At 42.1% G+C, this 121,896-nt stretch overlaps 2 long non-coding RNA genes across 4 annotated transcripts; one reads left to right on the top strand and one right to left on the bottom strand.

The window, feature by feature from the left end:
• The first annotated feature begins 220 nt into the window (after positions 1–220).
• Positions 221–70,285, top strand: LOC138752820 (uncharacterized). Of its 3 annotated transcripts, none has more exons than XR_011350974.1 (3): positions 221–302; positions 24,909–25,014; positions 69,637–70,285. It is a non-coding gene; the product is annotated as an uncharacterized lncRNA (long non-coding RNA). The 3 variants fall into 3 exon arrangements; XR_011350975.1 differs by lacking the exon at positions 69,637–70,285 and adding an exon at positions 52,176–52,233; XR_011350973.1 differs by lacking the exon at positions 69,637–70,285 and adding an exon at positions 47,194–47,296.
• On the bottom strand, positions 48,088–48,823 carry LOC138752819 (uncharacterized). Its single transcript, XR_011350972.1, has 2 exons — positions 48,641–48,823; positions 48,088–48,490 (listed from the first exon to the last, which is right to left on the bottom strand). It is a non-coding gene; the product is annotated as an uncharacterized lncRNA (long non-coding RNA).
• Positions 70,286–121,896: the final 51,611 nt, after the last annotated feature.

Here is a 121,896-nt window from a genome sequence, read left to right as displayed (position 1 = left end):
CTGTCCTCTGTTTCCCCCCCCCACCCTGTCCTCTGTTTCCCCCCCCCACCCTGTCCTCTGTTTCCCCCCCCACCCTGTCCTCTGTTTCCCCCCACCCTGTCCTCTGTTTCCCCCCACCCTGTCCTCTGTTTCCCCCCACCCTGTCCTCTGTTTCCCCCCACCCTGTCCTCTGTTTCCCCCCACCCTGTCCTCTGTTTCCCCCCACCCTGTCCTCTGTTTCCCCCCACCCTGTCCTCTGTTTCCCTCCTCCTCTTCAATATCATAGCTCATACCTTGATGAAGGGCTCAAGCCAGAAATATTGGTGATGTATCTTTATCTTTGCTCTGTAAGCTACAGTTTGACCTGCTGCGTTTCTCCAGCATTGTATATTTACTTCAACCCCAGTATCCGCAGACTTTCGTGTTTTACTCTTCAATACCTTATTCTTTGTAACCTCCGCTTCCCCTCAGACTTTTATTTCTCCTCACCTCTTTGCACCCCCTTCCTCCTCAACATTCTCATGGTGTCCACAAGCACGGGTTATCGTGGTCATCTGTACTCCTGGGTCTAGACTGGTAACTTCTCTGCAATGGTGCCGGAAGAGTTAAATTGAATACTGTTTTACTTCTGCAGAGTAACACATTGTTTGTAGCCAAATGTGCTGGAGGCAGATATCAGACTTTTAAACACCCTCTGATCTCCTTACATCTGCAGGCCCCCATCCTCCCCATTACCGTACTTCCAGCATAAGAACAACAGAAAGGAAATTTGAGGTGATGATTGCACAAAGTTTTACAGCGCTTCAGAAAATGAAGCATGCCCTCTTGTGAATTGAAAGCTATTATACAATGGCCGACTTTGCCATCAGTACTTGAGGTCGCCATTGAGCAGAGAGTGGACCAAATCTATACAAAAGCAGATGAGAGGCAGGTCTTCCTGTGGTGTGACAAATCTTATGGTTCTAACAATCTAGGAGAAAACCCTAGGGCACTCTCATCAGTTCCATTGTCTAATTTATTTTCCCATAACCTATTCTCTTTCCACACACCCCCCCCACCTGTATCCCCCTCTTACCTGTTAGCCTGTGCTCTTCCCCAACCTATTTATTCAGGCATCAGCCTGTTTTTCCACATAACTGATAAAGAGCTCAGACCTGAAACATCGACTGGTAAGATAGGTCACTCTGACTGAGTGACAGGCAATAAATGCTGGAATACTCATACTGGAAATAATAAAAGAAAATAACAAGGAACTACCAATCAATATGTTACAGGAAGCAGGTAAATTAGTATTCCTCTTGTTTGTTGGCAAAGTATCTATAATTCCCTCCAATCACCTCTCTTTTGGAATTAAAACCCTTCCTCATATTTGTACATCATGACTATCTCAATTTATAAATAATATTTTCTTTCCCTTTAACCTGATACTTTGTATTGGTAGTTACGATGCCAAACTGGAAATGTAATAAAAATTACCCTGTGGCGGCGCACATATTTATAGCGGCAAACCGACTCTGCCTGTTACGCGCAGTCAGTGGAGCAGCCGTGGCAAAGATAGCGTCATGTGCCCTTCTGGTACAGACCTGAAGTACGTGTACGTGCTTATGTCAGCATGACATGAGTTCCAGGTCATAAGTGATGGGTTCCAGAAAGCCTTAAAAGCTGCAGAGTAAAACTCGAAGTAAACTAGTTGTGCTTAACAAACTCACAGCCTGCTATCTCAGTTCTTCTCGCTGCGCTTGCACGCACACTATTACACTGGTGACCCCGACGAGTCTCCACATTCTGAAGACTCGGCACAATGGACCCTGCAGCTGTAGTTGCCATTGTGTAAAAGCTGCACACATTCTGGGTGAATAGGCTCTGCATTTGGTTTGACAAAGTGGAAGCCTAGTTCCGGATCACAGATTACCTTGGATTCGACAAAACACTTCCATGTCGTCAGCCAGGAGACTGCCTCACAAGTCGATGACCTTATCCAGTTGCCACCAAAGGAAGGTAAATACATGGCTCTAAAGACTCCTCATAAACACTTATGGGTTTTCAAGATGTGAAAGGGCCAGCAGGCTCCTTCACCTGGACAGCCTAGGGGACAAAACACCGTCCACCCTCATGGATGAGGTGCACACCCTGGCAGAGGGACACAAGCCCCGCCTCATGTTCGAGCAGGCGTTCCTCGAGCAAATGCCCGAAGACATTAAGCTGCTGCTGGCCGACGCAGATTTTGGTGACCCTCGTAAGGTCTCAGCATGGGCAGATGTCCTTTACTGCTCCAAACACGAGCCCACAGGGACAATCGACCGTGTTATAAAGCTAACGCCCAAGCCCAGCCCAACGTGGTCCAGAATCATCCTGCCACAAACAGAGAAGCCTGACTCGAAGTGGTACTTCTACCACCAACAGTGAGGTGCAGGATCTCACAGGTGCTGCCAATCGTGTTCATTTCAGGGAAACGAAAGGGCCAGACGCCGTTTAGTGGCCACGGTGGCAGACCAGCCGAACAGCCTACCCCACATCTAGGACATGATCTTGGGCCACAGATTCCTTGTGGACACAGGTGTGGAGATAAGCATCATTCCTGCAATGTCATTCAAGACAGGATCCTGCGGCCCCAACCTGCACACAGCCAACAGCACCACTATTAAAACTTTTGGAAAAAGGTGCATCCCTGTATATTTTGGCAAGACCACTTTCAATTGGTCATTCACACTGGCATCTGTGGACAAAGCACTACTGGGAGCAGATTTCTCGTGGGCACACTCTCTACTGGTCGTCCTCTAGGGCAGGCGATTGGTCCACACAGCGACTTTCCAGACAGTACCCCTTGGCAACTCCAATGAGCCAGCCACCCAGCTCACCTATGTGGAAAATTCACATGGCCAGTACAGCCACCTCCTTGCCAGCTATACCTCTATTCTGCATCTCCATTTCACTGCTGCCATGCTGAAATACAGTGTCCAGCACCACTTCACAACCACAGGCCTTCCGGTACATTCCCAAGGCTGGCACCTGGCTCCTCACAAGCTCAACCTCACCATGAAAGAGTTTAAGCTCATGGAGGAACTCAGTATTGTTCACTGGTCTGACAGTCCATAGGCCTCTCCCCTCCACTTAGTGCCCAAGTCCAATACCTGCTGGAAACTCTGCAGAGACTACAGGCGCCTCAACGACGCGACAATGCCCGACCGCTACCCAATCCCTCACATACAGGATTTTGCAGCAAACCTCCATGGCACATGCTTCTTCTCCAAGGTCAACCTGATCCGGGGACACCACCAGATCCCCATTCACCCAAAAGATGTCCAGAAGACCGCTATCATCATCCCCTTCAGTCTCTTTGAGTTTCTCTGCATGTCATTCATTCGGTTTAAAGAATACAGCCCAGACTTTCCAGTGCCTTGTGGATGCGGTTGGCAGAAACTTACCATTCCTCTTCATCTACCTGGACAATAAGCAAGCAAGACATGTGAGGAGCACATCTCCCACATCCTCCAGCTTTTCGACTGGCTAGCCGAATATGGCCTCACCATCAACCCGGGAAAGTATCAGTTCGGCTTTGATGAAATAGATTTATTGGGCCACAGGATCATCAGGGATGGCACCATTCCTTTACCTGACAAAATTAAGGCTATCCAACAGTTTGCCAGGCCAATGACCCTGAAAGGCCTGCAAGAATTCGTGGATTCGTGGATGTGATGAACCTTTACAACAGACTCATCCCCACAGCTGCCAGCATCATACGGCCAATCATCTCATTAATGTCAGACTCCAAGAAAGACCTCGACTGGACTGATGAGGCGCAGGCCACATTCCAGAAAATCAGAAGCCCTGGCTACCTCAACAATGCTTGTTCACCCACGCATGGTCATGCCCACAGCCCTCACTGGAACAGTTCATGGACAACACTTGGAGGCCCCTCATTTTTTTCAGTTGTCACCTATGAGTGCCTGAACTGAAGTACAGCGTGTTTGACAGATAGCTACTTATTATTTAAATGTAAATAATAAGAAATAATAAGAAGAAATAGATGAAATAAAATGATATAAACAAAATAAGACGAATTCAAAGAAAAGTATCTTGAGATCTCATCTCCTTCATGGTTCGTCAAAGAATGAGATGCAAGCACTTGGTCCGCTCAGATATTAGAACATATTACATCGTAGTCACTATGGTAACACTACAAACAATACTTTTTTTAAAGGGATAGGCAGAAAATTAGCTAAGAAGCAAAAACACAAGGTTTTAATCTTTACATTCTAGCCCCTGATTATTATAATAGTAATTATTATATATTAGCCATTAATATCTATGACAAACACAAAAATAAATATGGTAAGTACAAGATTAGAAATCAAAACTTTCTGCTTCGTGTAAAAGACAGATTTTAGCAATTGGTTGATTTAAGTAACCAGTCTTGGTTTTAATCCGCATTTGGCGAACAAAACCCTTCTTGTCTGGTCTGTAGCCAAGAATTTCTTGGTGCAAAATTGTCCATGATAATCACAGTGTCTCCCCATACAAAATTATGTTTAGCTTCAGACCATTTTTGTCTTTGTAATAACGAAAGATATTCTTTCATCCATCTTTTCCCAAATAAATCTGCAATAAACTGCACTTGTCTTCATCTGCATCTTGCATAAATATCTTCTTTCTGAAATTGACCTGGAGGCATTAAAGGTTTAGATTTAAGTAGTAAGAGATGATTCGGTGCAAGTCACTCAATGTCATTTGAATCGACAGAAATTTTTGTTATTGGACAACTATTTAAAATAGCTTCGATCTCATACATTCATTTAGTATTTGACTATTCAAAATGGAATTAAGAATTTTCTTAATTGATCTAATCATTCTTTCCCACACACCTCCATGATGTGTTACTGTGGATGGGTTAAATATCCAACTAATTTCTTTCTGAAGTAATGCATCATGAATTTGATGTTGATTCCAATTTTGAATTTTTTTTCATAACTCTAATGAGCTCCTGTAAAGTTAGATCCATTATCAGAACGTAATTCTTTTACTTGATAATGTCTGGCAATAAAACATCGAAGAACATTGATATCAAGTGAGGACGCTACTTCAATATTAATTACTCTCATAATAATTTGTAAAAATAGCTCCGTATCGTTTTTCAACACTTTATTTGTAAAGGACCAAAATTATCAACTCCCATATATGTAAATGGGGGTTCATCAGGTAAAACTCTGTCATGGCAAATCTACCATTTGTTGTTGTCCAGGTTTAGCATTTGCACAATGACAATTAATACATGTTGCTATAATTCTCTTAACACAGTGTCCATTTTGCTTGCCATAGTAGCGGCAGTCAATTCCATTCGGGGTATAGTGACTGGTTTTAATGGTGCACTCTGGCTTTTCCCATTACAAATCCACAATGTACTCGCTCTTGGTTATTTTGTGGTACTAAATAACTGTCAGGACCAAAACCACCTCCGCTTACGTCAGCAAAATGGTGTAACTGAGTAAATGTGGCAATTCCAAAATCTGTAGATTTAACACATCTGTTGACTTCAAAACTTTCTAACATTTCAAGAATCTCAATCCAATCCATCCAATCTCTGCAATGGAATCTGGTATAGTTTCATCCCATTCAAATTTTCACAATTCTTGCAGAATTTTCTTGGCTATTAATACTACTGGTGCCAATATTCCCAAAGGATCATACATATATTGAGCTTACAATTGAAAGAATACCTCTTCTTGTCAAAGGTCATTCTTTCAAAACAATTTTGTTTTTGACAACATCAGATTGAACACACCATTGCACTCCTAGAATTATTTCAACAGGTAGAATGTCACAATCCAAGCCAAGATGTTTTTTTAATCTCCTTTGCTCTTTCTGCCTCAGGAATAAGAGCCAACACATCTTGACTGTTGTTAATCCATTTCATAAGGAAGAAATCTCCTTTATTACAGATCTCTTTTAACTCATGATAAAGATCTATTGGTTCTTTTTCTGAAGCCACTGAAGTAAGACAATCATCAACATGGAAATTATTTCTGATGATGTTTATAGGTGGAGAACGAAATTGTTCTTTATTATCTTCAGCACATTTCCTGAGAGCAAAATTTGCACAACTCAGTGATGAAGTTGCTCCAAAAAAATTAATTGTCATTCTGTATTCAATCATATCTTTACTGCAATCTCCATTAGGCCACCATAACAATCATAGAACATCACAATCTTCTGATGGTACTTTCACTTGATGAAACATCTCTTCAATATCTGCAGCAATGACCTTAGGCTCTTTCCAAAATCTTATCAAAACACCTATTAATGAACTGGTTAAGTCTGGACCTTGTAAAAGTTGAGAATTCAATGAAACAATCAAATACTACATGTAGTTTCTCCTTTTGTGGATGTATAACTCCATGATGAGGTAAATATCATTTTCTACTATCTTTACATCTCAAGATAGCTTCAGATACCTTTTCCATTTAACCCTCGGTTATCATGTCCAAATGAAACAAAGAATTTCTTTTGATTTTCTCTTCAAATTCAGCATGCAGTGTTCTGCAATTATTCTATTGTCTGGCATACAAATTTCTTTTCTCTTCAAAGGTAATGCTATACAGTAATGACCATCAACATATTTAACAGAATTTGAAACTAAATCCAGAAACCTTTGTCCTCCTTTGAAGGTTTTTGAATATCTGTAAGACATAAAGGAAAATCAATTTTAAACTGTTGTACCATAGATAATTAAGTTTGACAACTGAAATTCGACGTCTCTTGATCATTATTTATTTTTTCTCCTAATGGTCCATTAATTGTCCATCCAAGAAACGTTCTTACAGTTTAAGGTCCGTCATTTTGACTCCTTTTTACTTCTAGAGGTTTGAGAGCTTTTGGTACTTCTAATTCAATTAACATCTCAATTTTAGCATCAATCTTGAGTAAGCAAATATCTTTTAGATAATCCCACTGTTTGATATCATCCTGATAGGGAATATTCTCCTCATTCACAGGCACAGTCTCTTGAGTATATCAACTTGGAAGATTGCAAAATTCATTGATATTCAATCTAGCAATCTGTAAACCTGAAACTATATTAGTTTCAATGTTGTTTTCATTGTTCATGGTCTTCAACAAGATCTGTGATCTTTTACCATGAAGATTAAGTTTATTCATTGATTCAACAGTACAAAATAATGCAGTACTCTTTGGATCAAGAAATGCGTAGGTCTTCAGTATGAAGTTCCCCTTCTTGGCTTTAACCTGCACAGGAACTATTGAGAGAGCTTTGTCACCAGTCCCAGTAAGACTGTTTGTCTGAACTGAAGCTGAGGCATTCTCTCTCACTGTGTCTTTAGTCTTGGATTCAGATTGTTTAACTTCTTTCTCAACTTTACTTCATTGATTATACAGTAACTTGGGATGTTTTAAATTGCATGTATCACAACTGAGTCGGTTATTACTTATGTGTCCTTCATACAAGTAACCAAAACATATTCCATTCTTCTTTTAAAAAGGTTAATTTCTTGTCATATGACTTTTTCTCCAATTGTGAAAATTTTTCTAAAGCATGCTGATCTTTGCAATACAAACGGCTTTCCTGAACAGTCTGATCTTCTTTTTCCTTTGTTTCCTTGTTCTTTCTTGTGCTTGGATCTGACACAGCAGTAACAAAGGCACTTCCCTTTGGTTTCTGTTGAGACAATGATTTCGACTTCTTTAGGAACTATTGAAGTATCCTTAATATTTCCAAAGGCTAGTATGGTGTAAATATGCATGTGCCATTCCAAGAATTGTACAACATCCTCAAAAGTGGATGTCCCTTCCAGGAATAATTTTAAGGTCTGCAGCTCTGGTTCTCCATAAGTCCCTCAGCTTATAAGGTAATTTATTGACAATCATCGGCAAATTAGCAAGCAAATTCAGCTCTTGCAAATGAACACTGCTTCCCATTGCATTTCCTTTCAGAAAGAGTCCATATGGTTGTAAAGCCTTTGCATCCTCTGATTTTATTGCTGACCAAGAAAGAATCTTGTCTATGAGGGCCCTTACAATTTGATGTTCATCTCCATAATGATGACACAATATTTATTTTGCCCTTTTAAAACCTTGGTCTGGATCCATATATTGGCAACTTTTGACTAACTCTTTCACCTGTCCTCCAGTATACTGTTCCAGGTAATACAGATGATCTTTGGCATTTTTAGTATTACTTTCAATGTGATGTTCAAAGGATTTCATGAACATCAGATATTGTAATGGATCTCCATTAAAAACTGGAATTTGCTTCCTAAGTAAACCATATGAACCTTGTTGCTGCATAAACATAGCAGAAAATTCATTTAGTTTTACTATGAGTGATAATTTATTGCTTTGTCCACCATGGTTGTCTTGTTATAAATGGAGCATACGGAACTTGAACTGGTGCCATTTGTGTAGGACCTCGAATTGTAAGTGATGGCATTGATGAGGATCCTTGGTATGGAAGTGATGGCATTGGTGGAGGTCCTTGACTTGTCACTGGTTCTTCAGCAACACAAAGAGACATCAATGGTTGAGTATAATCAACTTGCATGGTTGAACCTTTCTGAAATTTTCTTCTTTTGGGAAGATTCATATATTGCACTCTGAAGGGATTGAATGTTGCTAGCCCTTTCCACAGGGTTGTTCATTGTCATTTAGTACTAGTAGTGCCACCTGTGGCTCCTTGCTGGAGTATACTTGTTTCTTGTGTCTGTGGTACCCATTGATCTTCTGGAATGTTAGTGCTAGCCATTGGGTATTTCACTTTGAGTGATAGATCTTGGAGAAGCTTAAACTGATACTTCTACTTTGGTCATATTCATTGCATATTGTTCCTCAAGCTCGTCTTTATTTTTTTCTCTTCAATAATCATTTTTGTTCTTCACTAGCCATTTGTAACTTCAGTTGCTGATTCTTCATTTCAGCTTCTTGCTTCCATATCTTCTAAAGCATGTATTTTCTCCAACCACTCATGTTTCACACAGGTAGTAGCCAAGTCTGTTTGCACCTTAGCATGCAAAGCTGATATGCGTGAAGCACGTGAAGCTGTACTTGCTCTAGATGCCTTTGAAGACTTTGAAGATCTTCCTGTGCTCATAACCTTGGAAATACTATCATCAGGATTCACATCTGAACTTCCAGATACCGCTGATTGAATATCTTCAGCATTTTGCTTGGTACAGCACCAGTGGGGCTTTGCTATATACATTTATCTGTTTCAGTTCCACTAACCTTAAAGTCAGCTAATAAGGCCTGCAGTGCCTTGATTGTATCCTCTTCTTGCTTGGTGGTTGAAGCCACTTCTTCAATGGTGGCTGGCTCAACTCACAACCAAACAATTCTTTGAGAGGAGCTGTTTGCTCAAGGTTCTTAGCCTGACAAGACTTCTTCTCCATCTTGGATTCCTCACACTGCAGCCTGTCTTCTTCTGGCTTATACTGGTTCATGGGAACTGTAAACAAATTTGTATTTTGCTTGGTCCCTTTAAGTGGATCTCTCTGACTGAATTTTCTCTATGTCTGCATCAACTTTTCTTTTTAATCAGGTATTTATAATAAATATTTACAATAACATTTCTGGGCTTCCTGCCAGATTTTGAAAATCAGAGCAGTATCTCATCTTTTAAGGTTACAGGTGTCTTGCAGTCCTTGACTCAATTTTAAACTGTGCAATCAGATATGTTCTCATAGAGACTTCTGGAATATTCTCACAGAAAACTGGACTTCTTGTTAAAGCTTAAATGCTTCTTGCTTTTAACAAGTTGAGTTATTTCAGACAAATTTTATGAGGCTTTCTTCCAAACAAAGTTCATAATTATACTTTTATTTCAATCAAAATATAGATGACATCTTCCAAGTTCTAGTATTTCCCAATTTCAAAATGTGTCATCTTCATGGAAATGTTAAGTCGATATACCAAATTACTATCTTATTAATTCAATAAACCAAACTTTGTAGATAAAACAGATAAACATTTTGCATAACTTTGCATTAAGACTGTCATAACAATGAACAAACAAAGCATATTCTATAATGATGTAACAATATTTAACTTTAAACAGATATAAGAAATAGATGAAATAAAATGATATAAGATGAATAAGACGAATTCAAGGAAAAGTATCTTGAGCTCATGTCTCCTTCATGGTTCACTGAAGAATGAGGTACAAGCTCTTGGTCCGCTAGGATATTATGACATATTACGTCATAGTCACTATGGTAACACTACAAACAATACTTTATCTTAAAGGGATAGGCACAAAATTAACTAAGAAGCAAAAACACAGGTTTTAACCTTTACACCAAGTACTCTCCCCTTGTACAAAAATATATTTGCAGATGTGCAAGTCCTTGGGGATGAAAAGTTGGGCTGGCCATGCGACGGAGGCTGTGGAGGGGCTAGGGTACCCAGTCTTTCCCTAGTGTGGACCAGGGGGCCCATAGTGAGGATGTGGCACCTTACCCGGTGGCACCTTACCCGGTGGCACCTTACCCGGTGGCACCTTACCCGGTGGCACCTTACCCGGTGGCACCTTACCCGGTGGCACCTTACCCGGTGGCACCTTACCCGGTGGCACCTTACCCGGTGGCACCTTACCCGGTGGCACCTTACCCGGTGGCACCTTACCCGGTGGCACCTTACCCGGTGGCACCTTACCCGGTGGCACCTTACCCGGTGGCACCTTACCCGGTGGCACCTTACCCGGTGGCACCTTACCCGGTGGCACCTTACCCGGTGGCACCTTACCCGGTGGCACCTTACCCGGTGGCACCTTACCCGGTGGCACCTTACCCGGTGGCACCTTACCCGGTGGCACCTTACCCGGTGGCACCTTACCCGGTGGCACCTTACCCGGTGGCACCTTACCCGGTGGCACCTTACCCGGTGGCACCTTACCCGGTGGCACCTTACCCGGTGGCACCTTACCCGGTGGCACCTTACCCGGTGGCACCTTACCCGGTGGCACCTTACCCGGTGGCACCTTACCCGGTGGCACCTTACCCGGTGGCACCTTACCCGGTGGCACCTTACCCGGTGGCACCTTACCCGGTGGCACCTTACCCGGTGGCACCTTACCCGGTGGCACCTTACCCGGTGGCACCTTACCCGGTGGCACCTTACCCGGTGGCACCTTACCCGGTGGCACCTTACCCGGTGGCACCTTACCCGGTGGCACCTTACCCGGTGGCACCTTACCCGGTGGCACCTTACCCGGTGGCACCTTACCCGGTGGCACCTTACCCGGTGGCACCTTACCCGGTGGCACCTTACCCGGTGGCACCTTACCCGGTGGCACCTTACCCGGTGGCACCTTACCCGGTGGCACCTTACCCGGTGGCACCTTACCCGGTGGCACCTTACCCGGTGGCACCTTACCCGGTGGCACCTTACCCGGTGGCACCTTACCCGGTGGCACCTTACCCGGTGGCACCTTACCCGGTGGCACCTTACCCGGTGGCACCTTACCCGGTGGCACCTTACCCGGTGGCACCTTACCCGGTGGCACCTTACCCGGTGGCACCTTACCCGGTGGCACCTTACCCGGTGGCACCTTACCCGGTGGCACCTTACCCGGTGGCACCTTACCCGGTGGCACCTTACCCGGTGGCACCTTACCCGGTGGCACCTTACCCGGTGGCACCTTACCCGGTGGCACCTTACCCGGTGGCACCTTACCCGGTGGCACCTTACCCGGTGGCACCTTACCCGGTGGCACCTTACCCGGTGGCACCTTACCCGGTGGCACCTTACCCGGTGGCACCTTACCCGGTGGCACCTTACCCGGTGGCACCTTACCCGGTGGCACCTTACCCGGTGGCACCTTACCCGGTGGCACCTTACCCGGTGGCACCTTACCCGGTGGCACCTTACCCGGTGGCACCTTACCCGGTGGCACCTTACCCGGTGGCACCTTACCCGGTGGCACCTTACCCGGTGGCACCTTACCCGGTGGCACCTTACCCGGTGGCACCTTACCCGGTGGCACCTTACCCGGTGGCACCTTACCCGGTGGCACCTTACCCGGTGGCACCTTACCCGGTGGCACCTTACCCGGTGGCACCTTACCCGGTGGCACCTTACCCGGTGGCACCTTACCCGGTGGCACCTTACCCGGTGGCACCTTACCCGGTGGCACCTTACCCGGTGGCACCTTACCCGGTGGCACCTTACCCGGTGGCACCTTACCCGGTGGCACCTTACCCGGTGGCACCTTACCCGGTGGCACCTTACCCGGTGGCACCTTACCCGGTGGCACCTTACCCGGTGGCACCTTACCCGGTGGCACCTTACCCGGTGGCACCTTACCCGGTGGCACCTTACCCGGTGGCACCTTACCCGGTGGCACCTTACCCGGTGGCACCTTACCCGGTGGCACCTTACCCGGTGGCACCTTACCCGGTGGCACCTTACCCGGTGGCACCTTACCCGGTGGCACCTTACCCGGTGGCACCTTACCCGGTGGCACCTTACCCGGTGGCACCTTACCCGGTGGCACCTTACCCGGTGGCACCTTACCCGGTGGCACCTTACCCGGTGGCACCTTACCCGGTGGCACCTTACCCGGTGGCACCTTACCCGGTGGCACCTTACCCGGTGGCACCTTACCCGGTGGCACCTTACCCGGTGGCACCTTACCCGGTGGCACCTTACCCGGTGGCACCTTACCCGGTGGCACCTTACCCGGTGGCACCTTACCCGGTGGCACCTTACCCGGTGGCACCTTACCCGGTGGCACCTTACCCGGTGGCACCTTACCCGGTGGCACCTTACCCGGTGGCACCTTACCCGGTGGCACCTTACCCGGTGGCACCTTACCCGGTGGCACCTTACCCGGTGGCACCTTACCCGGTGGCACCTTACCCGGTGGCACCTTACCCGGTGGCACCTTACCCGGTGGCACCTTACCCGGTGGCACCTTACCCGGTGGCACCTTACCCGGTGGCACCTTACCCGGTGGCACCTTACCCGGTGGCACCTTACCCGGTGGCACCTTACCCGGTGGCACCTTACCCGGTGGCACCTTACCCGGTGGCACCTTACCCGGTGGCACCTTACCCGGTGGCACCTTACCCGGTGGCACCTTACCCGGTGGCACCTTACCCGGTGGCACCTTACCCGGTGGCACCTTACCCGGTGCTTTGGTTACATGGAGGTGACTTGTGGTGCCAGAATTGTGGGGATCTCCACCAAGATGCATGTGTAAGCGTCGTTGGACAGTGTGACAGAGTTGAGGTGGGGAATGATAGTTTGGCTTCGCCCAGGGGCATCATTTGAAAAGTTATGGCATGCACCAAATGCCACCCTTTCAAGTCTACCAGCAGGCAGTGGGCGCACAGGAAATCTGCTTCCAGGTGTGGTCGTGCCACTGCCGCAACAGTAAAAGTCCACAAATCAGTGGCCAGCAAATCGTCGGGGGGACGGTGCGGATGCTGTAAGTTCATATAGAGATGATGTTTGCTGCCCTCAATGCTGAGCCTGGCTTGGCATTCAGGATGTCGTAGGCCGCAGGGGGGGGGGGGGGGAGGACATTTGTTTTGGCACCGGTGTCTACAAGGAACCATCTTCCCAACAGAGAGTCACACAGTGGAGGAAGTGGTCATGTTGGCCAACTGCCGCAGCCATTAATGACGACTGGCCACAGCATTTCCCGGAAATGCATAGGGTGAGTGGCATCAACAGGGCCCCATACCCATTATTGATGGTAATAACAATATGGCTGGGTGGGGGAGGGGGTCCACTTGCCTCTCTGTCTGTTGTGGCCTTTTTGCTGGCTGGGGTCAGAGCTTGACGATCTGTTCCACGAGGTGCCATTTTCTTTCTTCACTCTTCAAGCATGTTCATTGGGCTGCGACTTTCTTCGGGTCGCTGAAGTCCTCATTGGCAAGCATGAGTTGGATATCCTCAGGCAGCTACTCCAGGAAAATCTGCTCAAAGAGCAGGCAAGGTATATTGGGAAGGGCTGTGGCTGTCACATGACAGCACTGTTCCCTACCTAATCAGAGGACATACCAGCTGCCAATCAAGGTTTGGACCCGCCCCATCCATTAGTGCACACCTTGCTGTTGGTCACATGTAAATTACCTGGACTCCACTCTCCAGCCTACCTGTACTTGGCCTTGGGCCATTGGCTGTTGTAATTAGATTAATCCTCCAGCTACTGAGCTATTGGTCCCCAGTAAATGATGTGGGCTTGTCCCTCCAGCACTATAAAGGTGCCATGTGCTCTTCATTCTCTCTCTTTGCCAGCTTGGGACCACCCTGCTTCACTCCAGGCCTAGAAATGTGGAAGGGTGCTGGAGAAACTGTTGGTAAGATGTGCACTGTTAAAAGGATTGGGAGCGTTTAATTAGTTTCCCTTGTAGCATAGAGCCGTGCCTGCACTGAGTCGAGGGGTGGTGGGGCAGAGTAGTGATTTTTCCCTGATCATTGTATGTACCAGTTCATTGTGTGTGTGTAAAGGTTTACTTGACAAATCAATCCCACTGTTTCCTCTTTTATCCCTGAAATAAAAGTGTATTTTGTACCTCCACCTCAGTCTGGTTCTTAGTGTGTGGGACCCACATGAACCTGAACAACACAAGGCTTGTGCCCCTCAATGAGGGCAAGCATCTCGCTCAAGAGAGCAGATGAGAGGCCTGTTCCCCAAACCGTCCAAGTGCAGCAGATAGGCAGCACTTGCGTTGTGACAGCCCGAAAGTGTGGGTTAGTAGCTGCTTGATGAAACCGTATTTGCCTTCCTCTAGAAGTTGCCATAGGAAATTGATGACCCTCTCTGCTGTGTCCTGGTCAAGTGAGCTCACTGCATAGTAATAGAGGGTGTAGGCAGTGGCAATCTGTCAAAGGTGGGACTGCACCTCGGCCAGTTGGAACCACACGTGTGGCTGCGATGCCCAGAACATTGGCAGGTTGAGCGAGACCCTGTAGAGAGCTGTTTGGTCCATCATCTTCAGGTCTAATTGCCAGTTGGACTTGTCGGGGTCACCAATGTAGCATATGCACTAGGCGAAGTGTGGAGTGAGAATGACACACACACAGTGAGGTCAAGATCAAGACTAACTCTGCCAGCTCTGTTTATATTTGCTCCATCTCGGATGACAGGACTGACATCATCGCAGTGCCGGCCTCTGACTGGTTGCCGTTCCCACTGTTGCTCGCTGTTTTCCACCGTGCAGGAGGTCACGTGGGGCGACAGCCATTTGTCCCTGCGGGGGCCTCACAATCGCCGTGCTCGCTGGCCATTTGGTGAGCTGGGTTGCGACTCGGTTCGCAGGCTGCTACACTGGAGTCTACCTTATCTATGATGCTCATAATCTTATAGAACTCCATTGTCACCTCTTATCCTTCTTTGCTCCAAAGAACCCTGCCTTATCAGGCATGTTCTCCAATTTAGGCAACATCCTGGTAAATCTCCTCTGCACGCTCTCTAAAACTTCCGCATCCTTCCTGTAATGAGGCAAGCAGAATATTCCAAGTGAGGTCTAACCAGAATTTTACAGAGCTGCCACATTACCTCTCCACTTTTGAACTCAATCCCCCTACTAGTTAATTAAATAAACTGGAATTCTTTTTTTTAAAAAAAAACAGCCTTGATACTGGTGACCACAATTCTCTGGTATTTAATGAATTACCATATACCATATCCCATCTGCCTCGGTGTGACTCTGAAATCATAAAAGTATGGTTGACTTGATTGTCTTCTGACTTTAGCTATTCAATTGTAATTATCACCTTGTACAGTGGTTCAAGAAGGTGACTCGTTACCAGATCTTTAATGGCAATTTGGGATTGCCGTTAAAAGCCAGTATAATATCGGACGTGTCAGTCACCAACGAGCCTGCAGCAGACGTGGACATACCCCTCCATAAATCTTCGTCCGCAAAGCCAAGCCAAAGAAAGAAAAGAATACAAGAGAATCACACCAATTTTATCTGGAGCTGCTAAAGCCTGTTTACATGCTAATTCTGAGTCAAATTAGTGCTTTAATATTGTTGCAGCAATGTTAGATGGATATGACATAATCATTAATGCTGCTGCTTAGTCCCAGTAGTCTCCCTGTGAATCTGGTCACATACACAATTTGTGGAGTGTATATAGGTTGGCTCAATATCATGCACTGATGGGCCATTATTGTGCTGTAATGTTCTAATTTTCTTTCAGTCACATTGAGTGAACAACTTTACATTCAATCTAATTGTATAGTACACCAAAATATGCAACTGAATTTTGAGACCTTTGGTTAAAACCCTCATCAATTCCCCTATACTTACATCTCATCCTGAATACAGTATTTTTTAATTCAGTATATTTCTTTGCTGAAGTTAATAATCCTTTATTATGCTATTAAAGTTGGAGGTTTCCAGCTCACATTTCCAAGAAATTTTATGGGAGAACAATTTGATTGAAAGGAGAAGGTTGCAAAACACACCCAGTAGAGCTCCAAGAACTCACTGGAGCCAATTTGTGGATTTTCATGTTTATGTATTTGCATATTTTAAGATTATATTCACCTTCACATTCTACAACAGCAAGTATTGTAAGTTTTGCTGTCATTAGAATATTAGGGCGAGGCATCTCATAACATGAGATCACTGGAGTCTCCCTCCCCCACCCCAATCGGCGCGATCTACTGGGATCATTGTCTGAAGAGGGCATGCAAAATAATCATTGAGGACCCTTTACACCCTGCATACAGCATCTTTCAGCTGCTCCTGTCAAGGATGGGATACAGGAGTATTAGAGCCAACTCCACCAGGCTGAGAAACAACATTTGAATTTAATGTCTTTTGCTTTCCTAGTTCTGTTGTAGACTTAAGAAAACAATAAATAAATTTCTTCCCACGAGCAGTGAGAATGCTGAACGACTGAAGGAAGTGCTCACACTAACCATCCGAGACTCTCATATTCATGAGACTTTATTTATGTCTTTGTATAGATAAAATACTTGACTTGCATATGTATTGTTTGTCTTTGTGTAATATCTGGTTGTGTGAATGCATGTTTTGTACTGAGGACTAGAGAACAGTGTTTTGTCGGATAGAACTTGTACAATCAGATGACAATAAACTTGAACATATATTTTAATGGGAAAGGAAATGGACTTCCCACCATTCCTGCAATTTTGTTTTGTGGTATTCCATTCAATGAAGGGTGAACTGATTTTTTCTGAATTATGACAGACATTTCAACCTGCTTCCTGACTTAGGACAACAATAAATGCCAGCCAAGCAGAATTTCTAAGTACAGCCAGTACAGAAAGAAAATAGCAGGAAAATTACTCTCTTGGAATAGAAAAATACAGTTATGGAACAAAGCCAGCAAATAATACCACAGCCCTTTTAAGCTGTCACAGGACTTTAATGGGCTTTAAAGCTTGTTACACAGCAATTTCCTTAAATAGTGTAATGTGCACAAACATTCACATACATGCTAATCAACCTTAGCTCGCCAAACAACAATTTTTCTTTCAATTCATTTGTTTATAGGATAAAGATATAGCTGAGAATTCCAACCAATACTTTTTAATGCGCGTTTTCCTGCAGCTAAGGAGGCAAGTACATTAGTGAGCCCAGGATCACTATATCAGGCAGAGATGGCAGATTGCCTTACAGGAAAGGCATTAGTGAACCAGATGAGATTTTATAATAAACCTGTAGTTTCATGCTTACAATTACTCATGTTTATCCTATTCCTTCTTTCATTAGTAACTTCAGCCACAATGGTCTAGAGAGTTAATTATGGACATGACAAGGGTCTCAGGCCTGAAGCGTTGGTTACATCCCTTTGCTCCTGATGAACACTGGAGTAAGAATAACAACAGAGTAAGACCTGTTGTGATTCCCAGCACTTTTGTGCATGGACATTATTTATGGTACTAAAATTTATTTATTGTTTTCTTAAGTCTACAACAGAACTAGGAAAGCAAAAGACATTAAATTCAAATGTTGTAGGAGGTACATACTGGGAATGGGAAACAGTACATTTGCAAAATTGAGCTTTACAATACGCTGAAGTTCTTAGCTATATCTAAACAAAAGTGCAGTGCAGTTCAAATATGTCTTAACTTGGACTAGTGTGCTCATTTTGAAGTGCCTACATCTTTTTAACATTTTAAAGATTTTAACAAATCAACATGAAACCTGTGCAGGCCAATTACATCCACCGAACCTAGCAACCCCATACATTTTGGAGGGTGGGAGGAAACCAGAGCATCCAGAGAAAATCCATGAAGCTCACAGTGAGATCATGCAAACTCCTTACAGATGGCGCTGGATTGGAACCCAGGTTGCTGACTGTAATAGGATTGTACTAACTGTGCCACCCTAACAGGAAGATGACTCCTGACTTCTGAATGAACATTACACTTGTGTTCCAGGTAGATCCCACCACCTCCCAAGACTCATCAAATTTCACCTACAGGAGGATTGCAATGTCTAAGATAAAAAATGACAGTTCTTATTTACTGATAAAACCTTCTCTATACTCTCTGAAACTATGAAATATTCAGAATAACTATCAAACTATATTATTTTCCTCACTGAGATCTGTGAACTCTTCCAGCCTTAGATGTAGCCTCACATATGCCCTTGAATGCTCAATTACCAAGGTTAGGGTTGCTTCCTCAACTCAAGATTATTCCAGGCTGCTTCTGCTACTCTTTATCTTTGTTCTTTCCTTTGGGATCAGGTGTTTCCAGGAAGGCTTGTATTTATTGATTGTCTCTAATTTCTTTTGAGAAGGTGGTAGTAAGTCACCACTTTGAACAGTAGAGGTTCTTCTGGAAGGGTTGTCCAGGATTTAGACCAGGTGATTAATTTCCACATCAGCATATATGCAACTAGGAGGGATGCTTTCAGGTGGTGGTGCTTTAATGCACTTGCTGGCCTTTCCTTCAAGCTGATAAAGATTGTGGGTTTACTTGATTCTGTTCGAGAAGGTTGAATGCAGATGATACATACTCTAGCCTTTGAATGTAATGGTGGAGAGAATAAATATTAAAGTGGATGATGGGTTGTCAGTTAATTGGGTTCCTTTGGACAACAAATATCACCAATCATTGAATATTGTATTGTTTTTGTATTTTATTGTTTGAGGTATATATGTAGAGTCAGGATGTTCACTCAATTTCGTTGTACTTGTGCAATGACAATAAAGATTTTATATATATAAAATAAACTTTTTCTTTACAAAAAAAACAGACAAACCAAACAACCCCTCCTCTCTTCCCCCCCCCCCACACATTATAAATCCACACATCGTCAGGGCTCACATTTATGTTAATCATCAAAAATTCTACTTGCATTTATACTATATATATATAGCAGCATTTATTATTATCCTTTTTATTGTTGTATTTATATGATCCAAATATGCCTACCATATTTTTTTTAAATTTTATTTACGATTTTATAACATGAATAAAATAGAAAGTTACAGTAAAAAGATTAAACATAAGATAATAAAAATTACAATACTACATCGGCAGACTAAATAAACTAAACCACCCCCCCCCAAATTAGTACACAACATTAATGACCTAGCTTAAAGTTAGTCTAACCCCACCCCCCCAAAATAAAGAATGAAAGAGTGAAGAGTTAATAAAATGAACAATAATTATATTAAAAAAAAACCCTTACACAAAAAAAGATAAAACATAACAAATAAAGATACTAAAATCAAAAAAAGAAAAAAAAATTTAAAAAATTATCTATACTAAAATATCAAACTTAAAAACATATTTAAATCAAACTTAAATGCATATATTTAGCAAACGGAGTCCACTTCAACCTATAAAAAGACACCCTATCCTGAATTGAAAAAGATATCCTTTCCATAGTCAAACAGAACTTCATCTCCAAATGCCACCTATCTAAAGTTAATATATTTCTATCTTTCCAAGTAAGAGCTATACATTCTTGGCCACAGCTAAAGCTAAATAGATAAAAGAAATCTGATAATCTTGTAGGCCCAAATCAATTAATGATTGCATATTCCCTAATAAAAATATACCAGGATCTAATACAAGACAAATATTATATAAACTATTAAATATAGATTGAATACCCTTCCAAAACTGTTGCAATCGATCACAAAACCAAACAGTATGCAAAAAAGTATTAGCCGTCTGGTCACAACGAAAACAACAATCCAACTTACTAAGACCAAACTTTTTTAGTTTCTCCGGTGTTAAATATAACTGATGTATAAAATTGTAATTAATCATTGCTAATCTAGCATTAACCAATTTCCTAATACTATTCTGACAAATTTCCATCCAAGCTTCTTCAGCTATTATAAAACCCAAATCTTTTCCCCATTTCAACTTATCCTTATCCCAATCTTTTTTACTATCAATTTCTTGTAAAATACAATACAAATCAGATATAAATTCCTTTTGTGGTATTGAAAGTACATATTCCTCAAAATTAGAATCAGGCAATAAAATCATATGTCGACCACATATCTGTTTTACAAAAGATCTTAATTGATAATACACAAATACAGAGTTTCCACTAATACGAATTTCCTTTGTAATTCATCAAAAGAACAAAAACATCCCTCAGAAAAACAATCGGATAAATTTTTTATTCCCTTCCTTTCCCACTGTTTCAAAGTAATATTGGAGACTGTAAAAGGAACAAGTTGATTGTTATATAATCGCAATCGTCCAGACCATTTATTTTTGAACCCCAATTTATTAAGTTTACTTGTCCATAAATTTAATAAATGCTTCAATATTGGGACATCATAAGTTCGTAATAAATTTTTATTCCATCGAAACAAAAACTCATGAGAAAATGTTTCTGAAATAACCGCCATTTCTATCTTTGCCCAACTGGGCGAATCATCCATATTCATTAATGCACTAAGAAATTTAAATTGAGCTGCTTCATAATAATGTTGAATATTCGGTAATCTTAAACCTCCAAATTGAAAATCCCACATCAGCTTTCTCATCGCTACCCTCGGAAATTTTCCCTTCCATAAAAAGTCTCTAATTGCTTTATATAGATCCTTAAAAAAACTTTTATTTATAATATAAGGAATTGATTGAAACAAATATTGTATTCGGGGAAAAATATTCATTTTTATAGTATTAATCCTCCCTAATAGACCCAAAGGCAAATCCTTCCACTTAATCAAATCTAATTTAATCCTTTTTATTAAAGGAAGATAATTAATTGAATATAAATCTTGAAATTCCGTATTAACGTTAATTCCTAAATATTTAATTTGTGTGGTCCACTTCAAATTTGTAATACTTTTATACATTGAATAATCATTTTTACAAATTGTTAAAATTTCACTTTTGGTCCAATTTACTTTATAACCAGATAATTGACCATAAATTTCTAAACATTCTTGAATTGCTGGTAAAGAAATACCCGGATCCACCAAATATAATAAAACATCATCAGCAAATAGATTAATCTTATATTCCTCATTCAAAACTCTCATGCCTTTAACATTTTCATTTTGACGTATTAATTGTACCAAAGGCTCAATAACTATAGCAAATAAAGCAGGTGACAATGGGCATCCTTGTCTAGTAGACCTATATGCCTACCATATCTTAATAAATATATCATATTTGTTCTTTAAGTTATATGTAATTTTTTCCATAGATATGTAACTATTCATCTCAGAAGACCATAGTGCTATCTGTTGAATGGAGTCGAATTTCCAAGTAATTGCAATACATTTCTTAGCCACTAACAAATTAAATTTGGAATGTAGTTAATTTATTACTTATTTCAATGAAGTTGCCCAAAAGATAAAGCTCCATGTTGTCCATGAAGGCCACCCCTGTTATCCTTGTTAATATTTCAGTAATATCCTGCCAGAAAGGTCTCACCTGTACCCAAGAGCACATAGCATGTAAAAATGTTCCTATTTCTATCCCACACCAAAAACACACTTCTGATATTTCAGATTTTGATTTATGCAACTTCTATGGTGTTAGGTATAATTGGTATAAAAAATTATATTGCACTAATCCATATCTTGCATTTACAATTGATGTCATGCTATCCAGACCAACATCTTTCCATTAGATCTGACTCCCATCTCTCTCTTGATCTCTGTAAATCTAGTTTTGCACTTTCATTCTAGAGAGCATAGTACATATTAATTATAAATTTTGGTGCATTCCCCAGCCAACTTGTTCATTCCATTTCACTAATTTCAGGTGGTTCCAAACTTGGCCCCATGTGATAGGAAATTCTTTATTTTCAATTTTTTTTAAATTGGCACATGTAACAAAATTGCATACAGAACCAAAAATGCTATACATTAAAGTCAATACATGCATTTTTATTATGATAGGAAGTTCTTAAGGTGATTTTCATAATCAACAGACCAACATCCATAAAATACACCCAAAAGGGTTTGGGAAGAAAAATCTTTGTTGCCCATTGTTATTCATTTAGTTTATTGCCACATGTTCAGAAATGTGTATGAAATGTTTATTTTTATGTGCATCTATACAGCCCCAAAAACAAAAAATAATAAACTGCTGGTGGAACTCAATGGGTTAAGCAGCATCGTGGAATGGTTGATATTTTGGGTTGAGACCCTGCATCAGGACTGCATTTTTAATAATAATTTAATATGAGGATAGAGTACAGTATCCATGAGCCTGTGGCTCCCAAATACACCCCTGTGACCAATTTACCTACTAATTCTTTATATCTTTTCATTATGCTCTTAGAGCATAAAGCAGTACAGCCCACGGGGTCTGTGCAAACATGATGCCCAAATATAACTAAATCTCTTGCACATAATGCATATCCCTCTATTCCATGCAAATTCATGTATCTATCTGGAAGCCTCTTAAATGCTACTATTGTATCTGCTTCCACTACCCAGGCAGCCCATTCCAGATTCCTACCACTTGGTGTAAAACACTTGACTTGCATATCTTTTTCAAAATCCCCACCCTAAATGCAAGTTCTCCTCTCTGGGAAGAAGGTTCTGTCTGTTTACCATATCTATCCCTTTAATCAGATCTCCCCTCAGCTTCCAATACTGTGAGAAAACAACCCAAGTTTATCCAGGTGGCATTCTTGTAAATCCTGATTAATTTCCAAAGCCTTCACATTCTTCCTATAATGGGCCATCAGATTTGCACACAATATTCCAAGTGTAGCCTAACCAAGGTTTTATATGGCAGCAACATGACTTCCTTTATTCTTATACACGTAGCCCCCGTCTTACGATGGGGTTCAGTTCTGGGACTCACATCGTAAGTAGAAATTATTGTAAGTTGGGATCTACCTGTACAGGTACAGTAGAACCCCATTATAATACAGTCCATAGCCCTCCATACGTTTCCCATCCCTGTCCAAATTCTTCTTAAATATAAAAAAATTGAGCCCACCTTTCACTCTTAGAATTTAACATGGAGCTCAGTCTCTTGGTGAGAAATGCACCACAGTTGTTTTAAGTTCAGCTAATGATTCTGCTGGTTATCTGCCACTTGTGTCTCAAAAACCAGAATGAATCACATGCACCTGTACATAAGCTTAATTTTACCAAGGTAACTTGATGCCTTGCTTGGTCAAATGTTGCTTCGATGTCAAAGGCTATCTTGCTTACCCAACCTTTCAAATTCAGTTCTTTGATCCTTGTTTGGTCCAAGGTTTTGAAGAGCCCTGAAGGTCAATGGTCCTGGTGTACATCATTGAGAAGATGAGGAGTCATTTGATATCACCTTCACCCAGACCTTCTCTCAGTTTGTGGCTAATAGTGCTAACTTCCTGCCAGCTGCAACTTTGGGAAGATTCAAGGATTAAAGGTCCTTTACTTTGAGCCCACAGACACAGCCAAAGTGGACATGGGGCTTTATTTACATCACAGACTTTGTCAATGTGTATGTAGAACATGGACTGTCCATTATTCCTCAGAGATAATTGTGTTTGAGGATCTTTGGGTTTGGAGTGCCTCATTGTGACTCTGTAGGACTCCATAGCCCAGTTATACAAAGAGTATCCTGCCTGGCTATCTTATACTTTCTGAACCACGGAGAGTACTATCTAGGGTGGGCATACTATCCCATCCTTCTTTAATTATTGCAATATTAAAAAGCGATCCTGCCTTGTAACTGGAAAAGTGCTCATTGTATTATGGTAATAAACTTAGGCATACAGCACAGTAAAAGACCCTTTTGGCCCATGAGTCCTGTGCTGCCAAATTACTTCAATTTAGCCTACAACCCCAGTATGTTTATTTTGAAGATTGGGAGAAAACTGGAGCACCTGGAGGAAACCCACACATGCACAGTGAGAACATATAAAGTCCTTACAGACAGCACCGGATTCAAACACTGGTTCTTGACACTGTAACAGCATTGCACTGACCATGTTGCTCTGTATGTTCCTTTAAAATGTTGGTTGTAGAAATTGCATCTGCAAAACTAAATGCCAACAGCTGCAAGATCTTGTACTAGATTGATGTAGCAAGCTGTGTTGAATCTGAAACTGCAGTTTTTTTTTGCAGAGAAGTCTGACAATACTGCACTGTGAATCTCACAAATGAAGCATTCAATTTTTATGGGACTTTATTCAAAGCGTTATGGTGACCATCAGTACTGTTTTAATATCATTAAGAGGTAGGAAATTAATTCCTGGCTGTAGCTGATAACAATTAAAGAGGGGAACTTTGTATATACATGGTTGTATTCAATTCCTGACTTAACAGACCCACTATCTGAGCTTCATGTGTTGGAATTATATAAAATCCACATGATCCTCAAGTTATCAATTTTTTTGTACCATTAGTACTACACCTATTTGAAATTATAATTGAAATAAACTTTAATGTTGATGATAGAGTGGCCCGATAAGTTTAGAGAATACATTTTAAAGTATTGTTGCAACCTTGTATACAGTCTTAGAGAACTGTGGATTGACCTCCAATTAATTTCTCTGCAGCAACCATACCACACTGTGACGTAACCAGCGAGGATGCCCTCAACAGAGCTCTTGTCGTAGGTTGACGTGATGATGGCCGATAGCCTTGCCCACTTCAATTTTTTCAGTAAGTACAGTCGCTGTTGCGCCTTCCTTACAAGTGAGGAGATAGTCCACAATAGGCCACTAGTTAATTGAACTCCATGGAACTTGGTGCTCTCTACTCTGTCTACTACAGAATTGTTGATATATAGTGGAGGGTGGTCATTCCTGGTCCTCCTGAAGCCCACAATCATCTCCTTCATCTTGTCAACGTTGAGACTCAGTTTGCTACTCATAGAGCCTAGAGCACACATGTCAAACTCAGGCCCGCGGGCCAAATTTGGCCCATGATATCATTATATTTGGCCCGCAAGATCATATCAAATATGTATTAGAGCTGGCCCACTGGCTGCCGTGCCAGTATAGCGCATGCACAGCTAATACTACAAATCCCAGAATGCTTTGCAAATGCATTGTTGCCGGCCTGTCAGCCCGCTAATCGCCCCCACCTCCTCTCTTTCCTTTCATTAACATCTGCGACCTGTCGCCCAGCTCACGTGTAATAAACCCCTTACGAAAAATGGCCAAACGAAAGACAGAAAACAGGACCTTTCAAGACAGATGGGAGGCAAACTCTGACCCCAGAGTTTGATGAACTTGCATCTAAGAAGAGATGCCAAGTATCTGGTTTAGACTCAGGTGCATCAGAGTAAATCACAGTGTAGCAAGCTAAGCTTGGATTAATATTTTCTTTGGTTAACTTTGGACTGTTCATAGTTGAAAGATTGGATTTTCATTGAAGCAAGTTGTTATTTTTTTGACTTGTTGGCTTGTGAAAAAAAATACATTTAAAAGGAGCTTAAAGGCTATAGAGAAATATTTATTGAATATTTTATTTCTCATTTGTTAACACTTCTTCTGGAAATAATTTAACCAAAACTATTATTAAACATTTATTTTAATAAGAAAAAGTTTAACATTACATATGTTAAAAGAAGAGAAAACATGCAGATGTTGTTGAAAATTTTCAATAAATATTTAGTTTGACCCACGACTTAGTCCAAGTTTTTAATTTTGGCCTTCTGTGAATTTGAGTTTGACACCTTTGGCCGAGAGCAAAGAACATAGTACAACACAGGAGCAGGCCCTTTGGCCCACATGTCTATACCATACATGATATCCAAATCAAATTAAAACTCTGGTGCTTGTGCATGATAGAAATCTCTTCACACCTTCATATTCATGTGTCTGCCTAGAAGCTTTTTAAATGCTAGTATTATTTGTCATCCTTTGGTTCGAAGAAGTCACGTTGTTGTGCACTTCATCTGAGGACATGAAGGTGACTTTGCAGTCCCAGTCTGGAAGCCCAAAGTCTTGCACAATGGAGGCAGTGGAAGTCCATTTTTGTAATAACTGTGGCTACTGTTTTGCGACGCCATTCAAAACTGGTGTAGGCTTCATAGCACAGGGCTCCCCAATGAGATCTGCCGGCAGCCGCAGCTTCTAGTTCTCTTGGCTGGATGCCACTGTAGTGTAGGGTTTCCTTCACAATGTCTTTATAGGACTTGCGTGGGCAACTTGAGATCATCTTCCGGTCTTTAGTTCACTATAGAGCAGCCAGCAAGGCATACAGTGGTTGTCCATTCTAATGACGTGTCCCACCCCCTGCATTGGAGCTCTGACTCAATGCTGGTGGACTTCGCTTGACTAAAGACCTCCAGGTTGGAGAGATGGTCTTGCCAAAGGATGCCAAGAATAGAATGGATGGCATGCTAGAAGCTTCCACCACTACTCATAAGAGGCACTCACCTCATTGAGGCATCCACCAGTATTTCTGTAAAAAACTTGATAGTTTCTTACCTGTTATCAACCTCCAGAACCACCTCACACTGGTAAAATTATGTTGACTTTGTTCTGGGCTATGGATTCCTCTCTGTAAATCAGCATTCTGTCATGTTTTAGTTGCTGTAAAATGTATGGGTTGACTAGCTGGATTGTATGCAAAACAAACTTTCTCACTGTACAGTGTCAGTAAATTTGAATGTGAACTTGAACCAATTTTATCTTTAGAAAGTTGCTGACTAAATAATGATAACTAGTTAGATAACTGGGCAGCACAGTTGGTGTAGCAATCAGAGCAACGCCTTTACAGCACCAACGATCAGGACTGGGGTTCGAATCCCATGCTGTCTGTAAGGAGTTTGTACGTTCTCCCTGTGTCTGCATGGGTTTTTCCCGATGGCTCTGGTTTCCTTGCACCGTTAAAAACGTACCAGGGTGTGAATTGGGCAGAATGGACTCGTAGGCCAAAATGACCTATTACCATCCTGTTGTCTAAATTTAAAATTTGAATAATGTAAAGTTTCTTTCCATTATTTATAACTGTAGAGCTCGTCGAAAGAATCAAAGACTTGTTGATCCAAACCAAGGCTTTTATTAGCAAAAGACAGGAGCTCTTCACAGGTGGCCGACGAGTCCGGAATGATCCGACCTGGCTAGGGACACAACCCTTTAAGGCCCAGACAGTAGGCGTGGCTTAGCTCTCAGCCAATCGCTGTAAGCACAGTCTAGATACTGTAATAATATACACTATATACATTGGTGATAGATCTGTACTATCACAATAACATGGAGTAATAAGAACATAAGAAATAGCGGCAGGAGTAGGCTATTCGGCCTGTCGAGTCTGGTCCACCATTCATTTAACATCATGGCTGAATCTGATGATAGGCTCATCTCTACCTATCTGCCTTTTTTCCCCATTTCTCTTAATTCTCTTATTATGTAAAAATCTATCCAACCTTGTCTAAATATATTTACTGAAGTAGCCACCACTGCTTCTATGGGAAGAAAATTCCACAGAGTCGCCACCTCTGGGAAAAGAAGTTCCTCCTTATCTCCATCTTAAATCTACTTCTCTGAACCTTGAGACTATGTCTCCTAGTTCTAGTCTCCCCTACCAATTGAAGCAGCTTGCCTACCTCTATCTTATGCCTTTCATAATTTTATACATGGTGCTGCTCTTGCTCTTGCTAACCTTTGCATAATGGTCATGTTGGAAGAGCAATGTATTTTTCAAATGAGGTGCACCCAAGGAGTGGTTGCAGGCATAGCAATGCACAGTCAGCTTATTTAAATGCTTTTGTCATCCTTCAAATGTTTGGTGCAGGGGCAGTAATGCCAGAGACTGCAAGTTGTAATGTGACATTTTGTCACTTCTTACAAAGCTTATCCAGACCTTATGGGGCCACATCTAGAATAATGCAGCAAAGATGGATTGTGTGATGGAATATTTGGGAATGTTTTTGGTAGGTAAATTGGTAAAATTAGAGAGGGTTATATACATAGACAAATTTTAAAACAGACCTTATTTGAAATACTGAAGAATTCATATTCAGTGACTTTACAGAATCTATGGAGAATACTATGCACATTTTACAAGTAGGTGCTAATTGAAATGATGTCATGAAATGAATGGACTGGAGTCAGGTTGTCTTTGTTGAACACTTTTAAAAAGGCTTCTGACCTCTCTTTAAAGTGCTCACTCAAAGGTCATTGAGAGGTTTGTTTACCTAAAACAACAGATGGGAGAAGAAGTCTAACTCCTATTGTTTGCTGGAGAAGGAGGGGATTTTGCAAGTGAGAGAGAGAAGGACATGTGGCTGGCAGTTGGAATCTCAGAGAGAGGGAAAGACTGAACAGTGTGTCAGCTAGGAGAAGCCTGTTGGAACTGAAACAGAAGCTCCAGAGTGGCGGATAGCTGGAAGTACTATCTGTCTGATGTTCTCTTGGAATAAGGGGAACAGAAAAGAATTCTGTGATAGCCTGAAAGGAAGAGGTTATCATCTGGAGAACCCTGATGGGGCAAGTTTCATCAGTAAGACATTGAGGTGACTAATGATGGTACCTCAGTTGTGGAAATCGTGGAATAACACATCTCTCTCTACAAACCTACAAGAACCTTCCTGAGCGGTAAAGATTTACCTTTCGAGCACCAAAGCCTGGTGAACTTTATACATGTTAAATTCTGTGCGCAGCATAAGAATTGCCTGCAACCAGTGCAACCATGGAGGAATGAGAAGTGAGATTGAACTGTGAACCAAAGAACCTTTTAAAAAATTACACATACGTTACATACACATGTGCTTAGAATTAGAAAGGGGTTAAGTTGGGTTAGTTAAGTTAATAGTGATAAGTTAAAGTTATTTTTTCATGTTTTAAGATAATTAAAAACAACTTTTGTTTAAGTTATTACTTGCCGTGGTGAATATCTATTGCTGGGTTTGGGGTCCTTTGGGCTCGTAACAATAGTCTGAAATGAAAGTTTATAATCTTATAAAGTGAAACATGAATAAAATGCTAAATGTTTATTTTTCTTATGGGCTCTGTGATAAAGAAAATAATGGGATTAATGAACAAAAGTATCTTGTATAAGAAAAAATACAAATGTCAGAATATCCAAGTCTGTTGAGATAGAAAATGTTTTTGGTTTGTGGTTTGGGGAAGAGAAGCCAAAGGCAGAAGTCTTGTTTGAACTGGAAAGCAGAAGAAAAATTCACATCGAAAGATCTTCATGGAATTGCTCATGTTCACAAAAGGGAAGTACACTGCCTCTGTGCTCCTTAAGCAATTTGAGAGACAAGATGTCATCCAAATGACAAACCACATACAACCAGGCCGATTGCTTCTCCAGAAATCATGCAGGCTGTCAGCTGATATGCAAAGGGGCTTCAATTCTTTTAAAATATCTTTACTAAAGAATGTTAGAGATAGTAGGATGAGGCCATCTAGTCCATTGAGCTTGCTCCATTATTCAATAAGATCCTGGCTGCTCTGACTGTAGCCTCAGCTCCACTTACCTGCCATTTTCCCATAACCGTTAATTGCCCTACTATACAAAAATCTATTTATCTGTATGTTAAATACATGGACTGTGTCTTATTAATAGGGACCTTCTACTGCTTCAGAGATTTTCACAGATTTACCTCTCTGTGGGAGAAGCAGTTCATTTTTATTTCCATTATAAATCCACTCCCCAAATTCTTGAGGCATGCCCCCTAGTTCTAGTCGTACCTGCCAGTGGAATCAACCTCTCTGTTTCTGTCTGTCATGATCTTGGGTGTTTCAATAAGCACTCTTATTCCTCTAAACTCCAGCAAGGCTAGTCGCAGGCAAATTTATCTCTCTTCATAAACTAGCCCCCTCATCTCGTGAAGGAAATCAGGAGGGATAAATGAAGGCATGAGGTTGCACAAAGTGAAGGAAAATCCCAAGGACTTTGACAGATGTATTAAGAGCAAAAGGATAACAAGGGACAAAATTGGTCTTCTTGATCCTCTGAGTAAGCATCTACATGTGGAGCTAAAAAGATGGGGGAATTTTTTTTAATTTTTTTCGCATCTTTGTACTTACTTTGGAGATGGACACTAAGTCTATAGAAGTGAGGCGAAACGGCACTGTGGTCATAGATCCATTACAGAGGAAGAGGTGCTTTCTGTCTTGAGTGAAGCACAATAGACTGCATATGCTGTGATTGGAATAAACACACCATCTTGAGGCACATGTGGATAAATCCCCATGCCTGACAAAATATCCCCTTGAAACTTAAGGGAGGTTCATTCAGACATTGGAGGGTTCTAGCAGAGGTATTTAAAACATCCTTAGCCACAGGTGAGGTGCAGGAGAATTGGAGCATAGCTAATTTTGTTCCGTTGTTTAAGAAAGGTTCTAAAAATAATATGGGAAATGATAAGCCTGTGCGCCTGACATCAGTCGTGGGTAAGTTATTGGAAAGGATCCTAAGAGACCTGGATATAAATGTATTTGGATAGTTAGGAACTGATTAGGGATTGTCATCATGGTATCCAGTGTTTAACAACCTTATAGTTTTTTGAGAAGGATATCAAGAAAGTAGATGTCATCTACATAGACTCTAGTAAGTTCAACTTAAAGTTCAAATTTATTATCAGAGTACAAAGCTTTGTATGGAGCCAAAAGAGAAGGGGGAGATCTTAAATGTTTTTTTTATTTCATCAGTATTCACTCAGGAAACTGGCACAGACACAAGGAAAACAAGCAGTAAGGTCATGGAACCTATACAGATTAAAGAGGAGGAAGTACTCGTTGTCTTAAAACAAATAAGGGTGAATAAATCCCCAGGGCCTGACAAGATATTCACTTGGACCTTGAAGGAGGCTCGAGCAGAAACATTTAAAATGTCCTTTGCCATGGTTGTGGTGCCAAAGGATTGGAGGGTAGCTCATGTTGTCCTGTTGTTTAAAAACAGCTCCAAAAGTAACCCTGGAAATTATAGACTGGTAAGTCTGACATCAGTAGTAGGTAAATTATTGGAAGGTGTTCTAAGAGATCGGATATACAATTATTTGCATAGCCAAAAATTGATTTGGGATAGTCAACATGACTTTCTGTGTAGTAGATCATGTTTTGGTCTCCTAACTACAGGAAAGATATCAATAAGATGGAAAGAGTTCAGAGAAGATTTACAAGGATGTTGTCCGGACTTCAGGAACTTAGTTTCAGGGAAAGGTTAAACAGGTTAGAACTTTATTCCCAGGATCTTGAGAAGAGTAAGGGGAGATTTGATAGAGGTATTTAAAAATATGAGGGGGATAAGACAGAGTAAATATAGATAGACTTTTTCCACTGAGGATGGGTGAGATACAGACCAGAGGAATTTGGACAACCACATGGATGGGAGAAGTATGGACAAGGTGCAGGTCAGTGGGTCTAGGCAAAAAAAAATGATTCAAACCAGACTAGAAGGCCCAAAGGGGCCTGTTTCTGAGCAGTAGTGTTCTATGGTTCTAAGAGAGAAGTACAACAAAGAAAAGAAATGTAAACAAAGTAACTGCAAACAGAAAAATAAATATTCAAAAATAAATAATGAGCAAATGAGTTTCTGATTGAGTCTGTTTTTTAGGAGTCCACTATTGGAGGGCTAGCAAGTGTTTCTGAACTTGGTGGTACGAGTATAATGGCATGTATAACTCTTTACTGATGGCAGATATGAGAGCAGTGCATGTCCTGGGTGGCATGGATACACTGCTGATGGATTGTAAATTTAAATTCTAAATTAATTAAAATTAAATGTAATTTTTTTTAATTGGTGTGCTTTCTAACAATGACATTAGTATGTTGGGTCCAGGAAAGGTCCTCTGAGATAGTGACTCCCAGGAATTTAAATTTGCTGACCCTCTCCTCCTCTGATCCCACAATGATCGCTGGATCGTACACATCTGATTTTCCAAAAGTAAGGTCTTTGATAAGGTCTTGCATGGGAGGTTGGTCAAGAAGGTTCAGTTGTTTGGCATCCAGTATGAGGTAGTAAATTAGATTGAATATTGGCTTTGTGGGAGAAGCCAGAGAGTGGTAGTAGGAGATTGCCTCTTTGACTGGAGGCCTGTGATGAGTGGTGTGCCTCAAGGAATGGTGATTGTCATCTATATCAACAATTTGGATGATAATGGGGTAAAATTTGCAAATAACATTAAGATTGGCTGTGTAGTGGACATTGAGGATGGCTCTCAAAGCTTGAAATGGGATCTGGACCATCTGGAATATGGGCTGTAAAAATGGCAGATGTAATTTAATGTGGACACAAATGCAGGTGTTGCACTTTGGTGGTATGAACCAAGGTTGGACTTCCACAGTAAAAGATGCTGCAGAGTGCTGTAGAAGAGAGGGATTTGAGAATACAAATACATAATTCTTGAAAGAGACATTACAGGTAGAGAGGGTCATAAAGAAAACTTCTGGCAGATTGATAAATCAAAGTATTGAATACAGGAGTTGAGGTGTTATGTTGAAGTTGTGTAAGCCATTGGTGAGGCTAAATATGTAGTATTGTGTGCAGTTTTGGTTATCTAACTACAGGAAAGATATCAATAAGATTGAAAGAATGCAGAGAAAATTTACAAGGATCTTGCCAGGATTTGAAGGGCTGAGTTGCAGGGAAAAGTTGAATAGGTTTGGACTTTATTCCCTGAAGCATCAGAGAATAGGGGTACACAATATTATGAGTGGCATAGATAGGCTTTTTCCACTGAGGTTAGATGAGACAAAGGCAAAGGAGGAAAAACCCAACACCCAACCCCAACCAACCAATTTTCCGCTGCAACCGTGTCTGCCTGTCCCGCATCGGACTTGTCAGCCACAAACGAGCCTGCAGCTGATGTGGACTTTTTACCCCCTCCATAAATCTTCGTCCGCGAAGCCAAGCCAAAGAAAAAGAAGAAGATGAGACAAGTATGACAGGACAAGGATTAAGGGTGAAAGATTAAATATTTAAGGAGAATATTAGTAAAATTGAGTTTTTGCTAATGTTTATATCCTGAATGTAGATGATGAGGGTTTTAATGCTTTTTCTTCTCTACTGGATTTGAGTTTATACTCTCTGGTGCTGGGTGGGGATTTTAATTGTTGGTTAAATCGTGCTGTGGACTGTTCATCCCCTAACCCTGTTACAATGAGTAAATATGCCTCATTAATTCAGTCTTTTTTTTAAATCAGATATGGTACCTCTGATATTTGGCATTTTCTTCATCCAAGAGGTAGAGCGTGTTCTTCCTTTTCAGGCGTTAATCACACTTTTTCTTGAATTGATTATCTTCTTATTGATAATTGATCCCACTGACTCATTTTTGTAATTATCAGAGTATAATAATATCAGATCACACCCCTGTGGTATTATCCATGACCCTTCATGGCCTCCCTCAAATAATAAGACATTGTTGTTTCTATTCAACTTTACTATCAGATAATGACTTTGTTAAATTTATGGAAGAACAAATAACTTTTTTCTTTAACACAAATACTTTTTAGAAACCGAGTTTGATTGTTTGGGATGCTATGAAAGCTTTTTTTAGGGGGATGGATTATTTCTTACACCGTGAATATAAGAAGGAAGGCCAATAGAGAAAGATTAGAATTAGTTAAACAAATTAAACAATATGTTCAAGTTAAAAACCCTGATTTATATAAAAAACAAGTTGAATTTCAAACTAAATTTGACTTCCTTTCAATGTATTTGATTGAATTCCAACTTTTGAAAAATAAGAGGCAGTTTTATATTCATGGTGACATCTGGTCACCTTTTAGCTAATTAGTTGAGAGATTTTGAAGCAAAGCGATAAATGACAAAGATTCAAATGGATGATGGTAACATGACTACAGATCATTCTGAGATAAATGATATGTTCAGGAAATTTTATTCCCAACTTTATACTTCTGAATTGTCAGATGATGGCAGTTCAATTAACAGTTTTTTGAATTGATTAAATATTCCTTCACTTTCTTTGATTAACCAAGTGAGATTAGATTAACCTATATCACAAGAGGAAATAGCTATTGACATTTCTTCGTTGTAATCTGGAAAATCTCCAGGACATGATCGGTTTCCTGTAGAGTTTTTACAATAATTTTCTTAATTGCTTTCAACTGTACTTATGTTCTTACAATTTTATTGTAAGAATTATTCTAATATCCATTATTTATGTTAAGTTGGTGTGTTTAAGACATGCTCCCTTAGTTAAAATTAAAAATGCCTGGGAACAGGATTAAGCCTTTCAGTATTAGACGAGGTTTGGGATTCAATTTTTAAGTTGGTTAATACCACATCTTTAAGTGTACGTCATTGTTTGTTACAATTTAAAGTTGTACATAGGACCCATATGTCTAATAGTTATCTCATATTTATTCACATGTAGACCCTTGCTGTGATAAATGTAAAAGGGGAGAATCTTCTTTAATCCACTTGATTTGGATGTGTCCTAGTCTTGAAGGATATTGGAGAGATATGTTTCAAATTTTATCCTTAATTTAAATCTGGAGCCTAATCCTTTAGTTGTTCTTTTCGGCACAACTAGAGAGGATGAGGTCTTTTAACTCTAATCAAATGTTGAGTTCTGATGTTTGTCTCTCTCTTAGCCAGGCATGTGATATTGTTTTGAAGGAAGGATGCTGCCTTGCCTACCGATGCTCAGTGATTAAAGAACATTATGTTCTGTTTAAACCTAGAAAAGATTCATGACTCAATTAATAACTCAAATATAAGGTTTAAAAAGTTGTGGGGACCATTCTTGTATCTCTTTCACAACCTTTAGACATAATAGAAATCCTAAACTTTAGTACTTTGTAATTTAACTCCAGGAATGAGTTACATTTTTTCTTTTTTTTTCTTTTTTAGCCATACAACGATGGTAAGGGGATGGGGTTTAGAGATATGACTATCCATGTTAAAATTATTAGATGTGTCTATGCTTTATATATTATGAATGGACTTTACATGCCTTTTATAATTTGCTGAGTTATATAATTGATCATTTATAATGTTCATTCCATAAATATACTATATATGCACATATATAAAATCAATAAATATATTATAAAAAGAAAGGAATATTGGGAGTTCTTCGTTCAGAAGGTGAGAGTGTGGTGGAGGTGGTGGATGTGAGTTTGATTTTTGACATTCAGAGGAAGATTAGATAGGTACATGGATCAGAAGGAATGGAGGGCTATAGTCTGGGGTATTCAATGGGGCAAGTGAAATAAATAGTCTGGCATGAACTAGATGGATCTGTAGTGTTCTATGGTTCTAATCAGCCTAGTGAACGTAAATATAACATATTGCTTCTGTATAAATACTAAGAACAATTAGTTGTAAAGATCAAAATTGAACTTGCGACCTAGACTAATCATGAGAAGAGTTATAAGAGATTGATTTATGGAAGACTAGTTGTCACATTTTTGTTGACTTTAGAAGAAAATATGAAAGGAGTATTTACATGAAAACCTTAGTGACTGGGCTTATGATGCGTGTTGGTAAATACTGCATCTTGCTCTCCTAGAATTTGAGTTATCTTCAACCTGTTAACAACCCATTGGTCCTTGGCAGCATTTACACAATACACAAGTTGCACCTCTGCGGTCCAATTTTACTTGACCTTTCAAAACCTGCCAGCAAGTTAGAGATTTAGAGACAAATAGCACGCTATTTCCTTAATTCTGCTCCTGTCGTCACCTCAAGCTTTGATACTCTCTTGTTTTCTTTAAATTCAGGCTTTCATAAAGTTAAATTAATTTCCAGCCATTTTGCTGGAAAAACGCTCCTCATTGAGGTAATTTGTTGTTCTATATTTATTTGCATGCATCATGTGTTAAATGGCAAGAGAGTTGAATGATTACATCTAGCTTCTAGTCAACTGTTATTTCTTTCTTTGGCTTGGCTTCGCGGACGAAGATTTATGGAGGGGTATGTCCAAGTCTGCTGCAGGCTCGTTGGTGACTGACAAGTCTGATGCGGGACAGGCAGGCACGGTTGCAGCGGTTGCAAGGCACGGTTGCAGCGGTTGCAAGGGAAAATTGGTTGGTTGGGGTTGGGTGTTGGGTTTTTCCTCCTTTGTTTTTGTCAGTGAGGTGGGCTCTGTGGTCTTCTTCAAAGGAGGTTGCTTCCTGCCGATCTGTGAGGTGCCAAGATGCACGGTTGAAGGCGATATCAGCCCACTGGCGGTGGTCAATGTGGCAGGCACCAAGAGATTTCTTTAAGCAGTCCTTGTACCTCTTCTTTGGTGCACCTCTGTCTCAGAGGCCAGTGGAGAGCTCGCCATATAACACGATCTTGGTTGGGTCTTCAGCAGCATGGATTCGATGCTTGCGGACTCTGCCAGCTCAAGTACTTCGATGTTGGTGATGAAGTTATTCCAATGAATGTTGAGGATGGAGCGGAGACAGCACTGATGGAAGTGTTCTAGGAGCTGTAGGTGATGCTGGTAGAGGACCCATGATTCGGAGCCAAACAGGAGCGTGGGTATGACAACGGCTCTGTACACGCTGATCTTTGTGTGTTTCTTCAGGTGGTTGTTTTTCCAGACTCTTTTGTGTAGTCTTCCAAAGGCGCAATTTGCCTTGGCGAGTGAGGTCCTCCATCAGCCAGCTCCCCACCATGACTACCAGCCCCCCCCCCCACATCTCCATCGGCACACAGAACTCAAAACGGTCAACTGTTATAATGTACTGAAAAATAACTCTAATCCCTTTCTGTTTGCCTGAATTTATTCTAATAATAACTCCATTAATATAGCATCTTCAATGTCTCAGTCACAACTATTTCAGATAGGCTTCTGATAAACAGATACTGAGCTTTGATTTATGGTACTGATGTTGTTACACTGCACTTACCTAGGTTTTACAAACAGCACCTTCCAAGCATATGACCTCTACCATCAAGAACAGGTGCATGAAGCATCACCATCCAAATGTTCTCTTTCTTTATATACTTTAATATAAAACCACTTAGGAAACATATCGCACTATTTCAAATTTAATCCAAATACATGTGGTATTTAATAAAAAAGAAAAAGGGTAAAGAAATACAAAAGAAAGAAAAACTTCCTATAAATCCCTGAACCCCCTCCCCCCAACCCCTACAACTCAAAAAAGAACGACAAGAAAGCCACAACGGGAGTACTTCACTTTCCGATACCTTTAAATATATAAATATTTTTAGAGACCTGTAAGAGAAAGGGTATGTTTGAGATTCATTTAAATTTTAATACCAACAGTTTGTAAATATAAGTTCCATATTTCACAAAATGTATTATGTTTATCTCTTAAACTATAAGTAATTTTCTCAAGTGGAATGCAACTCCAAACTTCTGCATGCCATCTATCCATTCCCAAATCAGTATCTGACTTCCAAGTTATAGCAATACATTTTCTAGCTGTTGCCAAGGCAACTTGAACAAATTTTACTTGATACATATTCAATTTTAATTTAGGTTTAATCCCTCTAATATCTCCCAGTAAAAATAACATTGGATCTTATGGGAATCTTACTCCAGTTTTTAGTTCTGATAAATTACCCATTTCAAGCCAAAAAGATTTAATTGTGGAACACTGCCAAATTGAAGCAAAGAAGTACCAACTTCTTGTCCACATCTAAAACATAATTCTGAAAAAGTTTAGTTCATATTATGTAATTTTTGTGGCATTAAATATAACCGATGAATAAAATTATATTGAACTAATATCTCACTTTATTGTACTTTTCATACTCTCTCTACTTACAGGAATCCATCTACGTTCATCTATTTCATCTACCTCCCATTTATGAACTCTTTCTTTTTGAGCCTTCTTTTGTAATAATTTATAAATCTCTGAAATGAATTTTTTTTACATCCATAGTAAACAATAATAATAATAATTTTACTTATGTCTCCACTGGTAATACTAAATACCAAAGATTTCACAGAAAAAATCTCTTAATTTAATAATAACAAAATTTTATATTTTCCATTGTCTTAAACTTTTCCTTCATTCTTCTAACAGTAATTAATTTCCCGGCTTCAAAACAATCTTTAATTTTCTTAAAACCACTATTTTGCCAGATGAAAAAAAAAATTTCCATTGAAAATGAAATGTTCATTCTGAAATAAAGGTGTTCTTCCAGACAATAAACCTCTTCTTCTTTGAAATTTTATTACAAAGTTCAATTAAATATTTCAACATGAGTGTTTCTCTATTTTCTATTAACAATCTTACATTCCATTTATATATAAAATGTTGTGAATCTGTTTCTCCTATTTTATCAAGTTCTATATTTACCCATGCTAGAACATTATTTAACTCGTGCATCAGATGTTCTTCTCCAATTTTCACAAGTTCCTGACATGGAATATCCTTCATCATTGCTGTGGCTAAATTCTGGAACTCCCTGACCCAATTGCACTGTGGCTCACTCTTACCACTCCAGGTATAATTAAGGATAAACCATAACCGTTGGCCTTTCCTCATGAAGGCGGCTCACTCTTACCACTCCAGGGATAATTAAGGATAAACCATAACCGTTGGCCTTGCTCATGAAGGTGGCTCACTCTTACCACTCCAGGGATAATTAAGAATAAACCATAACTGTTGGCCTTGCTCATGAAGGTGGCTCACCCTTACCACTCCAGGGATAATTAAGGATAAACCATAACCGTTGGCCTTGCTCATGAAGGTGGCTCACTCTTACCACTCCAGGGATAATTAAAGAAAAACCATAACCGTTGGCCTTGCTCATGAAGGTGGCTCACTCTTACCACTCCAGGGATAATTAAGAATAAACCATAACTGTTGGTCTTGCTCATGAAGGTGGCTCACTCTTACCACTCCAGGGATAATTAAGGATAAACCATAACCGTTGGCCTTGCTCATGAAGGTGGCTCACCCTTACCACTCCAGGTATAATTAAGGAAAAACCATAACCTTTGGCCTTGCTCATGAAGGTGGCTCACTCTTACCACTCCAGGGATAATTAAGGATAAACCATAACCATTGGCCTTGCTCATGAAGGTGGCTCACTCTTACCACTCCAGGGATAATTAAAGAAAAACCATAACCGTTGGCCTTGCTCATGAAGGTGGCTCACTCTTACCACTCCAGGGATAATTAAAGAAAAACCATAACCGTAGGCCTTGCTCATGAAGGTGGCTCACTCTTACCACTCCAGGGATAATTAAGGATAAACCATAACCGTTGGCCTTGCTCATGAAGGTGGCTCACTCTTACCACTCCAGGGATAATTAAGAATAAACCATAACTGTTGGCCTTGCTCATGAAGGTGGCTCACTCTTACCACTCCAGGGATAATTAAGGATAAACCATAACCGATGGCCTTGCTCATGAAGGTGGCTCACTCTTACCACTCCAGGGATAATTAAGGATAAACCATAACCGTTGGCCTTGCTCATGAAGGTGGCTCACTCTTACCACTCCAGGGATAATTAAGGATAAACCATAACCGTTGGCCTTGCTCATGAAGGTGGCTCACTCTTACCACTCCAGGGATCATTAAGGATAAACAATAACCATTGGCCTTGCTCATGAAGGTGGCTCACTCTTACCACTCCAGGGATAATTAAAGAAAAACCATAATCGTTGGCCTTGCTCATGAAGGTGGCTCACTCTTACCACTCCAGGGATAATTAAGGATAAACCATAACCGTTGGCCTTACTCATGAAGGTGGCTCACTCTTACCACTCCAGGGATAATTAAGAATAAACCATAACTGTTGGCCTTGCTCATGAAGGTGGCTCACTCTTACCACTCCAGGGATAATTAAGGATAAACCATAACCGTTGGCCTTGCTCATGAAGGTGGCTCACTCTTACCACTCCAGGGATAATTAAGAATAAACCATAACTGTTGGCCTTGCTCATGAAGGTGGCTCACCCTTACCACTCCAGGGATAATTAAGGATAAAGCATAAACGTTGGCCTTGCTCATGAAGGTGGCTCACTCTTACCACTCCAGGGATAATTAAGGATAAAGCATAACCGTTGGCCTTGCTCATGAAGGTGGCTCACTCTTACCACTCCAGGGATAATTAAAGAAAAACCATAACCGTTGGCCTTGCTCATGAAGGTGGCTCACTCTTACCACTCCAGGGATAATTAAGAATAAACCATAACTGTTGGTCTTGCTCATGAAGGTGGCTCACTCTTACCACTCCAGGGATAATTAAGGATAAACCATAACCGTTGGCCTTGCTCATGAAGGTGGCTCACCCTTACCACTCCAGGGATAATTAATGATATACCATAACCGTTGGCCTTGCTCATGAAGGTGGCTCACTCTTACCACTCCAGGGATAATTAAGGATAAACCATAACCATTGGCCTTGCTCATGAAGGTGGCTCACTCTTACCACTCCAGGGATAATTAAAGAAAAACCATAACCGTTGGCCTTGCTCATGAAGGTGGCTCACTCTTACCACTCCAGGGATAATTAAGGATAAACCATAACCGTTGGCCTTACTCATGAAGGTGGCTCACTCTTACCACTCCAGGGATAATTAAGAATAAACCATAACTGTTGGCCTTGCTCATGAAGGTGGCTCACCCTTACCACTCCAGGGATAATTAAGGATAAACCATAACCGTTGGCCTTGCTCATGAAGGTGGCTCACTCTTACCACTCCAGGGATAATTAAAGAAAAACCATAACCGTTGGCCTTGCTCATGAAGGTGGCTCACCCTTACCACTCCAGGTATAATTAAGGAAAAACCATAACCTTTGGCCTTGCTCATGAAGGTGGCTCACTCTTACCACTCCAGGGATAATTAAGGATAAACCATAACCATTGGCCTTGCTCATGAAGGTGGCTCACTCTTACCACTCCAGGGATAATTAAAGAAAAACCATAACCGTTGGCTTTGCTCATGAAGGTGGCTCACTCTTACCACTCCAGGGATAATTAAGGATAAACCATAACCGTTGGCCTTGCTCATGAAGGTGGCTCACTCTTACCACTCCAGGGATAATTAAGAATAAACCATAACTGTTGGCCTTGCTCATGAAGGTGGCTCACTCTTACCACTCCAGGGATAATTAAGGATAAACCATAACCGTTGGCCTTGCTCATGAAGGTGGCTCACTCTTACCACTCCAGGGATAATTAAGGATAAACCATAACCGTTGGCCTTGCTCATGAAGGTGGCTCACTCTTACCACTCCAGGGATAATTAAGGATAAACCATAACCGTTGGCCTTGCTCATGAAGGTGGCTCACTCTTACCACTCCAGGGATCATTGAGGATAAACAATAACCATTGGCCTTGCTCATGAAGGTGGCTCACTCTTACCACTCCAGGGATAATTAAAGAAAAACCATAACCGTTGGCCTTGCTCATGAAGGTGGCTCACTCTTACCACTCCAGGGATAATTAAGGATAAACCATAACCGTTGGCCTTACTCATGAAGGTGGCTCACTCTTACCACTCCAGGGATAATTAAGAATAAACCATAACTGTTGGCCTTGCTCATGAAGGTGGCTCACTCTTACCACTCCAGGGATAATTAAGGATAAACCATAACCGTTGGCCTTGCTCATGAAGGTGGCTCACTCTTACCACTCCAGGGATAATTAAGAATAAACCATAACTGTTGGCCTTGCTCATGAAGGTGGCTCACCCTTACCACTCCAGGGATAATTAAGGATAAACCATAACCGTTGGCCTTGCTCATGAAGGTGGCTCACTCTTACCACTCCAGGGATAATTAAGGATAAACCATAACCGTTGGCCTTGCTCATGAAGGTGGCTCACTCTTACCACTCCAGGGATAATTAAAGAAAAACCATAACCGTTGGCCTTGCTCATGAAGGTGGCTCACTCTTACCACTCCAGGGATAATTAAGAATAAACCATAACTGTTGGTCTTGCTCATGAAGGTGGCTCACTCTTACCACTCCAGGGATAATTAAGGATAAACCATAACCGTTGGCCTTGCTCATGAAGGTGGCTCACCCTTACCACTCCAGGGATAATTAATGATATACCATAACCGTTGGCCTTGCTCATGAAGGTGGCTCACTCTTACCACTCCAGGGGTAATTAAGGATAAACCATAACCATTGGCCTTGCTCATGAAGGTGGCTCACTCTTACCACTCCAGGGATAATTAAAGAAAAACCATAACCGTTGGCCTTGTTCATGAAGGTGGCTCACTCTTACCACTCCAGGGATAATTAAGGATAAACCATAACTGTTGGCCTTGCTCATGAAGGTGGCTCACCCTTACCACTCCAGGGATAATTAAGAATAAACCATAACTGTTGGCCTTGCTCATGAAGGTGGCTCACTCTTACCACTCCAGGGATAATTAAGGATAAACCATAACCGTTGGCCTTGCTCATGAAGGTGGCTCACTCTTACCACTCCAGGGATAATTAAGAATAAACCATAACTGTTGGCCTTGCTCATGAAGGTGGCTCACCCTTACCACTCCAGGGATAATTAAGGATAAACCATAACCGTTGGCCTTGCTCATGAAGGTGGCTCACTCTTACCACTCCAGGGATAATTAAGGATAAACCATAACCGTTGGCCTTGCTCATGAAGGTGGCTCACTCTTACCACTCCAGGGATAATTAAAGAAAAACCATAACCGTTGGCCTTGCTCATGAAGGTGGCTCACTCTTACCACTCTAGGGATAATTAAGAATAAACCATAACTGTTGGTCTTGCTCATGAAGGTGGCTCACTCTTACCACTCCAGGGATAATTAAGGATAAACCATAACCGTTGGCCTTGCTCATGAAGGTGGCTCACCCTTACCACTCCAGGGATAATTAAGGATAAACCATAACCGTTGGCCTTGCTCATGAAGCTGGCTCACTCTTACCACTCCAGGGATCATTAAGAATAAACCATAACTGTTGGCCTTGCTCATGAAGGTGGCTCACTCTTACCACTCCAGGGATAATTAAGGATAAACCATAACCGTTGGCCTTGCTCATGAAGGTGGCTCACTCTTACCACTCCAGGGATAATTAAGAATAAACCATAACTGTTGGCCTTGCTCATGAAGGTGGCTCACCCTTACCACTCCAGGGATAATTAAGGATAAACCATAACCGTTGGCCTTGCTCATGATGTTCATACACTGAAAAATAAACAAATATAAAAACAATTAGGTTAAAATGGATCAGCCCATTCTGACTGAAGCAGTTGTGAGCAAGATTTGTTCTGGCTTGTAGAGAATAATCAGGAATATACTTGGAGTGACATCAGGGATAGGAGAGAGACTTGGATGCAGCACTTCAAGATAGGAGTCAGGAAACAATGAAGCAAGTTGATAGTCACTGAGGTTTTGTGCAAAGTTAGGACTCAAAAATTGGGAATTTTTGAGTAATTGTCTGAAAGATTTTTCCCAAATGACAGAGGTTGAGAGAAGTCTGTTTATAAATTGGTAGCAATGGTAATGATTGTCTTGTCATTGCAGCTGAGCAGGAAATGATAGGTTGCAAAAGAAGGACATTAGCCAAAGATATAGGTTTAACGTAAAGGGAATATGATAAAGATGTAAAGGAAGACCAAGGAGAATTGGAATGAAATCTGGGATTATTGAAGTACTTCTCTGCAAATTAAAGCATACATATTTTCTAACTTTTCTAGGTTCTGATAAAATATCATTAACCATATTCTATTAATGTTAACTGTATTTCACACTCCAAAAATACTACTGGACGTGGAAGATTTTTGTTTATTTCAATTTTCTAGCCTATGCATATATTTGTGTTTTGAAAATGAGAACTTGATCAGTGCAGAGGCTTGAAAGAAAGTGAAGTGATGACATTGATAAGGAGGTGCAATAACAAAAGATAAAGAGTAAGGATTTTTAAAAAAAAAGATGCCAAAGCCTATCAAATGAAGAAAAAATGTCTTTGAACTGAAGGATGAAACTCTGCTTTTAAAAGTTGCTGTCACATATATTTATTGACAACAAAAAGCTAACAAGTAAATAACACCTCATGTCAATGACATTAAAACCAGTTGACACAATAGTGTTAACACGAACACCCTCTGAACCAATGACATGTACTTCTTTACTTCTTCCAGTTAACAAGTCCTGATAGTGGATTATTTCTGGATGTGGTTGCTTTTTGGAGAAGATCATGAGTACACTCTCACAAGTTATACAATGACGTCAGTAAATAATAGGCTCCATTAGGGTCAAATTCTGCCTCAGCAACCTTCAGAGATAAATAGAGTGGTAACCAGGTGCTTTGCTAGATGTTGGCTATGTGCATAACACTGTTTGATTTTTCAGATGAGGATATTTTAATCCTCTCAATAAAGTTGGTTTATGGCCACTTTTTTGATGGTAGAATGATTTTGTTGGAGATGTATAGATCTACCTTTGTTAGATTAATACAGTAAGATTCTCATTATCTGGAAATCAAGCAGCCAGCAAAAAAAAAATTGCAGAAAATAAAGAGGTAAAAAATACAAAAGTTTAAAATTGGCACCCCTAGCGGCCAGTTTGCCATTCACGCAATATGTAACCTCAAGCAACCAGAAAATTCACATATCCAGCATCTACCAATCCCCTTAGGTTGCTGCATATCAGGGGTTTTGCTGAACTATGTTCAATGTTTGCCACTTTCAGACACCAATTTTTTTTTAACAGTCACATTTACATTGTTGATGCTATTGTGGGTAATTTAAGTTTATATCTTTTCTTAAAATTGTATTTTATAATGAAAGGATATAACTGTAGAATTATTATTGCAGAACAATCTTGTAGTCCCATTTACCTGCACTTTTCCCTCAATCTTATATTCCAAAGTTTCTGTTCAATCCCCACTGAAAGCTGCTCTTGCCTTACCCCTTCCCCTCACCTGGGTACACTGGCTATCTCCCTTTCACACTCTCATTTCTGATGCAGGGTCTCAATCCAAAACATCAATGATCTCCTTTTCCCCATGATCTACTGAGTTCGTACAGCAGTTTGATTCATTTTTGCTCCACAAGCAACACCCTCTATTACCCACAAACAGTCTCCAATCACCCACAAACACACTTCATCACCCACAAGCTCAGTCTCCAATCACCCACGCACATCCTCCATCGCCCAAAAAACACACCTTCCAATCACCTGCACACATCTTTCATCACCTACAAACACACACCCATCACCCACACACCCTCCATCACCCACAAGCACACCCTCCATCGCCCACAAACACACCCCATCACCCACAAACACACCCCATCACCCACAAAACACACCCCATCACCCACAACCATATCCCCAGCATTCACATACACACCCTTCATCACCCATAGATGCAGTCTTAGCTTCTCTATAAATCCCAACCTCCCATGAACCTCCCTCATAACTTCACAACCACAATATGGTGTACTCTACTTCCCTCCAAAATGCCCCTTTCCCCAAAATAAATTCCTCAAAGACGATCTGAACTCAGTCATACATTGAGCAGGTTACGGTAGCTGATATTTTCATCTAGAACTGTGCAATGCTCTGAATGTAAGTATAGCCTTTTTCTTGGAACCACAGGCTAGTACCAACTAGCTGGAATGTTCATGGACATTTTTAACCTCTCATTCCTGCAGTCAGAGGTTCCCACCTGCTTCAAAAGGCCATCAATCAATCTGGTACCCAAGAAGAGTTGTGTGAGCTGCCCCAACAACTATTATCCAGTAGCAAGAACTTCTACTGTGATTAAATGCTTTGGGAGACTGGTCATGGCCAGAATTAACATGTTCCAAACCCCCTGTCTTTCATCACAATCGCTACATAGCAGGTGTTTCGAAAACAGCAATTCAATCATACGGCTGCTCTTCATCGACTACAGCTCACCCTTCAAAACCATTATTCCCTTAGGAATGGTCAAACTCTAGGCCTCTGTACCTCCTTCTGCCACTGGATCCTTAACTTTCTCATCAGAAGACCATAATCAGTACGAATTGGAAACAACGTCTCCTCCTCACTGATTACCAGTACAGGCGCATCCCATGGATATGTGCTTAGCCCACTGTTCTACTCATTATACACCCAAGACTAAGTGACCAGGCACAATTCCAATGCTATCTACAAGTTTGCCAATGACACCATAGTTGTCGGCAGAATCACAAACGGCAGTGAGGATGTGCGCAGGAGGGAGATGGATCAGCTCGTTGAATGGTGTAATGACAACAACCTTGTGCTCAACATGAGCGAAATCAAGGAGATGATTGTGGACTTCAGGAGGAATTCAGGGGAACATGACCCAGACCTCATCAAGGGCTCAGTTGTGGAGAGGATCTGTCCTAAAGCCTCCATGTTGATGGAATCACAAAGACTCACCAGTGGCTATACTTTGTATAGGAGGAGATTCGGTTTGTCACCGAAGACTTTCGTAAACTTCCACAGTTGTACTGTGAAGAGCATTCTGGCTGATTGCATCAATGCCTGGTACATGGGACCGCCAACTCTCGGGACAAAAACAAACCCCAGAGGATTGTTAACTCAGCCTGCGACATTACAGGCACCAGACTTCACTCCATTGAGGACATCTAGATGAGGCGGTGTCTTAAAAAAGCAGCCCCTATCCTCAAAGACCCCCACCACCCAGGCCATGCCTTCTTCATTCTGCTACCATTGGGAAAAATGTACAGGAGCCTAAAGACGAGCACTCAACAGCACAAGGACAGCGTCTTCCCCAGTGCCATCAGATTCCTGAATAATCAATGAACCAAAGATACTGCTTTACTTTTCGTGCACTATTATTTTAATTTTATTTTGTATAATAAAGTAGTAAAGATGGTTATAATATTAATGTTTGCACTCTGACGTTCCCGCATTTCATGACTTGTTTATGACAATAAGTTCTGATTCTCATTCTACAGGATGTTGATGGCATTGAAATAAGATTATCTGTGTTGGTGACTTGTGAACATTCATTCTTACTTTGCTTCAGGCAGTGTTTATGTTCCAGTCACAATCCACGCCATATATCTCAGGAATTTATCTGGAATTGATACAGAATGTACAAGGCCAATTTGAAGCCTATTTTTAGAGTTTGAAGAGTAAGTATTGACAAATTCATTGGGATAAGGTATGCTCACTGCTCAATTCATGGAACTTTCTAGACATTAGCTTTAAATGCAACAGGATCAGTGGTATTCCTTTAAAACATTTGAGTGGAGCCCAGCAGGTTGAATTGTCCTCCATCTTTTGTGGAATAAACCATTCACAAGAACATTACCAAACAAAATTGAGACAAGCCACAAAACTAGATTTTAGAAAGGGATAGTGGATGGGGAAAGTTAAAATAAAGGCAGGAATATTAGAAATATCCAGTAATAGGACATGGAGCTGCCATGGAGAAACCCATTTCATACTAGTGGAAATCAATTGTTTCTCCACAGATGTTTGCTATCTGTTGGGTATTTCCAACATTTCCATTAATAACGAGATGATAGCACAAGCAGAGATTGGTTTTAAAGGCTATCTTAAAGAAGAAGGGTAAACGAAAGCAAGGAAGAGGTTAGAGAAAGACTAAGTAATGCAAGAGGAGGTGATTGGCAAAGAATTACACATAACCTCTGCATTCTATAAAGTAAGTGTTATATTGCAGCCCTCCACACAATACAAATTAAAATCTGAGTTCAATTAGATCAGTCTGGAAATACAGACAGTCCCTGGGTTATGAATGAGATCTGCCTTTAAGTCGAATTAGTAGGTAAGTCGGAATAGGTATGATTCTTATTTAACGTCAGTTAGACAAATGTTTGTCTTAGTATATGGTATATATTTTGCCTTTCTCTGCAAATAAAATTACTGGAGTCAATTACTTGAGGTAGACATTAAGGGAGGTTTGTACAGAGCTTTTATTTTCTCATCATAAATGGCCTTGTAGCAGCTGGGCTCCTCGGTAACTGTACGGTAAACTTTGGTGAGCTCTCTGTATGAGGATCTTGCTCCTCTAACTTTGTCATCCTTGCTTCAATGAGATGAAAGGCTTCAGCTAACTCATCAAAAACCTTTTTGGTTCTGGAGTTTTTTAGATCACAGCCGGCATTTTCCTTCCTCGAGCTGATAAACCGTTAAAGCCGTGTGTAGTCCATTTGTAAGTACGAGTTGTTCGTCTGTCAGTCATTCTTAACCCAAGGGACTTACTGTACTCCAGTTCCTGTGGTTTTTCATTTTTTAAAGCACAAAGTGTGACAGATCACGTTTCTGACATTGCTTGGTAATTCTTTGTATGTTGTTTCCTAGTAAGAAGGTTTAAAAATATTTTCCATCATCAGATCATGCATAAAAAATAAAGACCTTTAACACATAAAAGAATGCTAGCAGTAAAACATCAAAACATTGTTAATAATCAAGTATTTTAGTAAAGTATTAACACTTATGCAGCATACCAAACTTAGCTTTCAACTTAATTCTTTCTTTGACACAATACTCCCAAAAATGTTCAGTAATGAACGTCAGAGATTCTGGCATGATGGTTGAGTAATAACAAACCATTTCAATCAAAAAACAAATGCTGTAAATACAATAAAACCCCTGTTATCAATTAAAGCAACTAGCAGCTTCAAGTAACCTGCAAAATAAAATTGCAGAAAATAAACAGGTACAAAGTACGGAAGTTTAAAATGGGTGTGTCTCACCATTAGTTCACCAATCATATACAACACAAATCTTATGCAACCAGAAAATTCAGTTATTGGCATCTACTAATCCCCATAGATGCCAGATACCTTGGGTTTTACTATACTGGAAATCTGAGATAAAAAGTGAAAATGCTGGGTATGTTCAGCAGGGCAGTTAGTTTCTATGAATGGAAACACAGTTACCTTTCACAGGGCATACTTCACCATGAGATCCATAATTAATTGCGCTGACTGTAGATAATACAGTGGGGAGGCTTATTATACTAGCAATTATGCATTTGATCTCAGGTTGTATGGATGCTGAATGGAATGACAGTTAAAATTGGAGGGGAGAATTGTGTGTGTTCTTTGGAACATTAACCAATTTTCAATCCATTGAACAAACTTTTTCAAGTTTGTGTTGTTGCAATTTGAGACTGCAGATAGAGGGCCACTTTTGCCCTTATATGATCAGAGAAAGTTAGTGTACAGAGAGAGGCATGGTGTTCAGTTTGGTCAAGAGCAAAAGAGCTATTTGGAGACTAAGTCCATTTCCACACACTTGGCCTGTCGTACAAGAAACTATCATGCATCAACTTGAAACATTAATTTTATTTCTCTCTTCTCAGCCTGCTGTCTGGCTTGTTGAGCATTTTCAGTATTTAATTTCAGATTTCCAGAGTTTGTAACTTGTTTTTGCTTCCAAAGCCTGATAAAACCTTTTAAATTAAAAAAAATTAGACATACAGCACTGTGACTACAAGTCAGTGCTGCCAAATTTACACCCCATTAACCTACACCCCCGGTACATTTTGAAGGATGGGAGGAAACTTTAGCCCCCGGAGAAAACCCACGCAGACGTACAAACTCTTTACAGACACCACAAGATTTGAACCTAGGTTCTGTCCCGATCGCTGGTGCTGAAAAGGTATTGCGCTAACCGCTACGCCAATTGTGTCACCCAGGACAGGTCTCCTGTGTTTTGTTACAGGACAGCTCTTTTTTTTCCCAGTGAAGTTTTCATCCTATCCTTGTAGCATGGTGACCAGAAATGCATGCTGTCCTTTTGCTGGAATGATTCCACTGAACAAGGTATGTCACAAATGCTTTGATAATACAGTTTTAAATGGGAAGAAAGTGGTGGTGGCGAAGAAGAAATGGGATTTATATTTGCCCCAATGGGCATCAAAGGGAAAACACTCCTGTGAATTGGCTTCATACTTCACATAAAGGAAAATGGTTGTAGCTGTGGGAGGACAATCTTCCCAGCCCTTGCTTGTTCAGTGACCTTCCTTCCAACATTAGGACAAACATAGGAATGTTCTTTGATGAAGTACAATGCCAACAATTCTCAGGAAACATAAAGTGGGAGCAGAAGGGTCTCGATTTAACACCTCATCCAGATGGCAGCAACCACAATACTGCTGAACTAAAACATCAGCACTTCTCTGCAGTATGATTTAAACCCACGATGTTCTGTTTCAGAGCTACCACAGCTTCCCACTGAGCATTAGCTGTTGACATTTTGTGTTTTGCTGTGATTGTGAAACACATAGAAATAATCATGTAGGACATGTGAGATTAATTTGATGACTGGCTAGAGGCAGTTTGCAAGCAGTCAAAGCACTCATTTTCATTCTCTTTTACTGTGCCTATGCCTTTTACCCTGCGGTGGCAGCTGTAATCATTTGGCACGGGAGGAGAGGTTTAAGGTCCACACAAGGCCTGAACCTTGTACTATTTGCTTTTGACAGTGGCAGCTAGAATAAAAAACATAATTCTTGGTAAAAAAAAAGATTGAGGTGATAGGGAAGAGACAGAACTCCTTCTCTTCTGAAATGTTCACTGTGCTCTGAGCACAGGATGAAGCTGTTTATTTATACACCCCTGGTATTTATTTGCCCAAGGGAAAGAATGTGGGGAGAACTGAAAGCCCTGAAATTGGGTGGGAGGTGAATGACGTGTAACTAGACTTTGCCAGTTGATCAGTGCAGGCAGTGTGCCAACTGTGCCTTTGGTGCGTCTGCTCCCTTTAGAACCAGAGGAGATGGGAATGGTCTTAAATATTTTATGAATGTGTTTCCATGGTCAGTGGAACTGGATAAGCAGAAGTGAGAGATGCAGAGGTAACTGCATCTAGGGCTTGTCTGCATCAGTTAGAGAAGAGGTGTTATTAGTCTTAGATCATATCAAGGTGGATTAATCTCTGGGTCTAGACAAGGTGCTCCTCAGAAAACTGTGGGAAGGCAGAAAAGAAACTGAGCCCTTGTCAGAAATTTTTAACACTTTGCTGAGGACAAGAGAATTTCTGGAGGGCTGCAGGATGAGAAATGTGATACAGTTATTTAAAAAAGGGCTGTTGGAATAATCCGGGCAACTACAAACCTGTTAGTCTGATGTCAGTGCTAGGGAAATGGCTGGAAAGGATTCTGAGAGATAAAATCAACATTTGGATGGCCAGGGGAAAATTAATGGGAGCCATTATGTGTGGGATGTTGTATCTTAAGAATTTGATAGCATTTTTTGAAGAGGCGACAAAGAGGGCAGACTAGGGCAAGGTAGTTAATGTTATTCACATGGATTTTAGTAAAGTGATTTGATAAGATCCCATTTGATAGATTATGGCAGTGGTTCTCAACCTTTTTTTTCTCCACTCACTTAAGGCCTTAAGCCATATGCCATAAGACATCCTATGCCATAGGTGCTCTGTGGTGGGTAAGGGATTACTTAAGGTGGTTTGTGATTGGAAAAAAAAATTGAGAACCATTGGGTACATGGCCTAGGAAGTCAACTCACCAACTGGATAAAAAATAGTGACAGGAGTCAAAGAGTGTTTTTAGAAGGCAGCTTTTCAAGACTGGATGACCTGGAATAGCTGGACAGCAAAGATGCATACATCCAGGATGCTTTTTATCAACTACATTTTGGCATCCCCTCAAAACTGATCAGTAAACATCAAGACCTAGGTCTCAACACCCCACTGTATAATTGGATCATGGACTTCCTCATCTCTAGACCACAATCAGTGAAGATTGGTAAGAACTTCTCCTCCACAATCTCCATCAGTACCAGAACACCTCAGGGCTGTGTTCTTAGCCCCCTGCTCTACTCACTTTGCACCTACGACTGTGTAGCTCAGTATTACGATAACACCATCTAACAACGATACCATGGTAGTGGGTTGTATAAAGGAAGGGGATGAGTCAGTGAACAGGATGGAGATTGAAAACTAGACTGAATAGTGTACCAACAGCAACCTTGCACTCAATGTCACCAAAACTAAAGACCTGATTGTTGACTTCAGGAAAGAAAAGCCAAAGGTATACAGTCCAGCGATCATTTGAGGATCAGAAGTGGAGAGGTGAGCAAATTTAAGTTCTTGGGAGTCACTATCTCGGAGAGACTTGGGTGGCACAGGTTCGTGGGCTGAAAGGGCCTGTTATTGTGCTGTATATCTAAATTCTCCAAATTATTCCAATTATTCTTAAATTAAAGCACTTGTTTTTTGCATATGCTCCCTAACCTAAAGCCAAATCTGACAACATGACATAAAATTGAGGTAAACCAGGAGATCGCAGATTCTGGAGATCTAAAGAAATGTACAAACGTGCCCGAGGAACTCAGCAGGTCACATAACATCCATGGAAAGAAAACAGTTTGCATCAAGTTACAATTTTCATTCATGCAAAACAAAATGTTTTTATCCTTCATATTAAGCTTAAACTGATAATGAGAGTTCAAGGTCTAGTAATGTATTCACACTAAATATCAAATAAATCTAATGGAAAAAGTAACACAATAGCTTTGTGGAGATGGAAATTGGTAAAGTTAATGGTTAGAAAGAGGCTCAATGCAACAGAATTATCTTGATGTATTTCTGAGTTGCAGACTTGACAGAGACAAATTATAAATGTCCTTTTCTGACTTACTTTTATTTATTAAGGGCTTTAAGCTCATTGTTCATTCTGGCCATCACAATCAACCAATTACACTAATTTTGCACTAATTCCATTTTTATTCTCCCAACATTCCTAGCAATTTTTCCAAATTCCATCGCTCACTCTGCCTGAGGTGCAATTAACAGTGGAAACATATTAGGGGTTGAAGGTCAATTGGGTGTAGTTGGGCGGTACAGGCTTGTGGGCCAAAAGGGTCTGTTTCTGTGCTGAATGTCTAAATGGGCAAATAACCTACCAACTTGAACATGTTTGGGATGTAGGAGATCACCACAGCACTCATGGGAAACCCATGCAATCACAGGAAGAACATACAAATTCCACACGGCCAGCACTGAAAGTCAGGATTGAACCCTGCTCTACAAAGTGTACCACTGTGCTGCTCAATAGAAATTAAACGAGTAAAGCACACATGTCAAACTCTGGCCCGCGGGCATAATTATATTTGGCCCGCAAGATCATTTCAAAAATGTATTAGAGGTGGCCCGCTGGCCGCCGCGCCAGTATAGCGCATGCACAGTAATACAACAAATCCCAGAATGCATCGCCCCCACCTCCTCTGTTTACGTTGCAGGGTCTCACCGTGGACTCTGGTTTTGGGACCTGGCCGGTGTCAGGGGAAGCCAAGGCCGCTTCCCAGCGCCCGGAACCGGAGGCCTTGGGCCTGACCTCGCCAGGACCGTTGCCCACTCCCCCTCCCTGCCGCAGGCCGACCCGTGACTCACGGTGACGGGGCTGCTGATCCGCCGAGATGCCGCCCTGCAGCGAGAGCCGATGCCCCCGCACTGTCGTTGTCCAACCCGATCGCCCGCAAACCCCGCCTGTCATGATAATGAATATGTATGAGATATACCGGAAGTCACGTGGTATGAGAGAGAGATAAGAACACAAGGAGGAGAACAAAGGAAACGGGAGAATAAAAAGCCACTCAGAAGTTTACCTGATAAACTTGTGTTTAATGTTTTATTAACTTCACATTTCGGGCCACAAATGTGACATTGGCGACGAGGATGAAAGAAGCTTGAAGAAAATTAAAGACTAAACATGATTACAGAGGTTTACAGACAACTTCAAGGTGATAAGAATTTTCTCTTTGTCTCAGTACTTTTAGGGCTGGAATATTTCCTCATGGCTGGTGCAGACAGTGACTTTCTAACACATAGTGGAATTGCTCATTTTGACCCAGCGGGTGATGCAAGTACTGTAAGTGTGAAGTGGAAGGCATGGCTGGAAGAATTTGAATCCTACGCCGACAGTCGTGGCCTATTTCTACATACCGGTACAGTTGAACAAAAAGCGCAGAGAAGGGCGTTACTTCTTTTCACTGCAGGACCCTCAGTTCGGGAAACGTTTAAGACACTTTTGAATACTGGAAGAAAGGATGAGTACCAGAAAGTGGCAGATGCATTAAATGCACACTATGTAGTGACACCGAATGCTACATTTCAACGCCATTTGTTTCGGAGAACGAGACAAGAAGATGGCCAGACAATTGCTCAGTACGTGACGAGACTACGCCAGCTAGCTGTTGGATGCAATTACATGCCAGCTGATTTGGACAACCAATTACTGGATCAAGTCATACAGCACTGCAGATCAGATAAACTCAGAAGACGTCTACTGGAAAGAGGGAGTGAGTTGGAACTCACCAATGCTTTAACCATTGCTGCTGCATTAGAGGCTGTTGAAAGGCAATTTCATACCATGACCCTGAAAGACAACTCAAGCCAGCAAATTAAGAGGCTCTCACATCGCCATAATCAGCCAAGATATACGTCGACACAGGACGTGGAGTGTTATCGATGTGGAAACCGAGGTCACTTTGGAAAAGACCCATATTGCCCGGCCAAAGGCAAAGTTTGCAGAAAGTGTGGAGGTAAGGACCACTTTGCAAAGAAGTGCAAAAGCAAGTCCAATGCAGACCAGAACAGGAAGAGTACAACTTCCAAAGGCAAAGCCTGGGGGAAAGGAAAGTATCCTGGAAAGAAAGAGACCATTCGCCAGATAGACGGTGACGATGATGATACCCAGGAGGAACAGAGTTGTTACCAATTTACGTTGAATGAAGTACGTCATGAGAAAGTCCCAGTGATCATTGGTGGAGTGACAGTTCAGGCCATTGTAGACTCAGGCAGTGACTGTAATGTGATTGATCGACATTTATGGGAGAAGTTGAAAAAGAAAAAGATCATCTGTACCTCAAAGAAGTGTTCCAAGAAACTGTATCCATACACAGCAACCAAGCCATTGCAGACCATTGGATGTTTTACTGCAACTGTTGAAGCTGGAGATAAGTACACCGAAGCAGAGTTTATGGTCATAGAAGAGAGGGGAGAACCATTGCTGAGTAGAAGCACAGCGCAAGACCTGGCAATACTTCATATTGGAGCTTGTGTCAATTCAATTCAGTCATACGAGGATATTAAGCAAGAATTCCCCGCAGTCTTCCAAGGAGTAGGAAAGCTGAAAGGTCGACAATTGAAGCTAGAGGTAGATGAAACGGTCAAACCCAAGGCACAACCAATGCGCCGAACTCCGTTTGAACTTTGTGGGAAAGTCGAAGCCAAAATTAAAGAATTGATGGAACAAGACATTATTGAACCGGTGGAACATTCGACACAATGGGTCAGTCCCGTAGTGATTATGCCCAAACCAAAGGGTGACATAAGACTATGTGTTGACATGAGAATGGCCAATGAAGCTATAATTAGAGAACGACACCCTATACCAACAGTGGAGGAAATACTTCAAGAACTAACTACCAGCAAGGTATTCTCAAAAATTGATCTGAAATGGGGCTATCATCAATTAGAGCTGGATCCAGGTTCCCGAGATGTGACAACATTTGTGACTTACTGTGGATTGTATCGTTACAAAAGACTATCATTTGGAATTAATGCAGCTTCGGAGATCTACCAGTATGAAATCCATCGAGTGATTCAAGGCATTCCTGGAGTTGCCAACATTTCTGACGACATCATAGTCCATGCACCAACGAAGGAAGAGCATGACAAACGGTTGAGGCGTGTACTATCTAGACTACAGGAGGCAGGCCTTACCGTGAATGGAAACAAGTGCCAGTTCGGTGTGTCAGAAATGGACTTCATGGGACACAGACTTACACGGGAAGGACTAAACCCTGCAGAGGCCAAGGTGAAAGCTATTGAAGAGGCACGTGCACCTTAGAATGCAACAGAGGTGAGGAGTTTCCTGGGATTGGTCAATTTTTGTGCAAAGTTCATTCCTAATTTCGCTACAGTGGCAGAACCACTAAGGAAACTAACCAGGAAAGGTGTACCATTTCATTTTGGATCTGAGCAGAAGAAAGCGTTCACAGCGCTGAAGCAAAGCCTGACAGATGCATAAACTCTTGGATATTACGATCCGGCGGCATTAACCAAAGTCATAGCGGATGCCAGCCCAGTTGGTATAGGAGCCGTGTTGGTCCAGATGCATGATGGAGGACCAAGAATCATTGCCTATGCCAGCAGATCGTTATCAGATGTGGAGAGAAGATACTCTCAGACAGAGAAAGAAGCACTCGGACTTGTATGGGCCTCTGAGAGGTTCCATGCATATTTATACGGCATTGAATTTGAACTCATCACAGATCATAAGCCATTAGAAGTGATCTATGCACCTAGATCCAAACCATGTGCCAGAATAGAGAGATGGGTACTCAGACTACAACCCTACAAATATAAAGTAATCCACATTGCAGGGAAAGCAAACATTGCTGATCCGCTGTCCAGATTGGTGAAGGATGGATGTCCACAATCCAAGTCAGAATTGGGAACAGAAACAGAGAGCTTTGTACGCTTCGTAGCTATTCAGGCGACACCGAAAGCTGTGACTACAAAGGAAGTCGAGAGAGAATCCGAACATGATCCAGAACTCATGGAAGTAAGAGAATGCATACAGAGTGGACAATGGGACAAGTGTACTCATAAGGCTTACATTCCCATTAGAGACGAACTTTGTTGCATCGGACAGTGTGTATTGAGAGGTTGCAGATTGGTGATACCACAAAGATTGAGACCGAAGATCGTATCCTTAGCGCATGAAGGACACCTAGGTATTGTTGGTACCAAGCAAAACCTCAGGACCAAGGTATGGTGGCCAGATTGTGATAAAGACGCAGAGAAATTTGTTAAAACTTGTCACGGATGTCAAATCACAAATAGGAGTAATCCGCCAGAACCGATCCGGAGTACGCAACTCCCGACAGGACCATGGATCGACGTAGCTGTTGATTTTCTTGGACCTTTACCGACGGGTGAATCAATTATGGTAATGATAGATTACTACAGCAGATACTATGAGTACGTGGTGTTGAAGTCCACAACCACTGAAAAAACAATACAAGCATTAGCAGAGATATTAGTAAGATATGGATTACCTGTTACATTATACTCTGACAATGTTCCACAATTCATTTCAGAGACATTTACGGATTACTTGAGGACCACAGGTATCCACCATCATAAAGTAACTCCGAAATAGCCACAAGCCAATGGAGAAGTAGAGAGACAAAATCAGTCCATTGAAAAACGATTGAGGATTGCACACGCCGAAGGACAAAATTGGCGAGAAGCATTGCTATCTTATGTGGCTGTCTATCGAGCAACGCCTCATGCAACCACTGGAAAAAGTCCTGCAGAAGCATTTTTTGGGAGAAAAATCCGCACAAAAATGCCAGAAATAAAGGAAATCCGAGACGACCAGGAGATGAGGGACCACGATGCTGAATAGAAAGGTGCAGCAAAGCTGTACACAGATTCGAAACGTGGAGCCAAGTACTCAGACATCATGCCAGGAGATAATGTTCTAGTGAGGCATGAAACTGGTGGTAAGCTAGACACACCTTAATACTGTCGTATCCAGAAGTGGCAGTATGGTGACAGTCAAGTCTCCGACTGGTGTCCTGTATAAGAGAAATGTATCAGGTGTAAAAAGGTACCAGTCCAGAGATACATCGAGCGAAGAGGTTGAAAGGCCAATACGAGATGCTGAAACTGAGAGACCTGATGATGTTCCAGAGGCAGTTACCAGCACTCCTGATGAAGTGACTAGAGCGCCAGAAACACCCGAAGCCGTGGCGAGCAGTATTTCCGACGCTGAGAGTGAACAACCGAGAAGCGTCGACAATATCGCAGGCAGGCCAAAACGAAACCGGAAAGTGCCCAAACGATACGAAGACTTTGTGCCATAGTTTTGATAAGAACTTTGGGACAGTATTTTAATCTTATATCATAAAGTGCATGTATGAGTGCTGTTGGAAGTAAATTTTATGTAGTTGAGTTATAGTATTACCATTAGTTACGATGTTTGTATGTTTCCGAGGGATATTGATAAGTGAAGGTAAAGTTTATTTCTGATTAAAGGAGGGATGTCATGATAATGAATATGTATGAGATATACCGGAAGTCACGTGGTATGAGAGAGATAAGAACACAAGCAGGAGAACAAAGGAAACGGGAGAATAAAGACACTCAGAAGTTTACCTGATAAAACTTGTGTTTAATGTTTTATTAACTTCACATTTCGGGCCACAAATGTGACACCGCCCTCCCGCATACAGACCTGAGTAAGTATTATGAACTTTAATCTCAAGATAAAATGATCTTCCAATAGTTTCATGTCACAGTGATAAATATATTCCTGGTTAAAAATGGTCCTGCATCTGGATACAAGCTCATTAGGCATAAAACTTGAAAAGTGTGTAAATCAAAGGATATCTGTACCAATGGAAAAAGGGCATGGCAAATAACCCTGCTAGAGTTCATGCCCACAATTAGTCACCCATTTGATTGTTTCAGGAATCATGTTATTCTCCCACATTCTCAATAACCCTCAGATTTTACTATTCGACAGCACACTAGCAACATTTGACAAATCCTCGATAGAGAAATATTATTTATTGAATATTTTATTTCTCATTTGTTAATGCTTCTGGAAAGAGTTTATCCAAAACTATTATTAAACATTTATTTTAATAAGAAAAAGTTTAACATTACATATGTTGAAAGAAGAGAAAACATGCAGATGTTGTTGAAAATTTTCAATAAATATTTAGTTCGGCCCTCGACTTAGTCCAAGTTTTTAATTTTGGCCGTCCGTGAATTTGAGTTTGACACCCCTGGAGTAAAGGATCTGGGCTAAGCTCTGTAAATGCATTTCTCTCCTACATTGTTCAGATTGATAGTCTAACACCTTTCCAGGGGAAATTTAAGTAGTAAATTTGCTTTGATAAACCATGAGGCAAAGTGTGATCAACCACCAATGTTCAATATATTAGAAGCAGATGCTGTGGTACAGGGCAATACACAAACATGCTGGAGAAACTTAGCAGGGCATGCAGCATCCATAGGAAATGAAGGGAAACTAACATTTCAGGACAAAAAGCCCAGGCCTGAAATGTTGGTTAGGCTTCGTGTCACTTCCTATGGATGCTGCATGCCCTGCTGAGTATCTCCAGCATGTTTGTGTATTGCACTTGATCCCAGAATCTGCAGACTTTCTTGTTTAACTGCTGTGGTATGGGAACTGGTGCAAGCAAACTGGCCCCAATTTAATAACTAATTTTCAGTTTCATGTCATTGTTGACTTTCTGGAAGTGTTGGGGGGCTTTCTCTGGTGATCAGCTTCATTAAAACTTTACTCCATTTCTTTTGGGGCCTCAGACCACATAAAATGGCCTGTGTGGTTATGAAAGGCTCAAGGATGCCCTGAAATGATGAACATCAAAATTTTATTTCCCTCTTTTGTTAATTACACTAGTTGGGCTACACCAACCCACCATTTAAAATTGTTTAAATAGCTTCTGAAACTGTTCCCAGAAAGCAATCCCAGGAGAGGGAACAGAATGGTGTCAGAGAAGAAAGAATATCCTTGTGAAGTTGGGAGGAGTGTTCCTGTCATATTCCCCCCCCCCCCCCCCCCCCCCACCCCATCTAGATGCAGAGTCTGCAGATACTGGAATCCGGAGCTTAGAAGAATCTGCTGCAAGAAATCAGTGGGTCCATAGAACACTACAGCACAGAAACAGGCCCATTGGTTCATCTACTCTGTGCCAAACTATTATTCTGCCTAGTCCCAATGATCTTCATACCCCTCCATATCTATCCCATCCATATACATATCCAAATATTTCTTTAATGTCAAAATTGAGGCAGCATTCACCATTTCAGCTGCAGCTTGATCCACACTCTCACCACACCTTGCATGAAGAAGTTCCCTTTAAAGTTCCCTTTAAACATTTCAACTTTAACCTATATCCTCTATTTATTGTCTCACCTTACCTCAGTGGAAAAAGCCTGCTTTCATTTACTCTACATAATTTTGCATACATCTGTCAAATCCCTTCTCATTCTTCTACCCTGCAGGAGATACAGTTTCCCTGTACCTCAGTTCTTCAAGTCCTGGAAACGACCATGCAAATCTTCTCTACATTCTTTCCATCTTAGTCATTAATTTTCTGTAGTCATGTGACCAAAACTGCATACAATACTCCAAATATGGCCTCACCAATGGCTTGCAGTTTGGGTCGAGCAACGTCAGTGAGAGAAAAAGAATGATCAGCATTTCACGTCAGAACCTTTTATCACCATTTATACTTGGCCTCTTCTTATCAATTTGTTTGGTCTGATGCCAGCTCTGGCCTCTGGTTAAAGTCACAGATCAGGCATGAATGCTATTATGGTAATTTCATATTTAAAGGGAATCTTATGGTCTTCGGATTCATCACTTGGTGTCTTGCAATTTAAAAACACACTGAAATGCTGGAGGAACTAAACCAGTCATTTTTAGTGTCTATAGGAAATAAATATATATTGCTAATGTTTCGGGCCTGAGCCTTTCTTCAAGGAATAAGCAGAATAAGCAAGAACCAGAACAAGAAAGTCTCAGAATTCTATCGATGGGAGAAGAATCCAGACCAATAAATGGTGTTAATTGGATATGATAAGGGATGAGGTAAGAATTTATCAAGTTTGTGCAAAAGGAGATGGAACGGAGCGACAGAGATAGGGAAAGGCGATGGGGAAAGAAGAGGAAGGGTTTAATGAAAGCCAGAAAAGTCGATATTAATGTCATCCAGTTGGAGAGTGTCCAGTTGGAAGATGAGATGTTGTTCCTTCAATTTATGGATGGTCTCAGTCTGGCAGTGCATGATGCCATGGACAGACATGTCAGCAAAGCAATGGGATAGAGAATTGAAATGGGTGGCCACTGGGAGATCCACGCTATTGTGGTGGACAGAGCCGAAGTGCTCAAAAAGTGATCTTCCAGTCTGCGTCGTCTCTCTGATGTAGAGGAGACCACAATGGGAGCAGATAAGCCCTGCAGATTCACAAGTGAAGTGTTGCTTCACTTGAAAGGACTGTTTGGGGCCTTGAATGGTGGAGAGTGAGAAGGTGTGGTTGCAACTGGAGCAAATGTTTGGGGCCTGGGCACCCTCCAACTGAATGACATTAATATCGACTTCTCTGTCTTTTCATACTTGCCCCCCAACTTCTTCCCCCATCGCCTTTCCTTATCTCTGTCTCTCCATTCCATCTCCTTTCGCACAAACATGATAAATTTTGACCTTGTCCCATATCATATCAAATTAACACTTTTGTTTGTATGGATTCCTTCCCCCCAATGTTTGAATTCTGAGACTTTCTGAGACTTCCTGCTTCTGGCTTATTCTGCTTCTTCCTTGAAGAAGAGCACAGGCCTAAAACGTCAGCAATATATTTTTGTCTCCTATAGACGATGAAAAGACTGGCTGACTTCCTACAGCATTTCAGTGTATTTTTACTATAATCACAGCATCTGTAGACTTTCGTGTTTCACTTGACTTGCAATTAAATATTGTGGTTAGTCATATCAGATATGACTTGGAAATTATTTTGGAAGCTGATATGAGTGTAGCATTTAAGAGGCATTTTGACAGACGTGAACATGGAGAGAATGGAAAGGCATGAGTCATAAGCAGGCAGATCGGATTTAGACTAATTTGGCATTGTGTTTGGTGCAGATATAATGGGCCAAAAGGCCTGTTTCTGTGCTATATTGTTTTAAGTCACTGGACAAAGACATTTTTCAAAGGGTTTGTTTCCTGAAAAAAAATGGAGGATCACAATAGATAACTTCAAAGTGAACACAAGGATAATTTCAGATTTGCTGCATCATGTAGCAAGTTGGAGAAACTTAAAATTAACTTTTATTGAATTTAGCATATTTATATCAAATGATATAAACATTTTTTGCCACTGATTTTCATTTATATTCAGCATCCGATGCCTCTCATGTCAGTGTCTAACAGTCGAAGGCCAGCGTTGATGGATTCCGGTTGTTATGATACCGTATTTCCATAGTCACAATGTCCTGGTGAAACCATTTTGTTATTATGGGTGTAAATAAGAACTACATTTCCCAGCATGCAATGCATGTGGTTGGGCAGAAACCAGAAGTGATGTATCTGAGGGGAGACATGAGCATTGTCAGTTATTGTTGGTTGAAGACAGTCAGGAATCATTGAAGGCGATGGAACCCACACGAGGAAAATGGCAGTTAAGTGATAAAGCCACGTAAACTCATTCTTCTTGAAAGAACAAGCATGACATGGTGTCAGAAGTGTCTGAATAAGGAAGAGAAGACAATAGCTCATAAACATGGATAAGTTAAGACCTCCCACACCAATGCTGTTTTTCCAGTAATCTAGCTGATAATTGGAAATGCTTCAAACAGAGATTCAGCATTTATTTAGAAGCTGGTGGAATGGGAGAGACCCATGGAAAACAGAAACCATTTATGTTCCTGCACGTGATGGGTGAAGATGCCTTGGACATCTATAAAAGTTTTCAAATTGATTAGACAGCTCTCACGTTGGAGCTTCTGATGACAAAATTTGAGGAGTATTTTGTTCCAAGTCAAAACGTCACATTTGAGACATTCAAGATTTTCTCCTGTGACCAGAAACAAGGTATGAACTTTGACCAATACTTAGCCAAGTTTCACACACTGAGTAAGTCCTGTGAATTTGTAGATTTGAAAAATTCACTAATTAAAGACAGAATAGTTTGCTGAATCCCAGATGATGGACTTAGAGAAAGACTGCTGCATATAAAAGATTGGACTCTGGAAAAGGCTGTGAATCTATTTGGGGGAACAGAGACCACTCGAGCACAAGCTAAGGAGCTGCACAGGATAGATAAAACAGTGCATGCGATGAAAACTGATAAGCAGAACATCAAGACTTTCCCAAAGCAACAACAAGGCAAAGTGGTAAGCTCAAACAGAAAATGCAGCAGATGCAGAGGTAGACATATTCCAAAGATATGTCCTGCCTATGGAAAGTCCTGTACAAATGTGGGAAGAAGAATCACTTTGAAAGGTGCTGCAAACAGGGGATATCAAGAGAAGGGTATATACAATGGACAAGGATATGGAGGAATTCTTTGTGGGTTCACTACAGACTGTTGCAGACTTTTCTCGTCACCAAAGTCGTTTTTGAAAAAGAACAAGCCTAATACCTTTCACCATGTTTATCACTGATTGCAGCAGGGAAGAAATCCAAATTTAATGCAGAAAATGAATTTTCAATGACCTGGTGCACTTCGTGGTTTTGTATGCTTGAAGTAGACTTCAAATATGACTGGAAATCATAAATAGGTTATATCTAAAAAAACGGTATGTGTTCAGAATATTTTAAGGTAATCTTAGTAATCAGCACCCCAAAAATGCATAAAATATACCTAAAAGTGTTCAGGAAGTGAAATCTTTGTTGTCCAGTGTGCTCTATCAGGTTTGATAACCTGCACAAAATAACTGTCTGGCATTAGGTTGAATATAGGCATATTAATTTAGAAAACCAACTTAGGTACAGCCTTTACATGTAGAAACAACTACTCTTTGCAGATGATGCCGCTTTAATTGCCCATTCAGAGCCAGCTCTTCAGCGCTTGACGTCCTGCTTTGCGGAAACTGCCAAAATGTTTGGCCTGGAAGTCAGTCTGAAGAAAACTGAGGACCTCCATCAGCCAGCTCCCCTCCATGACTACCAGCCCCCCCACAAAACTCAAAACGGTCAACCTGTTTACCTATCTCGGCTGCACCATTTCATCAGATGCAAGGATCGGCAACGAGATAGACAACAGACTCGCCAAGGCAAATAGCGCCTTTGGAAGACTACACAAAAGAGTCTGGAAAAACAACCAACTGAAAAACCTCACAAAGATAAGCGTATACAGAGCCATTGTCATACCCACACTCCTGTTCGGCTCCGAATCATGGGTCCTCTACCAGCATCACCTACGGCTCCTAGAACGCTTCCACCAGCGTTGTCTCCGCTCCATCCTCAACATTTATTGGAGTGACTTCATCCCTAACATCGAAGTACTCGAGATGGCAGAGGCCGACAGCATCGAATCCACGCTGTTGAAGATCCAACTGCGCTGGGTAGGTCACGTCTCCAGAATGGAGGACCATCGCCTTCCCAAGATCGTGTTATATGGCGAGCTCTCCACTGGCCATCGTGTCAGAGGTGCACCAAAGAAGAGGTACAAGGACTGCCTAAAGAAATCTCTTGGTGCCTGCCCCATTGACCACCGCCAGTGGGCTGATCTCGCCTCAAACCGTGCATCTTGGCGCTTCACAGTTCGGCGGGCAGCAACCTCCTTTGAAGAAGACCGCAGAGCCCACCTCACTGACAAAAGACAAAGGAGGACAAACCCAACACCCAACCCCAACCAACAAATTTTCCCCTGCAACCGCTGCAACCGTGTCTGTCTGTCCCGCATCAGACTTGTCAGCCATAAATGAGCCTGTAGCTGACGTGGACATTAACCCTCTCCATAAATCTTCATCCGCGAAGCCAAAGGCAAAGAAGAACATGCCATTTTTCTTGTACTGGTGGGCAAAAAAAAAAATTAAGAGAGGAGGTATGCTGGGCAAATTTATTTCTGGAAAATATTGAATTTCTATATTTAAAATCATACAGTACACAAAAATCCTGGAGGTAAGTGAGAAAATCTGCATTTGCTGGAGCGTAGTGCAGTACAGAAACACTGGAGAAACCCAACAGGTCACACAGCACCCAGAGAAAGTAAAAGGCAGTCGATGTTTTTGGCCTTGAGCCTTTCTTTAGGAATGTCAATAATAATTTTATTCAGATGGCTGAATAAAAAGGTTGTGTGTTATGGGTGGGGGGGGGGGGGTGGGGAGAAAAAAATCGTACAATTAATTTGGAACAAGTTACAACATGTATTTGAAAGATTTAATCCAGGGAAGCAAAACCTTTTAATTTTTAATTTAGACTTACAGCATGGTATGTACTGGGGCGTAGGTTAATTGGGCGGCAAGGACTCGTGGGCCAAAATGTCCTGTTACTGTGCTGTATGTCTAAATTAAAAATTAATTTAGACATCCCAGACAGACCCACTACAGCTAAACTTGCTTATGAGATAAGGAAAGCAGAAACATGGCTTTGAGAGGGTGTTACCTGGGAACCATTGAATACTAGAACACAAAAACTGGTCCTTTGGCCCATCTAGTCTGTGCCCAATCATCTGTTCTGCTTAGTCCCACTGACTTGCAACTGGATCATAGTACAGATGTGAGTAGCTAAAGAAAATTATAATTGCTTAGAAATTAACTCCGTAGTCGCAAGACTAACCAATCAGTGTGTACCATCATTAAACTAAGGTGTGATTGGCATGCAAATAAAGGACTGAATAACTTAATTACTATTGCTTACTCATGGATGTAAGTTGTATTGTGATTGACGATTTTCTATGCTAAGGAAATTTGATAACATGAACTTTCATGATAACATGAAAAAATAACAATTTGCCTGGAATTCTTCAGACCAATTCAATAAAGAGGTCAGTCCTGTACCCCTAGCACACAAGTAAAATAAAGCATGACTGGGAACAAGTGTTAGTTGTTTGATGACCACACTGACAAATATGTTCCAACAAATTTTGTATCTTTAGCCTGACAATTTAAAACTTTCCTTTCATCGATTCATGTAGTTAGGTCTCTATAGCTAATCTATAGCCAATTTCATGCCTATAGATTAGATTCAATTTTATTGTCATTGCGCCAGGTACAAATACAAAGCCAATGAAATGCAATTAATATCTAACCGGAAATACAAAGAATAGTGCTATTTAAAATTAACTGTGAATAAAAGCGAGCACTCCAGGAAACAAACAAGTATAAAATTACTGACAGTACCATATGAGTGCAATACTGCTCAGCAGTGTGATGTAAGATTCAGCAGGGTCAACAGCCTCAGGAAAAGAGCTCTTCCTGAGCCTGCTAGTTCAGGAGTGGTGGCTCCAATCCTGTAATGCCCTCAGTCCAATAATTGTAACTTTATTTGTGTTTGACATTTGTTTTCTAATGAAATGTTAAGGGTACAAATATTTTTCAAGAATGAATATGTTGGTTCGATATATATCTATTTAGTGTCACCTTTGCCATTGGTCCCTTATATAATGTTTTAATCCAATTAATATATTTTTCTGGTAGGTTGAACCTCTGTAATACTTTGAATAAATAATTCCATTCTACCCTGTCAAAGACTTTTTCTGTGTCTAAAGCAACAGCCACTGTTGGTTTCTTATTTCTTTGAACTGCATGGATTAAGTTAATGAACTTACAGACATTATCCGCTGTTCGTCTTTTCTTAATAAATCCAGTTTGATCTTGTTTTACTATTTTTGGTACACAGTCGGCCAATCTGTTTGCTAATAGTTTTGCTATTATCTTATAATCTGAATTAAGAAGAGATATTGGTCTATATGATGCTGGTGTTAGTGGATCCTTCTGCGTCTTTGGTATTACTGTAATTATTGCTGTTTTTCATGAATCTGTCAAGTTTTGTGTTTCTTCTATCTGGTCCATTACTTCCAGGAGAGGAGGAATTAATAACTCTTTAAATGTCTTATTGAATTCTATTGGGAGTACATCCTCTCCAGGTGTTTTATTGTTGAGCAGCTTTTTTTAATATATCCTGTATTTCCTCTATTTAAAATGGTTTTATCAATTTGTTTTGCTCCTCTACTTGCAATTTGGGTAGTTCAATTTTAGCTAGAAACTCATCTATTTTGTTTTCAACTAGGCAGGGATGTCCACTATCTCCCTTACTGTTCGCTTTAGCAATAGAACCATTGGCAGAACTGATAAGAACTGAAAATAAAATAAAAGGGATAAAAATAAAGGAGAAGGAGTATAAAATCAGTTTATTTGCGGATGACATCATAGAAATTGAAGGAATATGGAGAAATATCGGGGTACAAGATCAATGCAAATAAAAGTGAAGCGATGCCAATGAATAATGCGGATTACACGGAGTTTAAAAAAGAATCACCATTTAAATGGCAAACACAAGCAATCCGATACCTAGGTATTAGATTAGATAATAATTTAGGCCACCTATACAAATTAAATTATCAGCCATTAATGAAGAAATTACAGATGACTTAGAACATAGGAAAGAATTGCCACTAACATTGATAGGGAGGGTAAATTGCATTAAAATGAATGTCTTCCCAAGGATACAATACCTATTTCAATCATTACCAATTCCCTTAAAAGAGAAATTCTTCAATTAACTAAAGAGAATAATAAGGAAATTCTTATGGAATGGGGGAAACCGAGGATAGTGCTAGATAAATTAACAGAGTGGTACAAACAAGATGGTTTGCAGCTACCAAACTTTAAAAATTATTATCTTTTTTCTTTGGCTTGGCTTCGCGGACGAAGATTTATGGAGGGGGTAAAAAAGTCCACGTCAGCTGCAGGCTCGTTTGTGGCTGACCAGTCCGATGCGGGACAGGCAGACACGATTGCAGCGGTTGCAAGGGAAAATTGGTTGGTTGGGGTTGGGTGTTGGGTTTTTCCTCCTTTGCCTTTTGTCAGTGAGGTGGGCTCTGCGGTCTTCTTCAAAGGAGGCTGCTGCCCGCCAAACTGTGAGGCGCCAAGATGCACGGTTTGAGGCGTTATCAGCCCACTGGCGGTGGTCAATGTGGCAGGCACCAAGAGATTTCTTTAGGCAGTCCTTGTACCTTTTCTTTGGTGCACCTCTGTCACGGTGGCCAGTGGAGAGCTCGCCATATAATACGATCTTGGGAAGGCGATGGTCCTATAGAGCAGCACAATTAAGGTATCTATCAGATTTTTATCAGACAAGGGCAAAACCAGATTGGACTAAAATAGAGCTAGATAAAATAGGGGAGAAGGTACCAGAACATATACTTTATAAGTGGGATTAAAAACTGGTGCAATATAAAAGTTTACCAGTACTGCATCATTTACTCAACATATGGAAGAAGATTCACGTAGAAAGGAAAAAAAAACAAATTACCAGCTACCAAAATTATTATTAGAATCAACTAATCCCTTTCACAATAGATAACCTTTCCTTTAGAGAATGGGAGAGAAAAAGAATTAAAAGAATAGAATATTATTTTTTTGGGAAATAATTTATTAACATTTGAACAAATGAAGTACAAATATGGAATAACTCATTGTACAATGGTACAATCAACTGATAGCCTACTTAAAGGACAAATTGGGAAGCAGACTGAGATTACCAGAAGGAAGCAGCTTTGAATATGTGATTACAGAAACAACAATAATAAAACGATTTATAACAAACATGTGCATCAAGCTGCAAGAGAAGGAAAATGATGAAATAAGCTATAAACCCAAACAAAAGTGGGAAAAAGATTTAAACATAAAGATAAAAAATGAAATATGGGAAAAGTTATGCTCTGGAATTATGAAGAATATAATAAACATGAGTTTACGCATGATACAATATAATTGGTTACACAGGTTATATTATCACACCCCAAAAGTTAAATAAATGGGACCCAACATTATCAGAGATGTTTTCGCTGTAAGAAGGAAATGGGAGCAACAGTCCATGCAATTTGGGCATGTGAGAAAGTGGAAAAGTTTTGGGAAGATCTAAATCAGGTATTAAATAAAATCACAAAAAGCAACATACCAAAAAACCCAGAGATCTTTCTTCTAAGTAATATAAGAAGTAAAGAATTAGGCCTCAAACTCGATGAAGCGCAAAAAAGATTTATGGTGATAGCCTTAGCTGTAGCAAAAAAATGTATAATGTCAACTTGGAAATCAGAAGAGAACCTGAGAGTACAGCAATGGTACATAGAAATGAATAAATGTATTCCATTGGAAAAAATAACATATAATTAAAAAAATAAAGTTATATTATTTGAACAAATTTGGGAACCATACATGGAACACAACAGAGAGGGCCTACCGCGGACCTCCACCCCCTAAAATGATAAATCAATAAGAAGACAAAATGACTCGATCCAGTGTGTAAAAGTAGATGACACAATTTTCTGGTTTATTTTCATTGTGTGATGACATTGTTTAATGGTTTTATTGTATTGCATATGTTGAAGGTTTAATGGGTTTGGAGGGGGGTGGGAAGGGGGGAGGGAAAGTAGGGGGGATAAAAAGGGGAGAAAATGCCACTGTGTATATTTAAGAGGGAAATGTTTGTATGTATTTTGATTGATATAGTTCATAGTGTGAAAAATTAAATAAAAAAAAAGAATATGTTGGTAACTATAATACACCATTGAAATATTTTGCAAAACCCTGGATTAGAGTTTATGTTTAAAATCTTTGCAGTGTATTTAAATATTCATTTTATTTACCATTATTTCATTAAAAAAAATTAGACATATAGCACGGTAACAGGCCATTTCGGCCCGCAAGTTCATACTGCCCAATTTACACCCAATTAATCTACACTACCGATATGTTTTGAAGGATGGAAGGAAACCGGAGCCCCCGGAGAAAACTGATGCAGACATGGAGAGAATGAACAAACTCCTTACAGACAGCATGGGATTCAGGCCCTGGTCCAGTTGCAATCGCTGTGCTGTAAAGGTGTTGCTCTAACTACTACGCCAACCATGCCGCCTCTGGAGTAAGGAATTAATGAATTGTTAACTGAGGTGCTTCTGTGGGATAATCTGGACATTAATTACAAACTATGTCTAACACAATGTTAGACCATAAAATCACAAGACATTGGAATGGAATTAGGCCATTTGGCCCATTTATTGAGCCCTACCATTCCAAAACAGCCAATTTACTATCCTATTCAAAACCTTTCTCCTGCATTCTCCCCATAACCTTTGATTCTCTTCCTAATGGAGCATGGGGTGGCACAGTTAATGTAGCTGTTAGTTACAGTGCCAGTGATTGGGACTTGGGTTCGAATCCTGCACTGTTGTAAGGAGTTTTTAATGTTCTCCCCGTGTCTGTGGGCTTCCTCTGGGGGTTCTGGTTTCCTTCCACCTTTCAAAATGTACTGGGGGGTTATAGGTCAATTGGGTGGCACGGACTTATGGGCTGAAATGACCTGTTAGTGTGTTGTATGTCTAAATTTTAAAAATTAAAAATAAAGAATCTATCTACAGATGTCTTAACTACACCTAATGGGTTAACTCCACAGCCATCTGCAATTGCGAATTCCATCAATTCTTCCTTGTTACTGTTCTAAAGGATCATTGTTGTAATCTGAAGCTGAGCCCTTTAGTTCCAGACTCCCCCACCACAGGAAACATCTTCTCCATGTCCTCTCTATCCAGGCCTTTCAGTAGTGGATAAGTTTCAATGCGATCCCCACCACACCCCCAACTCATCCTTCTAAAACAGTCATTCTCAATGGGGGCCTCAGCACATTGAAATCTTTAATAATGGAGGGCCCCAATGTGTACAGAGGGTTGGAGAGAAGTACAGAAGAAACTAACTAAACTTGACTTCTTCACAAGGAAGGGGGCCCCTAAACTTTGAGCAGAGACCTATGTTAGGTCTGCTTTGTTCATGAATGAGTGAGACAAACACCAGACTGAGTCGAAATCAGGGTTCTTTGTTCTTTATTACCGGATTGTAACACTTGCGACTAACCATGTTAGTCGGAGAATGCATTCTGCCGTTATCAGCAAAATGGTGATTTTTTATACCCTTGGATATGTGCTTAGAACATCATCATATCATTACTTGTCCAATGACTAAAACTGTTGCTATCCTTTCCCTGCTAGCTTCCTGCCTCTCAATCCATCAATGTCTCTCTTATCTTGTAAGTACAAGGATGCATTCACATCTTGTTACAGCCCTGCACATTCCCATCTCATGATGTTTTACCTTACAATCCCTCCTTTGTCCTCTTTAGAGGACAATCTCGCCCTGACTATGCTACCACCGCGTTACATTAGTTCGCCTATTATTGCCAAGCTCTATACGGGTTCTGTTCACAGGGCAGTTCGGCTGGTGGGCGAGGGCTCCCCCAACCCTCCTTTGCGTACACCCCCCATCCGTCACCCCGATCCCATTGCCCGTTTACAAGTTTCATCCCATTTGCCCCCAAGCACAAAACTAGCTAACCCCCCGTACATTAGTAAATTCCCAAGTTAACATATGGTCTACAATCTAATTCATAATACTTGTTCTACAATCTGATTAATAATGTTTGTGTTACAATCAATGTTATAATATTTGTTCTACAATCAAGGTTATAATATTTAGGTTACAAGCAAGGTTAAAATTATATGTGTAACAATCTAATTCACAATCCCTCCTTCCCATCACATTCCCCATCAGACTCCAGATCGATCTCAGCAACTTTCTCCGCCTCCTGTAATGTGAGATAGTCTTGCTCCACAGCCTGCACAGCTTGATATTTCGGAGGCAGTTCATCACGGTCAGCAAAGGCTCTCTCTATGGTCCTCGTGACCAGCGTTCGAATGCATGGAATACAACAACAGCCACAAGTGATAAAAATTGATACAGAAATGAACAAACCCAGCAAAAGTTGTCCTAACAATGTGCTCCATCTCCCAAACACTCCCTGTAACCAGGATAAAACAGGATTGGAGACTCCAGACTGGGCTTTTAATTCTTTCGCCAATGCCCTAAGTTTCGTTAACCCCTTAGTGAGTGATCCATCTGGCCCTGTGTTATTAGAGATAGAAGTGCAGCATAGATCTCCAAACATAGCACACACTCCACCTTTCTCTGCCAGGACCATATCAATCGCTATCCTATTCTGAAGTGTCATAAGGGAAGTTTCTGACAGTTGTTGATGTATTGCCTCAACAACGTCCCTGGTCAAATTTGCAAGGCGCTGGACATTATAGTGAATAAGGTTGATCCTATTAACATTTTTATTTACAGTGATGGGAAAAATTGCACTAAAAACAGGAAAGCTTTCAAACCCAGCTGCAATCTCATCGGCTAATTTAAATTCGTCCGGAATATTCCGGGCTTGGCCAATGGCATCAATCCATACCCCATCAGGGTTCCTTCCTCCCGGCCCCAAGAGTCCAACACTCCTCCTTTTTCTCCACAGCCAACTCTCTGTGTGGCGCAATTCTAGGGAATCCTCGTCTCCCTCCTGCCTTTTGACAATCAGCACTGGCGCATTAAGGGTTACTAGAGCACACCGACCATCCCAGTTAGCGGGGAGCCAGTTGTACAGCACTCTTCCTCCACAAAACCACCAAATATCCGCCCTAGCCTGGGTCAAGCGGGTTGCACTACTGCTATGTGAGAGATCAACATGAGTCCTGCACGAGTCGCTGGGCAGCCAACCCACATGGAAAACGTGCGCTGCTGTGTTGTTGTTGGCAAAACAAGTAACATTAGTTATGCCTGTGGATCTAAAGACAGGGGGAGCTACATTAGCCGGAGCTATGGGAAACGTCTGTTCCCATATCAGACACCTATTCAGTGGGTTGGATTCTGACATTAGGTTCAAGGCGCAGTCCATAGCATCTGTCTCCTCAAAAATTGATCTGCTCATCCGTAATAATGGCCTTCCTCGGGCACAGACCCAGCAGTTCCCATACCCTGCTTGGTCCGCATATTTACCCATCTGATCTATCCAGGAGTTTGACTCATCAATACCTGTCTCAATTGCTATCTTCTCTCCCCTGGTCATCTTCGTACTGTCGAATTTTCTCACTTCCCCCTCTTTCGAAGTGGGTTTAATTATGTCCTTTGTGTATGTTAGTAAGTCGAACCTCACCACTCCCCAAGGATCTTTTCCATTAATAGACACTCCAATCATTAGATAGAAGAGGTCTCCGACACCATGTTCTCTCCCTGTGCCCCCCTCGCATGTCTTAGAGCTCCATCCCTTCATATTCCACGGGTTGCGCAGCCCCGCCTTTACTGTCAAAATCAGGGGATTCTCTCCTTTCATTGAATAGGTCACAGCACCACGTATCAGGGAGATTTTAGTGAAAAAATTATAATAAGGTTTGCTGGACCCTTTGTTAAGGGGTTTTCTTATCCATCTAGTGTCGGGTCCTGTCCACCACCAAACCTCACCCCAAGACGGACAGACATGTAGACCCCATTTAGGATATCCTATTTGAAAGGCACACATGTAAACATCATATCCTCTCCAGGACGCCTCATTCTAACCACACGCTATTATACTGCATAGATCGAACTGGAAGGTGTTATCCCTGTCTATGTCTACCTTTAGAATAACTTTGGCCCCGCAGGAATCCGAGCTATTCTGCTGACTTATCTGGCATCCCATTAGTAGTACTGCCCATAGGGCCCCCGGTATCGTCTGCATGAGTCTCATCAATTCTATCAAGGCTGGCTACGTGCTGTTTTGCCTTGGAACAGTAGGCAAAATGATGCCAATTATGATCCCCTGGTTTGTCAATTCTTACCGACCTATCTGTTACGGCGGTAACAGTGTATGGTCCAGACCACCTAAATTCAGTCCAATGTACTTTACCTGGTTTACGGATATACACCAGGTCTCCCTCCTTTACTGGAACTCCTTCGGTGTCCGGGTTCTCCTTACTAGCATTCGCCACCTGTTGTGAAACTAAAGCAACCATATTACCCAGCATCTGCATATAATGATCCAGTTCCACTTCCCTTTCTTCCCACAACTTAACCCATGCTGGATTAGTCTTTGGACCGGGCATGGGTCGACCCGTTAGAATCTCATGCGGTGACAGGAAGGTATCTTTGGCCTTCTCTTGTCGCATAGACATCAGTACTAATGGCAATGCCTCAACCCAATTCAACCTGGTCCCCCCTAAAACTTTCCCTAATTTAGATTTTATCGTTCTGTTTGCCCTTTCTACTAACCCCTGGCTCTCAGGCCTATAGACACTACCAAAACGGTGTTTGATCCCTAGGTATTCTTCAACCTGTCGGATCAGCTCATTCTTAAAATGAGACCCATTATCAGAGCATATCCTGCTGGGGACTCCATAGCGGTGTATTAACTCTCGCGTTAGCCAGCCTATTACACTATCCGCATCTTCTTTCTTTGTTGGAATAGCCTCCACCCATCGTGAGAACCTATCTACTGCCACTAAAAGATATCGGTAACCCTCCTTTGTCCTAAGGTCAGTACCCATATCTGTATAGTCAATATAGATCTCTTTCCACGGGGCTGTCGGTACTGGAAATCGTAAAAGCGGGTGGGGTAAGGTGATCCTTTGGTTATGCCCGTTGCAGATAGTACATTCAGCTCTAAAGTTGTCAATGTGCTCGCGTAAGTGGGGATTCCACCAATGTTGTTTAAGCGTATTATAAGTTTTGGTGGCGCTAATGTGAGTCGGCCCATGAGCTTCTTCAAATAATAGTGGGAGTAATTGACGAGGGGCAACTATCGTACCTATAGGGGAGCGCCAAACATGTACTGTCTGATTTTCATAGCTGATCTCCTGTCGAGTGGCACCGCGTTTCATCCATTCCTCTTTCTCACTTGGGCTAGCTTTTTCCTGTATTTCTATTAGGTGCTCAATATTCGGTGGGGGTCCCTCTCCCTTCTCATCTGTGTAGTCATTCAATCTGCTACAAGTCTCCTTAGTTTCAGATTCATTTTTTTTGTTATGGGACCTCAAAATCATCCCCTGTATATGTTCATGATAACCAGTAACCTGTTTGGCTGCCCTGTCAGCCGCCGTGTTTCCCTTCCCTTCCTTTGTGTTATCTGGGGAATGGCCCGCCACCTTAATTAGGCTCAGAGCCCGGGGAAGCATGACCTGTACTGTAGTAGGTTTTCGATACCCTAGTATCTTTTCTCTATGTGCCTCAGACATGGCCGTACCGTTTTTACCCTCGAGTCTTCCTAGGAAAGTTACCACCCTCCTTCCGACCTGACATTTCGACCTTTTTACTTTAAATCCAGCCTCGCCTAACCCCTTGAGTAAAACTGCTGTCCCTGTCAGGCACTCATGTGGCGTTTTCCCTGCTAATAGTAGGTCGTCTACATACTGAATCAGTGTAACATCTTCCGGGAGCTTTAATTTCATTAGGATTTCGCTAAGGGCCTGATTGAACAGTCCTGGACTGTCCTTATAACCCTGAGGTAATCTAGTGTATGTGTACCGATGTGCTTGGTAAGTGAAAGTGAACCAGTCTTGGCATTCCTCAGCTAATTTCAAGCAGAAGAATGCGTTTGCCAGATCAATGACAGTATAGTATTCGTGCTCCGGACTCAGAGCCCTAAGTGCTACATATGGGTCTGGGACTGGTCTCCCGATAGTCTTGGTAGCCAAGTTAATCTCCCGGAGGTCGTGTACCATCCTCCAGTCTTTTCTACCCTGTTTGGGAACAGGCATGATGGGCGTGTTCCACATACTGTCAGGTGCCGCCCTTAAAACCCCTGACTCCATTAACCCTTCTATCGTTCCTTTAATACCCTCCTCCTGACTGGGCGACAAGCGGTATTGTTTTCTCCATATTGGTTTCTGCCCGGGGTTGGCCAATTCTAGAAATACCTCTCCTTTTATTACTCCCACATCATAGGGCCCCGTTGTCCATATATGTGGACTCAGATTGGAAAGATATTTGTCTGAGTCTCTGTGATCAATATTTTCTCCTTCTATGGCTCGGTCTCTTTCTACTTTCTCATTCACTACCTGGTCCCATGCTTCAATATTCAGTCTGACAAATTTTCCTCCCTCCGAGGTGGAATATCCCGGGATTTCTGTCTGCCTGTATTCACACCCTATCGCTTCCTTTACCATCGGACCCAGCTGTCGAGCGTGATGATCTTTGGCAATACCCAAGGTCACATGAGGCACACTTTCTACTTCTAAGCAGAACCACTCCATTTGTTCTTCTGTCATGACAACCATAGCAGCTATTCCCTCCTTACCTACAAAGATAAATGGACAATGTATCGTTTCTGTCTTCCCTTCTTTTAGAGAGTCCCACCTCTCCTCATATTCCTGGTCCGGGTGGATGGTGTAGTTTAATGTAACATGCATAGGATCTAGTGGATAATGGTAATCCCCATACCGAGGAATACTGGCCCTCCACTCAAAAAACTGTTTAACCAGCCCTGGGCCTGGTTCATCATACAGTAGCCGACTCCAGAAAATACTAACCTCCACAGAGTCTTCTGAAGCGTTAGATGGGGTCATTACTATAAACAGTCCTCCCCTTCTTATTGTATCCCCTGGGTATGTTAACCGAAGGCCCTTCTCAGAACATTGTATGGTTATTCCTAGTTTGGTAAGAATGTCCCTTGCTAATAAATTAATGGGGCAACTTGGCACAACCAGGACAGGCGTTTTAACCCTTTGTCGTCCAAATGTCATGTCGATGTTATCTGTATAGGGCTGTGTTTCCCTTATCCCGGAGAATCCTATTGTAGATAATGTTTTGCCCGAAAATGTGCTCCCTGGGGGTTTTTTAATCACTGTCGTAACTGCTGCCCCTGTGTCAACCATAAATTCAATTTTTTCTCCATTTACCGTCCCCCAAATTTTTGGTGGCTCCCAGGGAGGCGTGATTTTTGATTCTCCTGGGCACCGTCAATAATCAAATTCAGCACCTTCCTCAATATAGTCATTACACTGAGGTGCCTGGACTTGTTGATCACTCTGCCACCCCCCGATTCTCTGGGGCCCATCAATGTGTCCACCCCTACCCCTTGCTTGTCCTCTTAAGTTTCCTCCTCTTCCCCGATAGCCTCTCATAGAGGGTAATCTTTTTCCCCTTGCTCTCCCAGCCTCCGGACAGTTCCGCTGGTAGTGTCCAGGATTTTGGCAGTATACTGCATGTTCCCCTCTATACATTGTACCTAGCTGTCTTTCCCAACCATTTCTTACTTGGGGTCCCGGATTTATCACTGGCCCCATGACCTGTGGGACTATCTGTTGGGCCGCTAATTTAACCCCTATATGTTCTATGGCTCTCACCAATTTATCGGTTGTTTTGTCCACCTCCTTCTGGGACGCACTTTCTGACTTAGCATGCTCTGATTGACGATGTCGTTTGATTGCATGTGTCAGGTGTCTTTTCCACAAATCGTCTGACATTGTCTCTACTCCCACAATGTCCCTTAATTTTGCTTGAACCGTAGCAGGTAGTCCGTTTATTATCCCATTACGAAAGTGAGCCCTTCCTAAGGGGCTGTGGTCAGGTCTTTCTCCAGTCCCTGTTTCCCATAAGTCCCATGCTCGAGTGAAATACTCGTGTGCAGTCTCTCCTTCCTTTAGTTGAAGGGTTACCAAGGCATCCAAACTATAGGGTGTAGGAAATGTTTCTCTAAGTGCTTCCCAAAATTTATTCCGAAGTGGGTTAAATTCTATTTCATCCCCCAATTTACTGCTTCTTACAATTCTCTCTATTTGCTTCAGGGCCCCTTCTGCCTTTAATTTTATCATGATAGTTCTGACATCTGCGAGTGCTAATTGTTCTTGGCAGGTTTCTCGCTCAAAACAAGAAATCCATGGACTAGCCCCATTACTCAACGGAGGTAGTTTTTTCATTAAACTCTCTAAGTCCATTCGTGACCAGGGTACATATTTTTGAGTTCCCCGTCCCGTGATCAGTAATGGGCATTGATATCTCAATTTTGGGGATTTCTGCTCCTTCTTTACTCTTGGCATGCATTTATTTATCCCACCTTGTTCTGACTCTTCTTCGTCACTGTCACTGTCCCTATCAGCTTCCAATGTCTCAGGGTCAAAGGTATATTGGTCACGTTCATCTCTAAGATAATCTTTTCGGCCATAGTTTAGTTGTTTCACATCTTTCTCTTTTGTCCTAACTATGTCCAGGTAGGCATGTCTATTTTTCTCCCTCCCGAGTCTTTTCCTTCTACTTTCCTCCCATGGTGGATCGTATCTCGTTTCCTCTTCTGTACTACACTTTTCGTCCTTTACTCCTATTACCATTCCTTCAGCTTTAATTTCTCCTGACAGTTTTGTAGTTATCTTTTCCACTTCCTTAAATACACCTACCATTAATTCTTTTTGATCCTCACTGATCTGCCCCAGCACATTAATATCTCTGTTTAAGTTTTTAATGTTATCCTGAACCTTTTTCATGTTCCATTTCTGTATCTCTAACTCCTTTTCTATTTTCTTGGACTCCAGAGGGGTCTCTACATCTATTACTCCCCCTTCTATTTTTATTAAAGGGGCCTGTACCTCGTCTGATGTGTCCCTATTCCCGAGGTTCTTGTCACACCCCAGTGTCTCAATATCTGGATATAAGGGACGTGACTCCAGGATCCCATCTGGGGTGCCAGGGGCACCTTTTGACGCCACATATGTATAGGGCGGGGGTCTACAAGCTATTTCTACAGGGGCAGTAACAGGTGGGTTACCAGGGAGACCAAATTCTTCAAATAGAGCTAGGACATCGCGGTACTGAATCTCCTTGTCTCTCACCCTCTTTTTTGCTGACTCGCGATTAAAGATTTTGTTTTCTGTGTCCCGTTTTGTTTAATTGTATAAGACTCACTTATAAATGATTTATTGTCAGAGTACATACATGACATCACATACATCCAGAGACTATGAGAGAGAGAGAGAGAGAGAGAGAGAGCATAGCGAGAGAAAGAGATAGAGAGGCAGATACACAGAGCACAAGAGATAGAGAGAGAGAATGCCTTGCACTGGCCCCACTGGGAGAAAAGTCTTCAGATTAACACTTTCGTTTCAAAGGTTTTTTAAAAGGTTCTCATCCTGTGATCACTGGTCTGGATCAGATTGGGTCTCCCACCACTGGGAACTATCACTCCTTCCTTCCCTCCCACCTCGAGTGAGCTACACGTCAGCCCACAATGTCTGCCCTGATCCCGCAATGGTGGGGGTGCGGGAAAGAGGGAGGGAGAGAGGATAAAACAGGATCCCATTTGATGCGGAGCTGGAATTGTGGGCACAAAATTAAAACCAAATTGTATTTCTCTGCCCTGCCCAACCTGGGGATTTCAGGGCAGCACCGCCACAGATTGGGATTGGGAGGGGGAGTGGGTGAGAGAGGAGGGGGGGGGGAGAAGAGAGAGAGGGGGAGAGAAGAGAGAGAGGGGAGGGTGAAAGGAGGGAGGGAGAGAGCAAACCCGGACACTTCGTGGCTGGAAACTGGAAACAGGCACTTTTCCTTTCCCTTCTGTGTTTTGTTTCTTCCAGCTTATCTAAGCCTCTACGTTTTAAAATTTTTTTTTCCCTCACCTGTCAGGAACATCTCAGTGCCCCCGGGTAACCAACCCCTCTTCCTCCAGCGGTCTACACATTTTCGGAGCATTTTTTGTTTTTCCAATGCCGCATTACTGGTATTTCGCTCCTCTAATTCCTGATTAATTTCCTTAATAACTTGGTCAAAAGTCTTAGCGGGCAACTGTACAGCCATAGCTGCGGGACCGCTTTCTAATGCCTGTTTTAATTTAGGTTCTTGTCCGTTTAGGGGATCTATGTCAACGAAAATTGCTTTTAAAAAATGTCTCCTTGCAGGCTGGATGACTAATATCTTTTAAAGGAACAGTCTCTAAGTCTTGTCCTCCAATTGACTTCAGACTGTCCTGTATACTCTGATTGCTCGTTTTCCACTCTCTGTTTTCCCAAAGGGGTCTGAAAGTTAAATTACAACTAGAAAACCAAATATTTGGGCTATACTTTTGTCCTGTTTCCCTGTACCAATCTATGAATTTACGTAACTTTATCTCCTTGGTGATGTTGGGAATACCCTCATTTAACTTATCAAAAGTATTTCGAATAAACTGGGTGTCTCTTAGGAGTTTGTCAACTTTTTCATTAATATCTCCTACCTGATCCGGACACAGCTGTCACAGCCTTCTGTCGTCGTTCTTGTTCACCAGGCAGGCATCCCTGAGTACTTTTTTTGTTGTCTCAAGGTCTCTAGTGTCTGCTGTGGTATTCCACCACGGCGAATTGGGGAAATAAATTCTTAACTTCTCAAGTGTACAGACATTATCATACCTACCGGACATTTATAAGTCAGTCTCTCAGATACAATTGAGGCCAATAAGCCTGAACCTTTGTTTTCTTTCAAAGCCCAACCTTCACGTGGGAGATTTCTCCTCTTAATAACCAGTTTAGGGCAGAAAACTCAGGTCCTCAATTGTTTATAGACCACCTTCTCACTCTATTGGACTTTGCAACGACACAATAAAGACTTTTAAACTCTAGTAGTTTCTTGTGAAGCACTTAATAAATGTCATTCAAACACCTTAAGGACTTTTATCTTGTCTGTAATCACTTACGTGTTACAATCCTGGCATGCGACCTTCAATTGTGGTCGTCTAATTTGTCCGATCTCCAGTTCTTACTGACAATCATAAAGATTTTTAAAAAAAAAGAGAATTTTGTTAAAACAGGCTTCTCTGGACCTTTTTATCAGCCGGCTGAGATGATTGTCAGAAAAAACAGAAACCCTCGTCCAGTGTTCACTCACCCATCACGTCGGGGTCACCAAATTGTTAGGTCTGCTTTGTTCATGAATGAGTGAGACAAACACCAGGCTGAGTCGAAATCAGGGTTCTTTGTTCTTTATTACCGGATTGTAACACTTGCGACTAACCATGTTAGTCGGAGAATGCATTCTGCCGTTATCAGCAAAATGGTGATTTTTTATACCCTTGGATATGTGCTTAGAACATCATCATATCATTACTTGTCCAATGACTAAAACTGTTGCTATCCTTTCCCTGCTAGCTTCCTGCCTCTCAATCCATCAATGTCTCTCTTATCTTGTAAGTACAAGGATGCATTCACATCTTGTTACAGCCCTGCACATTCCCATCTCATGATGTTTTACCTTACACCTAAGAGGGTCATAGCCAAACAAAGATTGAGAATGGGTATACTAAACTCCAGTGAGTGAAGTCACAGAGCCATCAAAAACTTCTCAATTGATAACCCTTTCATTCCAGCGATCATTTACATAAACCTCCTCTGGACTCCCTCCAATGCCAAAGTTCAAAGTTCAGATTTATTGTCAGAGTACATACATGATATCACATACTAGCCTGAGAATCCTTTTCTGTGGGGCAGTAGAATTTCTACTTTTCAGCAATGCAAAAAATGGTATTCAGGAAAATATATGTCCACAAAGGAAGTGTAAACAAACTGTGCAATACAGAAATTAAATATTCAATAATAAATAATGTGTAAGATAAGTCATAAATTAGTCTCTAAGTTTGTTGTTTAGAAGCCTGATGCTGGAGGGGTGGCAATTGTTCCTGAACCTGGTGGTACAAGTCTTGAGGCACCAATACCTCGTTCCTGATGGCAACAGTGAAGATAGAGCATTTCCTGGGTGATGTGGATCTTTGATGAATGCCACTGCTCTCTGACGGAGGCAATTCATGTAGATGTTCTTGATGGTGGGGAGAGTTTTGTCTGTGTTGTACTGGACTGTGTCCACTATGTTTTTCAGGGCTTTCTGCTCAAAAATATTGGTGCTCCCACATCAAACCATGCTCCGAAATATTGGTGCCCCCACATCAAGCCATGATGCAGCCAATCAGCACACTTTCCACTCTACATCTGTTGAAGTTTGCCAAGGTTTTCAATGTCATACCAAACCTCTGCAAACTTCTGAGAAAGTAGAGGTGTTGATATGCTTTCTTCACAATGATATTCGTGTGTTGGGTCCAGGAAAGGTCCTCTAAAATAGTGACTCCCATGAATTTCAATTTGTTCACCCTCTCCACATCTGATCCCCCAATGATCACTGGATCATACACCTCTGGTTTTGCCCTCCTTGGTTTTGGTGACATTGAGCGTGAAGTTGTTGTTAGTACACCATTCAGCCAACTTTTCAATATCTGTTATGTATACTGATACCTCGCCTCCTTTTATGCAACCCTCCACTGTGGATTTGTCAGCAAATTTGTAGCTGGTGTTGTACTGAGCCACACAGTCATAGGTGTAAAGTGAGAAGAGCAGGAGGCTAAGAACACAGCCTTATGGTGCCCTGGTACTGATGGAGATTGTGGAGGACATGTACTTATCAATCCTCACTGATTGTGGTCATGGGATGAGGAAATCCAGGATTCAATTACACAGTGGGATATTAAGGCCCAGGTCTTGGATTTTGCTGATCAGTGTTGAGGGAATGATCCTTCCTTAGATAAGTATCCTAAAACTTCTTACAATATTCTAATTGTGATCTGACAAATGCCTTATAAAGATCCACATTACATCCCTGCTTTTACATTCAATCCCTCTCAAAATCAAATGCCAGCATTGCATTTGGCTTCCTCAACACCAGCTCAACATCCAAATTAACCTGATTTCGGAACTCGTTGCCTGTTTAGTAAATAGTCTATGGCTTTATTCCTTCCAAAAAAAAGTGCACGATCATAAACTTCTCTACCCTGTATTCCATCTGACATTTCCTTGCCCAATCTATCAACGTGTCTAAATCCTTCTGCAGACTGAGTGCTGGCCCAACACTATCTGACTCTCCTCCCATCTTTGTATTTTAAGTTAATATTAAGTTTATATGCAAAAGGTTTAACTTTCTGTGTATTAGTTAGGGGCTCTTGGTGTTTTACACTTGGCCTGTTTAATGTCTTATATGAGTCAAAAATCCCTTCACCAGCAGTTGAATTTTCAACATAGCATTAACATTTTGGACATTAAAGGTTAATATATGTCAGCCACTTGAGCTGTTCAAAATCAAGGCAATTTTGCATTGTTAATTTGGAACAATTTACAAGTTATTATTGACAGGTTTAATCAGAAAGAACTAAAACATTATATTTGGCGTTTTAACATTCAAACTGTTCTTCCAATTTGAAATAACTATCCGCTCCACTTTTTATTGTTCATTTGCTGATACGGAAAATTTAAATAAAACCTGGATGAGTTGGGCAGAAGGATCCTGTTCTGTACTGCATGACGCTGAGTCTATGATCAGGAATAGGAAGTAAGAGAAAAACAAGATGATACGCTTATTTTATAACACCTCTGGAATAGTATGATCAGTCATGATTGTATTGAATGGTGGTGAGGCTTGAAGGACTGAATTTGGCTATTCCTATACCAGTGGCTCTCAACCTTTCTTTTCCTAACCAAATACGTGTTTTTCAATGTCTTTTCCAAAGGAGGGAAAGAATACTCAGTTGTAAAATAATGATTTACCTTAATAACGTGTCTCATACAATCTATGGAAATTCAGGAATAGATGAATAAATAGCAGAGTACTAATGAGGAAAAAAAGTTGATGATTTAATTCATTGATAATGAGTTTAGATCTGATCCTAATGACATAATGTAAATATGATAATCCAGAATTTGTTCAGTTATTATTTTGTCAGTGATATACACCTTTGGCCATTTTATTTTTTAAAAAGTGTGTGAGCTTATGAATAACCATATGGTTAAAAACTGCTTCTAAATGACAGAAAATCAAAGAGCACCATATCCTTGGACTCACAGCGCAGGGGGCAGGGATATAGGTTATCACGGTGATGCGTCATCAATTACTCGAAAGACTATTGTAGAGAAACCAATAGGCTTTTATTCACAAGCACGTCCATACTGTTTGGTTGTCCTGCACTGAGCTGCAGGGGTCTGTGGGACAGTCACCTTTATACAGGACCCTGTGGGGAGGGGCCATAGGTACAAACGGCTAATAGGTATGCCTGACTAGACAATTGTACATAACAATGGTTTACCACACATGGATTATAAATCATCTGGCATAGCATCTGTTTCTAGCTGCAACCCCCTAAAATTCTCTGAGGAACTAATTATTTTTATGCTAGTTTTGATCAAGAAGATAAGGAAGTCCCTTTCAAGGTGGATCCTTTACCAAATGAATTTTCTCTCTCAATGTCTATTCTCGATGTATGTGCCATCCTTAGTAGGGTAAATGTATAGAATGCAACTGGACCAGATGGGATACATGGTCATGTGCTTAGAGCCTGTGCAGATCAGTTGGCTGGGGTCTTTGCAAACATTTTCAATCTGTCCCTGGTCAAGGCTGTTCCAAAAAGCTTTAAAATTGCTGCAATTGTGCCTGTGCCAAAGCGCTCTACCACCTTGAGTCTAAGTGACTATTGTCCAGTTGCACTTAGTCCCATTATAGCTGTGTTTTGAGATGTTCTATTGAAGTGCCAGTTGATGAAGTAGACAAAGATGATGTGGTCAAACAATAATCATGGCTTTTATTAGCAGAAACTCATGGTACAATAATGAAAGGCAGTAGGTGCATACACAGTTGTACCCAAGGGGAGTGTCCTTAACAGTAGAGATAATGCACAGCCAATGTTAGTACAGCAAGGCTCGCTAGAGGGCAGCTTGGCAGACATTCACCACAGTCTCCCCCCGGCAGAAGAAGGGTTAAAATCAAAAGGACAGCTGCTAGGAAAGACTGAAGCAAGCAATACATGGATACCATGTTTGGCCTTAAGAATACTCTAACAGCCAAAATACACCAGTATCTAGCAAGCGATCAAAATATAACGAGATGTTTTATGAATATATCAGCCTATCAGGTTGTTTACAAATTCTGGTGCTTCTTCTCAAAACAGGTGGCTCCTTTGCAACTTTGGGAACTGGTACAGGTCCTGGGTCTGTATTGGGTGAAGGACTGACTTCTGGACCCGCTCCAGAATCGCCAGCGTGAGGCAGTGGAACCTCAGCATGGCCATCTGAAAGGTCACAGGCTGGGGGGGATGAACCCGATCTCGCAGGCTCACTCTGAATAGGGGTGTGAGGAAGGGGCAAACCAGGCGAGGCCAGATCTCTTAGGGGTACAGTGCCAGTACTCCCGACTGGAAATTTAACATAGGCGTAGTTGGGGTAGATATGCAATAGCTGAACTGGTTGAACTAGGGGGTCTGTTTTACGCGCTCGAGCATGGCTTTTCAGCAGTATGGTTTCGGGCTCAGATAAACAGGCTGGCCAGTCCATTACAGTTCCTGATTTCCAAGGAAAGGCAAACACACGTTCATGAGGTGTTTGATTTGTTGCAGTACACAATAATGACTAAATAAAATGTAGCACCTCAGGCAGCACCTCCTGTCATTGGGTAACAGGGTAACCATATGTTTTTAGAGCAAGATTAACAGTCTTCCAGACTGTAGCATTAACCCTTTCAACCTGCCCATTGCCCTGCGGGTTGTAGCTCGTGGTACGGCTGCTGGCAATCCCCTTCCATAGCAGGGCTCGTCACAGTTCAGTGCTCATGAATGCTGAGCCCCTATCGGTATGAATGTAATTGGGAAAACCAAAAATGCTGAAAATTCTGACAGATGCCGACGAGATGTCAGGGCAGGGTATTGCAAAAGGAAATTTGGAATATTCGTCAATTACAGTGAGGAAATATATATTTTTGTTGTAGGAAGGCTCGCTAGAGGGGAGAGGTCCTTTAAAATCTAAGCTAATCCTCTCAAAACTGGCAATTTTATTAGCAGAAACTCATGGTACAATAATGAAAGACAATAGGTGCATACACAGTTATACCCAAGGGGAGTGTCCTTAAAAGTGGAGATAATGCACAGCCAATGTTAGTACAGCAAGGCTCGCCAGAGGGGAGACAGGCAGCTTGGCAGACATTCACCACATCTATCTCACTTGAAATCTTGTTTCCTTGCCACTATGGATCAACATCAATACACCTATTGTACTGAAAGGTCGACAGAGGATGCTGTGATGGAATGTTTGGGAATGTATTTGGGAGATAAATTGGTAAAATTAGAGAAGGTTACATACACACACTTTAAAACAGATCTTATTTGAAATAATGAAGAATTCATATTCAGTGACTTTACAGAAACTATGGAGAATGCAATGCACATTTCACAAGTAGGTGCTAATTGAAATGATGTTATGAAATGAATAGGCTATTGTCTTGGAAAAGCCAGGTTGTCTGTGATGGACCTTTTTGCAAGGCTTTTGATCTCTCTGCAAAATGGTCACTCAGAGATCATTGAGAGGTTTGTTTGCCTAAAATGACAGATGGGAGCAAAATACTAACTCCTTTTGTTTGCTGGAGAAGGTCAGGGGTTTTGCAAGTGAAAGAGAGAAGGACATGTGGCTGACAGTTTGAATCTCAGATACAGAGACAGACAGAAGAGAATCTTTTTTCTGTGTGTGACATAGAGAAGTTGTAACAAGCCAGGAGAAGCTTGTAGGAACTGAAACAGAAGCTCCAGTGTGGCGGATGGCTGGAAGTGCTATCTGTCTGATGTTTCTCTTGGAATAAGGGGAACAGAAAAGAACTCTGTGATAGCCTGAAAGAAATAGGTTATCATCTGGAGAACCCTGATGGGGCAAGTTTCATCAACAAGATATTGAGGTGACTAATGGTGGTACCTCAGTTGTGGAAATCCTGGAACAACACATCTCTTTCTGCAAACCTACAAGAACCTTCCTGAGCAGTAAACATTTATCTTTCGAGTTCCAAAGCCTGGTGAACTTTATATACGTTGAATTCTCTGCACAGTATAAAAATTGCCTGCAACCAGAGAACTTGGAAGAATGAGAAGTGAGATTAAACTGTGAACCAAAGAACTTTTCTTAAATTTACACACACATTACATACATGTGCGCTTAGAATTAGAAGGGGATTAAGTTGGGTTTGTTAAGCTAATAGTGATAAATTAAAGTTTGATTCTGTTTTCATGTTTAAAGGTAATTAAAAATAACTTTTGTTTAAGTAACCATTTGTCGTTGTGAATATCTATTGCTGCTCGGGTTTGGGGTCTTTTGGGCTTGTAACAATGCCATTTCAACAATAGGCCCTTTCAAATGTAAAAAGGGGTTAACTGCATGGATAGCGATCCAGTTACATGGTGATTTGAAAGAGTCCAACTGGATCCCTGACCTACCTCAGAGGTAAACTTACCTGGGTGTCCTGCTCCTACGGTTTCAAAGGGGAAAAGGCTGATCAGTTACTCTGGTGACATCAGCGCTTGCACACTTGCATCATAGGGAAACCCCTGGTTGAGGTGCTGCTGCCGTGATCAGGGGGAGAGTGGGGGGGGGACTGTGATGGGAGGAGAGAGGGCTCTGCTGTGGTAGGGAGAGAGATCGCTGGAGTGGTGAGGAGAGAGGTTGCTGCTTCAGGGGGTGAGGGGGAGTGAGAGAGGACTCTGCCATGGTGAGGAGAAAGAACGCAGGTGCAGTGGAGAGAGAAGTTGCTGCCGTGATCAGGGGGAGAGTGGAGGACTGTGATCGGGGTGGGGGGGGGGGAAGAGGCCACTGCCGTGAATGGGGGGAGAGTGGGGGGCAACGATGTGCCACTGCACCGACCGCCGCTCTGGTTCACAGCGATGGCTCAATGTGAGAGTGTGGGAGCAACGGCTGTCTTCCTTACCCATAATCCCCCATGCTACTGGAACCGCTTGGGTGCTGGCAGGAGATTATGGTAACGAAGACAGCCATTGCTCCCACACTCCCACATTGAGCTGTCGTCATGAACCGGAGCAGCACATCATGGCAGAAACCACTCCCCCCCTCCCCCCCCACATTTGTGGCAGCGACATGTCACTGGAGGGGGGGAAATGATGGGGGGATGGTGACTGATGCGGGTTGGCAATTGACGGGGAGGCAACTGACAGGAGGGATGCCGACTAACAGGAGAGGTTGGGGATGGGGGGTGGTGACTGACGGCTGATAGTTCCTGTGACTGAGTGCTGCATCTCTCAACATGTCATCGCGGGGCGGGATCCCCCTTAAATCACTGGGTTGATGATTTAACAGGTAGGTCCGCCTGCAATTTGAAAGGTACATCCTGCACCCACAACCCAGTAATCACACCCAGGTCCCAGGAAGGTGCAATTTGAAAGCAGCTACAGCTACACTCTGACTCATCTTGATAGCCCTAACTCTTATGTTAGAATACTATTCATTAATTATAGTTCAGCTTTCAACACTGTTATACCATCAAAGCTGATAACTAAACTTTGTTTGTGAATGATATCAGCCCTTCCCTTTGTAACTGGATTCTGGATTTCCTTACTAACAGACCTCAATCTGTTAGGCTGGGCAACATTTGTTCCTCCAGTCTCATCTTGAATACTGGAATACCCCAGGATTGCATGCTGAGCCCCCTTTTGTATTCTATCTTTACCTCTACTGCGTTCCTATGTAAAGTACAAACTTAATTATTAAGTACGCAGATGACAACACAGTGGTAGGTCTGATTACAGGGGATGATGAAGCGGCCTAAAGGGGTGAGATTCAGCACCTAGCCTTGTGGTGTGTTGAGAACAATCTGTTACTCAATTCCCAAAAGACCAAGAAGATCATTGCAGATTTTAGACAGTCAGGAAGTCACGCTCATGTCCTGATTTACATCAGTGGCGTAGTGGTGGAGCATTTACAGAGCTTTAAATTCCTGGGGTTGATATCTCTGCTGAGCTCACCTGATCCTTGAATTCACAATTTTGATTAAAAAGACACAGCAACATTATTTTTTTGAGATGTATGAGAAAGATACACCTTTACCATGAATACGGTTATATTTCTAGCAATGTATAATTGAGGATGTGCTGACATGCAGAATTTTGATGTGGATGGGAATTGTACTGTACAAAATTGTAAAGCACTCCAGCATGCAGTGAAAACTGCCCAACGGATTGTTGGAATGCAATTGCCCACTACCATTGATTCTATCTATAGGGGACGATGTTTGGGCAGGGTAAGAAATATTATCAAAGGTGCAACACACCCTTCCATGAAATATTTGCTCTCCTACCATCGGGCAGACGCTATAGGAGCCCTCACTCGCACATCTCTAGGCTTCAAAAGAGCTTTTTTTTATGAAGCCATGGTAATGTTAGACACCAATTCATTGCGCTGAGTGGTGCTGTGCTTGTATTTTATAATCGTAATTTTTAACAATTTATTTTAGAATAGTGTGGATGATTTTACTGTGTGTTTTTATTGTAATGTATGTGAAAATTTTGGTTGATACTGATTGTATTTCATTGGTTGGTCTACCAGCACAATGACAATAAAGGTCATCATCTTTAAAACAGTTGTCTTTCACAACTTAGTGGTTACATCTAATTACACTCATCCAATAGTCTACAATGCCAAAAATAGACCATTTTCTAATTTGGCACCCGAGCATGAAAACATACCTTTTGATGAAATATATTACAGTTACAGTCCAATGTAGATTGATGAGGTTGGAATAAGTAACTTGCTGTTTCAATGCGCTCTTTGTTTTTTCCTGCACTATATGTCCTTGTGGTTTTCATAAAGAAGTTATTTGGTTTTACTTGTGCTAAATAGCAATGCAGCTTTGTGTAATTATGAATAAACCTTTGTGTGTCAGGCAACAGCTACAATTCTCTAAGGTTATCATTCTTAGAAATATTAACAGCTATTAAATAAAAGACTTGTCTCATGTCTTGAACCTGATTCAAACCCACATTCTGGTGGCAAATACACAGTTGCATTTGGATCTGACTAAAAAAAAATAAGAAACCAAATTTCTGAATAACATTAAAGACTACATCCGAATATTTTGCACTTTGGTCTGGTTGTAAAAACAGATGAATTTATCAAAGTTTCAAGGTTCAAATTTGTAGTGGAAATAAAAGGTCTTGGAGAACAAACACTTTTATTAGCTTATAACTGTGGGTAGGGTCTCACAGTAGTCTTCAGAAGGGTTCTGGGTTTAGGTGGGAAACCAGGGTTATATGTGAGCAGATGGGGGCGGAGCTGGGAGGCAGGGGCAGCCATCAGCACAACACACGAACAGTGAATCCCAGTTCACTGCATTCACCCTTTCCTGTAGAACTTAGGGTCTGAGAATGAAGACAGGGAAAATGGATTCATAAAAAAGTTGAAAATATTCTGAATTTACAAATTTAAGCAGTCTGGGGTCTGGAGATCCTAGTATAGCACCTTAGCACTGGGGGTCTTGGACTCCTTGGGTCTCCTGGTCCACTTGTGAAGGAGGAGAGGCAGGCTGGATCTCCGGCTCAATGGTGGAGGGGGGTGCACTTTCCTCCTGAACCGGATCCCCCGAGGCCCTGACTGGGGGTGATGAGAATGAGCTCTGCGGCTTGCAGGGCACTTGAGGCAACGGACCCTCTGTTCCGGTGGGTGCCTGGTCCCTGATGGAGACGGTGTCCTCCTTGCCATCCAGGTACTCCACATAGATGTACGAGTGATTGACGTGGAGCAGTTTCACCCTTTCCACCAGGGGGCTGGTCTTGCTTCTCCTCATGTGCTTCCTGAGAAGGACTGGACCAGGAGTAGTGAGCCAGGTTGGGAGTGTTGGGAGTGTTGGCATTATTGAATGCCAACCTTCATTCGAAATTGAATAGAGGAGTAGCGTTGGTTGTGGTACGTAGTGCCATAGGGAGGATTTCCTGCCAGTGAGAGTGTGGAAGGTCTTTTGACTTCAGGGCCAGTTTGACAGCCTTCCAGACCATGGCGTTCTCCTTTTCAACCTGCCCATTCCCCCGAGGGTTGTAGCTAGTACCTGCTGGATACGATGCCCCTCGCCAGCAGGTACTAATGTAGCTCGTCCCTCATAAAAGATGAGCTCTGGTCGCTGTGAATATAGCTGGGATACCCGATCAAGGTGAAAATGGAATCTAGGGCCATTATGACTGATGAAGTGGATGTGTCTGGACATAGAATAGTGAACGGGAAGCGGGAGAACTCATCGATGATAGAGAGGAAGAAAATGTTCCCGTTCATGGAGGGGAGAGGCCCCTTAAAATCGACACTGAGCCATTCGAAGGGACTGGATGACTTGATCAGGTGCACCTTTGCAGGGCGGGAGAAGTGAGGCTCGCACTCCGTGCAGACCTGCTAAGACCTGGTCATTTCCCTGTTATCTTCCATGGAGTAGGGCAGATCACGTGCCATGACAAAATGTGCCATGCAGGTAACTCCTGCATGGCAAAGCTCATTATGCAGAGAGTGAAGTTGGCCGCTTCGTGCAGAGGTACAACTTCCTCTGGATAAGGCACCTGGAAAGTCATTAAGGGCTCCTGGCCGATAGGCAATGTCATAATTGTAGGTGAAGAGCTCGATCCTCCATCTTAGCAATCTTGTCATTTTTGATTTTTCCCCTCTTGACATTATTAAACATGAATGTGACTGAGCGCTGGTCAGTGAGGAGCGTAAATTTCCTACCAGCCAGTTAGTGTCTCCAGTGCCTCATGGCTTCTACAATGGCTTGAACCTCCTTTTCCACAGATGGATTCTGGAGATCGTGGCCTTGTAATGTCTGAGAAAAAAATGAGGGTAGTGGCCAAGGCTACGTCTGAAGCATTGCTTTCCACTTGGAAACGTATATTCTTATCCACCACATGCATGGTGGCTTTCACAATGTGATTCCAGAGGTAGTTAAAAGCCATTTGGGCTTCATCTGAGAGGGGAAAATTAGTGTCTTTTAAGAGAGGGTGAACCTTATCAGCATATTGAGGGATCCACTGGGCGTATTATGAGAAAAACCCCCAGGCATCTTCTCAAACCCTTTATGGTCCTGGGAATGGGGAGCTCTAACAGGGAGTGCATCCTATTGGGATGGGGGGGGGGGGTGATGATGCCATTCTCCACCACGTAGCCAAGGATAGCCAAACGTTTAGTCCTGAACATGCACTTATCGGAGTTATAAGTGAGGTTCAGGGCTTTCGCTGCATGGAGAAAACTCTGGAGGTTGGCGTCATGGTCCTCCAAGGTGTGGCCACAGATGGTGACATTATTGAGGTAGGGGAAGCTAGCCTTCAACTCATCTGCCATTCTGTCCATCTGCCTCTGGAAGATATAAACCCCATTAGTGATACTGAAAGGGACTCTCTAGAATTGATAGAGTCAACCGTTAGCCTCAAATGCTGTACATGGATGGTTCTCGGAATGGATTGGCATTTAGTGGAATGTCTGTTTACCTTCACAGGCACTATGGAGTTGCTGAGCAGGTGAGGTCTGTCCTGATGTAGGACCATTGAGGCTAGGTCCCCGGAGACTCCATACTCCTCACTCGAGTGGCCCTACCATACTGGGTTGCCCTGCATGGTTAAGATGGTGTCAACCTCGTGTTGCGGCAAGATGGCGGCCCTCTTTCCTTCTCTGATGATGATGGCATCAAGTTTGAATTTTGGTCATGGTAAGATGGCCGCTGAGCCTTTTTGCACCATTTCCTCACTGCCACTGCCACCCTCCATTGGCGTGTAGCACAGCAAGTGGGTTCAGGTGAATTCGGGGCAGACGGCTTGAGGCTGGAATCGAATCCGGGAGCGGTGGAGGCTGCAGACTTCCCCGAGCTTCCCTCGTGCAGTAAACTCTCGCCCAATGCTCTTTCTTGCCACAGCTGGAACACACTGAGTCTTTAGCTGGGCAATGAGATTGGTGATGCTGGCTCTTGCCGCAGAAAAAGCGCTCCCTAGCGTGGGAAGTGGCAGCCGTTAGGGCTGGGGTAGTGGGAGCAGCCGGTCCTTGGAAGGACTGCTGATTTCGAGATCATTATTCTTGAGCTTGGCCTGTTCCAACAATTTGGCCAGTTCAAAGTGGCTATCCAGATCTTTCTTTCCCCTCTTGAGCAGTTGCTGCCTCATGTACCTCAAGTGGACCCCTGCGACTAGGGTGTCCCAGATCTGTTCTTCCTCACGAACGTGGCCCATACTTGTACTTCTTGGTGAGTGTCCATAGATCCAGCAGTCTCTCCTGGCCATTGGAGACATAGTGAGTCAGTGCCTTGCTAGGACTTCGTTTTTCAACTTCAGGTGCCTAGCCTTCAATGCCTCGATGGTGGTATCATATGTAGTGCAGTCCCTGATGACTGTACACCCTTTTGTTCCTACCCTCGAAATGAGTGCAGACCTCCTGAGTTCATGGGTGTGGAAGACGTCACTGGTCGCGTTCAGGTAGGCCTGGAAGCAGTCTATCCAGTGCATGAACTCCTCAGCCGCATCATGGGACGGAGGGTCCATCAGCAGCGTGAGTAGCGCTTCCATCGTTAGGGAATAAGCTAATAAAATTGTAGTGCGAATAAAAGCTCTCACAACAGGAGGGTGAACAAACACTTCTATTAGCTTATAACTATAGGTAAGGTTTCACAGTAGTCTTCAGAAGGGTTCTGGCTTTAGGCGGGAAACCAGGGTTACGTGTGAGCAGATGAGGGCAGAGCCGGGAGGCAGAGCCAGGCATCAGCACAACACACTACCAGCGAATCCCAGTTCACTGCACATTTCAAGTTCATTGTCACATGCCAAGGTTCAATGAGGAAGTTTGTTTGCGAGGAGGCCATACGTGGTACAAGAAATAAAACACAGTATAGAAGTACGGAGTTACAAAGGAAGTACAATTAGTAGGAGAGCAAAGGCAGCAAAAATGACCAGTGTGAGGTTCATTTAGGAGACTGATAATGGCAGGAGAGTGCCTTTGAATCTGCTGGAGCTTAATTTCACACTTGAGAATCTTATTCCCAGCAGAAGGGTGAAGAGAGTATGGGCGGGATAGATCCTTCAATATATATTGGTTGCTTTTCCAAGGTGTAGATGAATCGATGAAGGGAAGGGGAGGTTTTTGTGATGGTCTGAGCTGTGTTCACAATTGTCTCCAGTTTCTGGCAGTCTTGGGCAGAGCATTTCTCATACCACGCAGTGATACACACACTGACAAGATGATTTCAATGCTGCTGTTTATTTGTTGAGGGGTGCAGGTGAAATGTTGAATTTCCTCAGGCCTATTTGTTTATTTACAACACAGTGGAAGCCAATTCCAGCCATGGAAACCCATGCCACCCAATTATATCCAATCAACTCACCAAACCCATATGAGTTTTGGAGGTGGGAGGAGACCAGAGCACCCAGAGGTCATGGGGAAAATGTACAATCTCCTTATAGACAGTGACGGATTTGAACCTCGGTCCTTGGTGCTGTAATAGTGTTGTTCTAATTGCCACCCTAACCATGCCACCCACGGCTCCTGAGGAGTTGCACACTAGATTGCGGGGGGGGGGGGCATTTAGAGCATAAGAACATGGGCACCATTTTGTAGGTAGGTGGAGGGCTGCGTACCCAGAAGCAATGAAAATATGCATCCCTTTTCCATTCCTTCCATGTTTTTCTTTTTTTCCAGGCAGCCTTTAGTTCAGCTGAACCTTAATGCTCTGCAATGCATCTTGTTATTCCTCCTGGCATTGACAGTGCACTGCTGACTTTAAGAAACAATTGATGACAAAGGTTACCATTGTCTTCTATGCCCACTTTGAGAAGAAGAATCAAACAGTGTGTAGTGCACGTCGAAAGAATCAAAGATTTGTTGATCCGAACCAAGGCTTTTATTAACAAAAGACTGGAGTGTATAACATGTAGGTCGACCAGTCCGGAATGATCTGGGTCTGGCTAGGAGCAACCCTTTAAGACCTGGCAGTAGGCATGGCTACGCTCTCAGCCAATCACACCCATCCTATACTCATCAGTGATCGGATCCATAGTATCACACAATGCCTACTAGAATTCCTGAAAATGCTGAGGACCCTGTGATATCTGTCTCTGAGGACGACATTAGAACATCATTCAAGAAGGTGAACCCTTGCAAGGCATCAGGACCTAACAGTGTACCTGGCAGGGTACTGAAAATCTGCGCTAATCAACTAACCGGAGTGTTCGCGGACATTTACAACCTCTCATTTTTGTAGTCAAAAGTTCCCACCTGCTTCAAAAAGCCATCATACATCCAGATGCCCAACAAAAGTAGCGTGAGCTGCATTAACGACTACTGCTCGTTAGCACTAACTTCTACTGTGATGAATTGCTCTCAGAGGCTGGTCATGGCCAGAATTAACATGTATCTAAGCAAAGATCAGATCCCCTGCAATTAGCCTATTGTCACAATCGCTCCACAGCAGATGGAATATCGTTGGCTCTCCACTCAGCTTTGGATCATCTTGAAAATAGCAATTCATACCTACAACTGCTCATCATCGACTATAGTTCAGCCTTCAACACCATCATTCCCTCAGTACTGGTCAAGAAGCTACAAATTCTAGCCCTCCTCCTGCACCCTCCTCTGCAACTGCATCCTTGACTTTCTCATTGGAAGACTACGTTCAGTATGAATTGGAAACAACATCTTCTCATCACTATTTATCAGCACAGACGCACCCAAGGATGCGTGCTTAGTCCACTGCTCTACTCATTATATACCCATGACTTTGTGGCTAGTCACATTTCCAATGCCATCTACAAGTTTGCCGATGACACCATAGTTGTTGGCAGAATTACATACGGCAATGGGGAAGTTTACAGAAAGGAGCTAGATCAGCTCGTTGAATGGCGTAATGACAACAACCTTGCGCTCAACATCAGCAAAACCAAGAAGATGATTGTGGACTTCAGAAGTCAGGGAACATGACTCAGTCCTCATTGAGGGCTCAGTAGTAGAGAGGGTCAAGAACTTCAAATTCCTGGGTGCCAACATCTCTGAGGATCTGTCCTGGAGTCTCCACATTGATGTAATCACAAAGAGGGCTCGGCAGTGGCTATACTTGGTGAGGTGTCTGAGGCACTTCGGTATGACACCGAATACTCTTGTAAACTTCTACACGTATACCGTGGAGAGCATTCTGGTTGTTTGCGTCACTGCCTGGTATGGAGGTGCCATCTCTCAGGACAAGAATAATCTTCAGAGAGTTGTTAACTCGGCCTGCAACATCAAAGATACCATCGAGGAGATGGTAAACTTGATTGAAGTTTTAAAAAGAAGAGAACAGGGGAACATGACCCAGTCCTCATCAAGAACTTAGTAGTGGAGAGGGTCAAGAACTTCAAATTCCTGAATGTCTACATCTCCGAGGATCTGTCCTGGAGCCTCCATGTTGAGGCAATCACAAAGAAGGTTCACCAGTGGCTATACTTTGTGGGTTGTCTGAGGAGATTCGGTACATCACTGAAAACTCTTGTAAACTTCTACAGGTGGACCGTGGAGAGCATTCTGACTGGCTGCATCACTGCCAGGTAAGGAGGTGCCAACACTCAGGATAAGAAAGACTCCAGAGCGTTGTTAACAGGCACCAGACTTCACTCCATCCAGGACATCTACATGAGGCGGTATCTTAAGAAAGCAGCCTCTATCCTCAAAGGCCCCCACTACCCAGGCTACCATCGGGAAAAGGGTACAGGAGCCTAAAGACGAGCACTCAATGGTATATGGACAGTTTCTTCCCTGCTGCCATCAGGTCCCTGAATAATCAATGAACCAAGGACACTGGGTTATTTTTCATGCACTACTATTCTCATTTTTAAAATTTAGTAATGTTGTAAGGTGGTTTTAATATGAATGTTTGCACTCTGACGCTGCCACAAAACACTGAATTTTATGACTTGTTCAAGATGATAAATTCTGATTCTGACAATTGACGTTAACATCTGCAGGGGCTGAACTCTCCCATACAATCAGAAAGGCAAAGCAAGGGTATGCACAGAGAATGTACAGACAACTGTGTGACATGTGACAGGGTATTCAAAGAAGAATGGACTATAAGAAAACCCTACGTCAGTAACAATGGTGCCTCCCTTCCTGATGGGCTGAATACTTTCTCTGCCTGGTTTGTTGAGAAAAAAAGATCTGAGTCAAAGGAAAGCCCCCTATTCCCCTGAATTGCCTGGAAAGAGCTTAACAAGGAGCTAGAAAGGGCCATGAGAAAGCCTTGACGAGTTGGATTAAGGAAAACCTCAAGGTATTCTACATATATGTGAAGAACAAGAGGGTGAGACATATGAGGATAGGGCCAGTCAGGGGTGATAGTGGAAACGTGCAGAGAATTGAAGGAGCTAATGGAGGTCCTTAATCTATATTTTGCTTCAGTATTAGTCAGAGAAAAGGAACTGGGCAATTGTGAGGATGACTGAAGGCAGACTGAAATCCTTGTACATTTTGAAGTTTCAGGAGATCAAGTTCAAGTTCAAATGGTGAAGGAGGACCTGAGCTTCTAATGTAGCTCTGAGAACCTTTGTGAATGAGATGGGGGAAGGTCACATAGTGATGCTTGTTCCACTCCTGGCAGGAACTAGATTTATGCGAAACCCGAACTTTACAGTTAACCTACAGATAAAACAAAGGGGACGTCACCCAGGGTTCAGAAATGAGAGGGAAATAAAGAGCCATAGAATTATTGAGTCACACAGTACAGCATGACCAAGTTAGCATTCTAGGCTAGTCCAATTTACCTCTATTTGGTCTATATCCTTCTCAGTCCTTCCTATGTATAAATCTGTCCAAATGTCTCTTGAATGTTGCTATTGTGCCTGTTTATAGAGTTTACTCTGGCATGTTTTTCCAGATGTAGACCTTTCACTGAGTAAACAAAATACCTCTTGTATCTCTCTTAAAGTTTTCCCTCTCAACTAAAACCCATGTCCTCTGTAGTATGAATAATTTATTCTGTGAGCACTCACTTTATCTATGCCCCTTGATTTTATCCAGTCACCTCTCAGACTCCTTTGTTCTAGGGAATAAAGAACCAGCCTATTCAACCTCTCCCTATAACCCAGGCTTTCCAGTCTTAGCAATATCCTTGTGAAACTCCTTGGCAGCTCTTCCAATTTAATGATGTCCATCCCAGAACTGGGCGACCAGAGCTGCACACAGAGTATGGTCTCACCAACATTTATATTCTACACCCTGTCCAATGAAGGCAAGCATGCCAAATGTCTTCTCACTCTCTTGTCAACCTGAATTACCACTTACAAGGAACAATGCACCAGTACCTCAAGATGCCTTTATTCTACAACACTATACTGGACCCTGGCATTCACTGTGCAAGTCTTGTCTAAGTTTGATTTATTGAAGTGGAACACCTCACATTTGTCAGAGTTAAATTCCATTTGCCACTCCTTGACCCACCTTCCCAACTAATCTTGACCCTATTGTAAATTTAGATGTCCTTCCTCACAAGACAATTACCATGACCATACTCTGGATTCTTCCACTAAGCCAGTTTTGAATCCAATGGGCAGTTCAACTTGGATCCTATAAGAATGAACCTTCCAGACTAACAAATCTGTATTGTTACATCAATATCACATAGATTTTCTGCTAGGTTCACTTTTTAATAGCCAGAAAAATGTAAAATGATTTAACAATTTTCCCTTCACAGATTCCAGAATGTTGTTTCACACCCTAATTATTGTTCATGGACTCTTGATCAGCCCATATCTCACAGTGCTTGCCTTCAGGCACCAAAGTGTTCAGTATCAAAGTTGGGATGTAATGTTGCAGCTGACATAATATTGGTTAGGCTATACTTGGTGGTTTGTGTACAGTTCCGAATGCCATTCTACGAGAAGAAGGTGGTAACATTAAAGAGTGTGCAGGAGCGATTCACCAGGAATGCAGGGGTTTAGTCTCAGGGTGAAATTGGATTGGCTGGGCTTAGTCCCACATGAATGTGGAAGGCTGGGAAGTGACCTTATGGAGGTACATAAAATCATGAGGGGTATGGATAAGGTGAATGGTTACAGTCTTATTGCGAGGGTTGGGAAGTCTGAAGCCAGAGTTTAAATTGAGAGGTAAGAAATTGAAAGGACACCCAAGAGCCACCTTCACACAGAGGATAGTGTTTGTATGGAATGAGCTACCAGTGGAAGTGGTAGAGGTGAATGCAATGACAGAATTTAAAGGTAATTTGATTGGTACTTGGATAGGGAAGGATAGAGGTATATGAGCCTAATATGCTCGTAAGATTAGTATATGGATATCACAGTTAGTGTGGATGAATTGAGCCAATATTGTGTTCTATGTTTCTATGACCCTGTGGCTTAGGAAGTTAAGAGCAAAGATGAAATTGATTGGATCTTAGCGTCACTTGGTGGAGTGTACAGGGGAGAGCACCAGGTACCTCCACTACCTGAATGTTCTTTTAGCTCCATGGTAGCCCTTTTGATTCTCTGCTGTGGGTGTTGCAGGAAGAGTTCTTTAAATGCTTATTCATTATTCAGCAGATGAGGTAATGATGCTGTGGCTGTGAGCTCTGAACCACACAGCTTTCTTTAAAGTGATTTTGGCCCAGTTTTTTCCCCCCAGGAGATCTGAGTGGGAGTCAGTGCTGTACTTAGTGTATCAGAGAGGGTGAAATCTAATTTTCAAGGCAGAGTGGTGCAGAATTAGTGCTTCAGGTCATTAACAGCATGAAGTTTGCACATCAGTGATTTCATCTTTCCCCCCAGGCGCTCCAATTTCCTTTCACTTCGCAATGACATCAGGCGTAATATAGGTAAGTGCCAAAAATAATCAAGGGGGAGTTGATGAGCATGTTTGAGAGCGAATAATGGTACGGGGGAAATTAGGAGAGACAGAATAAGATGAATAGGATTTCTCCCTTGGGGGCCAGCACTGACTCAGTGGGTCAGAGGTTCTCTCCTCTTGTTACCATGACTTTGCTAAAAAATATAGAAATCTTGAGAAGTTTTATACCCAGCAATTAATAAGGATCATAAGTGCGATATCCGGAACTACAATATGTCAGAACAGCATAAAATGTTTGAAACAAAATAGTGATTGCAGTGGCATCATGAAAAGCCCATATGTCAGTACCATCTGTCATAGACTGTTCATCGATGACAACCATAAAATATGAATAGTTTCTCCTGGAAAATGGACACATTGAATTGAATTGATTACTGTCACACGTGCAGAGATACCATGAATTCTTTGTTTTCAATGCTATCCAGGCAGGTCAATCCATACTTGTGAACAGATGGCAGTGCCATAATGCAACAGTAAGTGAAAGAGTGCTGGATATAGTGTTACAAAGACAAACTGCAGGGTATGGAGACAATTGGCAGTTAAATGGTGCAAGGACTCCATTTTAAAACCAATGAGGGGTCCCCATTTAAGAGTCTGATAACAGCAGGATATGGAGGTTCTGGTTTTCAAGTTCATGGATATTCTGCCTGATGGATGGAGAGAAGAGAGTGTGGCAATGGTGTGATGGGTTTTTTAACATGTTGGCAGCTTTCCCGAGGCAGCGGGAGGTATAGACGGAGTCGAAGGAGGGGAAGTTCTTTTGTGTAAAGTAAAGCACAAAAATCTGCAGACACCAAGGTTGAAGTAAAAACAATGCTGGAGAAACTCAGCAGGTCAAACTGTACTTTATACAACAAATATAAATAACAAATGTTTCAGGCTTTAGCCCTTCAACAAGGTATGGTTCATTTGTGTGATGACCTGAGCTGGAATCACAACTCTCTGCAGTTTCTACGTTAAGTAGTTTATTAATAGAAGTGCAGATTGTGTGTGAGAAATTGTTATTTATCAATCCTTCCTCAGGGATATTCCAAATTTCCTTATGCTTTTGAGAAAGTGGAGTCATTGGTGTACCTTCTTGGCCACAAAGTTGATGTGATTGGACTAGGACAGGTTATTAGTGATACTTTCTCCTAAGAACTTGAGGTTATCCATCATCTCCACTCAGCACCATTGGTGTATTCAGGAATTTGTCCTTTTGCCCACATTCTATTTTCTCCAGACAACTTCTGCTGGAGGGAAGATGCAACCACTCATCATATTTATTTGTCATTCAAATTATCAGCCTCATTGAACTACACTTTTGACTGTAGTTAGTACTGAATCTCCCATGGAAACCGCTCAACATTCCACTTTGTCACATCTTCTGAGGATGGAACATTTTGGTAAGTCATGAGATGACCTGCTGTGATCTGTATATTTTTCAGGTTCAGACCTGATTCCAGTAAAGAACAACTTGGCAGTGAGACAAAGCAAAATCTAGTCTCAGATTTCAAAGTTATTTGAAGTGGTGATGGAGGGGATGGGTGTAGAATGTTAAAGGAAATGGAGTACAAGGGGAAAGTTGGGTGATGGGTGGGATAAAAAGATGCACTGGCTTCCTCTTTCTATTAAGTGAACCTAATGCTGCATTTAGCAACATACTGAGATGACTTGATGTCTTGAGGTTTATGTACCTTTTTGAATAATGAAAGGACATCAAGGTTAATGTGCGTGATGTAGAGAATTTCCATCAATGGACACAAATGCATAAGAACTCAAATGCATAATTACCTCAGGGAATTCAGAGAGGGATATGGCAAATAATGATTGAAATATTGGTGACAAGAGTTAAGAGGTAGCAACACATATCAAATTACTATATTTGTTATTGGCACTTACCTACAAATAAGATACAAAGTGAGACATCACATGCAATACTGATATAATGATTATAGAAAGCCTATCTCATCATTTCATCAGATGCAAGGATCGAAAACGAGATAGACAACATTGAGTCCACGCTGCTGAAGATCCATCTGCGCTGGGTGGGTCACGTCTCCAGAATGGAGGACCATCGCCTTCCCAAGATCGTGTTATATGGCGAGCTCTCCACTGGCCACCGTGACAGAGGTGCACCAAAGAAAAGGTACAAGGACTGCCTAAAGAAATCTCTTGGTGCCTGCCACATTGACCACCGCCAGTGGGCTGATATTGCCTCAAACCGTGCATCTTGGCGCCTCACAGTTCGGCGGGCAGCAACCTCCTTTGAAGAAGTCCGCAGAGCCCACCTCACTGACAAAAGGCAAAGGAGGAAAAACCCAACACCCAACCCCAACCAACCAATTTTCCCCTGCAACCGCTGCAACCATGTCTGCCTGTCCCGCATCGGACTTGTCAGCCACCAACGAGCCTGCAGCTGACGTGGACATTTTACCCCCTCCATAAATCTTCGTCCGCGAAGCCAAGCCAAAGAAAAAAGAATGCATGTAGATCAAGGCATATTTTGGTTTATCTAAATACAATGCACAAGATTGATAAGCAGTAGCTCATTGGTGTGTTCCTGTCATATTTTAATTACAACTAATTTTAGATGATAAATTATACATGACTCGCTAATTCTGATAATAACAATATTCATTAGGAGTTCCCCTAAAGCCCAGCAAATAAGGATAGAGAAATATCTTACATCAAAAATTACTTCAAGCTAAGCATCTCAAGGTCAAACGTTAAGTAGTTTATTAATAGAAGTGCAGATTGTGTGTGAGAAATTGTTATTTATCAATCCTTCCACAGTCTGTGTGAGAACCTCAGTTGTTTTGCTGGATGAAATCTGAGAGCAGCTCCTGCCTTTTTGGAGTATCGACACGTCGTATGATGTTTGTCTGGCACTGCTAAAAGGAACAAAGCACACCCAAAGATATTTTGCCCTTACAGTTCAATGGCAGGCTGACTCAACCATCTCAAGAATAATAAATAATGAAGATACCATATTCCGGGAATGAATATAACCAAAAACCTTCAGTAAAGTTGAACTGGTTGTTTCTCCATTCAAATGATTTCATAGTGATTTATTTCATCATCTAATCTGGGCGGCACGGTTAGTGTTGAGGTTAGTGCGATGCTGTTACAGCCCCAGCGATATGGGTTTGAACGATTTCCCTGTGTCTGCGTGCGTTTCCTTCAGGTGCTTCAGTTTCCTCCCACCCTTAAAAAATGTATGAGGGTTGTTGTTCAATTGGGTGTAATTAACTGACAAGGGCTTGTGGGCCAGAAGAGGCTGTTACTGTACTATACTGTATCTTCATAAGAACATTTAAAATTATGGAATTAAGAAAGATTGACTTGGGAGTTAGACGTAGAGAACTGAAAATTTCATTTATTTTATTTCAAAAGTATTTTTATTCATAAAATTTCAAATTTTAATAGATTACATTCATTTGTTAACATATTCCAGCCTAACAATGTTTAACGGCCTTTCCTCAAAGATACTTTGCAGTCATGTGCAAAGCTTCAGTGTATCCTTCAGTATGTGGTCTTGGATATTGCAATGTGCTAGTAGACCCTGTCAGCTCCTTGCACTGGAAGGTAGTCAAGTTTTTGGAAGATCAGAAGGGGTCTTTCAATGAGCTGGTGTTTGTCTTGAATGTGTCCCTAGGAACAGGCTAGACAGCACAAAGTCTTGTGTTGTCCAACTCTTCCAAGATGAATCTTGACAAAGATTGCTGCATCTCATTCTAGGCAAATGCAGATTTGGGAGGAGATGGAGGAATTAAAGGTTCAGTGGACTGATTACCAGAATGGTCAGGACTGACATAACAAGTGATTGGGTCAATTAGACAAATATTCATTCGATTTTTGAGGGAATCTCATGGAAATTGGCAGACTACTAATAGTAATGGAAAGATTAGATGCAGAAGGAAGTTCCCAATGATAGGGAGTTCAGGACCAGGGAACTTCCTCTCCCTGATGGTGATGAACATGTGGAATCAGAAAATAGATGAAGTCAAATCAATAAGTATCTTCAAGAAGGTGATACTTATTGTTCTTGGGGCTGGAAGGATAAGAAGGCTTTGGAAGAAATCTGGAACAGAGTGCTGAATTTGAAAGATCAACCACAATCTTATTAAACGACAGAGTAAGCTTGAAAGATTGTTCCTATTTTCTATGTACAGGTACACGATCCTTTATCCGGACATCTAAAATCCAGAAAGCTCCAAAATCCAGTAAATGGGCAGCCGGTGCTTGGTGGAGGCGGCCGAGGGAGGAGGTGGCCGAGGGACCGGCACTTGGGGGAGGTGGCCAAGGGACCAGTGCTTGGGGGGAGGTGGCTGGGCAGCCGATGCTTGGAGGAGGCGGCTGGGCGACCAGCGCTTGGGGGAGGTGGCTGAGGGACTGGCGTTTGGGTGAGGCTTTACGAAATCCAGAAAAATCCAAAATTCAGAACACACTGTCCCCCAAGGGTTCCGGATAAAGGATCATGTACCTGTAGTACCTTTTGCCATTTCTAAGCCTTTCCAATGCAACAAGGAACAATTCATAAGCATCATGAAACCACCACCCTAAACATTTACTCCTTCCTCTGCTGGTATGTAGTCACTGCAGTATGGAGCAACTACAAAATGCTTTGCAGTTATTCTCCCAGCCTACTCAGAAGCCATGACCCAATCGTGCAACTTCCCCTAGAAGTTATGTACCATCTTGACTTGGAAATGATTCACTTAATTGTTTATGGCTCCTTAATTGTTTATGGCTCTAAACCCTGGAAAGTTTTAATGGTTTACTAATTTGGCTTACTTTCTTTGTGACACTTAGCAATGGACAATAAATACCAGCCTTCCCAGCAATGACCTCACCCTGATAAAATGAACACTTAAGAACAAGATGCATTTCACCTGAGTACTGCACACATTTTTTGGTTATTTAAAAAGATTTCTATATTTCAAGAGCCTTGACGTAACATCGCATCTTTATAAAACTCTGGTTAGACCACCCTTGGAATATTGTGTTCAGTTCTGGCTGCTTCATTACAGGAAGGATGTGGTAGCTTTGGAGAGGATGCAGCGATTTATCAGGAGGTTAACTGGATGGGAGAAAATGTCCTATGAGGCAAAGTTAACAGAGCTAGGGCTTTTCTCATTGGAGCGAAGGAAAAGAGCTGACTTAATAAACATCTATAAGAATAGGCAAGGTAGAGATGGCATGATTAGCCATCACCTTTTTTCCTGGACGGTAGTAGCAAATACAAGAGGACATCTGTTTAAGGTGAGGGGAGGAAAGTTTAGGGGAGACGTTGTGGGTAAGTTTTTTTTAACTCATAGTGTAGTGGGTGCATGGAATGCATTGCCGGGGTTGGTGGTGAAGGCTGGTACGATAGGAGCATTTAAAAGACTCTTAGACAGGCACATAGATGCAAGAAAAACAGGCAGTTATGGTGTGAGGTAGTGAAGGTTTACATTATTGAGTAGGTCATTGGTTTAAAAATATAGGTCAGCACAACATCATGGGCCAAAGGACCTGTACTGTGCTGTAATGTTCTATGTTCTAATGCTTTGGCAAGTCAACTCTTCCACAGGACTCAGGCCATTGCTAATTCTTTCACAACCATTTGAACCTAGAAGTAATGTTTGCTTGGAAATTCCCCTGACAATTGCATATTTCTATCCTCTTAAAGGACAATAAAACAAAGTAATAGGGGTAACTTTCATATGAGCAGGAGAAATAGAAGTATGAATGCCATGAAGGTAATAACTCAGCAAAAAAAAAGGTAATAACTCAGCCATGATCTTATTGAATGGCAGAGCAGTCAGAAAGGGAACAATCGCTTAACTCCTGATACTATTTCTTACGTGTACAATGAAGCCCAGGTTCCTCTGAACTTCAATATCTTTTGACCTCTCACCTATTTAAAAATACTCTTTCTATCTCTTTTATCATTTTGCATTTTCCATAGAATACTGAACTTCATCTTGCTGTCCTCTTGCCATTCATTTATCCCCTTGAAGCATCTCAGCACCCTCCTCACAGCTACATGCCCACCAACCTTTATCCATTCATCTAATTGGGATATATTACACTTGATCCCTTTATCTATATCATAGATATAGATTGTGGGCAGCAGAGACCACTCCACCAATCCCACTGACAGCTCCCAATACCAAAATGACCATTTCTTTCCTTCTGTCTGTTTCCTGACTGTTCTCTGGAGCATAGGTGTTGAGGGGTGACCTTATATAGGCATGCAAAACCATGAAGGGTGAATAGGTAAATAAGGTGTCTTTTTCCCAGGGTGGGAGAGTCTAAAATTAGAACTCATTGGCTTAAGCTAAAGGGTCAAATTTTTGAAAAGCATATATGGAAATGTTCGAGAGGGTAAAATTATAACAATTAAAATTCATTTGAACAGGTATATGAGAGGATTAGAGATTTATGGGGAAAGCACAAATGCTTATCCATGGCCAAATTGAGGCTACCCATAAATTGAAGGAATAATACTCAATATTCCGCCAACCAGATGGCATTAACATCGACCTCCAGTTTCAGTTCCCTGAGTCTCTCTCCTTCCCTACGCCTATGATTCCTTTCCTCCAGTTTTCCACTGCCTTCCTTTCCACCGGAAGAGCTACCTCTTCCCTTTCCAGCTTCTCAGATTTTTTTTCTTTTCTACCCTCCCACCTATGACTCTTACCTATTAGGCTGCACTCATCCCTCTGCCCCTTCTTCCTTCCTCTCCTCTCCTCCCTCCACTGTTTTATTCTGGCTCCTCTCTGCTTTTTGCTCATACCTTAATGAGAGGTGCAGGTCTGAAACATTGTTTATCCTTTACTTCCATTCAATGCTGCGTGACCTGCTGAGTTTCCCCAGCGCTTTTGTGTATTGCACAAATAAATGGGACTAGCTCAGATGGGTGCCTTGTTTAGCATGGACAAGTTGAGTGGAGGGGCCTTTCTATATTGTATAGTAGTATGTTCACCAATCCTTAATCCCTGACAAAAGCTGGCACTCAAAGCCAAAATACATGCCATGCATTCAGCTGTTAGCAAACTAGTCTAATAACTGGATCCCAGTGTGGACTGCTCTGGAAAGAGCTTCCACATGGAACATTTTCATCTCCAGTGCTCTCAAGAGGGTTAGAGATTCATGGGGAAAATAGAAGCACAAATGTTTGTCCATGGCTCATACACCACCAAACTGAGGCAGCATTGTTGGTGTAGCAGTTAGCCTAATGCCTTTACAGCACCGGCAATTGGGACTGGGGTTCGAATCCCACGCTGTAAGGAGTTTGTACGTTCTCTTTGTGACTGTGTGAGTTTTCCCGAGGAGCTTTGGTTTCCTTCCACCATTCAAAACGCATCAGGGGAGGGGAGGGGCTGTAGATTAATTGGATGTAAATTGGGTGGCATGGACTCGTGGGTCGAAATGGCCTGTTACTGTGCTGTATGTCTAAATTATTTTTAAATAAAAGAGGGGAGGCAACTAGGGAAATATTTGCTTCAAAGAGGATATCTTGGCAGAACTGGCCTTTTCCACAGCAGCGCCATTTAATCCACAACAATAAAATTCTCCAGGCAAACTGCTGCTTTTGTCCCAGATGAGTCCCAGACGTCTTGGCTATTTTTATTGGCAAGGTTCATTTTGCTCATAATAGGAAGTAAATCATTAGTCTGTTTATTACTTGGTCTGCAGAAGTCATTAATCATTTACAAGCAAACAATGTCTTCATACAGCCTGTGAATATGTGGGCAGTCATTCATAATGAATGGATGTTGGAGCCCAAAGATAAGGGGGAGTGTAACTACAAATATGAATTGTATCACAGGTATATTTCTTTCCAGGATGGGAATATTGTCTGAAAGACACTGGCGAATGAGCGCCGTGGGCGAGGTGGTGGCGGTGGGAAAGGGCTGTATGGTGGTAGGTGTTCATTGACTAAGTTTCTGGGGAAACAGATGGATACAGGGAAGTAAGTTAATTCTATTAAGCTCCAATCTCCTTTTGTGTTGTTTTCCAAGACTGCATTTCAGCATTTCACTCGTCACTATTACAAGAGTGTGTTCGTAACATTTCACTCAAGTCACTATTACAAGAGTGTGTTTGTAACATTTCACTCAAGTCACTATTACAAGAGTGTGTTCGTAACATTTCACTCAAGTCACTATTACAAGAGTGTGTTTGTAACATTTCACTCAAGTCACTATTACAAGAGTGTGTTCGTAACACCTAAATATTGCAGCCAAGCCATTCCATTAGGAATTCCAATTTTAGTATTTTGTGTATTTATGTACATGTCAATAAAGGAACCTTGAATCTTGAATTACTATTGAGAAGTTTGTTTTCTTTCCTAATCCAATGAATGCCACCATCACCCTGACTAGGTTTATTTGCTGTCAAGTAACCTGAAGCCAAAACCTCGAAATACTTGGCTGAACACAGTCCCAGTTTTTTTTCCCCCTGGTCCAGTTCTGTCAAAGGTGGGAATATTACATCAACTTTATATCCCTTTTAACACCAAACTTGTAAACCGAGCTTGCATTTTAATTTAGAAATATATCTTGGTTTTCTTTTGGAGTGAATGCTTGGCAAAAGAAACATGACCATGTGCAATTGGTCTTTATTTGCTTGTTTAACAGTGGGACAGTTATAAATAACAGAATAACAGATATATCTTTGTAGTCAGAAAACCATGAATTTACCAGTGGGAGGCAAAAGGCAAACAGTATTAACATCAATTTCACAGTTCTATGTTCTGAATACATCTTTGTTAATATCATGTCAGTAAAGTTCTTTAAAATCCTATGGATATTCCACCAAGAAGGATTGCATTAAGAATGAAGAATAATGCTGTCAATCAGGCCCTTTTAACTTGTCTTTACAATCACTGATTCTGAAGCTTAAATATTAAAATATTATCCTGTATTTCCCATATTTTTATATACATGTGTGACTCTAATCCCCTATCTCCCGAGAGTGCCTGACGTGCACCAGGCCTAATTCACAGCACCCTCAGTGCACTCTGTGAATCAACTAAAAGCAACAATTCGGAGGCCTGAAGTGGAGATTGCACCAAAAGATTCTTGTCAAGTTCAAATTCAAATTTATTGTTAAAATACATACATGACATCACATACAACACTGAGATTCTTTTTTTTTGTAGGCTAGGCAGTTGTTGGTAAACTGTACTCAAGAAAAGGCTTTAAGATTGAGATCGACCATGTACCAAATTGAATTTTTGCATTTGTCCTTGGCTGTTTCTAAAAAAGTGTTTAGCTACTACATGGAAATCTGAGGAACGGGTAAGGTATGACTAAACTGATAGGGTTGTATTATAGACTGCCCAATAGTCAGAAGGATAGCAGACTGATGTAAGAAAGAGAAAGTTGCGATAGAGGGAGATTTTAATTTTCCAAATATTGACTGGGAATCCCATTCTGTAAAAGGGCAGGATGACTTGGAGTTTGTCAAATGTGTTCAGGAAAGTTTTCTACACCAATATATAGAGGTACCAACAAGAGAGGATGCAATGCTTGATCTCCTATTAGGGAGCGAGACAGGTCAGGTGATAGAAGTAGGTGCAGGAGAACATTTTGAGTCCAGTGATCATAATGTCATTAGTTTCAAGTTAATTATGGATAAGGATAGGTCTGGGCTTCGAGTTGAGATTCTAAATTGGAGAAAAGCCAATTTTGTGGAAATGAGAAAGGATCTAGGAAGAGTGGATTGGGACAAATTGTTTTCTGGCAAGGATGTGAAAGGCCGTCAAAGGCAAAATTTTGAGAGTGCAGAGTTTACATGTTTTTGTCAGAATTAAAGGCAAAATTAATAGGTTTTCAATGGATATTGGTGATCTGGTTAAGAAGAGAGGGGTGTATAACAGGTATAGACAACAAGAAGCAAATGAGGTACTAGAAAAGTATAGAAAATGTAAGAAAATTATTAAGAAGGATATCAGGAAGGCAAAAAAAAAACGTGGTTGCTTTAGCAGATAATGTGAAAGTAAACCCAAAGGGTTTCTACAAGTATATTAAAAGTAAAAGGATAGTGTGAGAGATGAGTAAAACTAATATGAAAATATGGACAATAAGGACAATGACATGATGGGACACAGACAGGATACCTCCTGGTCCTCCAAGGCAGAAGAATGTTAGGGGGGGGTGGGGAGGGTACCTCTACACTGAAATAAACTGTATACAAGTTGGGTGAGCCCCAGTATGTGTGTGTATTCCCAGGGTAAGGGGAAGCACCCAACTTTGCATTGTTGTATAATAAATGTTCTTTGTTCTCAATTTTTGTCTCGAGCAAATTCTGTGAAGGTACTTCTGTTTCTCACGATAGGAAGGGACAAAATTAGTCCCCTAGAAGATCAGAGTGGTTGTCTATGTGTAAAAGGATGGGAGGGAAACAAGCAATAGTGTCATGGAATAAATAGAGATTAAAGAGGAGGAGGTGCTTGCTGCCTTATAGTGATAAAGATAGATAAATCTCCCAAGCCCGACATGATATTCCCTCAGAATTTGAGGGAGACTAGTGTAAAAATTGCAGGAGCCCTGGCAGAAAAATTTAAGGTAAGGTGCTGGAGGTTTGGAGGGTAGCTCATATTGTTCCATTGTTTAAAAAATGGCTCCAAAAGTAAACAGGTAAATTATTGGACAGTGTTCTGAGAGATCGGATATGCATGTATTTGGACAGCCAAGTGCTGATTAGGGATAGTCGACATGGCTTTGTGCGCGGTAGATCATGTTCATCGAATCTTATAGATTTTTTTGAGGAAGTTACTAAGAACATAGATAAATGAAAGGCTGTGGATGTTGTCTATGTGGACTTTAGTAAGCCTTTGATAAGGTCCCATATGGGAGGTTAGTTCAGAAGGTTCAGACACTAGGTATCCATGGAGAGGTTGTAAACTGGATTTGAAATTGGCTGAATGGGAGAAGACAGAGAGTGGTAGTGGATGAATGATTCTCAGAGTGGAGGCCTGTGATTAGTGGTGTGCCTCAGGGATCGGTGCTGGGACCATTGTTGTTCATTTTCTATATCAATGATGTGGATGATAATGTGGCAAATTAGATCAGCAAGTTTGCTGATGAGACTGAGACTGGAGGTGTTGTGGACACCGAGGAAGGATTTCAAAACTTGCAGAGGGATCTGGATCAGTTGGAAAAATGGGCCAGAGAATGGCAGATGGAATTCAATACAGATAAGTGTGAGGTATTGCATTTTTGGAATGACACACCAAAGTTGGCCATACACAGTAAATGGAAGGGCACTTAGGAGTGCGGAGGAACAAAGGAATCTGGAAATACAGATGCATATTTGTGGCATCACAGGGTTGTAAATAAAGTTTTTGGCATCTTGGCCTTCATAAAGCAAAGTATTGAGTATAGGAGTTGGGATGCTATGGTGAGGTTGTGTAAGACATTGGTGAGTCCAAATTTGGAACATTGTGTGCAGTTCTGGTTGCCTAATTACAGAAAGGATATCAGTAAGATTGAAAGGGTGCAGAGAAAATTTAGTAGGATGTTGCCGGGTCTTCAGGAGTTGAGTTACAGGAAAGATTAAACAGGTTAGGATTTTTTTCCTTGGAGCATAGAGGAATGAGGGGAAATTTGATACAGATTTACAAAATTATGAAGGGTATAGACAGAGTAAATGTGAGTGGGCTCTTTCCACTTAGATTAAGAGAGATAAATAAGAGAGGACATGGCTTTAGGGTGAAAGGGGAAAGGTTTAGGTGGAACAATCAGGGGAAATTCTTCACTCAGAGAGTGATGGGAGTGTGGAACGAATTGCCATCTGATGTGGTAAATGTAGGCTCAATCTTAAGTTTTAAGAATAAATTGGATAGATACATGGATGGGAAAGGTCTGGAGGATTATGGACTGGGTGCAAGTCAATGGGACTAGTGGAATAATGTTTTGGCACAGACTAGAAGGGCCAAATAGCTGTTTTTTGTGCTGTAGTTTTCTATGGTTATAAACTCCTGAAAAAGTAGAGGCACTGATGTGGATGTGTCTTCTTCATGGTGACATTTTGTGTTGGGACCAGGAAAGGTCCACCATTATAGTGACTGACTGGAATTTAAATTTGCTCACCCTTTTCACCACTGATTGTCCAATGACCAATGGATCGTACACCTCTGGTTTTCCTTTCCTAAAGTATACATTCAGGTGCTTGGTTTTGGCGAGGTTGCGAGGTTGTTGTAAGTACACGACACAGCCAAGTTTTCTGTCCTGTAAGCTGACTCATCACCCTTTTTATACAACCCTCTACTGTGGTGCCATCAGAAAATTTTTAGATTTCAGATTGAGATTTATTGTCAGAGTACATACATGATATCACATACTAAGTCTGAGATTCCTTTTTCCTGTGGGTGCGGCAGAATTACACCTAATTGGTAGTGCAAAAAATTAACTGTACATAATGTAAAATATGAAAACAAACAAAGAACTGTAAACAGATAACGAATGAAAACAAACTGTGCAATACAGAGAGAACAAAATAAAATCAATAAAATGCACAAGTAAGAGTCCTTAAATGAGTTCCTGATTGAGTTTGTTGTTTAGGAATCTGATGGTGAAGGGGGAGCAGGTGTTCCTGAAGCTGGTGGTGAGAGTCTTGTGGCACCTATACCTTTTTCCTGTTGGCGGCAGTGAGAACAGAGCATGTACTGGGTAGTGTGCATCCTTGATAATTGCTGCTGCTCTCTGACGGCAATGTTCCCTGCAGATGGTGGGGAGGGGGTTTTGCCTGTGATGTCCTGGGCTGTGTCCATAACCTTTTGGAGGGCTTTATACTCAGGTGTATTGGTGTTTCCATACCAGGCCATGATGCAGCTGGTCAACATACTTTCTACCACACCTCTGTAGAAATTTGCTAAGGTTTCTGATATCATACCAAACCTCCGCAAATTCCTTAAAAAGAAAAGGTGCTGACGTGCTTTCTTCACGATGCCATTTAAACAATTATTTTTAAAAGGTGTACTGAGCTGTGCGGTCAAAGGTGTAAAGCGAATTGGGGACTTAGAGGGCTAAGAGGATAAAGCTCAGTTGGCTTGGGGATCATTTATGGGATGCTGCTTGTTGTTGAGGGTCAGGAACCTTCCTCAATGGCCAAAACATGCCTCAAGTGATGCCAGGTTATTCTGGGAAATTTAAAGGCAGCAATTTGGCACATTGATTCCCCACCCACCTTTCCATATGGATATGGTTATTCCATGGATGGAATGTAATGACATTTAATGACATTAAATCAAACAGGTCAGTGTTCAATCCTTTTTTTTTTGGATTCATCCCATTTCCTCCTGAGAGATGTGCAGATTGGTAGGTCAACAGGCCTAAATTGCCTCTGACGAGTAGATGATTGGTGGAATCTTGTGGTTTGAGTTGGGTGCTCTTGGTGGAGAGTTGAGGGGAATCTGGGATGAATAGCTGTTGGATGGTTGATGTGGACCTATTGGATTGTTTCCACGTGGTATAACTTAAATGTTAATTGCTGCCTGTGTCCTCAGGCCACTCATCCTTCTTTTTGTCTTTGGGGAATTCAGGGTAGTAGTGAACAAGTAGGAGCTGAGTCCACTGCTGCATGGAACAGGTTCAACTGGCCAGATAGCCTACTCCTGCGCTTATTTCTGATGATGTTATAGTTGTTGACTGCAGTCAATGCCTTGATTTTAAAATGCTCACCTTGATTCTTGATGATAATGTAATGATCGTTATTGGAAATGGGAGGCTTTGGTTACAGGTGTTTCTGTGGTAATCCAATGGAATGTATAATTATCTGGTCAAGCACACCTACTGGATCGGCAATGGGATCGGCAATGGGAGGCTTTGGTTACAGGTGTTTCTGTGGTAATCCAATGGAATGTATAATTATCTGGTCAAGCACACCTACTGGCCGGTTATACCTGTGACCCCTCCCCACAGGCTCCTGTAAAAAGGCCCCCTGAATCTCAGTGCAGGATAACCGAACAGTAGGGATATGCTATGTCCTCAAGTGAATTAAGCCCTATTGGTTTCTCCACAATACTCTCATGAGTGGTTGATGGTGCATCAGTTTAATTCACTTAAAGCGTTCTACAATGGAACAGGTTCACAAACCAGAAAGGCTGGAAATCGACACTAAATTGCCTGAAGCATCTACCAGCTTCAAACTCCGGCTCCGCTGTTTTGAGGCATTTCTGCAGGCCTCCTCTACCAATGTGTGATCAGAGACCGACAAATAGCAAGTACTGCCCTCCCAGGTCGCCATGCTGGTGCACTCCATGATCAGGGACACCACAACGTGCTAGGAGACCGTGGACATCCTCAAAGGGCAATATCTGTGTAAGATCAATGTTGTTCATGCTAGATACTTTCTAGTAACTCATAACCAACAATTCGGTGAGTCAAACACTGAATATCTTCGGGCCCTGCAACCACTCGGCAGGGCCTGCAAATGCAAAACCATGTCCGCCATTGTTCATGTTCGACATTCCTCAGTCGAAAAAGAGGCCCAAGCCATTGCTGAGGCAGTGCGGCACTGGCACCATTACCTGGCCCGTAAGAGATTCACCCTGCTGAACGATCAACGCGCTGTTGCTTTCATGTTCAACAATCAGCAGCAGGGCAAAATCAAAGCGATTAAATACTGCGGGGCAGAATAGAATTATCCACCTATAACTATGACATCCTGTACCAGCCGGGGAAACCTAATGAGCCACCAAACTCCGTGTCTCATGGGATTTGTGCTAGCGCTCAGATCAATCAACTGCAAAACCTCCACAATAATCTCTGTCAACCTGGACTCAGCAGGTTTTTCCACTTTGACAAAACACACAACCTGCCATACTCCATTGATGAGATCAGGTCCATGACAAAGAACTGCCAGGTCTGTGCTGAGTGTAAGCTGCACTTCTACCTGCCAGACAGGGCACAACTTATTAAAGCCACGCCCCTTTGAACAACTCAGTGTTAACTTCAAAGGACCCCTGCCCTCCACCAATTGTAACATATACTTCCTTAACACCATTGACGAATACTCCCATTCTCCATTTGCCATCCCATGCTTGGACACGACCTCTACCATAGTCATCAAGGCCCTGCTTCCCAAGTTATATCCACAGCAGCTGGGGACCTTCCTTTATGAGTGACGAGCTGCGGCAGTACCTGTTGGGCAGAAGCATTGCTACTAGTTACAACCCCTGGGGTAATGGGCAAGTGGAGAGAGAGAATGCTAAGGTCTGGAAGGCAGTCCTCCTGGCTTTGCGATCCAAAGGCCTCCCAGTCTCCTCCTGGCAAGAGGTTCTCCCAGAGGCTCTCCACTCTATCAGGTCCCTGCTAGCACTGCCACTAATGCTACACCACATGAACATATGTTTTCCTTCCCCAGGAAATCTGTGACAGGGAACACACTACCAGCATGGCTGACGTTCCAAGGGCCCGTCCTGCTCTAGAGTCATGTGAGGAACCATAGATCTAACCCATTGGTCGAAAGGGTTCACCTCCTCCATGCCAACCCCTAATATGCCTACAGGGCATATCCGGATAGACATCAGGACACTGTTTCCATAAGGGATTTGGCTCCCTCAGGGACCCTGAAGACCACTGCTAATCATCCCACACCTTCCTCACCGTTGAATACATATGATGCACCCAACCTCTGGTATCCTGCCTTCGCCCCAAGGGAGGGTACATCAGGGACGGCGCCCACCCACCAGTACAATACTGATGAATATGAACAGGTGCCCGAAACCGTCCAGGACTCCGCTGCTCCACCGCAGCCGCAACCAGTTCTACAACGGTTCCACCGAATGACCAAATGGCCTGATAGGGTGAACTTATGGCTTTCAAATTGTAAACTTGTAACTTTGCAAATTCTACTTCACCCCGTGGGACTCTTTTTTTGAAAAAAAACAAGGGGTAAATGTGGTAAACCACGGTAAGATTTAATTATCTCATCAGGCACACCTGTGTGTACCTGTGACCCCTCCCCACAGGCTCCTGTATAAAGGTGACTGTTCCACAGCCTCCTGCAACTCAGTGCAGGGCGACCGAACAGTAGGGATATGCTATATTCTCAAATGAATAAAAGCCTATTGGTTCCTCCACAATACTTTCCTGAGTGATTGATGCTGCATCAGTTTCTTGATGCTGGGAATCATTTTAGATCATGTTTCTTCTTCTCTATCACTGAAACACTTTAGAGAGTGTTATTCCAAGTTGGTATGTATTTGAAGTCCTGGTAATTGTGTTTTGTGCTCTGGTGTGACTGACAGAGATTAACTTGTTATTCCTGGGGCTATGATGTAATTATTTAATGAAAAGGGTGGATATGAACACAGTTCCTGTACAGACAAAGAAGGAGCTTTGCCCATGCTCCAGAATTACTGCTTATTAATGACTTTAGCTGTTGGAGAATTTCTCCTAATCCCTAAAATTTATTGAGGCCAGAATTAGATTAATACAGCTTTGATATTGAAAGCAGTCGCTTTCATGTTGCCTCTGGGATTCAGTCCTTGAATGTTGTTTGGAACAATCCATAATGAGGTCTTCAGGCAAAAAGTTTGGAGGAACATAAAGTGAGTGTTCATGAAAAATTTATTGGTGATTATGTCCTGCTTGATAACATTATTCATGTTTCATGCTCTGTCAATGAAGTAAATAGCAACATGGAACAGGTTATTTGAATGGATGGGACATATACCTTAAGCATGGGTAGAGCATTGGCTGATTGGCAGGAAGCAGAGAGTGGGAATAAAGGGATCCTCTTTTGGTTGGCCACAGTTAATCAGTAGTGATTGCAGGGCTCGGTGTTGTGGCCACATTTTTTTGCATTGTATGGTGAAGGTGGCAAATGCAATGTTGGCATTTATATCCAGAGGAATAAGATGTAGGAGCAAGGATGTGATATTGAGGCTTTATAAGGCCTCACTTTGAGTGTGGGGTACATTTTTTTTGATTCTTATTTAAGAAATGACATGCTGGGTGTGGTAAACCACTGTTGTGCCACGATTGGCTGCTGCCAGCTGGACACGCCTCTGTGACTGTGATTACTGATGGTACATCAATTTTATTAACTAAAATTTTCAAAAAAATGCATGGAACAGTACGTGAAATCTGAGAAGCTTGACATCAACCTTCTGGTTGCTGGACGCCTGGAAACACATTTGAAAATTTCTTGGCGGCAGCCGCAGACGCTATCACCGTGGATGCTAACTGACTGAGCCTACTCCTCTCGCGTGTCAGGCCTCAAGTGTTCCTGTTGATCAGTGACGCCAGCTCATACCAAGCAGCTATGGAGACCCTCAAGGCCCAGTATCACACGAAGGTTCATGAAGTCTATGCCAGGCATCCCCAGGCCATCAGAAAACAATAACTTGGTGAGTCGACCGCTGAGTACCTGTGGGCCCTCCAGATCCTGTGTAGAGCGTGTGACTGTAAGGCCGTCTCAGCTGCCCAGAACCCAGAGGATCTCATCAGCGATGTGTATGTGGTTGGTATCCGCTCCGGTTACACAACGCAACGGCTATTGGAGCAAAACATTTTCAATCTGCAAAGGGTGGTTGAACTTACAAAAACACTGGAGGTGACCCAGAGGATCTCATCAGCGATGTGTATGTGGTTGGTATCCGCTCCGGTTACACAACGCAACGGCTATTGGAGCAAAACATTCTCAATCTGCAAAGGGTGGTTGAACTTACAAAAACACTGGAGGTGGCCCTCCAAAGCTTAGATGACTACTCAGCTCTTGAGTCCTGTGGACGCAGCTATCCTGGGATGGGGCCTGGTCCCTCCCCATGAGTGACTGCTCCCCTACACTGTCCCACTACTCTAATGTTCTGACCTCAGCCACTATTGGAGGAAATCTCTCCAAGTGCTACTTTTGTGAGCAGGGTCAGGATCTGAGGAAACGCTGCCCTGCCAAGGATACAGTGTGCTCTAGGTGTCAGAAGAAGGGGCATTACGTCAAAGTTTGCCAGTCCAAACAATCTTCGAGATATAGCAGCACTGCGTGCATACTCCGGGCATCGCAATTGTCACCATCTTTCCTGCACTCCAGCAATGCCATATGCCAAAGCATACAATACTTCGAGGTGTCAAGGCTGGCCATCTTGGGGCCAAGGGAAGCCATCTTGGGTACAGAAGCACCCATCAGATTCAGACAATGAATCCATATTGGCCTCCATCACCCTGAATCAGGGGGCCCCAAATGAAATTGCCAGCTCCATGATGAATGTCCAGGAAAACAGGCACAATAGCAGGAGTACAGACAGCTTCATCCACCCCGATACCATTAAATGACTGTCTCTTAAAATACGACCTGCCAATCACAGGATATCACTTGCATCCAAATTGTACACGGCAGACATCCAGGGGTCCTGATGTTATAGGTGTAGTCCTCGCTGTTATAGGTGTAGTCTACAAATACTCCAGACTGCTCGTTAAGCCACAACTCTGTGCCCCCTCGCTACTGGGAGTGTATTTCCAGTGCCAATTTCAGAACGTCACTCTGCCATTCGATGGGTCCTTCCCCCACCCCCCCATCACCGTCTGCAACAAACATTTCACAAACGGTCCCCTGCAGGCGACCTGTGGTCTTTCGACCCTCAAGAGATGGGGAAGTGCAGAGAGACCTAGGGGTACTTGTACATCAGTCTCTGAAGGCGAGCATGCAGGTACAGCAGGCGGTTAAAAAGGCAAATGGTATGTTGGCCTTCATATCAAGAGGGTTTGAGTATAGGAACAAGGATACCTTACTGTAGCTGTACAGGGCCTTGGTGAGACCACACCTGGAGTATTGTGTGCAGTTTTGGTCACCTTATCTAAGGAAGGATGTTCTTGCAATGGAGGGAGTGCAGAGACGATTCACCAGGCTGATACCTGGAATGGCAGGAATGACTTATGAGGAAAGATTGCGCAAATTGGGATTGTACTCCCTGAAGTTTAGAAGATTGAGAGGGGATCTCATAGAGACATATAAAATTCTGGGAGGACTGGACAGAATGTATGCAGATGGGATGTTTCCAAGGATGGGAAAATCCAGAACCCGGGGCCATGGTTTGAGGATAATAGGCAAACCGTTTAGGACCGAGATGAGGAGGAATTTCTTTACCCAGAGGGTGGTGAATCTGTGGAATTCATTGCCACAGAGGGCAGTTGAGGCAGGTTCATTAAATATATTTAAGAGGGAATTAGATATATTTCTTCAGTATAAGGGTATTAAAGGTTACGGAGAGAAGGCGAGGACGGGGTACTGAATTTTAAGGTCAGCCATGATCTCGTTGAATGGTGGAGCAGGCTCAAAGGGTCGAATGACCGACTCCTGCTCCTATCTTCTATGTTTCTATGTCCATCCCACTCCGCTGTTTGCCAACCTCATCCCTGATTACAAGCTGGTGGCCACCAAGTGTAAACGGTACTGTGTGGCTGACAGGGTATTCATTAAAGCAGAGATTCAGCACTTATTGGATGAGGGTATCATCGAGGCCAGTAATAGCCCTTGGAGGGCCCAGGTAGTCGTGGTGAAGAATGGGGATAAGAATAGGATGGTCATAGACTACAACCAGACTATCAACTGGTACACACAGCTCAATGCATATCTGATGTGGTCAATCAGATTGCACACTATCGTGTATTCTCCACAATTGACCTGAAGCCAGTGTATCACCAGCTCCTGATCTGCCCAGAGGACTGCCAGTATATGGCATTCGAGGCTGATGGCCATCTCTACCACTTCCTCTGGGTCCCTTTTGGCATCACAAACTGGTTCTTCATCTTCCAACAGGAGATGGACCGCATAGTGGACCGCTACGAACTACATGCCACCTTTCCATATCTAGATAATGTTAATATCTGTGGCCACAACCTGAAGGATCATGATGCGAACCTCCACAAGTTCCTCCGGTCAGCTAAATGCATGAACCTCACTTTTAACGAGGATATGTGTTTGTACCAGACAGCACGGCTAGCTATACTTGGCTGCATGGTCAAGAACAGCGTCATTGGCCCCAACCTGGTCCGCATGCATCCACTGATAGAGCTACCCCTCCCCTCCTTCAACCAAAATGTTTAGTTCCTTACCATGATTGATGAATATTTCTGTTTCCCCTTCGCCATACCTTGCCTGGATATGACCATGGGCACAGTTATCAAGGCCTTGTGATATATCTTCGCTCTCTTTGGGTACCCTGGCTTCATTCACAGTAACTGTGGTGCATCATTCATGAGTTGGAGCAGTACTTACTGGCCAGGGCATCGCTACGAGCAGGACTACCAGCTACAATCCGAGGGATAATGGGAAAGTGGAAAGAGAAAATGCCACAGAATGGAAAACTGTCCTCCTGGCACTGAGGTCACTGGGTCTACCTATCTCCCAATGGCAGGAAGTCTTCCCAGACACACTTCACCTCTGTCTGGTCACTCCTATGTACGTCCACCAACAACACTCCTCGCAAACAGATGTTTGTTTTCCCTAGGAGGTCTGCATCAGGGGCTACGCTGCCTGTCTGGTTTATCTCCCCTGCTACGGAAGTACGTCAGGCATTCTAAGACTGACCTGCTGGTCGAGATGGTCCACCTTCTCCATGTGAACCCCTCAGTATGGCTATATTGCTTTCCCTGACGGATGCAAAGACATGATCTTGATCCAGTGGGGGCCTCACCTACCACCATTGACTTTCAACAGATAACCCTCACCCCACTTCAACCTTAGGGGTCCTAGAGTATGCAGCTGACCATCCCCTATCCCAGACCACTGTTGTCACCAACGATGTACCAGCTCCACATTCCCTCACCACCCCACCTGTCCCCAGCCCTAGACAAATGGTTAACAGATCCACCTCTCAAGCTGCTCAGGATGCTACAGTGGCCCCCCAACCATTGCCACGTTGCTTGCTGCGGCAGAGGAGCCCCCCTGATAGACTTAACCTGTCAAATATGTGTATATGTAGGACTATTCTTAAAAAAGAGGGAGTGAATGTGATAAACCACTATTGTTCCATGATTGCCCGCTGCTGGCTGGACATACCTCCCAAGACTGATCCTACCCATAGCCCTTTGCATGTTCCCCTTTCTCTTTGCTTCGATCAGTCAATGAGGTTGTAGGTAGTTCCTGAATTTAGTTCTATAAAAGCCTGATAGTTTCACAATATCAGTCTTTTGTGATTATTGATGGTACATCACTGGCATTAAAAGGGGTTGAGGGAAGATTTACAAGAATAATTTATAGAATTAAGTGATTAGCATATGAGGAATGATTGATGGCACTTGAACTGTACTCCTTGGAGTTCAGAAGCACGAGAGGGGACCTCTTAAAAGGATTTTGAATGTTTGAAAGGCCTGGACAGAGTAGATGTGGAAAAGTTGTTTCCCATGGTTGGGGAGTCAAGGACAAGTGGGCACAATTTCAGGATTGAAGGGCACCTATTTAAAACAAAATTGATGAGGAATTTCTTTAGCTAGGGAGTGTTGAACCTCTGGAACGGCTGCAACGGCTGCAACGGCTGCAACGGCTGGCTGCAACGGCTGGCTGTTGAGGCCAGGTCAATGGGTGTATACATGGCAGAGAATGATAGATATCTGAATAGTCAGGATATCAAAGGTTATGGGGAGAAGTCAGAGGAGTGGTGCTGAGTGGGAGAATGGATCACATCTAGGTGGAATGGTGGAGTGAACATGATGGGGAGAATGGCCTACTTCTGCTCTATATCTATTGGTTTTATAGTCTAAGACATATGAGCAAAAACAGGCTATTCAGCCCATTGAGCCTGTCCCATCATTCAACCATTTTCCCATTCTCCCCACTGCCCGGCTTTGTTCCCATAACCTTGGATGCCCTGGCTAATCAAGCACCTATAAATCTCTCCCTTAAATACACCCAATGACTTGGCCTCCACAACCATCTGTAAAATCTGAGAATGGAACACTATAAAGATTTTAAAACAGAATCTATTTTGTCAACAAATATGTTTGTTGTCAATCTTAAATCACTCTCTGTATAGTCTGGAGATCCTAGTTTGTGAAATGAAGGAACTAAGGCAAGATTTCAGTTGAGAGAGGTGGACAATTTAAAGAAGAAATCAGATTCATAGGACTTAATTCTCCACTTTTTTTTCAATTTACAGGTAGCCTTGGGGTGACACAACTTGAGGGGAGACTAAAGTTGCTTTATGGATCCCTCTAGGAATTTTGTTAAGTTCACCAAATATTACTTGAGCCTTACTCCTGCCAAAGAGTATTTTAAAGATTGAAGCATCATTTCTTTATTCCTGATTCAGACTTTATGTATTTTCTTTTGATATAACAAGTGCCTCCATAATGGAACAAGGGTTTAGACAAGTGTTCACCTCATGGCAGGGTACTGGATGAGGTGAACAGCGGGCCATGCACAAAGGGCATGTCTTATCCAGATATAGTTTCAACTCCTCAAAGTATCTAATGAAATTTCAAAATTGATTTTATTGACTTTTTCCAATGGTTTACGTATAAATACAGTAACTATTAAGATCTTCACTGGTGAAATAATGACTGGTTAAGAATAACGAGCTCAGCCTTTTAATGGGTGCATCTTGTTCTGGCGCTTGTTACCTGAGCAATGA

The sequence above is a fragment of the Narcine bancroftii genome, chromosome 2, assembly GCF_036971445.1.
Source record: "Narcine bancroftii isolate sNarBan1 chromosome 2, sNarBan1.hap1, whole genome shotgun sequence".
Lineage (NCBI taxonomy): Eukaryota > Metazoa > Chordata > Chondrichthyes > Torpediniformes > Narcinidae > Narcine > Narcine bancroftii.
Note: the sequence above shows the minus strand (reverse complement) of the source record. Positions and strands in the feature narration are given on the sequence as shown.